At 43.8% G+C, this 143,252-nt stretch overlaps 3 protein-coding genes across 18 annotated transcripts in view; 2 read left to right on the top strand and 1 right to left on the bottom strand.

Annotated features, from left to right (window-relative positions):
- The window catches only part of CFAP77 (cilia and flagella associated protein 77), a 134,637-nt gene extending 124,305 nt beyond the window's left edge, over positions 1 to 10,332 (bottom strand). The window contains exon 1 of the mRNA XM_045882025.1: positions 10,141 to 10,332. Coding sequence (XP_045737981.1) covers positions 10,141 to 10,332 — 192 coding nt within the window. The remainder of the gene's footprint in view (positions 1 to 10,140) is intronic.
- Positions 10,333 to 13,633: 3,301 nt separating this feature from the next.
- TTF1 (transcription termination factor 1) lies at positions 13,634 to 38,292 on the top strand. 8 transcript variants are annotated; one of them, XM_064579900.1, is made up of 12 exons: positions 13,634 to 13,767; positions 14,298 to 15,317; positions 16,641 to 16,867; positions 18,391 to 18,576; positions 19,925 to 20,003; positions 23,508 to 23,638; positions 25,897 to 26,131; positions 28,476 to 28,565; positions 28,825 to 28,890; positions 32,787 to 32,872; positions 33,766 to 33,940; positions 36,865 to 38,292. In XM_064579900.1, the coding sequence occupies exons 2-12, from the start codon at positions 14,305 to 14,307 to the stop codon at positions 37,046 to 37,048; spliced, it is 2,472 nt and encodes an 823-aa protein (XP_064435970.1). In that variant the 5' UTR covers positions 13,634 to 13,767; positions 14,298 to 14,304; the 3' UTR covers positions 37,049 to 38,292. The 8 variants fall into 8 exon arrangements, 5 of the variants coding, with proteins under 5 accessions (XP_064435970.1, XP_064435968.1, XP_064435969.1 ...); XM_064579898.1 differs by having other exon boundaries at positions 13,647 to 13,767; positions 14,287 to 15,317; XM_064579899.1 differs by having other exon boundaries at positions 13,727 to 13,767; positions 14,242 to 15,317.
- A 9,179-nt stretch (positions 38,293 to 47,471) lies between these two features.
- On the top strand, positions 47,472 to 134,893 carry SETX (senataxin). 9 transcript variants are annotated; one of them, XM_045883409.3, is made up of 26 exons: positions 47,472 to 47,605; positions 48,469 to 48,584; positions 53,783 to 53,966; positions 54,973 to 55,183; positions 57,319 to 57,428; positions 66,432 to 66,651; positions 67,616 to 67,735; positions 70,674 to 70,845; positions 70,993 to 71,080; positions 71,535 to 75,755; positions 93,148 to 93,247; positions 102,644 to 102,817; positions 104,854 to 105,086; positions 106,042 to 106,209; positions 106,745 to 106,901; positions 110,552 to 110,653; positions 110,843 to 110,958; positions 112,759 to 112,830; positions 114,725 to 114,874; positions 116,131 to 116,238; positions 119,287 to 119,474; positions 120,489 to 120,581; positions 122,131 to 122,295; positions 126,329 to 126,427; positions 127,897 to 127,984; positions 131,671 to 134,893. In XM_045883409.3, exons 3-26 carry the CDS (start codon positions 53,790 to 53,792, stop codon positions 132,415 to 132,417), a joined length of 8,079 nt encoding a protein of 2,692 aa, XP_045739365.1. In that variant the 5' UTR covers positions 47,472 to 47,605; positions 48,469 to 48,584; positions 53,783 to 53,789; the 3' UTR covers positions 132,418 to 134,893. The 9 variants fall into 9 exon arrangements, 7 of the variants coding, with proteins under 7 accessions (XP_045739365.1, XP_045739363.1, XP_045739366.1 ...); XM_045883407.3 differs by having other exon boundaries at positions 53,761 to 53,966; XM_054509474.2 differs by having other exon boundaries at positions 47,513 to 47,637.
- The last annotated feature ends 8,359 nt before the right edge of the window (positions 134,894 to 143,252 follow it).

Genomic DNA, 143,252 nt, shown 5'->3' with positions numbered 1-143,252 from the left:
ATCCTCCAGTTGTTCGTTCTTAATGAGGATGCCTTGCCCATTTCAGACTCTGTGCCTTTGCTCAGGCCAGCCCCGTTCCGGGTGCCCCTCCTGTCCCGGCACACCCTGGCACCCAGCCTGGCCCACAGCCCCGGCCCAGATGCACAAGCTCTGATATATGGCCCCTCTTGCCTCCCCTCACCTCTCCTTCGCCTTTAGTAACTTTTATTATTGGTTGTGGTGTGCAAAGTCTGGTTCTCCCCTCACCAGACCATAAACTTCTTGGAAACGAATCCTCAAACTTCTTATGTTTTCACCAGCGCCCTGCAGACAGTAGGGGCTTACTAAATTTTTGCTCAGTGGTTGATGGGCCTGTTAACAGTCTCAGATACACATTAAAAAATAAGCCAATAAACAAGCAAACAAACCAATAAATAAGCAAGCCAACCTCTCTGTCCTGAAAGACCCACTGGGGGGCGGAGGGGGGATATGAATGCAATTCTACATAATGGGAACATTAAGATGGCATTTGACTGTGGCAAGACAAACTCACTACTGTCCAGTTAGGTTGCCCGACAAAGCTGCCAGCAAATTTTCTAATTTCCTCAACTGAAATGTGATAGCCTGAAGATCCCCTCTCTCGGGGCGCCTGGCTGGTTCAGTCGGTGGAGCAGGCGACTCTTGATCTCAGGGTTGTAGGTTCGAGCCCCACGTTGGGTATAGAGATGACTTAACAATAACATTTTCTAAAACAATCACCTCTCAAGTCTCGTTGGGCAGCCCCACTGCTGTGGGGGGCTGTGGCATCCAAGCTCACTAGGGCTTTTTCTCTGGTACTGTGTCGTAGCTTTGACGTGATGCTGGGCCACATGGCCAAGGTGTGGCCTTTCACTGATGCCGGGCCCTGGATTCCAAGACTTTCTGAATCTCCACTTTCATTCCTCTGCACCAACACAAAAGATTTTGATCCAGGCAAGGGAATGTGTCATGTATGCTTCTGGGTTCATTGGTCTCCCAGATATGTATAGTTTGGATCGTATAAAAGGTCAAAAGTCCTTCTTTTGGGCTCATTATGTGTTCTCTACAGTGGTTTTGGCCGGCCGCTGTCCCCACCTCCCCATGTGGTATGCATGTTGACCCCTCTGCTCATTGACCCCCCGTGAGTCAGTTTCTTAACCAAATGCTGATGTGCCTTTAAATTATTGGGTGGAAAAATACAGCTGTTTTCTTTATAAAGCACACTTATTTGCTTCCCTGAAATGCTGTGCTTCGTGCCACAGTGAGCATAAGGGCTATGCTATGACGGGGCTCTGGCCCACTGTGAGCTTAATTTCGGGTTACCAGATCAATTCTGTTTAAAATCCTAAATGAGTTTATGCTGAGAAAAACCCAGCCAAACCAAACCCTAGGAAGGTGGTGCGCCAGGGAAACAAAGCTTGGGTGGTAGTCCATGGGTGCTCAACAAACCGGCCCCCATGCCAGTTAGTTTATCTGATGAACTATTGAGCCACACTGCATGGATTGTTGGAAATGCTTTTTATTTTTTTTAACTACCATGGGTGACGCTGGAGATAGACAGGCCCCAGACAAAAGCCAACAAACGTTTGGAAGCTGTCACTGAGGGAAAGGGGGGGGGATTTAAAATTGTCATATAATGGGGCACCTGGATGGCTCAGTTGGTTGAGCATCCAACTCTTGATTTTGGCTCAGGTCATGATCTCAGGGTTGTAAGATTGAGCCCCACATCCAGCTCCACACTTGGCATGGAGCCTGCTTAAGATTCTCTCTCTCCTTCTCCCTCTGTCCACCCTTCCCCCCGCCCTGCTCATGCTCTCGCTCCCTCTCTCCAAAAATAAATGAATAAATAAAATGAAATTGCCATAAATGTGTAGGAGGGGAAACAAAGGCAAACAAGGGGGAGAGAAGCAATTATAATAGAACAGTCCCATTTCTACAGTCTTTGTATTGGGTTTCAAGAGCCCTTGGACCATGCGGGAGCTCACCGTGAATTCTCCAGGTGGTTGTTGTCCGATTTAGGGTTCCTCAGCCTCAGCACTGTTGACATTTGGGACCAGATGCTTCCCTGCTGCGGGGGTTGGAGGTGCAGGAGAGGGTGTTGAACAGCATCACTGACTTTTGCTCACTCGATGCCCGTAGCACCCCCAGCCCAGTGGTGATAACCAAGAAGGCCTCCAGACATGACCAGATGTTCCTTGGGGAGCAGAAGCACCTCCTGCCTCAGTTGAGAAGCCCTGGTCTGATTCCAGAAGGTTACTGTGTGTTCCGTAAAATAGCATCTCATCTAAATCAGCCTTCGTTGTGTCCTTGACAAGTCAGCAAGGTAGGTATCAGCACCCATACTTTACGGAGAAGGAAACTGAGGCTCAGAATTTAAGCCACTTGCCCAAGCACCCTCAAGAGAGCTAGAAACCAGATTGTTCTCACCCTCAGCCAGGGCGCACAGTTGCAAGAAATTTGAGACGAGGTGGATGACAGTATTTTTCTTTTATGGAGGTAGAGTTGACGTATAATATCATATCGGTTTCAGGCGTACAACATAGTGATTTGACAATTACATACACTACGAAATTCTCACCATGGCAAGTGTGGTTACCATCTGTGGGAGACACTATTTTTCAACAAGAGCACGAAGGGGGAACAAAGCAGCACTTGGGCGGATTTGTCTCATAAATTTATTTTGTAAGTTCGGATTTACAACACGTACTTAAAAGTCGATGGATGAGAACACGAAGGTTGTTTTGAGGAACACAAATATTTGGAATCTGAATAATGGAAAAGTAACAAAAGCGGGCACGCCTGCGCCCAGCATACCTGTCCTCTCACTGTCAGCTGCTATCACCCATTTTACAGACAGGAAACTGAGGCTCAAAGGTAAGGAACGTTCCCAAGAAAGTGCCCGAGACAGAGCTCACCCTTGGATCTGCTTGGATCCCAAGGCTGCCGTCCAGGGGGTGGCATATCTGCCTGGTTATGACTACATTTGTGTGTGTGTGTGATTGTAGGAGAACAAAACCTACAGCCCGGAATTGTGTTAACAGTCCTCATTGACTCGGGAGCTTGAAAGGAGAGTCAGGGAGCAATTTCATGGAGCATTGAATTGTTACCAGTGAAACAAATGCTCTCATTTTTTTTTTTTTTTTTTTTACAAATACAAAAGTCGGATAAGAAGCACACAACATTTACAATATACGCTAAAACCAACCACAACGCAGTGTGATTGAGACTGTGTTGTGCATTCGCTTGCTTTGGCCTGACCAGCCAGAAGGTTCTGAAGCAGGAGTAACGGGTCTGAGTTTGAACGGAGCCCAGTTCCCAGGGGCCATGGCAGAGCTGTGCATACCATCCCACACGAACGGATTTGCCCAGCCTGAGAGTCCAGAATGATCTGTGCTTGGTTACAATCTTCCCTGCCCGTGACACATTCACCGTGGTGCCAGCACAAACACAGAACTGATAGCCCCCAAACTAGTCAACTTCATTGCTAATGAGCTGGTGGTCCCCGGTGCAAGCATTTCATATAGAACACATTTAACTGAGCTTCCTTTTCATTATACTTTTTAAACAGTTAAAGATACATTTTCTGGGGCACCTGGGTGGCTCAGTCGTTAAGCGTCTGCCTTCGGCTCAGGCCATGATCCCAGGGTCCTGGGATCGAGCCCCACATCGGGCTCCCTGCTCGGCGGGAAGCCTGCTTCTCTCTCGCGCTCTCCCACTCCCTCTGCTTGTGTTCCCTCTCTCGCTGTCTCTCTCTGTCAGATAAATAAATAAAATTTTTTTTAAAAAAAAAAGATACATTTTCTCAAGAAGAATGTGACCAAGACATTTTGTGGGAATCCTAGTCCTTCCAGAGACCACTGAACAGCTTGAAAACCACTGCAATAGAAAACAGGGATTGGAAATTTTGTCCACAGGACCAGTTGTAAATCAAGAACACCTTGTCTTTCAAATAAAGGAGAAGCGGCCTGAATTATACAATGAACAACACTTGAGCCTAGAAGATTCTGGAAGGTGCTGGAAGCGACTGCTGACTTGCTCACCATGGATTCAGAACTCTTCCTGAGGGACTGGCCTTCAACCACATTGCAGTGTTCTGAGAGCCACATAATCAGAAGGTGGATGGGTTCATACCTGAGGAACCCCAATTCCGAGGGTTTATTTGCATTAACATTTCAGAGCCAAAGCACCCCTTCTCCAGAGGGACGGAGGAAGGTGGGCTCCTCCATCAGGGCAGCCACTCCAGGGGATGGTGAAAAGCCTACGAGGGAGCAACTTGGCTTTCTGAAAGGGCCGGATGCTGAGCAAGATTAGTTCACTGCTTCAGCCTCTGCTCACCAAATGGTGTGACTGGGCACGAGAAGCGGGGAGGCTTTGATTTAAAAAGAAGAAAAATGTACAGAGGACCAAGAGAGGGAGAAACCCATGGCTTTCCCTGGAGAAATGAACCCTACCTCTGGCTAGTCGAGAGGGGCCCTTAGAATGGGCAGCTCAGTCCTTCATCCCCCTCATAACATTTTCTTTTCTCCTGTTACATTGTAATGGAACGTAGAAGGATCTGAGCAATCAGAGGTATATTCTCTTCAACAGATAAAACCCAGTGTAACATTTTCATATTTTACTCAAACGTAATAAAAATACTGACCCACGCTGGGATATTTGTACAACTGTGTGTCTGTCTGCCCGCCTTCTTTGCAATTGTCTCGAGGCATTTATGTTCACCAGCATCAATATTTATTAGAGATGCTAAGCCATTAGTGGGCATGGTGTGGTTGCCTAATTTTGTGGAGCATCCGATTTGAACACACTGGCTCTAAATAAATGCTTCCTCGTGATGATAATGATAATGATCCCAGCAGCAGCACCTAGTCTCGAAAAACCAGAACTCCATTTGAGGTGGAAACTGTTGAACACTTAGGATCTAAGGAGGGTGAAATCATTTGGCCCCAGAGGGCTGAATTTTTCCTAGTCTGCCCCGATCAGAATCTAACTCTCCACGCTTCAAGGTCCAGTTCCAGGTCTGTTCCTTCAGAAAGCGCACGGAGTCCTGCTCAGGCCTTCCTTCCCCTAAATCTGGACCCTCTGGCTGGTGCACTGCCCTTGAAGCTTGCAAGGGGTGACCCATAGCATTGCTTATCCTATTACGCATGTGTATGTCTATGTGTGTGTCTGTGCGCAACGGTAAGAGCTAATTTCCTGAGAGCTTGCTTTAAGGCAGGTGCCGTGCTAAGCAATATATACATACACACTCCGTCTCCCCAGCTAAACAGTTAACTCCTTGTGGCTTGTGGGCAGGGTGACGGCTGCGAACTGAACTTGTTTCTATGCACCGCCCACCCCCACCTCCCAAGAGAGCTTAGGATGGTGCTGGGCACATAGAAAACATTCAATAAACACTTCTTGGCTGTCAATAAATCCCGGGAAATGAGTAGAGCTCACATTGGAAGGAATGTTGAGGAAAATGATATTGGAATCATTCCGTGGTGAACATTTTTCGACTGCCTGCCATATAGAAGTAACCAATCTGGGTTGTCATTAATTAATTGGTTATGTAACGTGGCCAGAAGAGCACAGGGCTGGAAGTCAGGAGACATGAATCTCATCCCACTTCTGTGACCAGGTCAGAGGGCACCTTGAATGAGTCTCTTCCTCTCCCTGGGCCTTAACATCCTCAAAAAAAAAAAATGGACTGGATGTCTGTAAGCCTCCTTTCAGCCCCAAATGATGTGATTTTACAACTCTATTTCACAAATGCATGCACTTCTTATTTGTGACACAAACCCCCACAGAAAAACAAAGTCAGTGATAAATTATGAAAAAAAAATCAGGTGCCATGATCATGTGCACTTTCTAAGGGTGCTCGATTCAATAAATTCCACCCCTGTATATTGCCTGCCTCTCCAGGGTGATGGAGGATTCAAGGCTGTCAGGGGAGCAAACCAGGCAGTCTCTCCCCTATAATTGTATTGACAGGATATCAGCTGAGTTCCGATGGCAGGCAGGGTGCACCCTGACAGCTTCTTTGAAGGAGCCTTGAAGGCTATTGTAGCAGGATCCTATGTTGAGTCACAGAATTCTGGGGGAATGGGAATCAAGCAGAAAGAAGCTTGGTTCTTTCTCTAATTTTATTCTTCCCAGAGAGTCACATTTGAAGGAAAACTGGCTAACTGCACGTCACTTTATACAATAGAGTAGAAGCCCTTTCTAATGGAAAATATTTACCTCTTTTTGCGGCCACATAAAACACCCAGTTGACTCGATCAGTCCCACTAATAACCAGTGGGCTTGATTTTAAATGAGGCAAGGAGTTGTTGAGCATTTGTAGATAAAATACCTGCTTGGATGTCTGAGTTTTTCACTTTTCACTTGGTTACTGTGCGGCTTCTTGCAGACACATTCTTGAATAACTGATGTGTATATGTCCTGGTAAATTCCATGGGTGTGAAATAGCAGTGTTGGGTTTGTTCAGACCGTGTGTCTGCATTTTAAATTAAACAAATCCTGATCCTCTTCACTGGAGAAAACAATTTGAGCAACAACCCCCCCACCACCCCACCACCACCACAGGGTGGAATCAATGACTATTTCTAAGGTGGTAGATTTTTCCATATAGATGCAACCTTCAGGTTCAGACTTAGACAAGACCAAAATATACTTCATCCTCATCCTCTTAAAGACACCCTTGGGAGAGGGCACTCCCACCTCTGCCACACACGAGAAGGTGCACACTCACATGGGGGTCTGGAAACGTGGGCTTGTGCCCCAGGATACCACAGTGAAGAAATCCACAAGCTGAGCATCAACAGAATCCCAACGACATATTAAAAAAATAATTTTTTTAAGGCTCCACTATCTTGAATGCTTTCCAATCTTTTTTGCTTTAAAGCCGAAAATCCCAAAGTGTTTTCATAATTTAAATTTCATTTGAATACAGGAAGCTGTTTGGAGTGGGAAAACAATGCTGGGCTGGGAGCCAGTGAACGTAGCTTCTGACCCAGGCTCTGCCACAACCTTGTGCAAAGAGCCCACGACAGATGGCCTCAGTGTACCCATCTGTAAGGAAGGGTCTGGAAAAGGTAACATTCAAGGCTCTGTCTTGCTCTCAATGTCTCTGCAACTTTTAGTTAGGCCAGGTTTTGGTAGAAAATCTTGTAGCAGTGGTAAATATTGAAATGGGGACATAATTTTAACTGCTACGGAAAGGAGCTTAGAGCCCATCAAGAACCGGAGGGAGGAAAGTAAGGAGGAAAGGCTAGCTGTCCCTGACCTGAGAAGAGCTAAGCACCATCACCAGACCATGCCTGGAAGCGGCCCCCTGCTGCTCAGGCTGGGTCACCACCCGGCCAGGGCGGTCCTGCTCTTCCTCTCCTGCCTTGAAGACAGAACCCCCTCTCCTGGCTGTGGGTCAGTCATCTGCACATATTCCAACCCCAGGAATTGGGGAATTGAATTCATTCTGGAAGCTGTTCAGCTAGTGCCATCCAGAGGCCAAATATTGTCCTTCTTGATATATGAGCAAAAGGAAAGAGGGGAGATTTTTACTCATACGTGTATAATATACATATAGTATACGTATATGCATGTGTGTATGTGTGTACATATACACATAAAATGTACGTGTATGTGTAATAAACGCATGTATATACGTATGCATATACCTATAGGTCTGTATGTATATATATGTGTGTATATGTGTAGACAGTTGACCCCTGGACAAGGCAGACGGTTAGGGGTGCTGACTCCCAACTACTTGAAACTCCACTATAACTTTTTTTTAAGTAAGCTCTACGCCCAATGTGGGGCTTGGACTCACCACCCCAAGATCAAGAGTCGCATGCTTTACTGACTGAGCCAGCCAAGTACCCCACCACTGTAACTCTTTACTCCCCCAAAACTTAACTACTATCAGCCTACTGTTGAGCAGAAGCCTTATGGCCAACAGTCGGTTAACACATATTTGGTATGTTATATGTACTATACACTGTATTCTTACAATAAAGGGAGCGAGAGGGAAAAAATGTTATTAAGAAAATAAAAGAAGATGGACATTAAGGAGGGCACGTGATGTAATGAGCACTGGGCATTATATAACACTAATGAATCACTGACCTCTACCTCTGAAGCCAATAATACATTATATGTTAATTAATTGAATTTATTTATTTTTATTTTTTTTTAAAGATTTTATTTATTTATTTGAGAGAGAATGAGAGAGAGCACATGAGAGGGGGGAGGGTCAGAGGGAGAAGCAGACTCCCTGCCGAGCAGGGAGCCCGATGCGGGACTCGATCCCAGGACTCCAGGATCATGACCTGAGCCGAAGGCAGTCGCTTAACCAACTGAGCCACCCAGGTGCCCATAATTAATTGAATTTAAATTAAAATTTTTTAATAAAATAAAACAACAGCAAAAGAAAATCAAAGAAGAGAAAAAACATTTACAGTACTGCAATACAGTATTTATTTTTTTAAATGGGCCGGCATAAGAGCAAATCCACATCGTTCAAAGGTCAAACTTATATAGCTTGGGGTGGGCATCCCATGCTGCTAATTTACCGGGGAGAATACGAATAACTCTAAAACGCGCTTTATTTTATATGTAAGTAGAATGGAACTGGCCCACTAGTACCTGCCTGAGTGAATGCAATGACCTAACATCGGCGGCCGATCAGAGGTGGAGGACTTGATTCTCCCCCTGATCCCAGAATGGTGAGCCCCATCTGCCCCATCTGTCGGCTGAGAGGGGCTCTTCTCACCTAGGTATTAACAAAGGACCTTGTTCCACTTGGTGGGGGGAGGGGGGTTGCTAAGAAAAGGAGCACATTAAACGGAAGAGTGCTGGTGTGATAAGCCAGGGCCAGGAACAAAGTTGGGGGAAGGCAACAGGATAGAGTGCGTGTTTTCATAGGAATCGTGAACTCAGCTAATTCTAGCATGATGTTAAGAAAGCCCAGGTTCGGGCGCCTGGGTGGCTCAGTCGGTTAAGCGACTGCCTTCAGCTCAGGTCATGATCCTGGAGTCCTGGGATCGAGTCCCACATCGGGCTCCCTGCTCGGCGGGGAGTCTGCTTCTCCCTCTGACCCTCCCCCCTCTCATGCTCTCTCTATCTCATTCTCTCTCTCAAATAAATAAATAAAATCTTAAAAAAAAAAAAAAAAAAGAAAGCCCCGGTTCCCTGAACCAAACAAAAACAAAAACAAACAGACCAAAAAGCCCGCACAAAACAACAACAAAAACCTCTGGGCTTTGATGAGCTCCTGGCGTTCAGATGCATTTTTACCGAATCCCTGGTGACCGGCTGCGCCTTGCACTCCTGGCACCGGGCACGGCGAGCACTGTTGAAAGCGCACTGCCCCCCGTGGCACAGGACAAACTTGCTCCCTGACCAGCTCCCCGAGAGCCAAACCTCAACTCGACTCCTCTGGGGCCCCGGGAAGGAGTGGCGATGCCCCGCCGGCGCTGGGTGATCACCAGTCCCGAAACCTCCGAGGGGAGGGAGTGTGCAATAAATGGGAAGGCGACCTAGGTAAGAAACCGCAGCTCCCTCCCCCCTTCGTGCCTGCGAGCCCCCCAGGGCAGAGAGTTGCGCGCCCTTTTTTTCTCTTCGGGCTGTAATTCTGGGTAAGAGTATGATTGGATGGAAATTACCTCGTGGAGGGGCGCTTCCAGGAGAGGGCGGAACCCTGGCTGCGTCGCGGCGTGCAGGGGGAAGGGGGCAGCCAGCCGGCACCCCGGGAGGGCGGCGGCTGGCGAGTAAGGACAGAGGGTGGGGGCGTGTTCCCTGTCGGCCACCTGCGGGTCGCCGGCGGGCTCCCGGTGAACAGCAGCAGCCAACCCTGCGGGCGGGCTCACCGCGCGTCAGCCGCTGTGCCAGGGCCCCTAGTCAACCTTCCCCGTCACTCCCTCCAGTGAGCGCCGTTATCATCCCACTTCGAGGATTGGGAAACTGAGGCGCAGAGAGGCGACGCGACCTGCCCGGGAGACCGCACCGGGGTCCAGGTCGGTCTGGACCAGAGCGGGAGCTGCCAACACTGCGCTCGGTCCGCTGGGTCCCGTGGGCCGCGGCTTGGCGGTGGAAGCCCCGGCAGCGCGGGTGCCCAGCGAGGGGGCGAGCGCCGAGGGGGGGGCGGGCGTGGGGGCGGCTCACCTTGACGATGAGCGGATTCTGCAACATGGAATCCCGCACGACTCCCAGCCTCTCGTTCTCCATGCCGGGTCGGATGTCGGCCACGGTCAGGGGCCGCCGCGGGGGCGGGCAGATCTGGCTGACCGTGCGGCACACCGGCTGCTGCTTCTTCCGGCGCCGGGGGTCCCGGCGGGAGCTCTGGGTCTCTGGCATCCTGAGGCTGCGGGCCGGAGGTCCGCGGGCTGGCTGGCTGGGGCGCGCTCCCCTGCGGCGGAGCGGGGCGCGGAGCTCGGAGGGGGCCCCTCCACCAGTCCCGGGACGCACCACCCGGGGCCCCGGGGTGGGCCCCAGACGCCCGGCCCCCTCCGGAGCGGGGAGCACCCACCTCGCGCAGCCCCCTTCCCGTAAGGAGCTCTAAAGCCCTATATAAGCCCCTCTGGTTCCTCAGAGCAACTTCTGGGCACCGCCCTGCGGGCTAGGAACGGACAGAAAATCGAGACCACCCCTTGAGGAAGAATGGAACTGTCTGTCTCCATGGCGACGGGACGCCAACGGCGCCCGAGCGGAGGGGCCAGGTTTTCTTTCTCGAAACTCTTGGTGGCCACCAAAGTGGACTTGCTTAGAGTTCTCTTAAATAGATATGAAAAAAACCAAGAATCGCCACTAGGTTGTGTTAAAAGCAACGGGGCTCTAGAAGGCCATCTACACTTGACTTCCTAGGCAAAGATACCTCCCTCCACCCACCCCACTCCACTCACGGCCCCTTATCATTCTCTTCCCCTCTACACCCCCCCGCCCCCCCCCCCCACACACTGGGCTAGAGAGCTAAAATTTTCATGATGAAATAGAGATCTGCATTCCAGGCCTGATGTTACTGCTAGTCCACTTGGGTGATCTTGAATCAGTCACTCTTTTGGGTCCTCAGTTTTTCCTCCTGTGAAATGGGTGAGGAGGAGAGTCTAGAGTTGAATGAGATCAGTGGTACCCAACTTTGTGCAACAGAATGGAGGGAAATGGAAAAATACAGATCCACTGACTTAGAATATGGAAATGGAATCTGGGAATCTGTATTTTTAAAAAATCTCCTTCCTCCCCTTTGGACTTTTTTTAAATTTTGAAAAAGTTCTAAACTATAGAATAGTTGAAAACAGAGTACAGTGAAAACCCATATAGATTTCACCTAGGTTCACCATGCACAGACACACGTTGCAGAATCATCTTGAAAGTATCTGTTGATAGCATCATATGTGACCCTAAACTCTTCAGCATGTATCTATCTGCCAAGAACGGGGACATTCTCGCATTACTACAGTGTCATTATCATGTCCATGGATCTCAATATGACATAATAGTAGCGCCTGATGTCTGTATGCCAAGTTGGGAATCTGCATGTTTTAAAAGCTTCCCAGGAAATTGGCACAATACTTCTGGAACCACTGGCCTGGATGATCTCTAGTTCCTTCTAGTTCAGCCTTTTGTGGGTTCGTTCACCCCTCATCATCTTCATTCAATGTGCAAATACCCACAAGGCTCTGGGTAAGAGGGTTCACCAAGAGCAAGTTGCACCAACAGCAAACTCGCACTTCAAGGCCTTATAGACCAACAGTGGACAACACCAGTACTGCATTTCTAGAACAGACCAGACAGACTTCCAACTGCTCATCCAAGACTGGAGCAGCTGTTGGGTGGTGATGGTGTGTGATGTGATATGTACTTGTGATTTCTCCAGCCTGCTTTACTCCCAGACTTTCACAGAAATACAGATTGTGCACTTTTAATGAAAACCGCTTGGCAGCTCACACAGAGGAAGTCAGGTGGTAGGTGTAGGTGATGTGGGAAACAAAGGCAAAAAAAATTAAATTTCCTTATTACCTACAGCCCACTGACAAGTCCTTGAAACAGGCAGAGTGACATTCCTCTAGGAACTCAGCTGCCTCGATGTTAATATCTTGCTAAGGGCAAAGGGCAATCTTAGCCCAATCCCCAGCATCCTGTAAGTCTACTTCAACATATAAAAATTCCTTTGGGGGTGCCTGGGTGGCTCGGTTGGTTAAGCGACTGCCTTCGGCTCAGGTCATGATCCTGGAGTCTCAGGATCGAGTCCCACATTGGGCTCCCTGCTCAGCAGGGAGTCTGCTTCTCCCTCTGCCCTCTTCCCTCTCGTGCTGTCTCTCATTCTCTCTCTCTCAAATAAATAAATAAAATCTTAAAAAAAAAATTCCTTTGGAAGCTTCCTTTATCTCTACCCCCAAGATATGTGTTGGCAGTCATCCCCCAAGCATATGACCCACCCATATACATCTGAAGGGTCTCATGACTCAAGTTTTATTAGACAGTAATAAATGACCTTTTCCTAACAGCAGCTAGCCCCCTCAAGGTCCTGGAAACTTTGCTTCCAAAATTCCCTAGAGACTTACGCTAGCCCTAACCCCTCCCAACTTGAAAGTATATAATCTGCCACTCCTCATGACCCCAGTGCGGCTCTTTCTGCCTACAGGTCCTGTCCCTGTGCTTTAATAAAACCACTTTTTTTCTTTTTGCACCAAAGACATCTCAAGAATTCTTTCTTGGGGTGGGCTCAGAACCCCAACATCTTTCCTACATCACAGGGAGGGGCAGGATAGTGGAGTAGTAGGGAGAGCACAGGTTTGAATCCTGCCTGGGCCACATAAATCCCCTTGTACAAGTTACATTAAGCCCTAGTTTTCTCATCCAGAGGGTGCGGCTGATAACACCTAATAAAAATAATCCTACAATACCCACATGGGCTTGTTACAGGATTTAGTGGGGGAAAAAAAAAAAAACCTAGTTGCCAACATGGTTATGTTCACAATTCAAGGAGTCTAAAAGTCTAGTGGTTTATATACTGGCCTCGACTTAAGAGCTTTACTTTAAATCATAAGCCAAGTTTCTTCAGGGCACAGTTGCAACGGGAGGATTGGAACACAAGGCTCCTTCCAGCTTCACGTAAGCTTAACCCAGCAGTCTCCGCCCGCCTCTGCCTTCAACGTCGACCACCCTCCCCTGTATTCACTCCGCTCCAGCGGCCCTGGCCGGCTTCCAGTTCCTCCAGCGACCAAGTGCACGTTCTCGGCCTTGCTTCCAGCCGGGAGCAATCTTCCATCTCGGTTTCTGCTCGCCGTCTTCGTTTACAACTCAGCTCAAATGCTACTCCTCGAAGAGCCTGCCCTTCCGTCTGCGGTGGCACTCGCTGTCCACCCTCACTCTCAACACAAACTGTTCTCCTTTTTTCCTTTCCTTGCAGGATAAGCTGACGTGATCTTGGTTGGTGTGTTAGGTCTTCCTCACGTCCGGGACCTCTCCGGCTGGCTCGCTCCTGGACTAGAACAGAGCTCCGCAAAAACGTGACTAAGTGGAGCGCACGCGCGAGCCAGGAGGCCAGGCGGGGACTTCTGTGCCCTCCCTGCTTGGGGATCTCGCTCTACCCCACCCTCACCCCACTCCCGGAGGACCCCCCCCGCCCCGGAATGAAACCCACGGGCTACTACGCCTGCGTCAAATCGCGGCGGCGGGCGTGTTGCCTTGGCAGCGGGACGCCGAGGCGGGGCCGGAAGCGACGCACGGCTACTTCCGCTTCCACCACCGCGGCATTTCCGGATTGGAAGAAAGGTGGCGGCGCGTTGGGCGGTAGGTTGAAAGCGCTTTTCGGCTTTTCGGTTGTTGGGGCTTTTTGCTGCGCGCGTGGAGTCCAGCGGTGGGTGGTGGTGCCTTCGCGTCGCAGAGGCCGCCTTTGGCGGAGGTCTCCAGGGGGGGAGGCAGCAGAGAGCCTTCTAGAAAGAGGAAATCGTATGCTATCAGACCTTGAGCCAAGGAAAGGGTTGGGCATGTTTGAGGAACCCAGAAAAGGCGTTGTGTGGCTAGAGCCCAAAGTTGGACGGGAGAGGCAAGAGACGAGGCTGGAGGGCAACAGGGCCTGATCGTGCTGGGCACTGTTCTCCGTTAACTATTTTTTACCGTATCATAAGGGCAGCGTGACCAGACAGTAAATTACAGTGAGCCTCCTGTGCATTTAGAGTAACATTAAATTTGTAATCATGACTCCAGCCTTGTCATTTGTTATGCAATCTCATTTTTCTGTGATTTTTTTTTTTCTTTCCTGAGGGTGATGTTTAAAGTGCTTGGCCAAAATAAACCATTGTTGTCAAGTTTCCCCACAGGAATAGAATGGAAGGAGAATCGAGCAGACTGGAAATTCACACTCCAGTTTTTGACAAGAAAAAGAAAAAGTACTCTGTGTATAAGGAAGGACATCTGAGGCATCCCCATGAAAGTGTCAGAGACTCCCCCCTGGCAAGCGAGCAGTCTCACGTAACCAAGAGTAAGAAAAAAAGGAAGGATTGCCAGCATCTTCTTCCTTCCCCTTTGAAAAAATCAGAAATTGGTGGTGAGACGAAAAAGGCCACATCCGTACCCAAAAAGAATAAAAAGAAAAAACATAGGGCTTCGGGGGTGGATGGGGAAACAGGTGTGGTGTATGTCTTGGTGGATAAAGAAAATATCGAGAACACACCAAAGAATTTTAGGAGGGATGTCGATGTCGTGTATGTTGACGTGAGCCAGGAACAGAAGCCAACAAAAGAGCCTGAAGCAGGCGAACTGCATTCAGTTCCTAAGTCACATAAAAACGAGTCGGAAGAGCTGCATCATAAAGTTAGGGGGACAAAAAGTAGAAAACATCGGAGGAAAGTGGCCTCCTGGGATGCTGAGCAGGAAAGCCTGCATGCAAGCCTCGCTCTGCCCAAGCCAGAACCACACAAGGAGGAAACCCTGCTTTCTGTGGACCCAGGAGGTGGAATCACACAACTACCAGTATCGGCCCATAAGAAAAAGTCTAAGAAAAAAAAGAGAAAAATTGCACATGACCAGGAACTTGAGGCATTGCCTGGGCCTGAGAGTCTAGAGAACGTGTACTCCGAAGGATGGCAGGGGGTCGGTGAGGTTGGGACTGCAGAAGGCAGTAAGGAAGCCGGCCGTGTAAAGAAAAAGTCTAAGAAAAGGAAGCGAAGGTCTTCTGTTGAAAGTCCTGTAGCTCCTGGGGGTGATTTTTCAGTGCCCGCAGGGAGCTTTGAGGATACACACTCTGATTCACTGGAAGGTAATGGTGCCCTGATTGAAGAAAGAGTGAAACCCAGGCCACACCAGGAGAAAACCCAGGCCTCTTCGGAAGAGGTGCAGAGGTAATGTGGCAGTGGCATGTTTTCTGGTGTGTATGTCCTCTGTGTGAATTCTGCCTGTGACCTCTTTATCCAGCATGCCTGTAGTAAATGGCAGAAATCAGAGAGACAGACCGTTAAATGTACAGAACGATGCATACGTGTAACCGAGTGACTTGGCAGGAAGGTTCCTTTCTTCATATATAAAGTAAGGCAGTTAGATCAGATTTTTACTAAAAACTATTCCAGCCCTGAAATTCTATGAATAAGTTTAAAAGGGCATTTTAAGACCCCCCAAGTTACCTTTGTTCGTCTATATGCATATACTTAGAAAGAAAGAAAAATTCTAAATACTTAGAATTTTTACAGAGCAGGAAAAACCTTGAATTAAGGTTCTCCCTAATAGAAGAAATTTAGACGTCATTATTTATATAATTATTGTGTAAGTCAACTGCTGATATAATAAACACAGCTTTTTTTTTTTTAATAGAGCAGTTTTTTAAACCACTTTATCTCAGTTCCTAGGACTTGGGACAGATTTTTCTCCCCATTTTTACTCAATGGCAATTTTTTTTTTACATTTTTGCATTTGTTAGGTTGTCCTGGCCTAAAATAGTTTCACCAAGAAGTTCAGTGGGAGACGATGCCACTTCAGGTGGTATCGATAAGAGGGGCCCACTCACCTCCTCTCATCAGGGGTAATACTGATAGGAGGCAGGCATGTCGAGGGCTGTGGTTTTGAACTTGTACTGGGCTGTGGGCCCTCTGAAAGCTGCTGACCCTTTCCTCGAACTAATGGGTATAATTTTTTTTTTAAGTTTCCTGCCTGAGTGGTTAGCTGTTATGATTGACCACAGTAAGAGGGGATTTGGACATCTGGCAGACATTTGGGGATGAATTAGTGACAGATGCATAGAAAACTAAGCAAAGGGGGGAAAATGTGGTCATTGTTACATTGATTTAATTAATTAGTAACCATTATCACAAAACTGAAATCCTTGGAAGGGTGGGGGGGAGTGTCTTGAGGGTCCATGGGGCAGAACAGGGCTTAGCCCGTTAGGAAGTCAGTATCTAAAACCAGAAAACTTAAGAAGTAGTGACACAAGAAATAACACATGCTGGAAATTGGGCTTTGGGCCACACGGGTCCCTTGTAGGCGGCCTCTGCGGTGTATGCATACGTTGGTCAAATTACCTCAGTCCACACATCACAGACGGAATCAGCTCCAACGTCCCTCCTAGCTTTAACACCGGCCTCGTCTAAGTGAAGGATCATTTTAAGAAAAGAATTGGAAAGCCACCAGGGCAAGCGACAGGTTAATGTGAGTTAACTCAATTTTTCCTGCAGGTTAGAACCTACAAATGAAGAGGAAAGACATTTGGAATTGGCCAAAGATTCTGCAACAAGATATTCGTCGGAAGACTCCAGAGATTCGGGTGACTCAGATGTGGATTTAGACTCGGCTGTGAGGCAGCTCCAGGAGTTCATTCCGGACATCAAGGAAAGGGCTGCCACCACAATCAAGCGGATGTACCGGGATGACTTGGGGCGGTTTAAGGAATTTAAAGCACAGGGTGAGCTGGTGGCGCTTTAGTATTTGTCGAACTTTCCTGTCCGCCTAACGAGCCCCTGCCTTTTTTCTGTGAACAATGCAGATTTCTAGATTCACAGGAAGCATCCTCTGGGTGCCTTCAGCTTCTCCTCCTTCCAGAATTGTTGTCCGAGCCATAAAATTAGCAAAATGAAGAGCCCTGGTTTTGCTCTTCTCCACCTAGCTTCTGGTAGGGGAGGCCTGGAAGGAGAGGAGGAGGCTAAGTGGCTGAGCCTTTGGGGAGGATGCAGGAATAAAATAAAATGAAAACAGCCAGTATTGTCAACTTTGATGAGCTGTAGCTTCCTTCCCCGAGATATTAAGTGGAGGCTAGGCTGGTTGTAATGGCCGTGGTTTCACAGGAGACCCAACATGGTCTCCTTCTTGATTTCACTGTGTTATAAGAACCTCCCAGAAAGCTTATGGAATTGAAGAGTAAACTACACATTTAAGGCTGTGTGCTACAAATGAGCAATATTTACTGAGTGGCTGTGTGAGGTCCAGTACCTCTGGTCCCTGCGAAAAGTAAAATGTGGGGCCTTACGGAGTTAATTGTGGTGAAGAGATTAGTTTTATTTTTTGTTTTATTTTATTTTTTTTTAAAGATTTCATTTATTTGACAGAGAAAGAGTGAGAGTTCACAAGCAGGGGGAGAGGCAGAGGAAGAGGGAGAAGCAGGTTTGCTGCGGAGCAGGGAGCCCGATGGCGGGGCTCGATCCCAGGACCCTGGGATCATGACCTGAGCAGAAGGCAGACGCTTAACTGACTGAGCCACCCAGGCACCCCAAGAGATTAGTTTTAAAAAATAGCCAAATTAAGGAAGAAAAATGTAATTCAAAATAGAGCAGTATCTATAGAGTGGTCCCATTCTATTTGTGTATTTTCTGTGGAAATGTTTATGACTGTATTTTATAAAAGGTACTCTTTAAGTCTAAGAATAGAAAAACATAGTATATAAGATCGTCAGTACATAATAAAACTTGGTTGCTTTGAGCTACAAAGAGGACTAGAATGTAAAGCATGATGCCATTGCTCCCCCACCCCCCATACGTATGCATAGAAAATATATGTGAATGTTCGAGTTCTTGCCAGTTCACAGCACTGCCTTGCAGGGGGGAGCGAGGCAGAAGAGAGCAAAGGGGAGGCTTCTTTTAAATGTTTATTTCCATACTGCTTGAATTTTTAATGAACATATATTCCTTTTTAATATAAAAAACAACTACTTTCAAAAGTTGAGTGATAAATGGGGAAGGTCACTTTGGAAGGGGATGACCAGGGAAGACTTTGGGAGAAGAGTGGCTTGAGCTGAATTCTAAGGGAAGTGAAGTTGGGGGGTGGGGCGTGCACAGCAGGGGAGCTAACAGCAAGTACAAGTACACCGCTGGGGCTGTTCCCAGCAGGGGGAAGCTGGCAAGCCACTGTCTTGTAACTGTTGAAGACCAGATGGTAGGTTTGCTTTTGTTCCTTATTGACAATACATACTTTTTCTCCCCACCCAAATCCTAGGTGTCGCTATTAGATTTGGCAAGTTTTCTGTAAAGGAAAACAAGCAGTTAGAGAAAAATGTGCAAGAATTTCTGTCCCTGACAGGAATTGAGAACGCAGACAAACTGCTGTACACAGACAGATACCCAGAGGAGAAATCTGTGATCACCGACTTAAAAAGAAGATACGCATTTAGATTGCACATTGGTAAGTTTAAAACTGTTTACTCTTTGACCATCCACAGCCTACCAACCGTAAAGGGAGAACCCACGGTAAGTATTTAGCGCAGCGCCTGGCGCATTCAGTGCGTGCGGTGCATGTTACCCGCTGCCATGGCTACAAGTATTCCTGTTGCCGGCCTGTACTTTTGGGGATTTGGAATGTGTTTGTGTCTCCCAAGTATAGTGCTTTTACAGATTTTATAAAAAGTGACCTGATCAACTTCTAGCTTTTGTACTTGGTAATAGGTATCGTTTTGCTTTCTCTTTCTTTATTCTTTGTTATGTGTTGTTGTTTTGCATATGCTGCACAAAGCATATTTTTTAAGATTTTATTGATTTATTAGAGAGAGCACAGGGGGAGGGCCAGAGGGAGAGAGAACCTCAAGCAGACTGTGCTGAGCACAGAGCCCGACACCAGGCTCGATCTCATGACCCTGAGATCATGACCTGAGCTGAAATCAAGAGTCGGACGCTTGACCAACTGCACCACCCAGGTGCCCCAAAGCACATTCTTACGTGTACCAGGGTCTTCTAAGTTTTCCAAGTATAGCCTTATCTGTGCTTTGTCTCTGGAACCCTCCTCCTGCAGCTGTACTTGGAAAGTGAGAAAGTCATGAAGCAACACAGGATCAGACTGAAAAAAATCCGTGAATGTAAAGAGGATGATTTCTTAGGTGTTCTCTGACTTCTTTTTTTTTTTTTTTTTAAGATTTTATTTACTTATCTGAGAGAGAGAATGAGAGAGAGAGAGCATGAGAGGGGGGAGGGTAAGAGGGAGAAGCAGACTCCCTGCTAAGCAGGGAGCCTGATGCGGGACTCAATCCCAGGACTCCAGGATCATGACCTGAGCCGAAGGCAGTCGCTTAACCAACTGAGCCACCCAGGCGCCCTCTTAGGTGTTCTCGAGTACACAAGGGGAAACAGACTAGGGGGGGTCCCTGTCGAGGGGCTGTTTCATCCTGAGTGAGGAAGCAAGCCAAGCTTGCTCATTGAGAAAACTCTTCTGTTAATCTTATGGAGAACTGTTGGCATGTGTCCCCCACCTTAGCATGCTTTCCTCTTCATTCAAATTTTGTTAGCATTACTTTGCTTTGTAAGGGCTTTTCCCTCGAGTTTAGTAGACCAGAAGCTGGAGCCTTGACTTACTAAGTATGTAGATTTTAGAGCTCTCCAAGGAAACTGGTGATTTTGTGTGGGATGTATGAAATCCCAGCCTGACCCAGGATCTAGGGTAGTGGTGTTAACAGGAGCCATGCTGGGTTCCCTTTCCAACTGTGACTCCATTTCAAGCCCTGCCCTGTGGGCCCCTCTGACTGCCTTTCTTCTGACTTTAGGAAAGGGCATTGCCCGGCCCTGGAAACTCGTCTACTATCGAGCAAAGAAGATGTTTGATGTCAACAATTATAAAGGCAGGTAAGAAAAAGTCTTAGCATGGTGATTAACATAACAATGAAAAATTAAAAAAAAAAAGAAAAAGCCTTAGCAGCTTGAGACAGAATGTTTTTGCTGATAGTATAAATTAGAATGTCCTCAACAGATGAGAGGTAAAAAACTGAAGATTTTTTCGTGTGTGAAAAGTAGACTGTGTATTTGTTGTCAGTGGTATGTCTTCAAAGCTCATTTCAGTTTCTGCCTCTTGAGTAAACGTTTGTGATCTTCCCCTTTCTAAATCCTTGGCCTTTCTTTATACTTTCCTTAGCCCTCAGCGTGCCATGCCTCTCATGTTACTCATGAAGTTTTCTTTGCTCTCTGCTAATTTGTGAGCTCCCTGTGTACCCAGACGTTCCTTTTGTTTTGTTTTTTAAGATTTTATTTATTTGAGGGCGCCTGGGTGGCTCAGTTGGTTAAGTGACTGCCTTCTGCTCAGGTCATGATCCTGGAGTCCCTGGATCGAGTCCCGCATCGGGCTCTGCTCGGCGGGGAGCCTGCTTCTCCCTCTGACCCTCCCCCCTCTCATGTGTTCTCTGTCTCTCTCATTCTCTCTGTCTCAGATAAATAAATAAAATCTTTAGGAAAAAAAAAGATTTTATTTATTTGAGAGAGAGAGACAGATAGCGAGAGAGAGCACAAGCGGGGAGGGGAGGTAGAAGCAGACTCCCAGCTGAGCAGGGGGCCTGCCACGGGGCTCGATCCCAGGACCTGGGGATCACGACCTGGGCCGAAGGCAGACGCTTAACCGACTGAGCCACCGGGCGCCCCTCAAACATTCCTTTTCAGTGCGATGTTCCCTTCAGCACTCAGCCTAATTCTTTGGGTTTTCAGTGAATATTTGAAGGTGGGGTAAGCACTAATAGGAGGTCCCATAGGAGCGGGTCATTAGTGACAGTGCAGAGTGTCCTGTGGTGATGGTCATTCTCTCTCTTTCCCCAAGCAAAATACCCAACTATATTTTGTTCCCAACATTCCAGATAAAACCGGCATAGATCAGGGGTCGGCTGTGGGTAAGCACTCAGCTCCAGGCCAGAGGGATAGGCAGGAAGGTGTCAACCCCTCCCTCTGAGGGCCCAGCCGACCAGCTATTCGATCTCACTCTGGGAGGCAGATTTAGTAAATCTGACAGGGCCAGTTGCCTTCCAGTTAGTTGCATGATTATAAACCAACACATACGTATTCTCTGACCTGCAAACACTGATATGACCTTGGTGGGTTTTTTGTTGTTGTTTTTTTAAGATTTTATTTATTTATTTGACAGAGAGAGACACAGCGAGAGAGGGAACACAAGCAGGGGGAGTGGGAGAGGGAGAAGCAGGCTTCCCGCAGAGCAGGGAGCCCGACGCAGGGCTCGATCCCAGGACCCTGGGATCATGACCTGAGCTGAAGGCAGACGCTTAACGACTGAGCCACCCAGGCACCCCTGACTTTGGTTTCTTAACTTTTGAACAAGAGACATAAACCTTCAGCAGAGGAAAAGGTTGCCCACAAACTAATACCTGCCTTCCTCTTTTTCCCAAGCCCCGGGGTTGGGCATCTGTGGACAGAGCTTTAAGGAAATGCACTAAAGATGACATGTTAAGTGGGACTTGAAAGATAGCTTTTGGCAAATGAATGGTGGCAGCTGAGGTGACATTTTTCTACTTGTGACATAAGCGTGGGAATGAAAGTTTTAGAATAAGCCAAGTCTGTCATTCCAATGTGTTGTGGTAACCATTTGCCCTTAGAATATATTTTTTCTAACTTAAGGAATTCTTAACTGAAAAAAATCACAGAAAGCCAAAAATCAAAGAATTTTGAGGCTCTGGGGGACGTCAGAGGTCAATACACCTGTTTCGTCATTGTTATGCACTCACTTTCTCTCTGATGTCCTCCTTTCTGTCGCTTCAGGGGTACCCTTAAGTTGTTTTAAATCTCAGAAAGAGGGACGCCTGGGTGGCGCAATCAGTTAAGCGTCTGCCTTCAGCTCAGGCCGGGATCCCGAGGTCCCGGGATCGAGCCCCACATCGGGCTCCTTGCTCAGTAGGGAGCCTGCTTCTACCTCTCCCTCTGCCTGCCACTTCCCCTGCTTGTGCTCATGCATTCTCTCTCTCTTGACAAATAAAATATTAAAAATAAATAATCTCAGAAAGACCCTGATTGCCTTGAGAAGGAAACTGCTAGAAAGCATGAGTCTTAGCAGTGAAGGATTACAGGTCTCTCCTCACCATGCTCTGCATTTGTAGATGACCTTCTGAGAGTGCTAGGCTCTTACTGTTGGAAGTAATTCTGAATCACTGTCATCAGGGATGGGTAGTATTTTGCTAGAGCTTCTCTTGTGTTGAGTTAGTAGTAACATAAACCACCATTTCCCGCCCCCTGTATTAAGGAATTCTAGAATGCCCTAAGGATTGCTTTCCCTTCACTTAAACACTTGTGTTTAATCTCCAAATCCACTTAGTGTTGTTTGGTTCTTTTCTTTAGCATAATATTTGTTTTTATGTGGAACGAAAAAGCGCCGTACATTCCTTAAATAATTGTGCATTTGTGTCAAGTCATTTGTCACGTATTTATTGAATGTTGTCTGTCAAGCATTGCGGATACCATGGTGTAGAAAAACCAACAGGGTCTGAGCCCTTGTAGGATGTCCCCTCCAGAGCCGTGCTGTCCATCACGGTGGCCACCAGCCTCACGGGGCCAGGGAGCACTTGAAATACATTTAGTCCAAGTTGAGAGGCACCATATGCTGGAGTTAGAAGGAAAGAACGTAAATTACCTCATTAACACTTTCAGATCCTGACTGCATGTTGAAATGGTTGCGTTTTTAATATAGTGGGTTAAGTCAAATATTTTATTAAGTTCATTCAAATGAAATAAAATTCATTTTCACGTGATCGCTACAAGGTTTAGATGATGTGTATGGCTCATATTACATTTCTGTTGGACGGCGCTGGTCTAGAGGCAGAGACGGGTAAACGGGGACCCCTCGATGTCCAACTGCCCTTCTGTGGGGGGTTGCTGTGAAAGGGGCAGAGCTTGCTCTGGGGGAGAGCAGCAGGGGACTGGACCGTCAGGTATCGGGACATTCTCGCTGACGAAGGGCCACCTGCAGGGTTTGCAGGAGCCATCCAGGTGGGTGGAGGAAGGCCATTTCCACTGCAGCACGGAGGCTCTGAGGGGAAAAAGGCCTACAAGAAGGCCAGTGGGGCTGAACTGTAGGCCACATGGAGCAGTTGGTGTTTTGTGCGTGCAGCGCAAAGCCTTTAGGGTTTGGATGGGAATAATGTGACCCAGTTATTTGCTGTAGCCCCTGTGTAACTGAGCCAGGCCCCTGGCCTGGGACTGCAGTGACTGATTTATAGGGTGACCACAGTCGAGATGCCGGGACAGGAAGTGACGGGACCAGCCTGCCCTGGCAGCTTTTCCCAGGACTACAGCAAACTGCAATGATGATAGGGTTTTTAATCTTGTACTTAATTGGGAATTGTAACACATTTTCCCTTTCAGGTATAGCAAAGGAGACATGGAAAAGTTAAAGATCTACCATTCCCTGCATGGGAACGACTGGAAAAAGATTGGCGAGATGGTGGCTCGAAGCAGCCTTTCTGTTGCCCTGAAGTTCTCCCAGATCAGCAGTCGTAAGTGTTGTTCTCTGGTCCTTCCCCCCCCCCCCCCCCCACCCCGGGTGAACGAATGAGCCCCCCCACCCCCCGGTGCAGGCCTCTTTGCCAGCCTGTCTTCTGAGAGAGCTGTCACGTTTTGAGCCATTCTCTGTACTGATTCATTGCATTTCCTCCCGCGTGTTTGTGAAACCACGGGGCCTTTATTTACAAGACCGATTTCGGCCACACCTGAGGTCCTTCACTGTCAGCGCAGCTCTCACCGCCAACCTGACCCATATATACCCTAGGAAGCTGGCGGGGAGCAGAGCCTGGGCGGAGGAGGTTCCCCCACCAGAGCACAGCAGAGGCTGCAGGGGGCCGGGGTGCAGTTCAGTCGGCCCGTTAGGCAGGGACTTTTCCAAAACCTCCTGTGTCTTTTTCTCCTCTTTTCTAAAAAAGAAAATTTTCCTGAGTATATTCTTTGCATTATAAAATCCCCAGTTGCTTCAAGAAGCTCACAGGCGACGTCACTGTCAGCACGGGGATGCTGTGCTAGGTCACATGGCAGAGCAGCGCGTGGGGCAGAGCGGCCGGGCGTCCATGGACCTGGCGTGCCCGGGAGCCCTGCCTTCTGTGCCCCCACGTCCAGCCGCTGGTGCCATGTGGGGACTCAGTGTGGCCGGTTCTTCCAGTTTCCAGGAAGTAAAGCAGAAGTCTGCTTTTGGCAGGGGAGGGGGGAGTGTTAATCTAGATACTGTTTTTTTTCCTTTGGAACTCTCAATTTTTAAATATTCATCTAAATTGTTGAGGAAAAGTAACACAATCATGCTATGGGCCAAACCAAAGACATGTGTAGGCTCCCGGTTTGAGGCCTCTTACTTAGTCTGACTGTGACCATCTAGACAAGGAGGATGACCCACAGATGGTTTGATGCCCCCGTCAGAGGCCAGCTTGTGGTTCAGGTGTCTTTGTCATTGAGGCCAGAGTTCCCATTGCAGCTCAGTGCCACACGGGGAGTTCCTGGGGAGAGTTACGGATGCACGTGAAGTCGTTCAGTTATTTTGTCCCCATTAAGTGTTTGAGAACCTCCCAGTTTCACACAAGAGACATTACTGTCAGAAACAAGAAGAACAACATTCTTTTTGAAGTTAAAAAAACATACGTTGCTTTAAGGAAGGACTTCTCAGGCATTGGTTCTTTTTTTTTTTTGAGATTATTTATTTGAGAGAGAGTATGGGGGAGCACAAGGGGGGTGGGGCAGGGGGAGAGAATATCCAAGTAGACTCCTGCTGAGCATAGAGCCCAATGCAGGGCTTGATCTCACAAGCCATGAGATCAGGACCTGAGCCAAATCCAAGAGCAGACGCTTAACCAACTGAGCTACCCGTGCACCCGGGCATTGGTTCTTAAAAAGAAGTGGTTCCAGGGCACCTGGGTGGCTCAGTTGGTTAAGCGACTGCCTTCAGCTCAGGTCATGATCCCAGGGTCCTGGGATCGAGTCCCGCATCGGGCTCCCTGCTCTGCGGGGAGCCTGCTTCTCCCTCTCCCACTCCCCCTGCTTGTGTTCCCTCTCTCACTGTGTCTCTCTCTGTCAAATAAATAAATAAAATCTTTAAAAAAAAAAAAAAAGAAGTGGTTCCATTTTAATTTGCGTGTAGCTGTGTTTGATGGTTGTATGTCTGTGTAATCAAGATGTTGCCCTCTGTCTTCTGAAAAGTGCCTGGTTTTTCTTTTCTTTTTTTTTTTTTAAGGCTTTATTTATTTATTTTGAGAGCGAGAGTGCGTGGGCAAATGGGTGGGGAGGGGCAGAGGGAGAGGGAGAGAGAGAATCTCAAGCAGACTCCACACTCAGTGCAGAGCCCAATGCAGGACTGGATCTCATGACCCTGAGATCATGACCTGAGCCAAAATCATGAGTTGGACGCTTAACTGACTGAGCCACCCAGATGTCCCTTAAGACTATTTTTTAGAGTGGCTTGAGGTCAACAATAAAATTGAAAGGGAGGTAGAGATTTCCCATATGCACCCTGCCCCGACATACAGCCTCTGCCATTGTCAGCACCGCCCCCCCCCCCCAGAGTGGGGACCTTTGTTACAGTCCATGACCCTACACTGGCACGTCCATCATCTTCCAGGGTCCATAGTTCACATTAGGGCTCACCTTTGGTGGTGTATGTGCTATGGGTTTGGACAAGTATGTAATGACATGTATCCATCATTGTCATTTTGGTTTTGATACTGTGCTTGAAAACAAATAGATTAGCAACTATAAGATCATCCTTTTGTGTCTACAGCAAGAAATCATGGTGCTTGGAGTAAGACAGAAACCCAGAAACTAATCAAGGCCGTCGAAGAAGTGATTCTAAAGAAAATGTCTCCCCACGATTTAAAAGAGGTGGATTCTAAACTCCAAGAAAACCCTGAAGGCTGCCTGTCTATTGTTAGGGAAAAACTCTACAAGGGCATATCTTGGGTAGAAGTAGAAGCCAAAGTAGAAACCAGAAATTGGATGCAGTGTAAAAGTAAGTGGTAAGTTTTAAGGTTTCTTACATAAATTTCAACGAGATATTTCCCTCCCCCCTCCCCGTACCATACACATCACTGGAGTGGGTAGATGAGTGGGGTTATAACGGAAGGAGACCTATGTAAGTACCATGTACAAAGCCTTCCGTGTCAAAAATGATCACCTCGGGCCAGCTGTTCTAACCACTTTGGTATCAACATCCGATGTAAGTTAGCACCTAACTAACCCTGTGTGGTTTCCTCCAAAGGAACTGGAACCTTTTTAATACTGAATATTGACTTCTGGTGTCTTTACTCTGTCTCTTGCTAAGGCCTTAGTAAAACAAAACAGTTCTCTCTTTGCAACATAAAAAAACACAAAACTCCCCTCTGGGAGAGAGATCACAAGCACGGTGATGTGCAGGAGCTTGCCCTTCCCATGAGCCTGTCTTGTCCGGGGGCTCCTCTGTCCTCACTAACGCCAGGCAGCTGTATTCTTCGTAGAACTTCTTTTTGTTTTTAAGATTTTATTTATTTGACTGAGAGAGACACAGTGAGAGAGGGAACACAAGCAGGGGGAGTGGGAGAGGGAGAAGCAGGCTTCCCGCGGAGCAGGGAGCCCGATGTGGGGCTCGATCCCAGGACCCTGGGATCATGACCTGAGCCGAAGGCAGACGCTTAACGACTGAGCCACCCAGGTGCCCCTCACCATAGAACTTCTTGAGACAACATAGTCACACAGAAGCATTTTCAGTCCTGATCTTGCTGCGCATTCTTTGCCTGACGTGGCTTTTCCGAGCCCTGGAGGGTCTCTGAGTGGGGTGTTCAGCTGCTACAGGACCCCTTGGAGCGGTGGTCCCACAGCTCACGATCCACACGTCATGCGCAAAGGAGTGTGGTCATCGTCAGTGTCAAATAAGAGTGAGATCCAGATTAGGTATATTTTATATTAAAAGCAGACTCTTAAATTATACTATTTATTGTTATCTTACAATTCTGCTGTAGAATTATCTGTTTATTTTCATAGAAGACTATAGTCAGGGACATAAACTCCACAGAACAGATAATGTTTTGGGGGATGAAGCATATAACATGGAGGAACCAGAGCCCTTTCTTCCGCTACAGTTTACACTGAAAGAAGGAGTGTTTGTTAAACACTGGTCAGTATTTAAAGAGGGAAATGCTGCAGAGCAGCCGTGCTTCAGGATCGGGATAATTCGGATAACGTGTAAGAGAGACTGCTTTTTAACTTGAAGAGAAAAGCAGGAAACTGAAAACCTGAATGTAGATTTCTTTCATGTAAATTGAAATGACCACAGATGATGCAGTTTACTTTTTTCCTAAAGATTTATTAGAGAACATGGTGGGGGGTCAGAGGGAGAGTGAGAGAGAGTCCAAAGCAGACTCCATCCTGAGCTTGATCTCACAACCCTGAGATCACGACTTGAGCCGAAACCAAGAGTCGGGTGCTTAACTGACTGCACCCCAGAGGCGCCCCAGAGGATGCATTTTGAACGAACACAGTTGGCTGCTGGTACAAACAGCGTCCTCACCTGTGTATCATGGATCCCCCTTATCCAGAATGTAACAGCTAGCGATCTGTCCATCAGATCGTGACAAACTTTGCTATTTGAGATGAGTACTTAAAAAATATTTTTAGCTGGGTCACTGCTCTCATTAGGAGCTCCAGTCACCCTTCCCTTCAGCCATTAGCTGTGGGCCTCAGAGGAGTCATGACTGTACCAAGTCTCCCTTCGTGTTCCAACAGCTGATCCCTCAGTGTCCCAACAGCAATGTCCCTCTGTTTTCTAAACAATCAGAAAGAGAGTTTACAGCTTCATTTAACACCTGTTAAAGGGCTTATTCTCTTCTCCTTTTTATAACTTCTACTACAGAAATTTCATCGTACACACAAATTTAGAACTTGTATCCCTCATCCAGTTTCAGTAACCATCAACTTTCTTTTTTTTGTTGTTTAAAGATTTTGTTTATTTATTTGACATAGAGAGACACAGTGAAAGAGGGAACACAAGCAGGGGGAGTGGGAGAGGGAGAAGCAGGCTTCCCGCGGAGCAGGCAGCCCAATGCAGGGCTCGATCCCAGGACCCTGGGATCATGACCTGAGCCGAAGGCAGACGCCTAATGACTGAGCCACCCAGGTGCCACCTTTCTGTCGTTTTATTTATCATTTCCCACTTAAAAAAAAAAATTGGCATACTCCCTGGTGGTAAATGTTAGCAGTGATGAGTCACACAAGTTAGAAATTAGTTCTCAGTAGGGGTGTGATGTAGGTGAGAAAAGGGCAGGAAATGGCAGTGCAGACTTTACCCCTGAAAGTCTTAAAGTACATTCTTTGTTTTTTTGAACGCAGGACGGAAATCCTAACCAAGAGGATGACGAATGGTCGGGATGTGTACCGCGGAGTTAATGCTCTGCGGGCCAAAATCAACCTCATCGAAAGGTAGAGAAATAGAAGGCGATGCTGTTGGAACTGTTTCTCTCTCTGGCCAGAAAGTCGATGTTGAGCAGCAGAATCCGTGGTGACATGGCTAATGACCTTGGGCTAACCTTGGTCTGGCATGCCAACTTTGCTGGGCCTGAGGGAACTGGGACGGGGCTGAATGTTCTGGTGCCCCCAAGCTTTTCACATGGGTGAATCTGAGAAGGTGTCCGTTGTGCTGATTTGTGCTTGAAAACTTCGTGTTTATTTTTTCTTGTAGATTGTATGAGGTAAACGTGGAGGACACTAACGAGATAGACTGGGAAGACCTTGCTGGCGCCATAGGGTAAGGCTGTGTATTCAGTGCGAGGCTGACGAAAGGTAAGAGATGGCCTCAGGAGTGACTGTCTGTGAGGTCTGAGCGGATTCGCGTGTAGACTGCCCCGTGCGCCCGTGTAGTTGGAGCCTCCGCTCTGGGTGCTGGGGGCCAGCGGGACCCTCCCTCCACCCCACCCCTCACCGAAGACACGTAGGAAGGGTGAGTGAAGTGTGTGCAAAGTCCCCTGAGAGCTTCGAGGAGCTAACAGGTTGAACGACTACTAGAGACCCCGCTTACCCTTTGCCCCAAGTCATAAATTCTTAAGTTTGCCACGTTTGCTCACCATCCGCCCTCCCTCTCCTGCTCCTGATTCCAAGGGAATAAAGTAGTTTCCCTTAACCACTTGAGGGTTAGTGGCGGGCAGCGTGCCCTAGACAAGAACATCATCCTGCATAATCACAGTGCAGTGACCAGATTTGGGACATCAGACGCTGGTACAGCACTGTACTCTAAAACACAGCTCACATTCAGGGCGCCTGGGTGGCTCAGTCTTAAGTGTCTGCCTTCAGCTCGGGTCATGATCCCAGGGTTCTGGGATCGAGCCCCGCGTCGGGCTCCCTGCTCCGCGGGGAGCCTGCTTCTCCCTCTCCAGCTCCCCCTGCTTGTGTTCCCTCTCTCGCTCTGTCTCTCTGTCAAATAAATAAATAAAATCTTTAAAAACTAAATAAAACACAGCTCACATTCAAATTGCCCCACTAAAGTCCTTTTTTTTTTTTTGAGATTTTATTTATTTGTCAGAGCACAACTGGGGGGGCGGGAGAAGGAGAAGCAGGCTCCCTGCTGAGCAGGGAGCCCGACGCTGGACTCGATCCCAGGACCCTGGGATCATGACCCGAGCCGAAGGCAGACGCTCAATCAACTGAGCCACCCAGGCGTCTCATCCCAGTAATGTCCTTTATAGCATTTCCCCCCGATTTACCATCCAGTCCAGCTCCACTCCAGCTCCTGCCTGTCTGTCCTGTCTCCTCACTGGCTTCCGATCAGTAAAGCTCTTCTGCCTTTGTCTTTGATGGCGTTGAAAACGTGGGCGAGCGCAGGCCGTTTGTTTGGAGAGTGACCCTCCGTTGGAGTTTGTCCGGTGCCCCCTCGTGGTGGGGTCTTGTACTTTAGGCAGGATGGTGGCACAGGTGACACCACATCGTGAGGCCCGTGATTCTGATTTTGATCCTTTGGCTCCGGTGGCATCTGCCGCGTTCCCCCCCCAGTATAAAGTACCAGCTCTCTTGGGGATAAGAAGGGGCCTTGGGAGATATTTTGAGACCATGTAAAGATCCTGTTCCTCTTCAGGCTTCCCCCGGTACTTTCGGTGCGGCTTCATTTGCATGTCTCATCTGGGGGGTGAAGTTGAACTTTCCTATGTTTGTGAGCTACCTCCTTTTGCCGTTGCTGTGAGTCTTTGCTGTACGGCATCCTTGCATTTTGAATCCCTTCCTGCTACCGAAGACAGAGGCCACCACTCTCAGTATCTGAATTTATTGCTTGCCAAGCACGGTCCCTGTGAGCAGAGAAGATCATTGAGGGGTGTGGGGTGCGGGGATTGGGGGGCTCTCAGGAGTTGGGGGTTGTTTGGTCTTTAGTTTTGGAAGGGTGGACAGTGGGGCAGGGCGGCTGCCCCCTGGCTGACTTTCAAAAGTGTGACGCCATCCTTGATCCATGAGGAAGGGTTTAAACTGGTTCTGGTGGTTATTTGCACCTTGGGATCGTGGACAAGGAACGAAGAACAATCAGTTTGGTTTTTGTTAACTTGGAGAATGGGAAGTTTGTCGTGACCCAGACATGCTCATGGTTCCAAACCCTTCCCTTTTCCAGGTGACCTGAGTGAGAGGTGGGGCACCCACTGCTCAGAATCATGGGTCCCTGAGAGATGAGGGTGGCAGGTGCTTTGAAAGAGGGGACCTTGCTCTGGACCCACCAACTCCCATCTTGAGAAGCACCCATGGCTGCAAAGCCCTCCCTTTGTAATAGCAAAGCACTTTTTGAAAAATTGGACTTTTCCAGTAAATTTTTATATATTTTGTGACGTTGCTTCAGATCACAAGTTCTTAAATTAAAATGGGCTTTTAATGGTTTTAAGTAAAATTATATATTTAAGAACACATTGTTTCACTTAAGATTAATAAATCTCATAAAACGGAGCTTATGGCATCTAGTCAAATACTGTTTGAAATAGCACACTGTCAAGTTTTAATAATTAAAACAGTGAAAAATAATATTTAAAAGTTCAGTCTCTTCGGAGTCTTAAAGTCTCCCTTGTGAATTATTTGGGCAGGATGTCAAGAAAGCGTGTCCGCCTAATGAGATGTCATGCCTACTTGGTTTGAAAATGTCCAGAATCAGGGGCGCCTGGGTAGCTCAGTCATTAAGTGTCTGTCTTCAGCTCAGGTCGTGATCCCAGGGTCCTGGGATCGAGCCCCGCATCGGGCTCCCTGCTTGGCGGGGAGCCTGCTACTCCCTCTCCCATTCCCCCTGCTCGTGTTCCTGCTCTTGCTATCTCTCTCTGTCAAATAAATAAATAAATAATAAAGTCTTTAAAAAAAAAAAAAAAAAAGAAAAAATGTCCAGATCCATTATTGTGACTTCTCCAAACCCTAGCTTGGGTCTGCAGCATGCCCCACAGGACTCACGGCCCTGCAGGAAGAGTTGGAAGGCATGGGGGCCTTAGAACTAGGCCTTTATGGTCAGACTGACCTGGTATTGACTCCTGGTACTCATTATTTAGCTGTCCTTGGGCACGTTGTTCCTTAACTTGTGTCTGAGCCTCAGTTTCTTCATCCACAAAATGGTTTAATAGGACCATAACGAGGACTAAGGAGATCGGCCGTGGAGGACACATAGCTCAGTAGGGACACACAGAGAGCACCTAGCTAGTGGTTGCTGTGAGGAAGAACCCAGTAAGAGTAAATGTATTCACACTAATTAACTACTAGGTTAACTAATTATTGAAATAAGTCCTGCTTTTATCGTCTAAGAAAAAGTGACCAGGAAGTAAAGTTAGAGATTTTCACTTTAAAAAAAAATAAGATTTGGTTGTGTCTGTCCTACTTACTGTAAATTGAAAATACATTTGACTCACCAAAACATCATAAACGTGCTTTTTTTAGCTTTGCAAAATAAAAAATCGGGGGACATCTGCCTTTGGATTGTGACAAATATGCATTTATCTTAAGTGAAGTGGTGAAGAGTATGGGTTTTGGGGTCAGACCACCCAGTTGAAGTCCCAGCCCTCCCCCTTATTAGCTATAAGATCTTGGGCCACTTCTCTGTGCCTCAGTTTCCCCATCTCCAAAATGAGGCACAAGAGTAGTAGCTCCTCGGGGCACCTGGGTGGCTCAGTTGGTTAAGCGACTGCCTTCGGCTCAGGTCATGATCCTGGAGTCCCTGAATCGAGTCCCGCGTCGAGCTCCCTGCTCAGCAGGGAGTCTGCTTCTCCCTCTGACCCTCCCCCTCTCATGCTCTCTGTCTCCCATTCTCTCTCAGATAAATAAATAAAACCTTAAAAAAAAAAAAAAGTAGCTCCTCATAGAGCAGCTGTGTGGATTGTTTGTGGCTAGAAAGGAAGCCCTTAGGGCAGGGCCAAGTACAAGGTAAGCATCAGCTTATGTTAGTAGTGTAATTTAAACAGGATCTGTCTTGTGCTTTTCACCTTCTTTCTTTTGTGTGTGTGCTTTTTACCCAAATGAACGACAGCTTTTTCATGTGTGTCTTATTTTTGTCCCACATTTGTGGACACCATGGTTTCCTGTTCAGGATTAAGAAAGTTACTGATACCTGTAGATTCCCGAGTCGACGTAGTTCGTACACAGTAGTGAAATAACCAGTTTTTAAACTGATGCTAACTTTTTTTTATCTTTTCCTTTCTAAAGTGATGTTCCTCCGTCCTATGTTCAAACTAAATTTTATAAGCTGAAAGCTACCTGTGTTCCCTTTTGGCAGAAGAAGACTTTTCCAGGTCAGCATTTCTAATATTTAAATAGTTGAGAACACAGCAGGTGGTGCCCCGTGCTGGGAGTGTGACCTCGGACGCATGACTTCACTCTGGGAGTCTCGGTTTCTTTGGTTGTAGAATGGGAGAGATCACCGCCTGTTCATCCCCACCTGACGGGACTTTCGAAGTTCTCAGTGAGATAATAGATGAACCGTGGTCAGCAGGGCGCTCGGTGCGTGGCCAGCACTCGGTAGATAACTGAGTGCTCCTGGATCACCATCATGTGCGCACACGCCACACACTGACATGCACACGTGAGCATACACGGTTCCAGAACAAACCTAAGATGCCCAGTTCCTTCTCTGCAGCCATTGGTGGGTGGTTTCGGTATTCCCAAACTCAGATCATCAGAGTCCTCTGGGGAACTTGTTGAACACATACATACCCGGACCTCGTCCCATACGTACCGAATTCTAACCTCCAGACTGCGTCCAGAGGCTAGATTTTCTCTAACAGGCTCAAGGAGAGCCTCAAGCGGTCTGCCCAGCACCAGCATTCGGGAACCACGAGTTTGGGTGATGCTTTGCCCTGGAGTGTGTGATGACTACTTCTGACACTTAGCAGATAGCACTGCCTGGGTTTGAATCCCGACTGCGTTCGCCCCTACAAATTCCACGACCTTGGCCATGATTTATAATGCCTCTTGGCCTCGGTGTCCTCATTTGAAGAATGGGCTGACAGTAATGCCCTCCTCCTAGGATTCTGAGGGGACTGGTGAATACAAGTAAACCAGTTAGAACAGGACCACTGCACACAGTAATAGCAGCAGTGGGCCACCCACATCCGTGCCCTCTGCCCTTTGACCTTGGGAAGGAGGCTTTGTACAAATAATGTCAAAATTACATTTCTTTTTTTAGAGATTATAGACTACCTTTACGAGACCACCCTGCCTCTGCTTAAGGAAAAGTTAGAGAAGAAGGTGGAGAGAACGGGCACCGAAATCCAGAGTCCCGCGACACCCAGGCAGGCCTTCCGGTTCAGTGACATCTTCTATCGTGACGACGACAGTGAGGGAGAAGACGGGGAGAAGAGGTAGGGGACAGTGCTGTGTCTTGCCCGCCTCTCCAGGTTTGGTTGTATTTCTGTGCATGGGGCAGAGACGCTGCTTTCAGTACTGATGTTTAGTAGAGAAGGGGCCACGGCCAGAGGAAGGGGACGTCTACGATACTTCGTATTATGGAGCCTCCCAAAGCGATTCACCCTTTCAGACTCTAGTGTGTTTGCGTGCGCAAAGAAAGGAGCATCCGGAGTTGATTTGCTATTGCTGGACTGTTGAAGATAAGCCCACCTGGCAGTTTCTGTAGAACAGCAGTATCCCAAGTCCCTCTCGTGGCAGCAGAGGGGAGAGTCCCATCCCATGAACATTTCATTGTGTGCATTTCACCACACGCACACTCCCCCAAAATGGGAACCCTGACAGTTGTAGTCAGGCACGCATGCCAGTTTGCTTTCTGTTTTCCCAGTTGTCACTCTGTGTGCCCAGGCAATGTGAGTTCTAGATAAGCATTCGCAGGGGGCTATGGATCTGCTGGTCTCTCAGCCTGGCTTCCATTTGCATGTACCTGCCTCCGTGTGCGGATCTCATCTTCCTGAGGGAGTCAGGTGTTTAAGGGTACGTATTTTGCATACAAGATGCGTTCTCAAGGGCAGTCAGTGAGTTCATCTGGTGTTCCAACTGGGAAAAAAAACAAAATCCAAGACAAAAACCCAGCAGTCTCTTCCACTGCTTCCAGAGAAATCTGGCTCTGTTAGATTTATGGAAAGATGCCATGTGGGTCTAAGGCATAGCTCACACCTCACAGAATTTCAAGGATAATTTACATGTTGGGCTCTTCCGTCAAATCAGGAAAGCAAAACCGCTCTAGGTGTTTCACACAGAGAAGGATTTAATGTAGGGATTTAGGTTACAAAATTGTTATATAGGATTGAGAGCGCACACGGGAAGGCTGACTTGCCAAGCCCTGGGTAACTGTGGCCCCCGCTGCCCTGCAAGGGGTATGAGCGTTCCAGGCTCTTGGCCACATGTGAACATGGTGTGGGTGAGCAACGTCCCATGCAGCCATGTCACCATCTGTGCCAAGACTGGACTCCACCATCTCCCGAGTGTTCTCTCTTATGCCATTTATCTCACATCATGACGTGTGCGCTGTCAGTTAATTCATCCACAAAGCTAGACATTTTTCCAAAGCTGCCATACTTGGAGAAGGAAGAGTACAGAGACCGGTCTAGGAGGCTGGTCACCAGCATATCCCCAGCGCCTGTCACGGTGTTGTACGCACAAGAGACACTCAGTAAATATGCAGCAAACAAGTGGATGTTTCTTTTTAGCAAGTATTCTACCTTTCGTCACCTCCTATCCATCGAACATACCTGTCCCCATGCTGACAGGAATGAAAGTTCCTTTTGGAGGACAATCCAGTGAAATACAGCAAAGCCTTAAGAATGTATTTTATGATCCAGCAATTTCACTTACAGAGATAAAGCGGTTTCACTTTTCAGAAATAAAAGAACTCATGTATAAGAATGGCACATTCATAATTTGAAAAGCAGACAAAAATGTGAATGTTCCTTAATGGAAATCTGTTAAATTATGGTATATTCCTAGAATGGGATATTATCCAATAATTAAAAATGATTATTATAGTTTGGGTCAACATAAAAAGAGGTAAACAATATTATCAACTAAAATATTTCAGAAGAGTATTTTCAGTTTTGTAAAAGTAAGAAAATAAAGGAAATGATATATATGTAGATGCATTAAAACGTGTGGGAGAAATTAAACCCAAAATGTCGACAGTGTTTCTCTCGGGGCAGTGGGATTGTGAATTTATAGGGTAGAACTCTGGATTTGCAAGTGCCAGAAAATGGGACCCACATGGATCTAAGGAATCCGGGAACTCTCAAGACTGAAAGTCCAAGTAAGGACTGACTCAGCTACTTGTGGTCACCAAAGATGGGGTTTCTGGCGCATTTTCTGCTCCCCCTTCGCCATTGTCCACTTCATCTTCAGTACACACACAGGGGCCCCTTCTCATAGTCACATGCTTCAGCAGACCTGCTCCCCCTTCAGAGGAAGGAAAAAAGGTCTCTTCCAGTTGCTCTTGCTTAAGTCCTGGGTTTTGCTCCCAGTGCCCAAATTAGAGCCTGTGCCCAGCTCTGAATCATCACTGGAGACAGGAAAAGAGGACTGTGTTCAGCCAGTCTGGGCTCTGCTCTGGAGCTGGGATTTAGCACAGCACGCCTGGAGTGGCTGGGAAGGTAAATACCCCAGTGGAAAAATCAGAGTCCCATTAGCAGAGGAGGTGAAGAGCACTCTGAGGAAGCAACCCACAGATGTGTGCTGACAGTGGGTAATTGCCTGTGCTGTGAATCTTGCCCAATGAACTTGTGTACTTTTTGTACGAGTTCTATTTTTGTAACTTTTTCTCATTGATATCTCCATGCCTCTCCCCTCAAAAAAAAAAAAAAATGCACCATAGAAATGTTAGCCTTTGCCAAACACTGTTTTTACATCTAAGAGTCCTGGACTGTGGAAGAAAAAGACGGGTAGAGTAGTAGATTGTGTATGTCAAGTGCAGGTCCAGGAAAAGAAGATTGTGCGGGGAAACCGTGAGTTTGCTCTGGGCTGTGCAGGCTGGGCGGAGACCCCTGGTCTGTGGCGCAAGGAGGACAGGCAAGCAACCTTCGAGAGGCGGGTTTGTCAGCTCCACGAAGGTGAGGGCTGAGCCATCAAGCAGACAACCCCAATTTAGAGTCTGAAAAGGGGAAAAGGTGTAGAAAGTCTGTACTTGGGAGGACGTGAAGGAGGAAGAGCCGACCCAGAGAAAGAGAGCGAGTGAGCTCAACCTGTCTCATAAGAAACAAGACGGAGGAACAAATAAAATTGTTTTGAACAGTCTTGCCCGTGCATGGTTTGAGTTTCCACCCCAGTTCTGGTCATTTGCACTTTTCAATAGGCACGCTTTTCAGCTGCTGAGCTTCATTTGTGGACCTCATTCCCCAACAGAGAGGTCCAAGACCGCGGCAGAGGGGAGGTGGGACATGAGCGTCATAATCAGACCAAGACCTCAATTCTCCTCCAGGCCACTTTCAGTTCCACAGTTGTTGACACACACACTGAGTAAGCACAGCAGGAGCTGAAGATGCCAGAGGGAACCAGGCAGACTTGCAGGCGACACAATCCAGAGCTTGCTGAACACCATTTCCAGTTCAGCTCCTGAAATACCCGCCAGTCCTAATTCCCCGGCCTCATCAAACGGTGCATCTGTCCACCAGTTGGCTCACAGCCTGACCAAGCTGTCACCGAGTCTGTTTCTATTGTTGCTCTCTTCTGAACACCCACTGCTCTGCGTCCTCTCCCTTGGTGGCACTTTCCCGTCCAAGACGCCAAGCCTGGGTGAGCCCTTCCATCTGCCTCCTCCCTGCACCTAAGAGGTAACTATTTCTGGAAGAAAACCACGCAGCTGGGTGCTTGGGTGGCTCAGTTGGTGAAGCTTCTGCCTTTGGCTCAGGTCATGATCCCAGGGCCCTGGGATCGGGCCCTGCATTGGGCTCCCTGCTCAGCTGGAAGCCTGCTTCTCCCGCTGCCCCTCCCTGCTTGTGCTCACTTGCTCTCTAGTAAATAAAATCTTTGGGGGGAAAAAAACAACTGAGCTGGCTGGTTTCACTTTAATGATTGTCAGCCTCAGACACAGCGTCACCAGAGGATCTACTTTGATTCTCTGATACATTTGCTGTTCTTTCCTCACATCAGCCATTATGCCTTCAACCCTCCCACACCCTTCTTCTGCCCTTTACATGATTCACTGAGCAAGTTGAAGGCAGCGGACGTCAACTCCCTCTTCCCTCCACCAACCAGGCGATCCTGCCTCCATCTGCACTCATTCCTCCTGCCCGAAGCCTCACCCTGCGCCTGAGCCCCTCAGTCTGCCCCTTACATTGTCTTGAAGATTTTGATCTTTTGCTGATCCCTCTCCTAACGTCAGTCTCTTCTGTTCTGGATCATCATCACCGTAAACATGCTCCCAAATCACCCATCTTTAAATATATATGTAATATGTACGTATTAGTACAAGTGTGGAATGGGCGCTTTCCTCTGTGCTCCTCCCACTGCACCCAGCTTCTAAATGTCCGTGGTCCTCGGGACTGTTGGGGCCTCTCTTCACATCCTCAGTGCCTTGGAATAACCTCGACATGCTGACGGCTTCCAGTTGCATGGTTACAGATCAGATTCTCCCCTGTACTCCAGGCTGAAAGATGCATCGCCGGGGGATGCCTGGCTCGTGCAGTCTGCAGAGCGTGCACTCTTGATCTCGGGGTTGTGAGTTTGGGCCCCATGTTGGGGGAAGAGATGACTTAATAAATAAAATTTTGAAAAAGGAAAACCGCATCTGCCTACTTGTGATCTCCATTCAGGTGTCTCACATCTCAAGTTTGACTTGTTAACAATGTTTTAGTCACCCCCACACACCTCAAAGTGCGTCACCGCCCAGGCTTTCTCATTTCTGCCAGGGGTATCACGTTCACAGAGTTCAAATCAGAAACCTGGGAACCATCCACTGTTGCTGCCGCCATCCCTCTACATCTAGTCCCTTACCAAACCCATCAGCTCCACCTCCGGTCAATCATCTGCAATCTGTCCAGTTCTGCCCGCCTCTGTCATGGTCTCAAACATCATCCTCTAACTACACCGATCTCCCTCCTGCTGCTACTGACCCTTCTCCAGTCTCCTCCCACAGCTGCAGAATTGGTCACATCACATCACCCTGTTTAAAACTCGTGTTGTGGGTTCCCTGTGGGTTACCCTGCATGTGGGTAATGGTCAAACTCTGTCATAGTGTCTTCAAAGGTGTGGGTCCCAAGGCTAAGATCAAGATAGCCTCAGGGCTGCACTCTTCTGGAGGTTCTAGGAGAATCTGCTTCCTGCTCACTTGGCTTTGTTGGAACAATTCAGTTCCTCATGGTTGCAGAGCTCTTTTCTTGCTGGATGTAAACTCAAGGTCATTCGCAACTTCTAGAGGCTACTGCATTCCTTGGCTTGTGGTCCCCTTCCTCCATCTTCAGAGCCTGCAAAGAGGTCGAATCCTAATGTAGCATCCCTTTGATCCACTCTTCTGCCTCAGTCTTTAGCTGTTAAGCTAGTAGTTTGGGCCCACCTAGATAATCTCTCTGCTTTAAGAAGGTCTGATTAGGGGCGCCTGGGTGGCTCAGTCGTTAAGCGTCTGCCTTTGGCTCAGGTCATGATCCCAGGATCCTGATCCCAGGATCCTGGGATCGAGTCCCACATCGGGCTCTCCCTGCTCAGCGGGAAGCCTGCTTCTCCCTCTCCCACTCCCCCTGCTTGTGTTCCCTCTCTCACTGTCTCTGTCAACTAAATAAAATCTTTAAATAAATAAATAAGGAAGCCTGCTTCTCCCTCTCCCACTACCCCCTGCTTGTGTTCCCTCTCTCACTGTCTCTCTCTGTCAAATAAATAAAATCTTTAAGTAAGTAAGTAAATAAATAAATTGCCACATCTCAAAACATGCGTCTGTCATTGCTGAAGCAGGATATGTCAGGCTATTTGAATATAACTGGCTTTTTGAAGTAGCTGTGACCACAAAGCATCTTTTTAACGCAAAGAGCTATGCATCATTTGAAATTACTCAAATAATGTCTTTATAGAAGGTGTGAATCCCAGGTACTTAATGCTTCCAATATTATGGTGCCAGTGTGAAAGGAGGCGGGAGGAAAAAAAAAAAAAGAGATCGATATAAACTAATGAAGTGAATTTCACTGCAGCGTATTTTTATGGGAAACCCTTTCAGATGCCAAAGGGCAGCTGTAATCTGAAAGACAATTCAGTGAAGATATTTTGTTACATGTTTTGTCACAGATAATTACCAACCACTGTATTCATGGGCTAGGGCTACCATAACAGCATATGGAAGCCTGAGCGGCTTAAACGACAGAAACTTATTTTCTCACAGTTTGGAAGGCTACAGCTCCAAGATGGAGGTACCAGCAGGGTTGCTTTCTGGTGCGCCCTCTCCCTGGCTGGCAGGTGGCACCTTCTCGCTGTGTCCTCTGTGGACTTCCCTTTGTGTGTGCCCTCTGGTGTCTCTTCCTCTTCTTATAAGGACACCGGTCCTATTGGTTTTAGGGACTCATCCTTGTTGTTACAGGATCGCAGGGTTCTTGTCTCACAAAGTCAGAGAAAGAATCTCACGGACACAAAAGGGTGAAGTGAAATGAAAGTTTATTAAGTGAAGGTGAGAGCAGAAAGCAAAGAAGCTGTCTAGAGTGAGAGCGGTCCCAGATGGGTTGCCACAGAGGGCTTTTAGGGGCAGTGTTTTCTTGAAAACCAACTTGGAAGCTTGTGGCCTTGAGATTCTTGTGCCATCTTGGTTTGAGCACGGACTCTTGATAATACCTTTCATGACTTACTTCTTTGAAGTTTGGTCATTTTCTGTGATTACACTGTAGCTGCCAAAGAAAAAATACTCCCCACCATCCGAGGCCAGGAGGTCTGTTCCCCTATTTCTTGTTCACTCTGGCTTAGTGCTTCTGCCTGCCAGGAATAGTCTCAGAGCCCAGCCAGGGGCCCCCTACCTCTCCCTGCCTATACCTTAACCCTTTCCTTATTCATTATGACCTCATTTAACCTTAATTATCTCCTTAAATGCTGTCTCCACAGTGACATTGGAGATTAGGCTTCAACATAGGAATGTGGGAAAGGTGGGGGACACAATTCAGTCTATAACAACTACTAATGAATATATTTGATACTTACAGTTCTTTCATACAGAGTATTTTGCTAAAAACATTTTGCTCTTACCTTTATTTTACAATGCTTAGTATAAGTGATTAACCTAGCCAGGTTTACTATAAAAAGGACCAGCTACGTGTACATAATATATGTTAATAAACCATAGAAATAGCATACCAAACTTTTAAAATTAGCATATTTTCTACCCAAAATATTGTTTACCTTAAGATTTAGGGCTTTAGGGGCACCTGGGTGGCTCAGTCAGTTAAGCGTCCGACTTTTGGTATCGGTGGCTCAAGGTCATGATCTCAGGGTCATAGGATGGAGCCCTACATCAGGCTCCGGGCTCAGCACAGAGCCTGCTTGGGATTCTCACTCTCCCTCTCTCTCTGCCCCTGCCCCCCAGCCCATGCTCTCCCCCCAAATAAAATAAATCTTTAAGAAAAGAAGTGAAAAAAATATTTAGGACTTTAAAATAAAGGGTTAAATCCAGTAAAGGTTTTGATTATTTTTTGTTACAGGAGATGTTTTTATAACTGAAATAACATTTCAGGTAAACAAAACATTGGCAAATACTGATAATTCATTTTTTTTGTTACCCTATATAATTTCTTCAATACTTTTCTTTAAAAAGGTGTAATGCCAGGGCATCTGGCTGGCTGGCTCAGTTGGTGGAGCATGTGACTCTTGATCTCAGGGTTGAGTTTGAGCCCCATATTGGGTGTAGAGACTACTTAAAAATAAAATGTTTTTTAAAAAAGGTATAGGGATGCATGGGTGGCTCAGTCGGTTAAACATCTGCCCTCGGCTCAGGTCATGATCCCAGGGTCCTGGGATCGAGCCCCACGTCGGGCTCCCTGCTCAGTGGGGAGCCTGCTTCTCCCTCTGCCTGCCGCTCCCCCTGCTTGTGTTCTCTCTCTCTCTCTGACAAATAAAAAATAAAAATCTTTAAAATAAATAATTAATTTTAAAAAGGTACAATGCCTTAATATTAAAGATTTCTAAATAAAACATGTATATATACATGTACATATATATATTATTGGCAGAAACTTAGACAAATAAATGGGGAAATACAGTATATTTGATAACTGGAAGACTCAATTGTAAAGATGTTAATTCTCCCTAAATTGATCTATAGACTCTATACAATAAAGTAAAAATACCAACAAGATTTTCTATGAAATGAATAAGCTAATTCTAAAACTTAGGCGGAAAAGCAAAAAGTAGCGGATACAATCTTGGAATAAAACAAGGTGGGGATATTTACATGCCAGTTTCAAGAGTTAACCGTAAATCCACAATGTCGCACTTGTGCAAAGACAGATTCATGAAACAAACATGAAAGGTACTCTATCTACAACAGCAACTGCACACCAGAATTGTGGGCAATGACATTTTCATCGCTGCCCCCCCTAGTTTAGATGATCAATAAGTATCTGATGAACAAATGGATTGATGGATGCAGAGGTGAACAGACCATGAAGCTGCTAAAGCTTCAGCTCCAGAGGCCATCCTCTGCAAGGGCACTTTCTCAGGTGCCAAAAGAAGCGCTAGTCATGTATTCAGAAGGTTAAAAATTTTTTTTTTAATTTGTGTGTTTTATTTTCCCTCCCCAAGCTCAGTAATAAAGTCCCCGTGTATTGCATCTATTCACTTGAGAACATGTCTTTCATTTGACAGGTCAAAAGATTAAGCTTGTATTTCTCCTCTTCTCCCAAACCAGTCATTGCCTCTATGGAGCATTGACTTCCTTCCTTGAAAATGCTGTTCTGTTGAGCGGTTTTCACCTTGGGACTGAAGGACACCTTTCACCCTCAGGCTTGGTCTAGTCGCACAGGCTGGTCCAGGAGAGATGTTCACTCATCTCTTCTGGGGTCACCATTGTTTGTGAGCAGAGGAGGCTGGGTAGCCGGATTTCAGGACTGCTGGTAAAGCTGAAGGGAAAAGGCTGAGCTACCAGGAAGGGTCCTAGGAGGCCTCTACTGGTTCCATGCACTCTGGCCTTCTTGGAAGCCCTACATCTCTCACATTATATCAGATACCCTACAGCCCACGTTTGAGAATATTTGCGTAAAATTATGTGAGTTGAAATGAATTGCAGTGGATGGTTAGACATGTTTCTTTCTGTAAAAACTTCAATATTTATTGATACTAGTATTATAGCTTTAGATTTTTCATTCAGTAATTTCCTTCCAGGCTTGCAACATTTTATTAACCTCTTGCAAATTCCAAAGCCCCAGGTTCTGTGTTCATGGATCTGAGGGTTAAATGGCCCTTGTTGCCAACTCTCACTGCTCAGGAAGAGAAGGTTTTGGAAGAGGTGTGAAGGGTATACCGAGGGCCTACGGGACAAGGAATGGAAGGGAATGGGACTGAAATTCAGCTCAGTCATGATAGTAAATGATAGTAAATACCTCACTTCCTATTCTCCCAGGACCAAGTTTCCCACCAAATACTAGGAAAAACTTTATTTGAAGTTGCTGCATTAAGAGATAAAACATTTTTAGAAGTATTTCAAAAGCATGAGAAAAGAGTGCATAATATATTATTCCATTGAAAAGAGTTCTAAGGGTACCAGAGTTCTAGGTGGCTCAGTCAGTTAGGCATCCGAATCTTGGTTTTGGCTCAGGTCGTGATCTCAGGGTTGTGACTTTGAGCCCCTTGATGAACATGGAGTCTGCTTAAGATTCTCTCTCTCCCTCTCCCTCTGACTCTCTCAAAAAGAAAAAAAAAAGTTTAGAACAGTCTAAATGAATCTATGGTGATAGATAAAGTGACAGAAATCAGATCGCCAGTTCCATTGGGTGAGTGTGGAGAAGGGGATTTACTGGAGAGTGTCCCAAGGGTACTTTCTGGGTTGAAAAAAAAATGTTTTATATCATGTTTGGAGATGGTTACATGAAATTATGGAGTTGTTAAAAGTCCTCAAACCAGGGCACCTGGGTGGCTCTGTCATTAAGCGTCTGCCTTTGGCTCAGGTCCAAGCCCTGCATTGGGCTCCCTGCTCTGTGGGAAGCCTGCTTCTCCCTCTCCCACTCCCCCTGCTTGTGTTCCCTCTCTCACTGTGTCTCTCTCTGTCAAATAAATAAAATCTTTAAAAAGTAAAATAAAAGTTCTCAAACCATGCACTATTTAGTATTTTATTGTGTATAACTATATAAACTACATGAAGTTGACAGAAATTAAAGGAATATGAGACAGAAGTGAAGATAAATGATGTTGAAATCAGTAGAAATTATAACAAAAAATTCAATAATTCATTAAGAGATCAATTTCAAATAGAAATAACGAGTAAGAGATTCTCGGGTTGTTGATAATGCAATGACAATGAGGAATGAGTCACATGATCAAACTGGAGAAATTACTGAAATTTTTTTAAAGATTTATCTGAGAGAGAGCATGGGAGTGGGGGGAGGGGCAAAGAGAGGGAGAGAGAGAGGATCTCAGACTTCCCACTCAGCATGGAGCCCCACGTGGGGCTTGATCCCAGGACCCTGAAATCATGACCTGATCCGAAACCAAGAGTCAGACGCCCAACTGACTGGCCACCCAGGCATGCCGAAAGTACTGAAAAAAAATTTTGTTTTTTAAGATTATACGTATTTATTCATGAGAGACAGAGAGGCAGAGGCAGAGGGAGAAGCAGGCTCCCCAAGGAGCAGGGAGCCTGATGTGGGACCCGATCCCAGTACCCCAGGATCATGACCTGAGCCAAACAAAGGCAGATGCTTAACCATCTGAGCCACCCAGGCACTGAAATTTTTTTTTTTTAAGATTTTATTTATTTGAGAGAGTGAGTACGTGTGAGAGAGTACAAACAGTGGGTGTGGGGGGTTTTGGAGGGGCAGAGGGAGAGAGAGAAGCAGACTCCCTGCTGAACGGGGAGCCCAATGCAGGGCTCGGTCCCAGGACCCTGAGATCATGACCTGAGCCGAAGGCAGACACTTAAACGACTGAGCCACCCAGGCACCCCAAAGTACTGAAATTTTGACATAAAGTACTGACATATAAAAGTCACAATATGTTTCTAAAGATGAGAACATCCATGACAGCCTTGTAATAATGTGTCATCAGTTCTAAATATTTAGGCTCAGTCACTACATCAGAAACTGGGCTCTGAAATCTTACAGGTCATGTGAAAAAAAAAACTTGCTAGTAATTTTAATTTGACAACCCTAAAAATTTACATGACATTGTCAGATGGAATCAATTTGAAAGAAACTTTTATAAACTTTATTTTTAAGTTTTATTTTTTTAAAAGATTTTATTTATTTGAGAGAGAGTGAGCACGTCTGCGCGTGCGCAGAGTGAGAGGGAGAAGCAGACCTCCCTTCTGAGCTCGAGATCACGACCTGAATCATCCAGGCACCCCTATTTTATTTTTTTAAATATTTATTTATTATTTGAGAGAGAGACAGAGATCGAGGGGAGGAGCAGAGGGAAAGGAAGAGAGAGCGAGAGAGAGCCAGCAGACTCTCTGCTGAGCACAGAGCCTGACGTGGGGCTTGATCTCACAACCCTGAGATCACAACCTGAGCCAAAATCAAAAGTCTGACGCTTAACCAACTTAGCCACCTAGGCACCACTAAGATGTTAAGTAATCTCTACACCCAACCTGGGGCTCAAACACACAACCTCAGATCAAGAGTCATGCACTCTACTGACTGAGCCAGTCACATGCCCCAAAACTTTTATAAACTTTTTAAAAAATATTTTATTTATTTGACAGAGAGAGACACAGCGAGAGAGGGAACACAAGCAGGGGGAGTGGGAGAGGGAGAAGCGGGCTTCCCGCTGAGCAGGGAGCCTGATGTGGGGGCTTGATGCGGGGCTCGATCCCAGGACCCTGGGATCATGACCTGAGCCGAAGGCAGATGCTTAACAACTGAGCCACCCAGGCGCCCAACTTTTATAAACTCTTAATAAAATTTCATCACCCTTGCTAGAGAAAAGACTGCATTCCCTTTGGGTTCTCTATTGAAAAAGATCTTCAACCTTATTGTTGAGGTAATTAAAGTGTGTGAAGCCAAAATACACAATTTTTGTAGAGCTGTGTTTGTAGTTTGTTTTTCGGGGGGGGGGGGAGATTTTTTTTTTATTTTAGTGGATCTTGTCTATTTAAAAAATGTATAATTTGTGCTAATCATCCTAAATGTTAATTTTATTCCTAATTTTGTATTCATAGAGGGGACTGTTGGTGTCCTACAACTGCAGGGAGGCTGCCTGCTGAGCCCCTAACCCTAACCCTCAAATTGTGTAAGCTCTGGGCTCTACAAATCCTGAGTATACCCTGGATCAGTGAGTCACAGGACATAAAGTTGAGTGTAAAAAACAATTTCCAGTAAAACGCATTTAGGGTAATTTCATAAAGTTAAAAAGCATGCAAATATATCAATATATCATTTACAGATTGAAAGCAAATGTGGTAGAATTAAAAGGCTCACAGAAGGCTCCGAGGCAGGATGAAATTGTGAATTGGGCACTTTCTGCCTTCATGAACACGTTCCTCTTTAAAAATACCAAAACTGTGACTATGTTGGTATAAAGACACATATGTTAACTATTAAAAGATTTGATCCAACCTAAACTTGCGCCTTGTTTTCCTAATTTTCGAAGAAGTTAAAACATTTTCGTGTGTCTGGGGGCAAAATAACCCTGTTCAGTATTCAAGGTGATCATTTTGTCTCTGCCGTGGTGGTGAGGAGCTTGACCTTTTCCCAATACTCCTTCCCGTCCACTTTAGTCAAAACCTAAGTAACACATTCTGCAAGGGTCTACGTGAAAATGGTGATGTCAGGGAAATACGAAATCCAGGTTATTTATTTTTATCATCTTATCCGTCTCTTAAATTTCTTGCCAACAGCCATCCAGAACCTCATGTCAGACCAGTGTTCCGTCAACACAGTACTTTAATGAGGACACACACACACCTTATTGTAACGAGTACGGTGCGCAGCGGTTCTGTAACGTTCTTAGGTACTCGGCGGGGGGAGGCGTGTGGCAGAGAAGCATCGAGAAACGAGGCGAGCAACGGTCGTTGCTCTCGCGCTGCAGCGCGCGGTGCGGGGACAGTTCAGGTGCCGCAACGGACAGGAGTGGGGGAGGGGGCCAAGCCACGCCCCCTCGCTGGAAGGTTCTCCCCGCCCGCCCACGCCCCCGGCCTCCATTCAGTCCTCGGTGACGGGTCCCTGCGGTGCGGCCGTCGCTGGCCCGCCAGTGCCCGCCGCTCCGGTCCTCGGTAGCGTCGGTTGGCACCGGTCTCCGCCTCCTCCACCAGAGTAGAGGCGGGTGGAGACACCTCGCCACCCAAGTCAGGGGTAGGCGGTCCAAACCGGGTATGCTTCCCAGTGGTGGTTGCTGCTGTCTTTACCATCCTTCGTGTATCCTTTTTCTGTAATACAGGGTGTACGTATCCCAAAATTAGGTGTTGATTACACATCTTAGGTATTTAAAGGCGATGAAAAAGGGGGGAAAAAAATCCTTCCTGATCTTGAACAGTACCTGAGGCGCTGAAAAGAGAAGAAAAGGGACGGGAAAAAAACGCAGTAGGGTAGGCGCGGATCCCGCCCCCGGCTAGGCGCATCAGGGTGCGGCCCTTACCGGAAGCGAGTCCTGGGCGGGGCCGCGTTCACCGCCTCGCAGCCAATGCCCCGCCTTCCCCCAACACGGGCGCTCCCGATTGGCCGAGCCCGGCATCCCGGAAGTGACGCGAGCTTCTCGGCCTCCCCGCGGAGCCCGGGTGCGCCTCTTCCACGCCCCGCCCCTCGGCGCCCCAAAACAAGAAAGCTGCGGCGGGGGCGGGGCCTGCGTTTGGCCGACGCCGCGAGCGCGGGGGGCGGCGCCTTCGCGCGCGGCGCCGCCGGGTTGGGTGGCCGGGTCGGGACGGAGGCAGACGGGTGTGGGCCCGTACATCCGCCTTCGGCCGACTGTTGAGCCGAGGCATGGAGGTGGGCTAGCGGCCGACGCGGGGCCGAGCGGGGTGAGGCGAGCGGCGGGCTCGAGGCCGCGGGCCCGGCGGGCGTGAGCGCTCGCGCGCGGCCTCGTGGAGTAACCGCCGCGGCGCGTGAGGCCCGGGCGGGTGGGGGAGGGGCGGCGCGAGTGGGGCCGCTCCCCTCAGGAGGGCCGCGGCGCGGGAGGCGGCAGCGGCCCGCGGCGCCTCCTGCGGCCCGGGGTCCCGGGCGTCGGGACCCCCGCCCCTCCCTCGCTGCCGTCTCCGCTGCGGTCTCGTGCGAGCTGCCTTTGGTCTGGCCCCTGCGCGGCTGACTTGGGCATGAGTCGGGGGCTCGCGGGAGACAGTCTCCGTCCTCGCGCCCCGGGGTCCTTCTCCCCGTTTCGGAGAGTGTTCTTGCCCCGGATGGCCCTCCCCTCCCCACCTGAAGGCGCCGGCGGCCGGCGGAGGGGCTTTGTCCGCCTCCGCGCCTGCCGGGGCTGCAAGGGGCCGAAGACGCGCTCGGCCCTGCGGGAACGGGGCGTGGGGGCTGGAGGGGGGAAGAGCCCCCGGTTGGGAGGAAGAGTTACTGGCGGACCGAGGGCTCAGTTTCCCTGCTCTGGCCGAGTTCGGGGGTGTTGGACGAGGTGCCCAGCTGTTCTCTGCGCGGGGACAGTCCCCTATGGAGCCGGCCCCCTGCGGAGTCAGAAGCGCCCTCGCACCTTCTGCAGACTTGGGTGCCCGCGGGCAGGCTGTTAACCTCCCTGAGCCCGTGCCGTTTGACCCATTGGTACCAGCTGCCTCCACTTCACAGAGTTGATGAGAATGACGCTCAGGTGTCGTAGAAAAACCACTTCATCAGTTTTTTCTGTCTTATTTCAGAAATGTTCTCTTGGGGCCAGAGTCTGGGTATATGTGAGTGCAAATCCTCACCCATTCACAAATAAGCCTAGGAATCTCGACTGAGAGGATCACTTCTCTGTAGGCCATTAGCCCAGGTAATTATTTTTTAAACAAACGTTTAAGACATTGGTCCGTCACTTGATATGTCAAGCACTGGAGTAAAAATATACAAGACAGATCCTTGCCCTAACGGACTCAGACGTGGTGAGGATGGAGCAGGTGGGTGGCAGCGGTGGGAGACCAAAGTAAACAGCTCAAGTCAGCGCCCTAAGGGCAGTGACAAACGTATACAGAGTTCCCAGAGGATAGAAGAAAAGTCATCAAAGGCAGAGAGGATGGGTCAGCCCCCGGATGTGGTGACACTCAGGGATGCACTGCACACAGGTAGCTCTCAACTCTTTTAATCAGAATAAGTGGGGAGGTTCTTTTAAAAAATGGAATCTGAATTTTATTTTTCTCCTAAGTTCTTTCAGTGACTCTGGTATGCATTTAGGGTTAAGAACCAGGGAGAGGGATGGAGGGCGGGTGTTCAAGGCAGTTGAAGGAGCTTCTATAAAGGCAGGGAATGCCAAATACCACCATTTTAGGAAGAGCAAGTGAGGGAGGATGGCAGGAAATGCCGAAGCCAGATTAGGGAGGGCCTTCTGTGGTGAGGTCAAAAATTAGAATTTTATCTCCAAACTGTAAGAATTCAAAACTCAGTTTTTGCTTTGCCCTTCAGCAGCATTTTGGAGGAAAAATTGGTGGATGAAACAAGAGCCAGAGACATTTAGGCTTCTGTAATCCACACAGATGGTGAAAATGTATTCTTCTGAGGCGGTGGCAGTGTCACTGAGAATAAAGTGCAGATATGATAAGGGAGATAGACTTTATGGAATTCATGAAGATGGGGGCTAAGGGAAGGAGAGTATAGGATAATTACCAGGTAACTGATTTGAAAACTGAAGGGATCGTAATGGGAGTGTACAGGGTGAATAACAGATTTAAGCGGAGGGTTTTACTCTGTTTTTGACTTTGAGGTGCCTGTCAGGTGAGTAGAGGTTGACTTCATGTGGTTGGATATCAAATAGAAATTGTAGGTTGGGTTAGGCTGTCATTTATTGAGTGGCTCAGTTACAGTTAAACATTGCACTGAGAGTTTTACATACGTTCGCAGTCGTTGGGTGGTTTCCTTATAGGTAGTAATGGAAGCAGTGGTTTGAATTAGGTTACCCAGAAAGAGGATGTCAGTGAAGAGTCCTGAGGCAAGCCTTTGGAAACGCTGATATTGAGAGGGAGAAAAAAGGAAGAGGTGATTGTGAAGGAGATGAGGTAGAGGAAGTGAAAGGGGATTGGTGTGTTGTCTTAGCTAAAAAATGCATGGCCAGCATTTCTGTATGCTTCAGAGGCAGCAAGTAAAGAACGTCTGGGATTTGGTAAGACGTGGCAGTGAAATGTAAGGTTAGAGCCAGACTGCCAAGGAGTTGAGGAAGTGAATCCAGATTACTTTTTCAAGAAGTTTAGCTGGGAAAGGTAGAGGGAAGTGATTGCTATTTAAAGTTTCTGGCCGGCTAATACTGAGAAATGATATCCTCAGGGCCAGTCTTTGGAAAGTCAGTCCATACTTCTGGTGAAGCATCCTATGTTACTGACAAATCAACTCTCTTCTGATGCTCAGAGTGCAGCTCTTATTTCTGTCCTGCATTTTGAGGGTTCCCTGGACACCACCATCTGTGGCTCAGTAATAGTTCCAAGCAGTTAAAATCTGAGGAAATGAACAGAAATGACTTTCAGAAGAACTGGGTTGTGCAAAAACTTACAGGATTTGTGGTCACCTACCTGCAGTTTTCCCTTAAAATAAAAATCACATTGTATATCTCATTTAGATTTTGGGGGCTTAACTATCAGGCCAGTGATGATTTTAGATTTGGGGACATAACCACCCATTTATGACCTTTCGAGAGGAGTCATAGAAACTGTTTCTGTTGTTGACATGCTCTATAGCACTATTTTCTGTATTCTGGCACTCATGGCACTCATCTGTTATATGACAAGAAAATTTAGTCCTTTCTGGTGTATGGAAGTAGGCTAGCTCTTTGGGTGAGTGAAACAAAAAGACTCCTTAATTTTCTTAATAGAAAGGTTTTGTTTTGTTTTTTTGGTTAAGTTAGTTATTTTAAAGTTACACCAGTTTATTTGTACTTCAGATCCTTAATTTTTTCAAAGTTTTTATTGACTGCACAAATCCTGCTTGACACAACTGATGATGTTTGAGAAATCTCCGAGGAGTTTCACTTTCTATTCTTAGATCTTAGATCTTCTAAGTTCACTCCCCACTTTGAATTAGATCACCGGAAAAAACAGCTTCTGTAGACTTCTAACTTCCGAGTATTTATGATATTGGCATTTTAGGTGTAAGAAACTCTTCTTTGAATAAAATACTTTTATGCAAAACCATAATATCTGTTATATTACTTGGTATTCCCTAGTTTGCTGCACGCTTGCACAGGGTGGGCATTAGTAGAATGTAATTGAATTAGAATTAGTGTCAGGAAAGAGTAGGATTCTCTAGCTGAACTAGCTTACTTTTTTTATTTTTCAAGTGAGGACTGTGTAACTCACATTATTTTTTTGCTTTGCTTTTCAGGAAGCTCCTAATTTAGGACTTAGTGAAATCTTCTCATAAATGAGTTTTGATTTCTCCTTTTTAATGTCCTTTTCTGTATGTTTTCTGACTGTCCCTTTTTATATGTCCTTTTCAGCTTTAATGTTGAAAGTCACCCTAATTTTTTTGCATGAAGAAAGCATACAATTAGTACTTTAATAAATTAATTTTAAAAATTCACAAGACGGGCGCCTGGGTGGCTCAGATGGTTAAGCATCTTGCCTTCGGCTCAGGTCATGATCCCAGGGTCCTGGGATCAAGTCCCGCATCGGGCTCCCTGCTCAGCAGGAAGCCTGCTTCTCCCTCTGCCTCTGCCTCTCTCTCTCTCTCTCTCTGACTTTCATGAATAAATAAAACATTAAAAAAAAAATTCACAAGACAAATGCGTGTATTTGATTTTACTTACGCATTTATATATAATTCTTTAGTCAATGATGTAAGAAGAAAATAAGGAATTTTTTTTAAAAAACAGCTTATTTTAGGAATTGGCAGTATGCCAAAAAAGCCTCTGCAGTGAAATACAGTTTCTATCAAGAGGTCATTGATTTCCCGTTAGCAGAGATTTTGCACTCTTGAGTTTAGGATGATAATGCATTTGAAAACATCACACTGCCGGGTTTCTGTATCCAAATATTTAATGACTTGGTCATGTTTCTTAACCTTTTATTGTCCCTTCTCCCTCCCTGAAAGGAAACATTTTAGACAGTTCTTTCCTATGAATTTCCCATGAATTTTAAACCACCAGTACGTTATATATCTCTTTATGTACTTTATGCCTAAAGGTAGGACTTTTTTGTGTCCTACTAACCAGTTTTCATCTCCTTGAGGATGATGTCACCCCTGATGAGAATGCCTGGGTTAGGTCCATCCTGTTATGAAATGGACTTAGTTGTTAGTGTATAGTTTACAGTTGGGTTTGCAGCTTGTTTCCCATTAATTAGGATGATATTTTATATTCATTGGGTAGTTAATTTAAGGTCAAATTTCTGAAGATCAGTCTTGTTGGATATTTTTCTGGGCCAATTCCCAATAAATTATCATTTTCATATGAAAGAACACTTGCTTCATTCTTCTTGGGTGTGTGTGGTTTTCTTCCTTGTTGCAGACTGGCTGATAGCTGTGTAGATAATTGTCACTTTGGGTTTGTCTGATGTTTTTCTCATGAATAGGCTGGGGTTATGGGTTTGGGAGAAGCATCCTACAGCATTGAAGTTCCTTCCTCAGTACATTAGGTGAGGGGTTATCAACTCCGGTGAGGTGAGCCTTGAGTACTTGGTTAAGTTTGTGTTTGCCAGATGTCTCCACTGTAATGTTATAGTATCTCCCTTTCCGTACTCTCTTTTGTGGTGAGTCAGCAAGTCCAGCCCACATTCAAGATGGGGTGGGATTAAGCTCCACCTCTTGGAACAGAGTATGTATATGTATTATTTGGAATTCTTCTGTAAGGAAGGTTGGTCTCCCACATTTGTTTATTCATGCAGTCATTTATTTATATCCGTTTGGACTCAGGTGTATCTATACTGTGGGTTATAATCCACAATTACATTGTTACTTTGTTGATAATTGTTTCAGATTTGGTCATCCAGAGCTCTTTGAGGTTGGCTCCAGTGTTCCTTTGACATTCCCACATCCTTTTATATTTTGAGTATTTCCAGGCTCACCTTGTATTTTTGTTTAGTCATAACACATTGTTTACTGATGATGAGCTTTGTATTTACCTTTGTATGCATTTAGTTAAGAATAAAAATATAGCATCTTATTTTTATTACACCTCATTGGAATTGGAGATCTCTGGATTTTGGCTTTCATCCTGTTTGCTGATCCACTCGGTTCCATGCCGTCTGTAGTTCTGATAAACCTGCCTCATTCGTGCATCTTTATTCAAACCTTTGACACATTTGGTTCTTGGGATTTCCTCTTGTTTCCTGGTACCTTCCTGTTACTTTGCTCTTTTTGAGACTGCTAGGATTTGGAAAATTACTTTATCTTAACCCTTTCACATGAGTTTGGATGGTGGAGGCTCTGATGTTATTACAGAAACAAAAAGTTGGAGATAGTAAAAAATGGTATTAAACTTAGTAGCAATAGGTTGTTAACATTTGTAGCTATTACAGCTTACAGTGGGGTTCATACACACCGTGTGCAGATTGTTGTACCTTTACTTTCTAAACCAGAGAACATTCTCTTGAGTTTTGTTATTGGTATGGATTAATATGGATTTTTATATTTCCATGGATTTCTGGAAAAATGTCTTCTAGGAATGTAAAGGTTCTCTGAACTTTTGACTTGGCTCCAGTACATCACTAGAATACTCCCAAAATCTATACTTTGAAGGCATTGATAGGTTTTTGTCTCTGTAATTTTCCATCAGTACTACACAGTTTTGAGTTTTCTCTATAGTACAGTTGCGTATTGTGTGATGTTTTTTTACTAACAAAGTACTTTCGTTTCATATTTTTTATGTGTCAAAGATAAAGTTTTTAAGAGTGGGTTCAAATTTGAGTTCAGTCAGTAATTGATAAGCTGACCAGGAGCACATTCTCCATGTGGTGGAGGCACATTTTAAGTTAGAGACGAGGGTCACACAGGAGAGGCCTGAAGTGTTGTTATTTTTCTTTATTCTTTAGATATTGTCTCTTCTGGATACAGGTGCAGAATGAGCACATGTTGTTGGTGTACGCCAGGTGGCATTTCCACCGTTGACTTCCTACAGCGCTATGCATCCGAGACCCACTCCAGTGAGTTTCAAACAGCTAATGAAGACCTCTGCTACTGCTTAGAGTGTGTGGCCGAATACCACAAAGCAAGGGATGATTTACCATTCTTGCATGAGGTAATTTACATTTGATGGACAGTACTTTTCAGAGCTTGATTATGAGGAAGAGGAGAAACCTGAACTCTTTTGGAATCATTCAGGAAACAGGATTGATGGATGGAATTGAATTGAAACCTTAAGTAGAATTTTAGGTTCCCTCACTTTTAGTCATCGTGATATAAAACAATTTTATGAAATGACGTATGGGTTTTTTTCAGTTTATGTTTTTAAGTCTGTATATTTGATAGTGTTACATTCATGTATCTGAATGGCTTGGGTTATTTTAATAAGGTTGATTCTTTTTTCTCTTTCATTTTTTAATGGATAAATGGTATAAACTTCTAAGGGCAGGTGTATTTGCTGGTCATCGTAAACAAAGTGAAACATATTTTAAATATGTGGCTTTGAATATTTGGTTTATTACATGAAAAACACAATCAGACTGTAGAGGTATGTGCAGATAATGTAGAAGGGAGGAGAGGTTGATTAGTTATGAATCTGTTGAGAAAACCTTTGCTAAGTTTCCTAGTTACGAAGCTAACCAGTGTCTGTGCTAAAGCTAATGTTTTAAGGTGGGTACCTATGGCTGGACCATGGAAGTGAAGACAGAGAAGGCCTGGTCATGCCTTTGACAGAGAAGCTCCAACTTCTCATCCCCCCCCTTTTTTGGGGGAGTGGGCATGGAGCCCAGTGCAGGGCTTAAACTCCCGACCCTGAGATCAAGAGCTGGAGGCTTAACCAACTGAGCCATCCAGGTGTCCCATCATTCCCTTTTTCATAGTTGATAAGGGATATTGAGATATTTATAACAAAACTCTTCAAGGGCAGTGTTTACACATCTCACGTTGTATGTACTCATATATCATAAAAGTGGCCTTATTTAGGAACTGTTTTCTTCAAATCTAATGTGATATCTATTACTTCTTTAAACTTCTGTTAGAAAGCTTTCTAAAAAGATCATGACATCCAGTGTTTTGTTGATAATAAGATATAAAGCGTACTGCCCATTTTTCTTTTTCTATAGGTTTTATGGGAATTAGAAACCTTACGTCTCATAAATCACTTTGAAAAATCCATGAAGGCAGAAATTGGAGATGATGATGAATTGTATATAGTAGACAACAATGGAGAGGCACAACTGTTTGACTTTACTGGCCAAGACTTTGAAAATAAGCTTCGAGTTCCTCTTCTTGAAATACTGAAATATCCTTACCTGCTTTTACATGAGCGTGTTAGTGAGTATCGTGGGTGTTCTACAAGTTTTATCAGTCTTTTTTAAGAATTGTAGAAGCTTAGTTTTATCTGTATTGAAAATCTGCTTGTTAAACATATAATAAGGATACTTCATACTTTCTCCCAACATTGTAGTATGGAAGTTTCCAAACATACAGAAAAGTGAACGATATGGTGAACACCATATATGCATCATGTAGATTCTCCAGTTGCTAGCATCTTACTGTATTTGCTTTATCACACATTTACTCATCTATCCTTTAGTTAATTTTTGTTCTTGTAATTTGTCTATAGCAGAGTTTCTCAACATTGGCATATTGACATTTTGGACTGGATACTTCTTCATTGTGGGGGTTATGCTGTCCATTGTAGGATGTTTAGCAGCATCCCTGGCCTCTATCCACTAGATGCCAGTAGCCCTCTGCTCTTCCCACTATCCATGTTGTGATGACAACCAGACCGTCTCCACATATTGCCAGATGTCCCTTGAGCCTTGAGTGGTGGGGGGGGCGGGGCGCCATGGAGGCAAAACTGTCTGGTTAAGAACTACTGGTCTGTAGTAATTTTCACTAATTAACTAAGGTGTGGCATATTATTGGTGCATAGATTTGGGTCATTTATATTTGCATTTCTTAATGTGAATCTTATAAAAGTGAAGACATTTTTGTGATCTAACAAAATAGCAATACCTTTTTTTCCCCCCAAATAACAATACCTTTAAGCTGTCTAGGATCTAGTCCATATTCAGATTTTCCCAGTAGTTGCAAAATGAGGTTTTTGGCTGGTTTGTTTAAATAAGAACCAATCAGGGACCATATGTTGCCTTGGTTCATATTTTGTACATCTCTTTGAATCTAGAACAGTCAACTTGTACACATACACTTTTTTTTTTTTTTTTTGCCATAATGTTGACTTACTGAGACCATATAGTTCCTGTAGAATAATGTATAATGCACTTTCTGGATTTTTTAGATTGCTTACTTGTGATATTATTTAACTTCTTTATTCTCTGTATTTTCAGTAAACTGAAAAGTAGATCTAAAGATTTGGTTAGATACATCAATTCTTCCTAAATAAGTTGTTTTTTTTTTAAAGATTTTTATTTATTTATTCATGAGAGACAGAGAGAGAGGCAGAGGGAGAAGCAGGCTCCCAAGGAGCAGGGAGCCCGATGCGGGACTCGATCCCAGGACGCTGGGATCATGACCTGAGCCGAAGGCAGACGCTTAACCATCTGAGCCACCCAGGCGCCCCCTAAATAAGTTTTAAATAATTAGGTTTTAAAATTCTAACAAGTCAGTTTTCAAGCATTTATTAACAGATACTCTATCCAAGAAAAGTACATAAATGATAATTTTTCACCAAACACACCTATGTAGCCAGCACTCAGAACAAGAAACAAACCATCAATACCCAAGCACTTCCTTCATGCTTTTCCTGTTATTATCACTGTTTCCCAAAGCCATCCTCCGTCACTAACAATATTCTTTGAAGTTTGAGAAAGTAAAGCTGATTGATTAGGTAGGGTAAATGTAGGAGTCTATTTAGGATACTTCTGAAAGGGTAGTGAAGAGATTTCCATAAAGCAGCAGGAATCAGAACAGTGTAAGCATAGATAGACTTAGGGAACTGCATTGAGTCCGGAAATGAACCAGTCATATTTGGGAAGCTTGTTTGATGATGGTAGCTTTTCAAACTAGTGGAGAAAGTGTATTAGTCAATAAATGAGAGTAGGACAAAATAGCCACTTGAGGGGAGAGCTCACTTTATCACTAGTACTAAATAAAGTCCATGTGGATCAAAATGTAAAATGCTAATGGAACTGGACTGATATCCATGCTTCTAAGAAGATATCCTATGGGTATAATTATGCCCAATGTAAGAAAAAATCTGCATACCAGTAAAGTCAGGGTAGTTTATAGGAACACACCATGATCAATCACACTAGACTAGTCTTTCAGATAGGTAAATATTGTTACATGATCAGCATTTTTAATGCCTCATTTAAAAAAAAAAAAGGAAAGAAACAACTTTATTTACTTACAGAACAACCAAAGGAGCCATATTTAGGGGGTTTTGATAAGCTGATAAGATTTATGTCTTTTATTTACTGGCTTATTTTTTTTTTTTTATTTAGATGAATTATGTGTTGAAGCACTTTGTCGGATGGAACAAGCTAATTGCTCCTTTCAGGTTTTTGACAAACATCCAGGCATCTATTTGTTTCTGGTCCATCCCAATGAAATGGTGAGTATGAGTAGTAGGCAATGAAAGGACATATTTTTTGCACATATAGATATAGATAGTTATAATAGAGGGTTTGGGTGTATATTTTGTTTAAAATATTAAACTGTTAAAAATATGTATACTCACACCCCTCAAAAGGTAAATGTTTCTGGGGAGCAGCAATGGAGCAGAAACACAGAGCGATAAACAGTGGAAACCTGTAGGCCTGGGTAGCTGTAGGTAGCCGGGGATACAGTTTGTCAGGATAACAGGAGTTCCAAGTGTACTCCAGGCAAGGCAGAGGACCAGGGTCAAGGCCTGTGCTCAATGTAAAGGTGAGATGCCCCTGGCTGTGAAAGAAAATGGACAGAAAGTATAACCAGGTGCCCTCTGGGCCTGGCCTTTTACAGCTGCATAGCAGTAGAAGAAGCAGGTCCAGCCGAGCCTGCACGACCTGGGCCAGGCCCTCACAGGCTTTGTGACTGAGTCTTCAGTGTCCTTTAAGTGACCAGTGGTTGGGAGTCCTGAGCTGCTGGTGTTAGACTGCTGATGAAGTCCTTGAGAGAGAAGAATTCAGATGATGTTGTCAGGAATATATAAAAGTTGATTGAATACTGTGGTAAAGTTTATTATTTAAAAAAAACCCCACTAAGTTCAAGGAACGTGAATATATCAATAATAACTTGGACTAGGTGGTATCAACGTGATGAGGTTGGCAGGCAAGGAGACGAAAGATGTGAGAGCATGCATGCAAGCTTCTCATCTGGTTAAGGGCAGAGCTAGGTAGTGAATTATCTTAAATAATGAGTTTATTTAGAAAATGCTTTAAAAGAAATAGAAAAGGTTCGTACATATAAACAGGTTTAAAGATACCTTTTGCAAAAAGTTTGTGCAAAAAGTTGATGTAAGAGATGGAAAAACAGCTAATAGGCAAATACTGACCTAAACAAAGTGGTGAAGCTATTGTAATATCAAATAAAAAAAGACATTTGGATAGAGATGGATAAGGTTACTACATAATAAAAATTCAATTCATCAAGACCATATAGCATTTTTAAACAAGTAATATGCTGGTTAAAATAGGCTCAAGTAAATGATATGCAGTTATTGGTAGAACTACAGGAAGGGATAGTAGACTCATTATTGTAAAAGATTTCCGTGTCCTCTTCTTCAGTATTGAATCAGTAGATCAATAAAGACCTCAGCAAGGAAGGGAATATATATATAAGGTGGTTTACAAACATAACCTAATGAATATATATGTGAACTGGGCGTCTAACCATTTTTTCAAATACATGTTGAACATGACAAAAGTGATCACATACTAAGCCATGATAAATGTTTCAGCACATTTCAAGGACTACCATGATCTCTGATCATAACACGATTTAGATAGAAGTTAATGAAAAGATAAATGAGTTTCCACATTTTGAAATTAACATATGCTAAAAAAGAAATCATCAAGACTTAAGAATACACAGAACCGAATCCTAATGAAGATGTTACATAAAAAAATTGTAGGATGTAGCAAAAGAGGTGCTTTCAGGGAAATTGATAACTGGAAGTAATTACAGAAATAAAGCTTCAAAATTTATGAGCTGATTATTCAGAATAGATTATCCTTATTTTATGTTTGTCTTTCCAGAAAAAGAATACTCTTAAATTTATTCTATGAAGCAGGTAACAAGATACAAATAACAAAAACATAACAACATAAAAACAAAAATAATAAAAAGACATAACAACAAAAACAAGACACCTAAAACATTAAGGTTAAATGATGGTCATTAATATGCAAAAATCTTAAACAAAATATTAGAAAATCTATAAATAGAATTTCACCTTACTAACAAGTTAAAAAACTCATATGGTTGATTGGATGCAGAGAAACCATTTGATAAAATTCAGCACCCATTCAGATTAAAAATGCTTAGCAAATTAGGAATGGAAGGGAATTCTATAAGCTGATGAGTTGTATCTGTAAAAAACCTAAAGGAAACATTATCCAAATTGACTAACTTTTAGTGAGGCATTCCCTTTAAAATCAGAAATAGACAAAGGTGCTCACTATCACCACTTTTTGTAGTGTTAAGTTGGGTTTCTGGTCAATGCAGTAAAAATAATTAGAAAAAGAAATGAGAGGCATTAGAATTTGAAAGGAAGAAGTAAAAATGATATAATTTGTAACAATAAGATTATTTACTTAGGAAACCCCAAAGAATCTACAAGTTTTGAGAAATAAGTGTTTAACAAGGTGATTATTTACAGAAGTCTGGTATTTCTGTACACAGCCAGCCAAAAATTAATAAAGATAAATTTCCATTTATTACAGGTTCAGAAAATATTAAATACCCAGGCATAAATCTAACAAAGATACGGAACTTCTACAGGAAAATCATAAAACTTAATTAACACATGAAAGAGAACCTGAATAAGTAAAGAAAGACCCTGTGTTTTTTGTTTTGTTTTGTTTTGTTTTTAAGATTTTATTTATTTGAAAGAGAGAAAGACCGCGAGAGAGGGAACACAAGCAGGGGGAGTGGGAGAGGGAGAAGCAGACTCCCCACGGAGCAGGGAGCCCGATGTGGGGCTCAATCCCAGCACCCTGGGATCATGACCTGAGCCAAAGGTAGACGCTTAACGACTGAGCCACCCAGGCGCCCCTAGACCCTGTGTTCATAAATAAGAAAGCTTAGTAATAGAAAGATCTTTCAGTTTGCCCCAGATTGATCTATAGATTCAGAGTGTTTTTAAATAAATTCCAGCAGGGTTTTTAATGTAACACATTAAGATGTTTCTAAAATACGTATATGGAAGAGGAAGGATCCAAAGTTGCCAAGACATTTCTGAGGATGAGGGAGACTTACTATGAAGCTCTGCTAGTTAAGACAATGTGATAGTGATGTGCAGACAGATACTTTGGCCAGTGGTATACAATAGAGACTCAAACAGACTCGCTCATATTTAGATCTTCGGTATTTGATAGAGATGATGCATCAGATCAATGGGGAAAAGAAGGACTGGAAATGGAAGTGATACAAAGGTATCTCTATGGAGGAAATCATATTTTTAAGTCATATACTTAAAACATCAAGTATTTAAACACTCAAGGTTAAATGTCAAAAATAAAGGGGCGCCTGGGTGGCTCAGTCGTTAAGCATCTACCTTCGGCTCAGGTCATGATCTGGGGTCCTGGGATGGAGCCCCGCATCGGGCTCCCTGCTCCACGGGAAGCCTGCTTCTCCTTCTCCCACTCCCCCTGCTTGTGTTCCCTCTCTCACTGTGTCTCTCTCTGTCAAATAAATAAATAAAATCTTTAATAAAAAAAAAAAAAGTCAAAAATAAAATGGCCAAACTCTTGGCAGAAAATATAGGTATATATCACTGAGATTTTAAGGAAGGAAAGCATTGGTTATAAAAGGAAGGCTGATAAACGTGACTATATCAAAATTAAGAGCTTTTGTTTATCAAAAGACATCTTAAAGTGAAAAGACAAGTTAAAAATTGGGAGAAGCTATAAACAACACTAACAAAACCCCAAAAGAAAAGTGGAAGAAGATCTGAACAGGCATTTCCCAGAAGAGGAAGTTCTATGGCTAATAAACATATGAAGGACAGCTTGACATTAATGACAAGGAAATAGCAAAACCACAGTATTTTGTAGTGTGTGCTAGTTTGAGGCTATAAGTATTAGGATGTGGATCTGCAGGACCTCATTGCTGGTAGAAGTGTAAATTGGGGCAGCGCCTTAGAGATTAGTTTGGCTTCGTCTAAATTTGAACATTCCTATGTCCCATGATTTAGCAGTTTCTTTCTTTTTTTTTTTTTAGATTTTACTTATTTATTCATAAGAGACAGAGAGAGAGGCAGAGGGAGAAGCAGGCTCCCCGCTGAGCAGGGAGCCCAATGTGGGACTCGATCCCAGGACCCTGGGATCACGACCTGAGCTGAAGGCAGATGCTTAACCATCTGAGCCACCCAGGCGCCCCATCTAGCAGTTTCATTCCTGAGGGTGTATGTAAGAGAGATACTCTTGATCATTTGTAACAGGAGGCATATATAAGAAATTCCATAGCACACTACTTAGAATTCACAAAAACCTGCAAACAACTGGGATGCCTGGTGGTGGGGGAGTCCGTGAATAAACTGAAGTATCTTCACATGGGAATATCATGTAGCAATCTAAACAAACTATCAACTTGAAACAAAATAAGTGAATCCTGGTGATATAACACTAAGTGAAATAAAGTTTCAGAAGATTCCATATAGAAGGAAACTCTTTTTATAAAGTTAGAAATAAAATGAATATTTACAGATAGATACCACAACTATATAAAAAATAAGGGGATGAAGAACATGGTATTCGAGATGATGGTCACCTCAGGTTGGAAGGGGAAGGAAGATGGGGGGGGGATGGGCCCCATATAGTTAAATGCATGTTACAGTAAAGGGGCCTTAGTTTTTGTGTTGGATGATGAGTTTATGGGTGCATGTTGCATTAATAATAAAAATTTAAATTTAAAAGTGGGCTACGCATGGACCAAAGATAAAAGTGTGTGATGAATAAAAGGTTATAGTCTTTAATTCTGAAGTCTTATTCCCTAACCCTCATCCGAAAAAGATGTCAGCAAAAGACTTCAATTTCTGGCAGTCTAGTGTCTCTATAAACTGAAAAATGTTCCTCCTCCAAAATACTTAGGTATGCCAGGTAAAATGTGACAGGGTTTATAGGCTTGTCCAAGAAGGTAAGAGTGAAATGGACAGGGAACTGGAACCCAGAGTAGAAGGTGGACAGTGAAGCCACAGGCATCCAGAGAGTGTTAGCCAAAGTTAGTAGAACCTTAAAGTATATGTTTAACAGATGTATATTAAGGTGTTGGGATAGGGAGTTAGAGGCTCTACCATAAAACAGACTTGAGGGCGCCTGGGTGGCTCAGATGGTTAAGCGTCTGCCTTCGGCTCAGGTCATGATCCCAGAGTCCTGGGATCGAGTCCCGCATCGGGCTCCCTGCTCCTTGGGAGCCTGCTTCTCCCTCTGCTTCTCTCTCTCTCTCTCTCTTTGTCTCTCATGCATAAATAAATAAAATCTTTAAAATAAATAAATAAATAAAACAGACGTGGTGGGCCACACCCTCAGTCGAAAAGGTAGTAGAAAATAATTCACAGATGACAGAAATGTGTCTGTCTCTGAAATCTGGGTGAGGAAAAGACTTCCCTGAAAATTTGTAACCAAAGCCCTCTCTTCATAAGAGAAGTTCCTGTTTGCCTGCTTGCTTGATACTTGCAGAAACCATTGCAAATCCTTTCCAGAGGGACACATCAACTGAGTCCTTGCCAGATTCCCACAGATATATCCCAATGAAGGTACCAAAATTAAAACAACAAAACCACTGTGTGTGAGTGGAAATAAAAATGAGCAAGTGTACCCAAAGAACTCCTTTATTAGAATGATCAGATACAGAATATAAAGTGCTTCAGTAGAAGAGAGACTTGAAAACCCACTCTCAAAAGACCAGGAATATTTTTTAAAGATTCAATTAAAATATGTAGAAATGAAACACATAAAATTAAACACTTTAGATGGATTGAACGGCTAGTTAGGTGTGCCTGAAGAGAGAATGAATGAATTTAGAAGATGAACAGGTTACTTTAGAAAGACAGACAAAGGGATGGAGGGGGAATGCTGAAAAGGCAGGGTACAGTGGGAAGATCTAATCTCAGTTCGCTCTGTTGGCAAAGGAAAGAACCGGAGTGATAAAGAGGTGATGGTGCGTTATTTTTCAAAGTCAGTGAAAAACGCAGATAAGCATGCTCACAGATCCTGAGGTGGAGAGATAAAAGAAAAACCCACACCAGTGCACACTGTAGTAATGCTTCAGGATACTAGAGACAAAGGTTTTAAAGGAGCCAGAGAAAAGACTACCTACGAGAGAGGTGCAGTTAGCTTCTCAGTCATAGGAATAAAACCGACGATGGAACAGTGTCTTCCCTTTGCTGAAGAATGGGAGCTGTCCATCTAGAAGCAAGCGCCCAAGAGAGAAGGTGAAATAAAGACCTTTCAAACAGCTGGGGTCCTTTACCACCAACAGTCTGTGCAAAGTCAGCGTCAGCCTTTTCACATTGTTTGGGCAATCCTAAGTATTACATGACATACTGCTTTCTTGGATAAAGGCTTTTCATGACTGTGAATATTCAGCCGTGAATATTCAGGTCTACTGTGTTTTGGGTGCAGTATTGTGTAGTTTCCGGATGTTAACTCATTAAAACCTTACAGCCCACATTTCATAGATGAGGAAACTGAATCACTTACACAGACTAGCGTGTGGAACCCAGGGTGTATAGATAGGCAGCCGGGCTCCAGAGCCCCTAGGTTTGGTTTGGTTTTTTAACTGTTTGGAAGTACTTTCCCACTTTCAGAAAATTCTCAGGAATAAAATACCTGTATCATCTTAAGCCATATTCACTAATTGTTAGTGTCTCCATTTGCTTTATCATTTGCTTTCAAGTGACACAGCTTTTTTTCCTGAACCATTTGAAAGTCGGTTTCATCCCTGTGTGCTTTACCGCTAAGTACTTCATGTGTATCTCTTGAGAAGAGGCTCTTCTCCTTCTGTAAGGACAGTGTTACAAGCTTCAGTGAATTTCGCACTGATTTAGTAATGTCTATCTTCCAGCTGTACCATGTGCTCTCCAGTGTTCTTCGTAGTGTTTCCCCCCTGTGCTCCAGTATCCGGGCCAGGATCAGCTCTTACACGTAATTATGTTGCTTGAGTCTCCCTTCATCTGGACTGTTGTTTCCTCAGCCTTTGTCTTATGACATTTCTGAAGAGTGCTGTCATCCCTGTTCTGCACCTTTTATTTATTTATTTATTTATTTTTAAAGATTTTATTTATTTATTTGACAGAGAGAGACACAGCAAGAGGGGGAACACAAGCAGAGGGGGAGTGGGAGAGGGAGAAGCAGGCTTCCCGCAGAGCAGGGAGCCCAATGCGGGGCTTGATCCCAGCACCCTGGGATCACGACCTGAGCCGAAGGCAGACGCTTAACAACTGAGCCACCCAGGCGCCCCTCCCCGCACCTTTTAAAAAATAGAATGCTCCTCATTTTGGGTTTGTCTAATGTTTCCTAGTTGTTAGAGTCAGGCTATGCATTCCCAGCTGGGGTACTCCATAAGAGTGATGTGATGTCCTTCTCAGAGTGTTCTATAACAGACGCGCATCATATCATTTGCCCTTTGTGGTTATGTTAATTTTGATCAGCTGATCAAGGTGTTGTCCAGTTTCTTCACTGTATATTTTCTGTTTCTTAGATACTGGAGATCACAGAAATGCCCTGCTCCTCACCAAAGTTTTCTCCTATATTTAGTGCTAACTGATGCTTTTGCCTGAACCAGTTTTTCTGGGATTGTGAAGTAATTTTCCCATCCAGCACTCAACACATTTACCAGTTAACACGTGACATTGATTGTACTATAACCAGGAGCTTTTGCCTTTCTCCTATTTATTTACCTATTTATTACCAGTATGGACTCATGCATTCCTTTGTATCTTTTCCAAAAGTTTAAAATTCATTACTTACGTTGGCGTAGAGCCAGTCCATTCCTACATCCATTAGCTCTATGTTTTTCAAACTTTTTTGACCATAACCTGTGATAAAAAGTGTTTTTCATTGAGTACACATATACATATGCATATGTGACGCAAACATTTCCCAAAATAATACTCCTAACATGCAGGATGCACGCTGATATTTTTCTGTTCTATTTTATTAGTTTTTTAAGGTTGGTCATGATTACTAAATTTAATTCATAGCTTACAAGAAAATTTTTTAAAGATTTATTTATTTTAGAGAAAGAGCAGGGGGCAGGGAGCTTGGTTGTGGAGGGACAGAGGGAGAGGAAGAGAGAATCTTTTTTTTTTATTTGACAGAGAGAGAGAGAGAGCGAGAACAAGTAGGCAGAGAGGCAGGCAGAGGGAGAGGGAGAAGCAGGCTCTCTGCCAAGCAGGGAGCCAGAGGTGGGGCTCGATCCCAGGACCCCAGGATCATGACCTGAGCTGAAGGCAGCCGCTTAACCGACTGAGCCACCCAGGCGCCCCTAGGAAGAGAGAATCTTAAGCAGACTCCACACTGAGTGCAGAGTCCGACACGGGGCTCTATCTCATGACCGTGAGATCATGACCTAAGCCAAAACCAAGAGTTGGATGCTTAACCGACTGTACCACTCAGGCACCCCTTGTCCACGAGAAATTTAAAATCATTTGTCTATGCTATATTGACATTTAGAGGTGACTTTTGATTTCTTCTGAGGCTCCACTTTTTCCCCCCTCTTAACTTTCTATTACGGAAAATTACAAACATACAAAAGTAGAATGATATAATGAACCCTCATATATCCATCACTGAGCTTTATGAGTTATCACTACATAGCCAATATTCTATATCCCTTTGGATTACTTAGAGCAAATCTTAGACATCAGAGCATTTCATCCATAAAATACTTCAGTATGTCTCTAAAGATAATGACTTTTTAAAAAAAATTCATATCACCACACCTAAAATAATTCTTTAATATATATATTTTTTTTTATGAAAAAGGATTTTTATTTACTTGAGAGAGAGAGAGAGAGAGCACAAGCAGGGGGAGCTGCAGAGGGCGATGGAGAAGCAGGCTCTCTACCAAGCAGGGAGCCTGAAAGGGGCTCGATCCCAGGATCCTGGGATCATGACCTGAGCCGAGGGCAGACGCTTAACTGATTGAGCCACCCAGGTGCCCCTATATATTTCTAATCAGTGGTTAAGTGATTATCTCATAAATGCTTTTTTAGGGTCCAAATCAGGATAAAATAAGGTCCAAGCATTGCGTTACTAGTATCTTAGGCAGTCCCTTAACCGACTGAGCCACCCAGGCGACCTGTATCTTAGGTCTTTTAAAATCTGTAGAGAATCCTATTTTCTTAACTAGGTTCTTGCTGCATGTAGACAATTATTTGTTGAATGAAGCAGTGAACATGTTATTCCTTTAGGTTCGGCGTTGGGCTATCCTGACCGCAAGAAATTTGGGAAAAGTGGACAGAGATGATTATTATGACTTGCAGGAGGTTTTGACTTGCCTTTTTAAAGTCATTGAATTGGGGCTTTTGGAAAGTCCGGACATTTATACTTCTTCTGTCCTCGAGAAGGGTAAACTGATTCTTCTGCCCTCACACATGTACGATACCACCAACTACAAAAACTATTGGTTAGGTAAGTACTGTTCCTACACAAATATAACTAGTATTTTTCATGATTCTTAATGAGTATCCTGCAAAGGAAGTGGTTTCTTGGTGATCTGATCAAGGATTTCATAGTTCCCAATTCTTGTTCTCTTGTTAAATTGACTTAGCCATTACACATCCTGTTTTTAAACATTATTTATCCTAGAAACCATCTTTGTAAGAGGTACATGTTCGAGTATGGCAACTAAATCTTTAAAGCAATACTATATGTAACAAGATAATAGTATAACAGTTGACTTTAATGGGGTTTGATATATTTTAAAGAGATTTTCCCATCTGTAAAATATTGCCTGGTTGTGAAAGAGATAATAGCTTTGGTTTTTCAACAAGTTCCACTGACTCAAAATAGTTCTACCCTACTTTACTGATTCTGAGTCTTATAGTCATGTGTCATATTTGGCAGTGATGAGTGCTCAAAATATGGTGATCTTAAAATTGAAGGCACCTTAGATTTGAGGAAATACAAATTGTGTGGTAGTCGTCATAGCAATTGTTTTCTAACCCGTTCATACCATTTTCCCTTTTTACTTTCAAGTCAGTCTAAAGTCCTGTTACTTGGGAGCAGTTGTGTATGACTGTCTCAGACTTAAATGTTTGAGGAACTGGATACTGGTTTGCTTCATTTTACCGCCTTGTTATTCTTTTTTTTTATAATTTTCTTAAGGATTTTTATTTATTGAGAGAGAAGGATAGAGAGAGCATGAGAGGGAGGAGGGTCAGAGGGAGAAGCAGGCTCCCTGCTCAGCAGGGAGCCCAATGCGGGACTTGATCGCAGGACTCCAGGATCATGACCTGAGCCAAAGGCAGTCGCTCAACCAACTGAGCCACCCAGGCGCCCTCGCCTTGTTACTCTTTTGCCAACTAAGCCAGAGAAGGCACGAGAGCAATGTTACTTAATCAAGTCAAGAAAACGTTTGTCAATGATCTTACAGGTATTTGCATGTTGCTGACCATTCTGGAGGAGCAGGCCATGGACTCACTGTTGCTGGGCTCAGACAAACAGAATGATTTTATGCAATCAATACTTCACACCATGGAGAGGCAAGCAGATGGTAATAACCTTTATTTGCTAAATGCTTTTGAATACTGTGATATGCCCTTTTAAAATACTAGTGTCATTGCAAGAATTTGGGTGTATGGTGTGGACAAAAGAAGAGAGAACGTTTGTATGGTTAAGTCACGGATTCAGATTTTTAAATTGGAAGGGACTTCTAGAGTTTAATTTCAGCACCTTACCTTCATAAAAGAGGAGACTGAAGCCCAGGGAAGTTAACTTACTGTTTCTTGTTGAAATGCCCATTTAGTGGTAGAATCAAGACTAGCAGGGGGCGCCTGGGTGGCTCAGATGGTTAAGCGTCTGCCTTCGGCCCAGGTCATGATCCCAGAGTCCTGGGATCGAGCCCCACATTGGGCTCCTGGCTCAGCGGGGAGCCTGCTTCTCCCTCTCCCTCTGCCTCTCTCCCTGCTCATGCTCTCTCTCTCTTTCTCTCTCTCTCTCTATATATATCTTTGTCTCAAATGAATAAATAAAATCTTAAAAAAAAAAAAGACTAGCAGATAAATTTCTAATGACATGGTAGTTAAAATTGTGGAGAAAACCTTTCCTGTCCTAGGGTCTTCCTTTTTCCTGGTTCTTCATTTCACTTTGGTTCTCTAGGGTTCCACTGTCCAGCATGGTGACTCTTAGCCAAATGTGGCTATTTAAACTTAAAATTAAATAAAGCATTCAGTTTTGCAGTCCCACGAGCTATACTTTGAGTGCTCAGTAGCCACATGTAGCTGGTAGCTACTGTATTGACCAGTGTAGGTAAAGAACATTTCCATCAGCACAGAAAGCACTCTTGGACAGTGCTGTTCAGATAGTCTAGAAAACAGGGTGTAAAACTTGTCGTCATGTTTATTATTAGACCCTCACTTTCTTTTGCTCATGGTTGTATCAGGCTGATCAGGGAGGATCTGTACTGAATATTTCTAATCTTGATGAAGGAGTAAATAAAGATCAAGGATGTCAGATCCTATGAAAATATAATGAATCATTTTCCCCCCACATTCACTTCTCTTTAGACAACTCCAGCGTGGATATAAAGTCATTTGTGCAAGATTCTAAAAGAGCTATGTAAATGTTACTCTTTGGGGGGGGGACAAGGGGCTCATGTTCACCACAGATGGGCCAGTTGGAGAGGAGGTAGCAGGTGGCACAGCCACCTTATACAGCATACCATCCTGGTCCACCGTCAGATCAGCGATGGCCTCAGCTCCATCACCCCCCAGGCTGACTCTGGCTCCTGCCTGACTCTGCCTGGCCACCACAACCCCTCGGGACCATTCAGAGGCATCACTGGAGGGTGTGTGGTTAGTTGAGCAGCTGGTGGTTCTCTTCATATCCTCGCTGGTCACATTTCTTTGGTGGAAGGCATTCCTGACTCCTCTCGTGAACAGGTTTCATATTGCTTTGTGGTCCTGGAGCCTGGATGGGTCGGCTTGTTCCTTGGGGCATCAGAAGGGGCTTCTCTGTGGCTCCCCTGCACCCCTCTCTGCTGCTGGCTGGGGTGCCCACATCTGCTGAGCTTCCTTTAGTACCTCTGAGCAGCTGTAGTAAGAGGCAGTGTCCTCCCTGCTGCCTTGGGAGCTGGTCCATCTCACGGCGCTCCTCCTGCTCATCCCGGAGCCTCCTCGACCATGGCCACCACCATTCCCCAGCCCCGGTGCCACCCCACACCCAGCACCCCCCCAGTGTTACTCTTTTTGTGATCACATACATTTTCTTGCTACATTATTGTTAAAGTTATTACTAATTCATTTACCAGCATTTACTACATTAATAGTTCATTTCTTTGTGCCTTGCCCATACAACTCTGTCTTCTCCGTTAATCCAGCTCCCCTAACGTTCTTCAAAACGGGAGTCATCTCTTTAAGAAGGCTTTCATAATGGTCTTCAAACTGACGACTTTGTTCCTTACTTGAGAGCTTACTGGCCATAAGACACTATCAGCTGCAGGAAAGGACAAGAAAGTGTATGGGAAGGTTTACACAAATGCCTGTGGCAAAGCAAGTAGAGTTTAAGAGCCCTGAAGGAAATACAGCAGGAAGTTCTCGGTGGGCAGATAACCTATCAGTAACTGAGTGAGTGGGAGCTCCTGTGTCCAGAAGAGTGCTAGAGAAGAGTAAGCGACCACGGAATGTTTGATGTAGTAGGAGCATTTGTGCTGGGCTTGAGGATGGAGGATTCTGGGAGGTGGTGCTGAAGGCATTCCGGTTCTTACTTGGGAAGAAGCCAGCTGTTTTTGCTGTAGACAGCGTGTGATGATGGGAGTGTGAAAAATAAAGCTGGAAAGACACAATAGAGTAGGATCTTACAAGTAAGTGCGTGACTGAGGACCTTGAATTTTCTTGGAAGACATTGAAGAGCAATTGGAAGGCTTTTGAGTAGGGCAGTATTTTGCCACTGCGTATCTGATAGAGGAGAGGGAAAGGACTGGAGGTAAGAGCTGCTCAGTAGTGGGAATTCCTACCATTTGGGTGAAAAGTAGATAACAAGGCCAAGTTGAGATATGGATGGATGAAGGGTGTGTGTATCTGCTTAGCCTAATACTAGCTAAGGTATTCAGTCCTTTACAGCAGCCAAATGGCACACATAATTCAGATCATGCTTAAAACCAGGATTTCTTGTATCATGGGCTTTTGTTCGGTAGGAAGGGTTGTTTCAGGTATGGCAAACAGGGTGAGAGAGGTGAGTTTACCTAGACTCTCCATTTGTTCCCCATTAAAAAATTTCTTAGGGGTGTATAGTATTGCTTGAAAAAAATGCAAAATTAGCTTTAAAGTTTACTAGGTTTTTAAAACCTGTGGTTGGCAGCACTTTATTTTAAATTAGCTGCTTTGCTAATTCAGTTTTTTTGCTACCCAGATAAAGAATGCTTCATTCTCAGTATGTTTTAGCATCTTTTTCTGATCATTTTGTAATCCAGCAATTACTCCACTGTATTTCAGATGATAGTGTGGATCCTTTTTGGCCAGCATTACACTGTTTCATGGTGATTCTGGATCGCCTTGGATCTAAGGTCTGGGGTCAACGTATTGATCCTATTGAGGCATTTCAAACCATTATCAACAATGTGAGCTACAATAAAGAGATCCAAAATATACGGAACAGCTCTGTAAGGTTAGTTCAGTTAATGTGTCAGTATTTTAAAATAATCTCAATGAGGAAGTCTGTTGTAACTGACTTAGCAATAGGGTTTTTTCCTTTTTGCTTTTTTTTTTTTTTTTTCATTTCATTAATTTCTGTTTATTCTTATTACTCTTTAAGGACCAAGTTAGAACCGGAGTCATATTTGGATGATATGGTGACTTGCAGCCAGATTGTATACAATTATAATCCCGAAAAGACCAAAAAGGTATAAAACATGTTGAGAATTCAGATGACCCTGTATTGCCTTTATATTGTGTAGGCGATATTGTACATAATTAGTTGAATTACTGATGTTATGATACATAGCTATTCTGAATCCACTGCTGCATAAGGGGTTTCTGATTGAACAGATGTACATGGGGAAAATGGACTCTCACTACAAGGTGCACACTTTGGAAGATTAAGGGCAGTCAGGAAGGGTGGAAAGGTTATAGGATGAGGGAGATAAGTGACATGACTGGAATCGAAACCTGCTAATGGAAAGAAGACGAGGTGTACTCATGAATCCTTGACCTCGACATTGACCTATGTTTTCCATTTTTGGGGCGTATATGTGAACCAAAATAGGAAAACTAAGTGATACATCGTTTAATAGCTATGCATTAAATCCATCATGAATTCTGTTTGCTTATCTAATGTCAGTATTTCTTTCATTTTAGGATTCAGGGTGGAGATCAGCCATTTGCCCCGATTATTGTCCTAACATGTATGAAGAGATGGAAACATTAGCCAGTGTGCTTCAGTCAGATATTGGTCAAGACATGCGTGTTCATAACAGCACCTTTCTGTGGTTCATCCCTTTTGTTCAGTCCCTCATGGATCTTAAGGATTTGGGTGTGGCTTATATAGTAGAGGTTATTCATCATCTGCACTCGGAAGTCAAAGATGTCCTCAACCAAACAGATGCCATGTGTGACAAAGTTACTGAATTTTTTCTTCTGATTTTGGTGTCCGTGATTGAGCTGCATAGAAATAAAAAATGTCTGCATTTGCTGTGGGTTAGTTCCCAGCAATGGGTAGAAGCCGTTGTAAAATGTGCCAAGCTACCTACCACTGCATTTGCACGGAGTTCTGAGAAGTCATCTGGAAATTGCTCCAAAGGAACAGCAATGATATCATCTCTGTCATTGCATTCAATGCCATCAAATTCTGTACAACTGGCTTGTGTGCAGCTGATTAGAAGTCTCCTTAAAGAAGGTTATCAGCTTGGGCAGCAAACTTTATGTAAGCGATTCTGGGATAAACTCAATTTATTTCTGCGTGGAAATTTGTCTCTAGGTTGGCAGTTGAGTACTCAGGAAACCCATGAGTTACAAACTTGTTTAAAGCAAATTATCAGAAACATAAAAGTCAAAGTACCTCAATGTAACACTTTCGTGGATCTGAGTCCTGCAGGTAAAAGCTCTCCGGCATCTTACAGTAAAGAAGAAAGTGAACAAATAGAGAGGAAGTCCAATAAAGATCTGCACTGTCTGGAAAACTCCAGCCCAACATTTTCTAAAGAACCAATGAAAGCTGAGGCATATCAAATACAAGAGAATATATTGATTAAAGCAAGTAACACGACAGAAGAGGATAATGAGCAAAATTATATAAAAGATTGGAAACTAGAAGATCATCTCTCAGCCGAGTCATGCATAAAGAAGAGTAGTAAAAACCTTTTCACTGAAAGAGCTCAAGATCAAGTTAAAATAAGTACAGGGAAGCAGAAGTCTGTGAAAGAGAATTGTACTTCAAGAAATGTACTGCAGAATTGTACTTCAAGGAATGGTCCAGAAAGGGGATGTGACAGAGGAATAATAATGTCAACACATTTGTTGACCGACTCTAGCACTGATTCTCTGGAGAAGTCGTGCACATCAAATGAGGATTTCTCTTTCAAGGATGATGCTCTTGGCAAAACCTCAAAATCAAAAACTAAGGCACATAAAAATGAAATTTGTGCTAAGTCATCACATGTAATAAAGAAGCAACACAGGAAAAGTACTTTGATCAATAATACTGGTAATTTAGAGGAAAACCTAACTGTGTCTAACATTGACTGTTTCTATTCAAGGAAAGATTCAGGAGGTCAGAAAGGGGATGGCTTCATGCACAATCTCTCTTTAGACCCTCTCGGCATTCTGGATGATAAAAATGGGGAACAAAAATCTCAAAACAGTTCATTGCTGAAAAAGAAACAACTGAAGAGTGAAGAGTTAGATATTTGCTCTTCCTATGAAAACAGGTATCAAATGCAGGAATGTCACATTGATGATAAAGATTTGGTCTCGTTTACAGAAGTGACCAACACTTTCGTGAAGAAAATGTCTCCCTTCAAAGATCCTGTGACTGTTCTTGAATCAAAAGATAAGGAAATTAGCAAGAATACCAGTCAGATGTCTTCTCACTTGAGAGAACAGGCTCCTGGCCTCAGTCCTCAGTCTGACACCTTAACAGATTCTCAGATAGACCAAGACCTCCACAAGTTATCTTTAATAGCTCAAGCCAGCGTTATTAAGTTCCCATCAGATTCAACTCAAAAAAGTTCATCCCAGCTACAAAGAAGAGTGAAAGATGACAGAAGATGTTTCCCGGCTGACCAGAATAATACTGGGGAAGCCTGTCGGGGCCAGATTATTATTATTTCAGATTCTGATGATGATGATGATGAAGGAATTCTGGGTTTTGAGAAACACATTAAACAAGATAAAATAGGCATCAAGAAAGAATGCCTGGAGCAGCATACTTCAATAGCTAGTCCGAATGTGGAAAAGAAGTTAATAAAGGAAGAGGAGACAAAGCCCGTTTTGCAGTTGGAAGAATCAGATTCTCAGTTTTTTGAGTTTGAAAGTCCATGTGAGATGTTTTCAGCTTGGCAAGATCAGGAAGCAGAGAAGAATTCAGTTCAAGAGAATGAAAAAAATTCTTGTTCAGCTGGCATAGCTGATACCACGAATGATTGGGGTTATGAGACAGATTATGTATCTGAAGAGGTTATTAAGAAGGTAGCAGAGGGCATTGAAAAACACACAGAACCACAGAGTAGTATTTCTGTTGGGGAATTTTGTGAAATTGAAGTAAAAAAACGTAAGAGAAAACGATTTGAAAAACCTATGGCTGAAGGTCCTCTAAGGCCTTCACCTTCTGATAGAAACGAGAACGAGCCTGATATTCTTAATGAGAGAGGTCTGACTGAAAATGATTTTAAAAGTATGGACCTAAGGACAGCGAGTCCCAGTTCAAGTGTTCAGAGAGACAAAGACACTACGGTTTCACTGAAGAAGTCTTCTCCAAAGCTTCGTACTTATTCCAAACCCATTAGAAGAGTCCCACTTCCTAAAACTCCTAAGAAAACACATTCAGATACCAAGAAAGGGCAGAATAAAAGTTCAAATTATATAAGTTGTAGGACAACTCCTGCTATAGTTCCACCAAAGAAATTTCGCCAGTGCCCTGAACCAACTTCAGCAGTTGAGAAACTTGGTCTGAAGAAGGCTCCTCGTAAGGCATTTGATTTGTCTCAGGGATCTCTAGAGTATGTAGTTCAGTTACGCCACCATGGTCAAAGTGTTGGAGTGGTTGATACTAGCAAAAAGACTAAGTTAATTTCTCCTCAGACTCTCTCTGTCAGAAACAATAAGAAACTGCTGACAAGTCAAGATCTTCAGTTGCGAAGGCAGGTGAGACCCAAATCACAACAAAATAGACAAGGACTTTTGGATTATGAAAATAAAGATGCTACAAGAGCAGGGCTTTGTCCAGCACAGAATTCTGACATACTTGTCCCAGAATCAGATGGTTCAGATCATAGTTACAAAGGAGGAACTGAGGAGGTTGCTAACAACACTGGGAAACAATTAATAAAATGTGTGTCTTCAGAACCAGAACCCATGAAAACAAAATATGTGTCTCAGGTGACCAGTGATGCTTGTCTTTTGAACCAGTCTGCTTCTGTTGTGTTGAATGGAAGAATACCAACAAAGGAAATCATTGTCTCTGCTTCAGCAGACCCCTTAGGAGGTGGTGACCCAACAGTACATCATTTAGAATTGACAGTTTTGAAAGACGGAGAGCCTGAATCCAACAGTGATACAGAAGATGAGAATATATTTCTAACACAGCACGATCCTGAAGATATGGATTTGTGTTCACAGATGGAGAATGGTAATGAGAAACTCATTGAAGTAGTTCATGGCAAAGATACAGCTCAGGTGGAAGAAGATTCTGTAAGTCGGCCTCAGTTGGAATCTTGGAGTAGCACAAAATGTAAGTACAAAGATTGTGTTGAAACCCCGAAAAACCAGGGTGACTACTGCTCAAAACACTGTGAAGCTAAAGCAGCAGATGAAGATGTATTTCGTAAACCTGGCTTGCCCCTTTCTGCATCCAAGCCTTCGAGACCTTCCACTGCTAAGATTTTTAGCTCAAGTAGTACTTCACGAATTGCTAATCTTTCCAAGTCTTTGGAAAGTGCCTCTGCACTTCCACCAGCTCTAAAAAATAAGTCAAATGGGGCACAGGCTGTTTTGAAAGTCCCACAGCCAGCCTCTGTGTTGTCTCCAAAGCCAGTGGGTGAAGTGAAGAGTTTGTGCAATGTTCTTCACCCTCAGACTCCAAGTAATTCCATCAGGCAAAGTTACAAACTAACGTTTGGTGAAAGCAAATCCTTCTCAGCTTCCTCTCCAGTCCACATTGTCTTGTCATCGCAGTCCATCTCTGACACCTTTGTCAAAGAGGTCTTAAAATGGAAATACGAAATGTTTGTGAACTTTGATCAGTGCGGGCCCCCAGCAAGCCTTTGTCAGTCCATCTCAAGACCTGTGCCTGTCAAATTTCAAGATTGTGGAGATTATTTTAATGTTTTTTTCCCTTTGATGATATTGAATACTTTTGAAACAGTAAGTATATTTTAGTTGTATACCTGCTGAGACTTTGAAGTTGCTTCTTTTCTTATTTCCGTAGTGATTAGAGTACAGTTAAAATAACTGACCTAGTTTTGATTTAGATGTAGCTTTTAGATTACGTGTTGAATGGGCATTTGTGCCAGACGCTGTTCTAGGTGCTGGTGATAGAGAGGAAGCACTTTCTCAACCTCTGCCCTTCTGGGGCCTCCCGACACAATTCAGAGTGCTAATGAACCAAGTCCAGAGGGAGCACAGGAGTGTTTTTTGATACAGAGGTAAGGGAAGACTTATCAGGAGATGGTCTCCCTTCTGCATTTATTCTTAAAGTAATATAGACCTTTTTATAGTTTTCTTGAGGAGGTGGCATGGGGTAAATTACATTGAACAACACAAAGCAGTAAATCCTGAATTTCTCTTTATATAATAATCTGTCTTTCCAGTTTCTTACTCATCCTAGCTGTTGCTCTCTCCCTTTAACTGTCTCCCCTACCTCAACACATCCCATTCTGGTTCTTCTCTCTTCCTTACTCCCCCTGACTAGGATTGCCAAATAAAATACAAGATTCCCAGTTAAATTTGAACCTCAGAAAAACAGCCAATACTTTTAAGTGTAAGCATCCAACTGCATAATTTTGAAAGATGTTTTTGGTATTCTCAAAGCAGGTTAGGGGTCAGAAGTTAGATTTTTACTTTTTCAAGTTACTTAAAAAAAAAAACAAAACACGAGTATGTAACAGCCTGAGTTTCTTAAAAACAAAACCAAGAACACTGAAGTAAATATTTGTGTATTCATTCACCTGCAAGATATTTGGGTGGCTGATATGTGGCAAGTTTCATTATAGGCCTGGGGGGTAAAGTGGTGAACATGGCAGACTGGCAGAACATGGCCTCTGCCTTCTGGATGTGATCGTTTCAGATCAGGGGAAGGATGCTAGTGTGATCTAGCACAAAGGGCATAGGGCACTTCTGACAAAAAGGTTTGACAGTCTCTGCAAGCGAAAGTATTTACACTGGGACCAGAAGGAATCCACCATGGGAAGTATATTCCAGACAGGGTGAGAGCAGATACAAGTAGGTGGGATCAAGCTTAGTGTGTTGAAGGAAAAGGAAATGTATCATACGAAGGGGCAAGTGTGCTAGATAAGATCATCAAGTAAATTGTGAATATTTGTTATAAAGCTTGAATCAAAGCATCCTTAAAATATACTTTTATATCAATTTATGCCCCCAATTTTAGCCATTGTTTTAAGATTTATTTTACTAGTATTTCAAAAGCATTAGAAACAACTAATTGACAAAGGATCTTTAATACCTCCATAACAGCAAAGTGAAATCCTGATTTAGTATTAGGAGAATTATTTTCTTCCCATAGAAGAATTCTTAGCTCAGTGAGCAGTGTATGTAGTTAAGTAAGCTGGGGAGAATAAATTTTACTCATTTTGAAGCTTACTTTTTAATCTTCATTCTTGCTGGAAAGCACTAATTTGCTGAGAAGCCATTCACGGCCCTTAAATTTAGGACAGACATGTTTTTTATATATTTTTCCCTGGATTAAGAGGTAATCCTATATTCCTCTATAAGATCCTTTCAGGACATTTTTGTAGCTCTAGTCTTTTCAAAACAGAATAGGCACAAGTTCCATTTATACATGTACCCAGAGTTGTTTTTTTTGTTTTTAAATTTTTTTTTTTTAAGATTTTATTTGTCAGAGAGACAGCGCACAGGCAGGGGGAGAGGCAGGCAGAGGGAGAAGCAGGCTCCCCGCTGAGCAAGGAGCCTGACGCGGGACTCGATCACAGGACCCTGGGATCATGCCCTGAGCCGAGGGCAGACGCCTGACCAACTGAGCCACCCAGGCGTCCTCATACACAGAGTTTATTTTTTATGTTTTATTTTTTATTATTTGAGAGAGAACACGAGCTAGTGGAGGGGGTGGCTGAGGGAGAGGGAGAAGCAGGCTCCCCACTGAGCATGAAGCCTGACATGGGGCTCTATCCCAGCACTCCGAGATCATGACCTGAGCTGAAAGCAGACACTTAACTGACTGAGCCACCCAGGCACCCTATACATACACAAAGTTTGAAATAGTCAAATACTTTTGTAAAAAATGGCATGCACCCCTCACCCTCTCAGTAACCATTTTTTTATTCTTAATGGATCCTTTTGATAGCTACTTCCATATTTCTAAGTAACATGTCACTCTTGTGACTTCTTAACTTTTCAGTTTTGGGCATCTTCTGTTGCTATAGGAAGTACCGTTTCTTCCATCCCTACATTCTCACATAACCTTTCCTGTTCCCTCATCCTCATTACAGAGTTATTTTATGATTTTTAGGTCAGTGTTTTGTTGTTTTGACTTTGTATCCACAGCTAAGTCATGTAGTATGCTGTAACTGCTTTTCCTTTCCTTCCCAACTCTTGGTTTTCTCTGGATTTATTGTCTCATTTAATTTTCTATATACTTACAACTAAATTAGCTTCAGACTCTTTTGGATGTTTAAATCTCTCATGATCAGGTATATGAAGTAATCTATAAGTTTCGTATTCTTGGTTTATGATGGTTATCCTGAAGTACTCACCATCCTCATCCCGGGGCTTGCATTTCTTTCTTTCCTGTGTTGCATCCCTGTCTCTTGTGCCCCTAGTTATCTTTCTTGGTTATTCCATCATTTTAGCAAAGCACAGCCTTCTAGCTTCCTGAAAAAAGGATGTGTGGATGATAACATTTTGAAACCTTGCATGTCTTAAAATTTCTTAAATTTTCTCACTTTTTCTACTTTCCATCTCACTTTTTTTTTTCTACTTTATCAGAGGACTTCTCACCTATTGATTTTTTTTTTTTTTTTTTTTTTTAGCATACTTTTAGTTTCATGGGACTCTTGTTCTCTGAGGATTCCATTTTATAGGATCCTATTCTTCTTTTCATGAGCGTGGCATTTTTTTAATTTATTTTTTATTTTTTTTAAGATTTTATTTATTTATCTGATAGAGAGAGACACAGTGAGAGAGGGAACACAAGCAGGGTGAGTGGGAGAGGGAGAAGCAGGCTTCCCAAGGAGTAGGGAGCCCGATACAGGGCTCGATCCCAGGACCCTGGCATCATGACCTGATGGCAGACGCTTAATGACTGAACAACCCAGGCACCCCATGGCATCTTTTTATTGTCTGAAGTTTGTTAACGATAATTTTAAAGTCAGTTAAAAAGTTCTCTTTGCATAGTTCCTGTTTCCCCAATTGCTTTTTGCCTGTTCGTTTTAGTGTATACAGACCTTTTATATTAACTCTTTTCTTCAGATAGCTGATGATTTTGGGTGATCTACTCACAATTAAGAACAGGATACTGAAAAGCAGATAGGAGCATTATTCATCGTAACCAAAAAGGGGAAACAACCCAGAGATCCACTAGCTGAAGAATGGACAAAATGTATTAATGTCCATACAATGAAATATTCAGTTGTAAAAAGGAATAAGCCATTATCTGCTACTTTTACATGTTCATTGATGAACCTTGAAAAATTATATGTAATAATGTAATATTATTATATAATATGTATTGTTATTGTTACTATTATGCTAATACCTGAAACTAATATTATATGTCAGGTACACTTAATTAAAAAGAAAATATTTTGGGGCACCTGGGTGGCTCAGTTGTTAAGTGTCTGCCTTCGGCTCAGGTCATGGTCCCAGGGTCCTGGGATCGAGTCCCACATCGGGCTCCCTGCTCGGCAGGGAGCCTGCTTCTCCCTCTCCCACTCCCCCTGCTTGTGTTCCTGCTCTCGCTATCTCTCTCTCTGTCAAATAAATAAATAAAATCTTTAAAAAAAAAAAAAAAAGAAAATATTTTGATAAGTGAAAGAAGTCAGGTACGGAAGGCCATATATCGTATCATTCCATTTATATGAAATGTCTAGAATAGGTAAATCCATAAAGACGGAAAGTAGATTATGGGTTACCAGGGGTGGAGGAGGAAAGGACACTCCCAATAGGTATAGGGTTTATTTTGAGATGATGCAGGTGTTCTGGAATTAAATAATGGTGATAGCTCCACAAAACAGTGAATATACTAAAAACCACTGAAAGGGAGGGTACACTTTAAAATAGTGAATTTTATATTGTATGAAATACATCTCAGTTTGTAAAAACGCTATAAAAAAGGGATGAATTTAAATAGTGACAGGTTAAAAGAGATGCTTAGGATACCTGAAGCTCCTGCTTTGCTAAAATGATCCTTTTTATTGCACTGTGGGGAAGTTAAATGTGATCTGAAGGACACCATAACATGGTGAAACCCAGCATTAGTTTCATTCTTTATGTGAAAATTGTATGCTTCGGTGTAGTTCCAAATCTGTATTTTGTCGTATATAAGATTAAAAAGAAGCTCTGAGTGAAAGGGTAGGCTAGTTAACCATTGGCGTTTTGTTGTAAAGCCCCATTCCCACCCTTATAAGTCAGTATCTTTATAGTCTTTTTTCTCTCTTAAGTGAGGTCAGATTCCCCAAAGAAGAATCTTCAGATATTTTGCCTCGAAAGGGTAGGCCTGACGGGCAGCTGACCGTGGGATGAGGGTGGGGGACAGGGAAGGGTCCCAACATTCAGTGTATAAACATTTGCCTAATTTCCCTCTTTGTCAGTGCCGTGTCTCCACCGTGCCTGCTTTCCCCACTGCTGTCCCCAAGGCTGAAGACTGTTTTTTTTACCCTCTCCACAGACAAAATCTCTGCAGTATTTTGTGGGTTGCAGAGAGGGGCTGTCTCTCTCCAGCCCTCCTTCCAGATTAGAGGTCTGCATCAGATTGCTAATAGGTTGCAGTTCAGCTTCTTGGACTTGCTGAGTTAGCTACCATTCATCCAGCTGCTTTCCCTGCTTCCAACATTTTTTTTTTTTTTTACTTTTAAGATTTTTTATTTATTTATCTGAGAGAGAGAATGGGAGACAGAGAGCATGAGAGGGGGAGGGTCAGAGGGAGAAGCAGACTCCCTGCCGAGCAGGGAGCCCGATGTGGGACTCGATCCCGGGACTCCAGGATCATGACCTGAGCCGAAGGCAGTCACTTAACCAACTGAGCCACCCAGGCGCCCCCCCAACATTTTGATACATGTGTCTTCTGTTCTTTGTCCTAATGAACTAATCTGTTTTTAAAAATTGCTTTGGTGTTTTGGTGGGGTTTCAAGAGGAGTGAAAGGGGAAATGCCTGTGTTCAATCTCTCTGTTTTTTTAAAGATTTTATTTATTTATTTATTTGACAGAGACACCGCAAGAGAGGGAACACAAGCAGGGGGAGTGGGAGAGGGAGAAGCAGGCTTCCTGCAGAGCAGGGAGCCCGATGCGGGGCTGGATCCCAGGACCCTGGGATCATGACCTGAGCCAAAGGCAGACGCTTAACGATGAGCCATCCAGGCGCTCCTCAATCTCTCATTTTTATTTGAAATTTTCTGTCTCTTTTTTTAACCATACAGCTTAAACAACATTGTTTTCGCATTTCTTGTTTCTTCAGGCCAACAGTTATTAGTGGTGGTATTAAGATGCCTTGATTACTTCTAATTTTTATTCTAATGAGCCACAGGCTATAGCATCAACCCTCATCGAGGCTCATCACTCTCATTCTGATGTAATTTGACTTCATAATGTTTGTCAATAGAATGCTATAGTGGGTGTAGACTCTATTTACAAAAATTTGGTTGGTCTCTTATTTAGGACATAAAGCATATCTAGTTAATACACCTTACTGCAGGTGAAATGTAATGACATGTAAATTATCCTTTGGTGCAAAAGACAAATGGGAGCAAATTCAACTTCTGGCAATATGAGTCTTTTATATACTGATGTGCCTGATAAAAGATATATTTATTTTTTAATCCTTGCATTTAACACATAAAAGTATTAGATAAATGTGTGCCATTTTGGCAGGTTCCCCTTTTTTAAATGGGCCATTGTGGCGAATGCTCTTTTATCTTTTTTTTTTTAATAATTTTATTTATGTGAGAGAGTGAGAGCGCGAGCAGGATGAGGGGCAGAGGGAGAAGCAGACTCCCCGCTGAGCAGGGAGCCTGATGTGGAGCTTGATCCCAGGACCCTGAGATCATGATCTGAGCCGAAGGCAGACGCTTCACCAACTGAGCCATCCAGGTGCCCCTGCTCTTTAATCTTAACATTTATATTTGCTGTCCTTGTCTGCAGTCCTCTCCTGTCACCATCTCATTTTAGGTTGTATGGACAGGGAGTAGGTAGGAAGTAAGTGCTCTTCTTGGGTACTAACTTTGATTATCAGTACCTAAATCCCCTGCAGGGAAATTCCTTCATTTCTTTAGCTAATCTCAGATTGTAATTTGTTCTGCGAAGGAAGCAAAACAGGCTGATAAGATAAGTGATGGGAAGCTGCTCTTGAGACCTGGCTGGGAGCCAGAAGAAGAGCATTTTGTGCAGGGTAGAGGGGAGTGTCAGGAACATGATGCTTTGAGATAGGAACTAACTGCGCATGTATGAGCAGAGAGATTAGGCTGGTGTGTCTGGAGTGAAGGAACTGAGGGGGAAAGGGAAATGTAATAAGACTGGAGAAATAGTCAAGAGCCAGGTGGTGTACGGCCCTGGAAACTGTGGGTTGGGTTTCATCCTCAGTTTAGTGAGAAAGTGTTGGAAGATGTTTAGTTGGTTGGTGTTAGGCTGGGGAGTAGTAATATGCAGTAGATTGCAATTTTTTACATATCATTCTTGGTTGCTCCATGGAGAATAATCTGGAAAGGCAAGTATAGATGCAATAGATGTGTCAAGGGGCCGTTGCAGTAGCCTGGGAGAAAGATGATGGTAATTTAATTTGGGTGGCAGCTCTGGAAGTAAAAGTGAATGCACTGTGGGTAAGTTTTGGAGATGTATTGATGGAATGGATGTGGGAATTAAGGGGAAGAGAGGATGATTCTGAGGCTTTTGGCTTAAGCATCTGGTTAGGCGGTGATGCTGTTTACTGGGCATCACATGAGTTTGGGCTAATGGCAGTCTCTTCTGGAAGTGACATCACAGAAGCCAGAGAGGTATAGTTGAATGTGTCAGACGAATATATATTGTGAGAAAGCCTTGGGACAGTAGGACGTGATTTGGGTCTCAGGGTGGAAAGGAAATGACAGACCAGATTAGAAGAACTGCTACAGATGGAAATTAGAGTGGATTTTTTTAGTTTGCCCTTTTTCCTTCCTCTCATCGCCCTGGGCTAGAACACTGCTCTGATGTTACCGTGTAGTACAGGGCAGAAAAGATGCAGCTAGCTCATGTCAGCCAAAAGTAGTTAGGCAGCATTAGGGTGGTTCTGTAGCCCAGCCCATGTGAGGCATGGCTCACAGTTAGTCTTTGAATTCCTTGGTTCTTGAGAGTTCTTGTCCCTAGGGCTAGGTTATTATAACCAAGGGAGTTAGAGTTTGAAAAACATAAGTGCTGGGGTAGATTTGCAGATTATAATACTTCATGCTCATTTCCTGAGGTATGTCTCTCCCCTCCCCCCCCCCCATTACTCCCTACCCCATTCATTAGCAGAGGCACAAAAGCTAGAGTGGTGCTAGGATTTAGCCCCTTGTGTCTCTCCCACCCCCACCCCCACCCACCACCCATACCTTTCCAGCTGATATGCCTAGAATCTGTGGGGAGTATGAATTCAAGAAGGGGAGATGAATCTCCTTGGAGTGTAGTCACTATAAGAGAAAAGTAGCAACCTGGAAAATATAGAAGGATAAAGCAAAAGTAGTGGAGCAGACAGAAGAAGATTTAGCCTGTTAAATATTTTCAGAGATAGAGGAGAGAACATGAAGCATGAAGCAGGAGGGAGAAACCATAACAACACACAGAAGATAGTGTGGATGAAAGAGAGAATAGTTGAAATCAAGAACTCACTAAGTGGCACAAATATTAAATATACACAACCTGAGGAATCAGGAAAGGATGGAAGTGGGAAATAGAAAAGGCACAAGGTTGGGCACAAGTATTATTCTATGTGTAATAAGGATCTCAGGAGGGAAAAAATGAGCTAGGGTGATAAAACTGAAAATTTCCCAGAAATAGGGAAGGATTTAAGAGTTTGGGTTGAAAGGGTTCTTAGTGTGCCAAGGGAATATAACTAAGCACATGTACACCTTCTTAACAGTTGCAGCAAGACCTTTAGAACGTACTAAAGAGGCAGGTTCCAGTAGTAATACTGTCTGCCAGAGGTTCACATAAAAAGAGCCAGAAAAGTTTATGATGAAAGGATGGAAAAGAGTAACAGAATAACATGACCAAAAGAGAGCAGAATTGCAGTTTTATTATCAAACAAAATTGAATGTGAAAATAATTCAGAAACACAAAGACAGTAGATACTCATAAAAGGAACAGTGACCCAAGAACATACAGTCGACTGTGAGCATGCATGGATGCAATAGTGTAATCTCAAAATAGAGAAAGCAGCAGTTGACAGAGCGGTTGTTGTGGATGATGACAGGCACTACAGCTAATATTCCGTAATACAGTTCATGAAGGCGAGGAAAACAGCAGTGAATAATTGGAAGAGTCATAATTCTGATCATTTGCAGATGGTATCACTATCTACATAGAAACCCCAATAGAATCAGTAGTTGGGTACAAGATTGATGTGCCAAAAAAAAAAAAAAGTTCTTTTATAGCTGTAAAACTAACTAGAATATATAAAAGAAGTATCAGTTATAACAAAACCCAAACTGCAAACGTGTTAAGAGTTAGCCTAACAGCAAATGCATCAGGTATTTATGGAGAATAATTAAGAGACTTAACTCTGTTTTAAAGGCCATTAAGGAGGAGTGAATAAATGAAGAAAGGTGCCATATTCATGGATGAGACAATTTAACATTGTAAAAATGTGACTTCTTTCTGAATCTATACATTTGATGTAGTTTGAGTTAAAATTCCAGCAGGATTTTTTTCAAAAGATTTTTATTTATTTATTAGAGACAGACCGACCACAAGCCAGGGGGAGGGACAGAAGGAGTGGGAGAAACAGACTCCCCACTGAGCAGTGAGCCCAACTGGGGGCTCGATCCTAGGATCCCGGGATCATGACCTGAGGTGAAGGCAGATGCTTAACCGACTGAGCCACCCAGGTGCCCCTCAGCAGGATTTTTTGGAAGAGCTTTATAAGCATTTTAAAATTTGTGTGGAAGAATAACATACTTTATAATAGTCATTTTGAAAAAGAGTCAGCGTAATGGGGAGAGGGGACACTCGTTCAATATAAAGACATATTTCGAAGCATAGAAATAGATAAGAGGGGCACGGGGAAAGGGCAGACAACTCACTGAAATGGAACAAAGACCCTTTGGCTCCTGAGACCTAACTCTTCCCTGCATGTATGACAACCTAGGGTAAGACTGATAGGCCACCACAGGTCAGCAGGGAAAGGAGAGACTGTTCGATAGTAGGGGGAAAATTGGCCTACTCCAGCAGAGAAAAATTAGCCTACATTACTATCTTACAGCACATTATCTTCAATTAACACATATATTTGAAAGGTAGAATTACATAAGATAGAATAAACAATATCAGAAAACACATGTCAATTTAGGTGACTAAAGTCCTAAAAACCCAAGAAGCATTAACCCTAAAATGAAAAATTTGGATTTTACTCTGTAATAGTTAAGAATTTTTCAGTGAAGGACCCCATATTCGTAGTTAACAGATAGGAAGAAGAGTTAAAATATTCCAGAAGTGACAAGAGACAACTAGGATATACAAAGAGCTTTTGTAAACCAACAAAAATACAGGGAAATCAATAGGAGATGGACAAAAAATAAAACTAGCAGTCCACCGAAGGAAGACTAAATGGTGAATAACTATATGAAGTGCTGCTCAAACAAAGAAAAGGACATTAAAATAACAGAGTGGTGAGCCAAAGTTTGTGATCGCTCTGACTGCTTAGTCTCACACTGGTGTGTACTAACCAGAGCACACACTTGTCCATCCACGGGGATCTGTGCGTCTCAGGATGTTATTTACAGGATTGTTTATGGAATTAGAACCAGTTAGGATGGATGAATGAAGTAACAACAGTTCCAACTGCAATCAGTAGCAACAGACTCTTAAGTATTGATTGAAAAAAAGTAAGCGGATTTATACCACAGTGTCCTTTGGGTATACACGCACTGCACTGGATTTTTTTAGTGATAACTAGTACCAGAAACAGGGTGGGTGTGGAAGGTGGAAGTTGTGGGAGTGGGCATCTGGGGTAAAAGGAAAAATCGAATAAGAGAGGCCTTGCATAGACTGTTGATGGGAGTAGATCTTGAATTCTGATTTACTGTTTACCTGAAATCAAAAGCAAGGAGGCAAAAAGAGAGCAAGGAAAGTAATCTTTGAAAGTGGGGTATGCTACCTGGATGAGAAATTTTGGTGGAGTGGTTAGGACAGAAGCCAGGTATAAAAGATGTGAATAGCAGGACTGTTTTGAAAAAAGAAGGGGAGCAGAAAAATATGGGCAGTAGTTGGATGGTGATTTGGGAGTTAAAGAAGGATTCGTTTTGTTTGCTAGTGGTGCTTTTTTCCCCCTTTCATTAAGAAACCTTATAAAGCAGTTTCAGATTCACAGCAAAATTGAGGACAAAGCACAAAGTTCCTCTATTACCCCCTTGTCTCCACATGGTTTGGGTGGGTTTTTTTGTTTTCCAAGAGGTAAGTCAAGGTGTATGCTGATGGGAAGGGGCAATGGGCAGGAAGAAATTGATGTTAAGAAAATGGGTAACTTCAGAAATTTGAGTCTTAAGGAGGACAAGAGGGATTCAGAACAAAAGTCAGTGGGTTTCGCCTTTGACTTTGTGAAGAAAGGGAAGATAGGACATATGAGTGGCAGTTGCTCTGTAGGTTTTGTATTTGGTTCTGTCTTGTTGTAAGGCAAGAGCAACATTGGTTACTGGGAACCACCCTTGTAAAAACTCCTTTTCCACAGTGAAATAGCTGTTATTTTAATAATGTAGTTTTTTTAAATCAAGAGAATTATCTTAACTGTCCCATTATAATCAAAGAAAATGTATATAGTGGTAATATTTTTGTCAAAATGTAATAGAATATTTGATCTGAAAAATTATCAAATTTTTAGAAACATACAGTTTTGTAGAATAATCCCATTCTCTATTGGGAAAAAAGAAGACTGGTATATCCTCTGACGACAGGGCCTGACTGGACATGTCCCCCTCCTCCCAGTGTAAAGAACAGGAACATGGTATGTTTTTGTAGTTACAGTGCATTGTACGATATTACAGCATTTCCACTGTCCTGTAATAATTTGAAGAGCCAATGAATGTTAGTTTCTGTTCAGTGCATTGTAAATGTTCTACTCAGGGAGCTTATTTTCTAACTACATGCATGATTATTTGTTCTCTGAACCTAGGTGATTTCTTTGATGGACCACAAACATTCACTTATTTGTACATTTAACTGTTATTTCATTTAGTGTGAAAATATTAGCACATGCCATTCATGATGTTTAAACTTTCCAAGTCCAAAAAGGTTATGAAACAGATAAAAATGTAACTTCATCAAATGTACAAACCAGTGAATATATAGTATATATTGAGTATATTCATTAGTACTTTTTGAATTTCTCTGTGATCTCTCAATAAGTTTGGCCTATAATAGGAGGCCACTATAGCTTGACGATCAGAGATCCTCTTTAGTTCTGGTTCCTAAGGTTGCTTTAGAAATTAATATAAGTCCAAATAATTTCAAACTAAAAGTCTGTCCTCTCTCCAGGATGGGAACTATCTGGGACCTTCTGGGCACTCTCAGGCAGATACCCTGGTCTCTATCTAAGATAAGCAGGTTTGAGATTTTATTGATCGGTCCTTTTCTTTCTCACTCTTTGTTGTACCTACTAGGATGCAATTTAATAGCTTTATTGAAGTAGAATTTATATACTCTGAAATTCACCCTTTTAAAGTATGCAGATGAATTTTTAGTAAATTTACAGAGTTTTATAACCATCACCATAATCCAGTTTTTAGACATTTCCAGTAGCACTAAAACTAGCCCTTGAGCCCATTTTCAGTCACTCCCCATTCTGCAGCCAGCCTCAGGCAGACACGAATCTACCTTCTGACTCTGCAGACTTGCTGTTTCTGGATATATCCTATAAATAGAATGATAAAATATTTGGTCTTTTGCATCTGGTTCCTTTTACTTAGCATGATATTGAGGGTCATCCATGTTGTTCATGGCTTTTTATTCTCAGATAATATTTCATTGTATGGTTAATGCTGTATTTGTTTTTCCAGTCACAGTTGATGAACATTTGGGTTGTTTCCAGGTTTTGGCAATCTTGAATGAGGTTATGAACATAGTATGCATCTTTGAAGGTGATTCTTCAGACCTGCCACATTGTGGGGCACTCTGGACATGGAAGTGGGTGATACAAACTGATTGTAGCTGTGTTGGACCAGAGTCTGACCTCATTAGCAAATAATTCTCATGCTCCACTCCATAAATGCTGGGGAGTCTTGGTTGGTTAACCCTCGTGATGTGTAATTCTTTTTATACATTGTTGGATTCCATTTGCTAATGTTTTGGTGGGGCTTTTTACTTTTATGTTGGAGATACTGAGCTATAGTTTTCTTTTCCTGTAATGTCTGTCTGGTTTTAGTATTAGGGTAGTGTTGGCCTCATAGAATGAGTTAGGAAGTACTCTTCTGCTTCTGTATTCTGGAAGAAATCATAGAGAATTGGTATAATTTCTTCCTCAAAAATTTGGTAGAATTCACCAGTGAATTCAGCTGGCCTGGGTGTTTTGTTTCAGAAGGTTCCTTTTGTTTACTGATTGAATTTCTTTAATAGATGTTGGCCTATTCATGTTATCTATTTCTTGTGTGAATTTTGGCGATTATTTCTTTCTAGGAATAGGTCCATTTTACCTAGGTTATCAAATCTGTGGTCATAGGGTTGTTCATAACCTTTGTTATCTTTTTCATGTCTGTGGGATCTATAGTGATGTCTCCTCTTTCATTTCTGATACTAGAAATCTGTGTCTTTTTTTTCTTAGGCTTCATGAGCTAGAGGCTCATCAATTTTATGATCTTTTCAAAGACCCAGCTTTTGGTTTCATTGATTTTTCTTACTGATTCCTGTTTTCAATTTCATTGATTTCTGCTCTTTTATTATTTTTCTTTTTATGCTTGCTTTAGATTTAATTTGCTCTTCTTTTCTAGTTTCCTAAGGTGGAAGCTTAGATTACTGATTTTAGATCTTTCTTCTTTTTATGCATTCAGTGTGGATAAACTTCCCTCTAAGCACTGCATTTGCTACATCTCACACATTTTCAGAAGTTGTATTTTTCATTTTCAGTTAGTTCAGTATATTTTTTAAATTTCTCTTGAGATTTCTCCTTTGGCAATGTGTTTAATCTCCAGATATGTTGGGCTTTTCCTGTTATAGTCTGGAACAGACAGTGTATGATTTCTGTCCTTTGAATTTGTTAAGGTGTGGTTTATGGCCTCAGATGTGGTCTGTTTCGCCATGTGAGCTTGAAAAGAATGTGTGATCTGCTACTGTTATGGAGTAGTCTATAGATGTCATTTATATCTGGTTGGTTGATGGTGCTTTTGAGTTCAGCTGTGTCTTTCCTAATTTTCTGCCTGTTAGATCTGTCCATTTCTGATAGAGGAGTGTTAAAATATTAGATTAATTTATTTTTTTCTTGCAGTTCCATCAGTTTTTGCCTCACTTATTTTGATTCTCTGTTGTTAGGCACATATATATGAAGGCTTATTGTGTCATCTTAGAGTATTGACCCATGTATCTTGGAGTAGTGATTTATTTGTCCCTCAGTGATACCCCTCTTCATCCCTGGTAACTTTCCTTGCCTTGAGGTCTGCTCTGTTGGAAATTAATATAGCTACTACCTCTTTCTTTCCCTCCTTCCCACCCTGCCTTTCTGTCTCTCTCTCTCTCTCTCTTTCTTTCTTTTTTAAATTGTTCCTTCTATTGTTTGTTAGAAAATGTAGATGATAAGTTTTTTTTTTAAATCCTGTCTGCCCAGTTACTAGCTGTATTGCTTTGGGCATGTCATTTGAATATTCTTAGTTTCTTCAACTGGAAATGGCATCTACTAGCAGGTGCACGGGTGTCAAGAAATACATGTAAATTGCCTTGTGTGATACTGTTTCCTTTCTTCCTATTAGTGTTAGCATGGTTATCTTTCTCCATCCCTTTACTTTTTTTTTTTTTTTTTTTAAAGATTGATTGATTTGAGAGAGAGTCCGGGGCGGGGTGGGGGAGGGGCAGAGGGAGAGAGTCTTAAGCACACTCTGTGCTGAGCCTGACGTGGGGCTCGATCTCACAACCCCGAGGTCACGACCTGAGCTGAAACCAAGAGTCAGATGCTTAACTTACTGTGCCACCCAGGTCCCCCTCCATCCCTTTACTTTAATCCTTAATGTGTCTTTACATTTAAAGTTTCTTGTAGACAGCATATAGTTGGGTCTTATTTTCTGATTCACTCTGACGATCTTTTATTTGGTGTATTTAGATCATTGACATTTGAGGTGACTATTGATATAAGTGGATTAATTTCTACTGTATTTGTTACAGTTTTCTATTTGTTGCCCTTGTTCTTTGTTCCTATTTTTGTCTTCCATGCTTTTTCTGCCATTGTGGGTTTTTTGTTTTTTTTTTTTTCTTTTTTAAGAGAGAGAGCACGCACATGAGCAGGGGTGGGAAGGGGCAGAGGGGGAGAGAGAGAATCTTAAGCAGGTGCCATGCCCAGCCCAAAGCAGGGCTCAGTCACAATCCTGAGATCATCACCTGAGCCAAAATCAAGAGTCAGGCACTTAACCAACTGAGCCACCCACATGCCTCTCTGCCATTGTAGTTTTAACTGAGCATTTTATATGATTCCATTTTCTCTTTCTCCTTAGCATATCAATTATTCTTTTCTTTTTTTTAGTGGTTGTCCTAGAGCTTACAGTACATATTTACAACTAATTTTAGTCCACTTTCAGATAACACTTCATGGGTACTATGAGTACATCATAATAACAAAATATTACTAATTCTTCCCTCCCATCCCTTGTATCATTATTGGTGTTCGTTTCACTTATGTATAAACATAGACATGTATATATATATATATATATATATATATATACATATATATATATATATATATATACACACACACACATAAACATACATGAATGAGTATATCATTGCTATTATTTTGAATAAACTATTAGATCAGTTAAGAAAAAGAAACATAAAGGTTTTAATTTTACATTCACTTACTCATTTTCTGATGCTCTTTGTTTCTGTAGATCCGGATTTCTGACCAATATGATTTTCCTTCTCTCTTAAGATCTTTTTCAGCATTTCTTGCAAGATAGATTTAATGGTGACAAATACCATCAATTTTTCTTTGAGAAAGCCTTTATTTCTCCTTCACTTTGGAGAATTGTAGGGTTCAGAATTTTAGGTTGGTGGGTTTTTTTCTCTTAACGTTTAAATATTTCACTCCACTTTCTTCCTGCTTGCATGGTTTCTGAGAAGTTAGGTGTAATTCTTATCTTTTCTCCTCTGTAGGTAAGATGTTTTTCTCCACTGACTTTTTTCACAACTTTTTTATCTTCGCTATTTCAGATTTCTGAAGTATGGATATGATATGCCTGTGTATAGTTTTTGGCATTTATTCTGCTTGATGTCCTCTGAGCTTCCTGGATCTGTGACTTGGTGTCAGACATTAATTTGGGGAAACTCTCAGGCATGATTGCTTCAAATCTTGCTTCTGTTTTGCTCCTGCTCCCAGTTGTCCCATTGCATGTGTGTTGGGTCTTTGGCACTTGGCCCACAGTTCTTGGATATTCTGTTCTTTTCCCCCAGTCTTTGTTCTCCTTGCCTTTCAGCTTTGGTAGTTTCTGTTGCCAGATCCTCAAGCTCAGCAGTTCTTTCCTCAGCCATGTCCAGTCTACTGATGAACCCACCAGAGCATCATCCTTCATTTCTGCCAGTGTTTCTGATCTCTAGCATTTCTTTTTGATTCTTAGAATTTACATTATCATCTAATTTTTTTTTAAATAGAGTGAGGGAGAGGGAGAGAGAGAATCTTAAGCAAGCTCCATGGCCAGCGAGGAGCCCAAGGCAGGACTTGATCTCACAACCATGAGATCATGACCTGAGCCAAAATCAAGAGTTGGATGCTTAATCAACTGAGCCACCCAGGCGCCCCCATTATCATCTCTTGTGTGCTCTGTTTTTTCCATTAAATTCTTAGTGTATTAATTATAGTTTTTAAAAAATTTCCTGGTCAGGAGGTGCCTGGGTGGCTCAGTTGTTAAGCGTCTACCTTCCGCTCAGGTCATGATCCCAGGGTCCTGGGATCGAGCCCCGCGTCGGGCTTCCTGCTCAGCAGGAAGCCTGCTTCTCCCTCTCCCACTTTCCCCTGCTTGTGTTCCCTCTCTTGCTGTCTCTCTTTCTGTCAAATAAATAAAATCTTAAAAAAAAAAAAAAATACACAAAATTCCTGTTCTGGTAATTCCAACATTCCTGCCATATCTGCCTCTGATTCTGATGCTTATTCAGTCTCTTCAGACTGTTTTTGGCCTTTGAGTATGCCTTATAATTTTTGTTGTAAGGTGGACATGATGTAGGTGAAAGGAACAGCCAGCAGTAAGTAGGCTTTTAGTAATATGATGGTAAGTTGTGGAGGAGGGGGATTGTTCTGTAATCCTGTGGTAGTTTCTCAGTCTTTTGGTGAGGTTTGGCCCCTAGACTGTGAACCGTACATGTTTCTCAGTTCCCTCCACCTCCTTAGGTGGGACAGGATGGCCAGAATGGGCTCAGTTGGTTATTTCTTTTCCCTCAAATAGTTTAACTCTGCTAATATAGGAATTTCTCCAAGATCAAGCCTTGTTACGATGAGAATGTTCTGATATATTTCAAAATGGTTTCTTTCCTCCTCCTTGTGCTAGAAGCACGAAGGGATTTTCTCCAGTACTCGCTGTGAGGGCCTAGAACGGCTCCTTAGAGGTAGAACTCAACAAAGTGGAGGGGTGCCCCCTTATGACTGTGTCCCCCTAGAGTTATTGTCACTCAGAGCTGTCCACATGAGCCTCAAGCAGCTCATCAGTCCCAGTTCAGGGTTTCCTCTCCTGGCACTGAGCTTTGTGCTCCTGTCACTTCTGGTTATGGGAAGGGTTGTTGATTTTTCAGCTTGCTTTTTACTCATTAGGATGAAGTGGTGACTTCTAAGTTTATGTCAAACTGGAAACCAGAAGTCACAAGTTAATTTTTCATGTTCTGCCACTTGAGGTTTTAGGTTCCAGACTTTACTTGTTGCTTGTTTTGGGAAATTTTGCTGTTTAGAATTGGCTTTCCAGAATGTTTTTGCTTTCTTAATACACTTTTTTGCTGTATATAGGTGGCACAGGAGTGGATCAGCTCTCCAAACAAAGAGAAATTCTATCAGTTGCATTTACGAAAATTTCCTGCTGATTATAAAAAATACTGGGAGTTTGTGGGTAAGTTCTTTCTTCTGTAATTTGGAATATATAATAATTGGAAATTTCTGTTTGAGGAAAGCTTATCATCATTTGACTTTTCTGGGACATAGGTTTCCTAAGCTGAATTTGTAACTTCTTACAAGGAATGTTTAAAGTTTTTTTTTTTTTAAAGATTTTATTTATTTGACAGAGAGAGATACAGCGAGAGAGGGAACACAAGCAGTGGGAGTGGGAGAGGGAGAAGCAGGCTTCCCGCGGAGCAGGGAGCCCGATGCGGGGCTCGATCCCAGGACCCTGGGATCATGACCCGAGCCGAAGGCAGACGCTTAACGACTGGGCCACCCAGGCGCCGCAAGGAATGTTTAAAGTCTTTTAATGAGAACAGTTACTGGGACAGTTATGAATATAAAATTCATGGTTGTAACCATTCTATAATTAGAATACCACAGGCCAAAGTGGAAGCTGGGCATGGAAGAGAGGGTGAGTGAAGGGAGCTTGACAAGATTGGTTGGGGGAAGGTATCCCAAAATCATAGTGTTTATAGATTCTGAGTAAATGTTGCTGCTGTCTGTCTTCTCATTTCATCATTGGTCTGAAACACATACCACACTTATGCATTAGTTATAAATCAACCAAACATTCAGAACTCTTTAATAAAAATAAAAAGTATAAATCCTCTTTTGCCTCCCCCCCCACCCTCTGTCCATCCTACTCCATAGATTCAATTAAGATAAAAAGCATGTGTATGTATATTTTTGGGGAAAGGTACTATATGTTCATTGTAGGGCACCGAAATAATAATAGCCAACAGAAAGAAATACCACCAATTCCGATCATTCCAAGATAGTCCTATGAAAATACTAGTATATATCTTACTGCGAGACTGCTCACCTGTGTGAGTTGGGTACATGTGAATGTAGTAGGGTCATTCAACTATGTAGTGACATTTTTCATTCATTCAGCAAACACTGACTTTATAGTGCCTGATAGGGTCTGATTCTAGATGCCGGGTATATAGCTGTGAAGAAACATAAGATTCCTGCCTTCATGAAATTTGTATTTTACTTAATTTTATTTAATATACTGTAAATGTTTTTTCAGAGTTACTAAATAACAGTATATTTCTTTTTTCTTTTTTTAAATAATTTATTTGAGAGAGAAAGAATGAGACAGAGCATGAGAAGGGGGAGGGTCAGAGGGAGAAGCAGACTCCCCGCCGAGCAGGGAGCCTGATGCGGGACTCGATCCCAGGACTCCAGGATCATGACCCGAGCCGAAGGCAATCGCTTAACCAACTGAGCCACCCAGGCGCCCAATAACAGTATATTTAATATTTATAGTTATTCCATTGTAAATATATTCCACAGATCTACTTAACCAGTCGTGTCTAGTTAGACATGTACATCGTTTATAGTTTTTAACTGTTGCAAACACTCAGTGTAAACTTTGCTAGGTCAAACAGCATGTGTATTTTTAGACTTGTTCCATATTGCCTCTGCCTACCAAAAGGAATATCAGTTTCACTTCTAACATGAAGATATAAGAATGTACATCTCCCTCATTTGCTAGCTTCAATTTTGTTTTCCAGTTTTATGTATGTAAAGTGTATCTCATCTGAGGTTGTAGCTTTGTTCCCAAATCTTTTCTGATAATGAATATTCTTTTTTTTTTTTTAAAGATTTTATTTATTTGAGAGAGAGAATGAGATAGAGCACGAGAGGGGAGAGGCTCAGAGGGAGAAGCAGACTCCCTGCCGAGCAGGGAGCCCGATGCGGGACTCGATCCCGGGACTCCAGGATCATGACCTGAGCTGAAGGCAGTCGCTTAACCAACTGAGCCACCCAGGCGCCCGATAATGAGTATTCTTAGTGAGGTTCCAGAATGTGGGGATAATGGTTCATGCCCTTTGCCCCTCCTCCTCCTTCTTCCTTTTTCTTTTTCTTTCTTTTTTTTTTTTTTTTTAAAGATTTTATTTATTTATTTGAGAGAGAATGAGAGAGAGCACATGAGAGGGGGGAGGGGCAGAGGGAGAAGCAGACTCCCTGCCGAGCAGGGAGCCCGATGCGGGACTCGATCCAGGGACTCCAGGATCATGACCTGAGCCGAAGGCAGTCGCTTAACCAACTGAGCCACCCAGGCGCCCTCTTTTTTTTTTTTTTTAAGATTTTATTTATTTTGAGAGAGAGCACAAGAGCAAGGGGAAGGGCAGAGGGAGAGGAAGAGGGAGAGAAGCAGACTCCCCTCTCTGCAGGGCTCCATCCCATGACCCTGAGATCAGGACCTGATCACTCAACCAACTGAGCCACCCAGGCGCCCCCCCCCCCCCCCGCCCCCATTAGGGACATTGTTTTCTTCTTAATGTGTGTGCTTTGTTGTAAATTGCTTTTGGCAGTTTGTTACTCAGTTTCACATGCAGGTTTTGAGGCACAGACAATTTCTACAGATGTTCAAAACTATTATACTTATTTCTTTATGGTTCTGACTTTGGTCTTTTTTTGTTTTTAAGATTTTTAGAATTTATTTTTGTGAGAGAGAAAGAGAGGAGAGCAGGAGAGCGCACCTGAGCATGAGGGGTGGGGGGCTGGGGCAGAGGGAGAAGCAGGCTCCCCATTGAGCAGGGAACCCGATGCGGGCTTGATCCTAGGGTCCTGGGATTGAGCCCCACATCGGGCTCCCTGCTCCTTGGGAAGCCTGCTTCTCCCTCTCCCACTCACCCTGCTTGTGTTCCCTCTCTGTCTCTCTCGCTGTCTCTCTCTCTGTCTGTCAAATAAATAAATAAAATCTTTAGGGAAAAAAAAGTAGATACTTTCATAATTTCTTGTAGTTTTATATTTCTTTTAGATATTTAAATCACAAATTTATCTGGCATTAACTTGATCATATGTTGGAATTACATAGTATTTACTCTTTATCTGGCTTCTTTCATTTAACATGTATGAAAAATTCATCAATTTTGTGTGTCATCATTATAGTAGTATTTCCTTATGTGAACATGTCCTGATTTAACTGTGTGATTTTTGTTTTGTTTTTATGATTTTACTGTTGACATTTTTATTTTCAGTAGTTTTGGCCTGTGTGTCGGGTCCCAAGGTTCAGTGATTCACTAGGACAGCTTATAGGAATTAACATATACTCATACTCATGGTTGTGACTGTTAAGAGGCTACAAAGCAGAATCAGCAAGGGGGGAGAAGCACATGGGGTGAAGTGTGGACGACACCAGGAGCAAGCCTGAGTCCTCTCCCAGTAGAGTTACATGCAGTGTACTTAAGTTCCCAGTAAGGAATTGTCACAGTGCACGGCATGCAGAATGTTACCTACTAGGGAAGCGTGTTAAGAGATTCAGTGCCCCAAACACCCTCTGCCTAGCCTAAACTCCTGACTTCCAGAAGTAAAGCAGGTGTTTGGTATAGACCATATTTTTGCAAATGGTTTAGGCACAGCGAGTCTGATGAGTCAGCAAATGATAATCCCGAGATCCAGGATCCCACATGCCAAAGGCCACCCTTGTAAGCAGACCTTTCTAAAGATAGCAGCCTCTGGCGTGCTCTGTTAAATCTGACACAGAATTTCATGAACAGTGCCACCCTGACGTTCCTGTGTTGGTGAGAGGGCATTTTTGTTGAGTCCTATCCAGAGGAGGATTATGGAGTCTCTGGGTATGTGTATGTTCAAGCTGACTAGGTAATGCGCAGCCTGTTGTTCAGCATTAAACTCCACCAACAGTGTACGAGAAGTCACATTGTTCCCGGTCTCCACCAACACATTTGTATTGATTGTCATGTTAGTTTTAGCCATTATGCCATGTTTGTCTTGCTGGCCTTTTGTGGTTTTATTTTGTCATATCCTTGTTATCAGTGAAGTTGAGCACCTTTTTATATATTTAGTAGATGGTTCAGTAATCTCTTTTGGGAAGTGCCTATTCAAAGTTACTGTTAATTTTCTGTTACCTTTTTCTTATTGATTTGTAGGAGTTCCTTATATAATCTGGATACATGCCATTCTCTCAGTTTGGCTTACATTTTGACTCTCACTGATGTCTTTAAAAAGCTTTATTTTATTAAGAATTTCTTATTTTTATTATTTATTTATTTAAGTACTCTACACCCAACATGGGGCTCAGACCCACGACCCCAAGATCAAGAGTTGCATGCTTCCCTGCCAAGCCAGCCAGGCACCCCTAGAACTTATTTTTAACATAGCAAATGCATCTTTTTTTTTTTTTTTACTAACAACCCTGAGGTCAAGACCTAAGCTGAGATCTGTAGTTGGACACTAAACCGACTGAGCCCACCCAGGCGCCCCTATTTTTTTTTTTTTTTATGGTTGGTGTTCTATGCCTCATTTAGGAAACCTTTTCCTGCTGCAGCTCATAAATATATTAACATCTGGAACAAGTGTCAGCAAACTATGGCTTGCAGATCTACCCCATATCCTGTTTTTTGTACTACCTTAGAGTAAGGTTTTTACAATTTTTTAAAAAAATATTTATTTATTTGACAGAGAGACAGCAAGAGAGGGAACACAGACAGGGGGAGTAGGAGAGGGAGAAACAGGCTTCCCGCTGAGCAGGGAGCATCGGGCTCGATCCCAGGACCCTGGGATCATGACCTGAGCTGAAGGCAGACGCTTAATGACTGAGCCACTCAGGTGCCCCAGGTTTTTACATTTTTGAAGAATTTTTTTTAAGACTTTATTTGAGAGAGAGAGCATGCACAAGTGGGGGGAGGGGCAGAGGGAGAGAGAGAAGCAGACTCCCTGTCAAGCAGGGAGCCCGATTCGGGGCTCTATCCCAGGACCCTGGGACCATGACCTGAGCTGGAGGCAGATGCTTTAACCGACTGAGCCACCCAGGTGCCCCAAAGAACTTTGAAAAAAAGATGATGAATAAACAACAGACCCTATGTGTGGCTTGCAGAAAAAAAGTTTGGCTCTTCACAGAAAAAGTTTGTAGCCCCTTTTCTAGACAGTTCATTGTTTTGTCAACCTGGAATTTATTTTTATTTTATTTATTTATTTCTTTTTTGTGGTTTTTTGGTTTGTTTTTTTAAAGATTTTATTTATTTATTTGACAGAGACACAGCGAGAGAGGGAACACAAGCAGGGGGAGTGGGAGAGGGAGAAGCAGGCTTCCCGCCGAGCAGGGAGCCCGATGCGGGACTCCATCCTAGGACCCTGGGATCATGACCCAAGCCGAAGGCAGACGCTTAACGACTGAGCCACCCAGGCACCCTGGAATTTATTTTTATGCATGAATGGGATGTATAGGGGTCATGTTTCATTTTTTTTTTCTGAATGGAATTGTGGTTATCCCAGTATCATTTATTGAAAAGACCACCCTCTTCATGCTGCACAGTGCCATATTTGCCATAAATCTAGTGTCCATTTAACTCATGGATTTTTTTTCTGGACTCATTTCTTTATTGGGTCATTTGCCTACCCTTGTGCCCACATCACATTGTCTAATTACTTAGTCCAGCTTTATAATGAGTTTTAGTAATGACTGAACAACAGTTCCTCCTACCTTGTTTGCCTTAAGAGTGCCTTAGCTATTCTTGTCTGCTTGAGTTCCCGTATAAATTTTAGAGGAAAAAATGGGGAAATTGGGCAAGAATTGACATCTTTTTTTTTTGAGAATTGACATCTTTCTGATAATTTTCTAATTCATGAATAAGAAATACATCCAGTTATTTTGGTTTATTTTCAGTGATGTTTTAGTGTTTACGATGGAGAGGTTTTGCAGATTATCTTTGGTTTGATTTTTGCGGAGGTGGGGTGTCATTTGTAATTCAGTGAATATCTAAAAGATACAGACCTAAAATTTTATAATAAGATTACATTTTATTGCTAAAATATTAAGTTATTCCTTAATATCAGATAGCTAGTCAGTGTTCAAATTTTCAATTTCATCCTAAATAACAGTTTTTTTCAGCGAGTTTGAAATAAGGTCCAAATTAGGTGCACACATTGACACTAGTTGAAAGGTTTTTTTTAACTATAATTTTCTCATTCTGTTTTTTTTCCCCCTTGTAATTTGTTTGTTGAAAAAGTTGAGTTGTTGATCCTTTAGAATTATTGTCTATACTTGTTGATTGTGTCCCCCTGGTGTTTGTTGGTACGTTTTCCTGTCCTCTGTATTTCCTGTAAATTGATAGTTGTATCTAGAGGCATGATCTGATTCAAGTTTGATTTATTATTTTTAGCAAAACTATTTCATAGATGGTGTTATGTTCCTTTATCAGGAAGTACATGATCTCTAATTTCTCTTTTAGTAATATTTACAGCTGTGGATGCTTAATGCCTAGATTAATTTATTAAAGGTACAAAATGGTGATATTTTTACTCGATCATTTCTTCATTTATTAGCTGGAATAGTTCTATAAAGAAATTTCTCTATATTATTTGGTTACTCTCTGGTGTACTTTATAAAGAAATGTAGAAAAGTACTTGACTCTTGACCAGTTTTTAAAATAATGAGCTAATTCACCGCAGGCACTGGTGTTGACCGATGTGCTTTTTTTTTTTTAAAATTTCATAAATGCATGGACTTATATATACTTGTGTTTCTATCCATTATCATTTAAGCCCTTTAGGTAGGACCCTACAAGTCTTTGAGAGCTGACTTGCTATCTGATATGACCAATATTATCTATATTCTTTTATCCCGTATCTGAACTTGCAATTTTATAAGTAGCTTAGCATCCTGTAGAAGAAAATGGTTATTTCAAGAACAAAATGATTACAATATAATAATACACTGTATGTATGAACAAGTAATACATGTAAGCATAAGAATACAGAAAGGTTGAAAAAACAGAGGATTGGAGAAAGACACTCACGTAAACCCTACTAAAAGAAGATGTGGGGGCGCCTGGGTGGCTCAGTTGGTTAAGCGACTGCCTTCGGCTCGGGTCATGATCCTGGAGTCCCGGGATCGAGTCCCGCATCGGGCTCCCTGCTCAGCAGGGAGTCTGCTTCTCCCTCTGACCCTCCTCTCTCTCATGCTGTCTCTCATTCTCTCTCTCTCAAATAAATAAAATCTTAAAAAAAAAAAATTTTTTTAAAATAAATAAATAAATAAAAGAAGATGTGTTTAGGGTGCCTGGGTGGCTCAGTCAGTTGAGCATCCTACTCTTGATGTCGGCTCAGGTTGTGACGTCATGGTTGTGGGGTCTAGCCCTATTTCGGGTTCCGCGCTCAGCAGGTAGTCACTCACACACATGTGCATGCGCTTTTTCTCTCTCTCTCTCAAATCTTAAAAAAAAAAAAAAAAGACATGTTTAGCTCTGTTAATATCAGACTAAATAGACTGTAAGACAAAAAAACTTACATACAAAGGGAATCATAAGTTTAGTTCAGAGGAGATGACAATTCTCAATGTATATATGCCTAATAAAATATATAAAGAAAAAACTGAGGGGCGCCTGGGTGGCTCAGTCAGTTAAGCATCTGCCTTCAGCTCAGATCATGGGATTCAGCCCCTCTTTGGGCTCTCAGTTTAGCAGGGAGCCTGCTTCTCCCTCTCCCTCTACTGTTTCCCTGCCTGTGCTCTCTGGCTGTCTCTCTCTGTCAAATAAATAAATAAAATCTTTAAAAGAAAAAAAACCTGATAGAACTAGAGTATACTTTTTACACATATATGAGACTTTGAACTATTAAATTACCAAAGGTGAATTTTAAAAAGCACACCATAAAGTGAAACACAACAGAAGTAAATGAACCTAATTATATATTACATGTATTAGCTTTTGTTTTGGTTGAATACTTTTACTTTTTTTCTCATTTTAAAATTTCTTTTTACTTTTTCTTGTTAGTTTGGAAATTATCTCTCAATGTATACATCTTTTGCTGTTTTAGAACAGTTAGGTTAAAACTTAAAACATGCACCCTTGATTTATCAAAATCTATAGTTTTAGTAGCTCTTTTAAGTGTTTCCATAGATGAGGTAAAACCTTTTAAACTGTGTGAGACATAATCTGTAGCCCCCAGTGACAGTCCTCAGTTGTTTACTGATGGTACCGCTTTGTGTTTTTCTTCTCTCCTTGTGCCCTGCTTATCCCTGGTGCGTGTTGGTCAGTATCTTTGCAGTGTTATTTATAAAAATAATTTGAGGCCTAGGATGATACTATCTTCCTCCACAGAGGATTTTCCTTTGCTTCTGCCAGGCTTCTTGGGGGCACCTGCGATGTGGGATCATCTTAATCTGGTTTAAGGGATTGGCTTTTCTGGAGCACCCAGCTGTTTGGAAGCTGGGCTGTAGCCCACGTCAAGGCGGGTTTGCTTCTGCTTCATCCTTGGGTGTAGTCCTGAGTCCTTCGTAGTCCCAACCTGAAGCATATAGGGCTACCAGGGTCCCCACTCTGGACAGGCCCTGGACTCCAGTTTTTGTCTTTTTAGTCCAATAAGGCCATCCCAGGTCTGGCCTGACCTCTTGGCTGCCACTCCAAGCATAGTTGAGATGTTTCTAGGGGAAATACTGGGCTGACTCCATTGGATTTCCACATTCTTCTGGATCTCAACACAGTAACTCTTCACTGTTATAATTGCTCTGATGCCTTCACATAGATATTTCTTACCTGCCACATTTTATTTATTTTTTAAAAAAGATTTTATTTATTTTGAGAGAGAGAGAGAGTGTGCGAACTTGCTTAAGCAGGGGGGAGGGGCAGAGAGGAGAGGGAGAAGCGGACTCCACACTGAACAAGGGAGCCTGGTGTGGGGCTCTATCCCAGGACCCCGAGATCATGACCTGAGTGGAAGTCAGAAGCTTAACCGACTGAGCCACCCAGGCACTCCTAACCTGCTACATTTTAAAATCTTGTTTGGATTTAGTGGTTCTGTCTGTCTAATCCCAGTGCCTCGTATTTTAGTTCATTATATTGTTACTGGATCTGGTGGTTGGTGTGCTCAACTTTTCTGTTGTTGTGCTTGCTCTGTTTTCCCAGCCCCAGTAGTTTACAACTAGTCTTTCCCCCTTGTTTGAAATGCCACCAGTAATCGCTTCTCGGCCTTTGGCTAAGATAAAGTGTGAAATGCCACCAGTAGGCTCAAAATTCTTATATGTCCTTGGATCTGTTTTGGGGTTTTCTCCTGGGATTTTGAAACCGAGGAACAAAAGAGAAAATTTTTTGGTTAAAAACTAAAATAAGTTTTAAGGAAAGGAAGTTTACTAGCTACTTTTGAATATTACGATTTTATTTTGGCTTTTTAGCCATTGCGAAGAATACATTTTATAATACTGTATAATCCGTATTTGAGAATGTTGACTGGCTTATTAGAGTATTATTTTGAAGTATATTACAAAGTCTAGTGCTGTATACTTGCTTGAACTTAGTATAAGTGTTAATATCCTTTAAGTTAATCTCATTTAAAATAATTCTGTTAGAATCAATGCCAACTTCTTATTGTTTCATAGTTCATCTTGAGGAATGTGAACTAGCTAAACAGCTTCATCCAAAGGAAAATGATTTGGTGTTTTTGGTTCCTGAAAGACAAAATGGAGAGAAGAAAGATACAGAGAGACATCGCATGCAGGATCTCCGTGAATATCATTGCGGTTATATTCATAAGTTTCGCCGCACTTCAGTCAGTAAGTAGATAATGAGACTGTAAAGAGAAATCTGTCAGATATAAGCTCATCTTTTAATTTCCCTCTGAGTTGTGCTTTACCGGCCACATACTTGTTAAACATATTTGAGATGTGTATTTGCCAGGTTGGTTACTTGCCATCCAGAGTCCTTTTTTTAATTTTTCTAGACTCATCTGGGAAAAGCCCAGTACTTACTGCTCTAGATTTATGATTTAAAAGCTTTCTTTTGTAATGTCCTCTCTTTCTGATACATTTCTTCATCTGTCATTGTGTTTGTTATTAAACAGACAATTTGCAAACCATCTGTTTTTTGTATCTTAAAATCACAACCTTGGTGTTACGGCTAAGTATCAATGAGAAGACCAAACATATAAGTCATTGTGAGGCAACTCGAAGGTTCTGCTGTTTCCCTTGCCCCCATCCCTTGTGTCGTAGGGACCCGTCTCTTGGAAGTAGTATCGCAGAAGTAACGTCCGCTTGGATGTAATCAGTACCTGCTCTGTGCCAGGCCACGTGCCTTGTCCTTCCTGTGCTCGTTTATCATCTTCCTCAAAGCCTTGCAAAGCAGTAAGATCTATGTATTCCCTGCTCACTAGGAAATGAAGGCTCAGGGATATTCAGTACCCCTCCCAAGGTCATTCTCAGTATTAAGTGGTAGGCCCAGAATTGAAACCTACATTTGTTTGACTGCAGGGTTGCCCACATTCTTCATTGTATGCTGAGCAGCCTTTTTAACATTGCTGCTTTCTTAGCCTCAGCTATGTGACAAGAACATGAGTTCATTATTCCTTCGCCTTTTTGCATCCAGTCTTAAAAACAAAGCTCCTTGGAGTTGAGCATCATGCACTGAAACTGGTGTGCTGTATTTCTATCATAAGTGTGGTCCAGCCCAGTTCTTCCTGTAGAGTGCATTTAGGGGCGTAGCAGGAGGGGTACATAGCTTAATCTGTGCTTTTGACTCTTGCAAATGATGACATGTGCCAAATTTATATTTCTAAGGTATTCTCCTTCCAGCTCCTCAAGCATCCAACTATCTGACATCTCCATTTGCAAATATGTTAGACAAAAAGACCAAAGAAAGCGCTTGATTTTCTACCTGACATCTACTATTCCTTCTGTTTTTCCCATCTCAGCAAGGGGCCTGCCTTTTTCTAGTTACTCAGGCCCAAAACCCCAGTCATCCTTGATCCTTTCTTTGTCTCACATCCTACATGTAATTCATCAGCAAATCCTGTTGACTCTTTCTTTGCAAAGTATCCAGAATCCAAGCCCCACGTCTGCTTACTATATCCTGGTCCACACAACCATCAGCTGCAGTGGCTTCCTGGTGGCCTGTTTGCTTCTGTGCTTTTCCCATTGCTGTTTATTCTCCATCTGCAGGAAGAGCGATTCTTTTAATGTCTAAGTTTAAGCATGTCACTTCCCAGTACAAAGCTGCCCTGTGGCTTTCTACCTGACTTGGAATAAGGTTCAAAGTCAGTATTGTGGTCTGCAGAGCCCTATAAAATGGAGCCCCGTTTTCTTCTCTGAGTCTTCGCAGCACTTGTCTCCCTCCTTTTCCTTCCAGCCATACTAGGCTTGTCCTTGTTCCTGAAATACTCCAGTCACATCTTTGCTTCATGGTCTTTGCAATTGTCGATTCTTTGCCGGTAACACCCTTTCCTCAGATAAGGGCGTGGCCTACTCATTTATTTCAAGTGTCTACTAAGATACCATCTTATCAGGAAGACCTTCCCTGACTTGCCTGTGACGGTAATACAGCTCCCTCCCATCCCTCATGATTTCTTCATCCCCTTTCTCTGCTTGCTTCATGGTGCTCATCACCACCTGACGTGTTTATTTGGTTATCTGCTTCCCTTTTCTTGAAAGGAATTGCCTGGTTCTTTGGAAGCATTCAGTAAACATTTGAGTGAATTACTTGAACAATATCATACAAAAAACATAAGTTAGAAAATACATAATTCTGAATAACCTTTTTAGCTGGACAGCATTATTCCCTGGCAACTGAAATTGCTTTTTCTCCTTCTTGGTAATAGTGCGCAATGGGAAATCTGAGTGTTCCCTTTCCATCCAGACTCAAGATAATTTGCCAGTCAATTTAAATGAACTCGTGAAATGCGTTGTAATCAGTTCTCTGGTAACTACACAAAGGAAGTTGAAAGCCATGTCTTTGTTGAGTGGACGGAACCAACTGGCCAGAGCTGTTCTGAATCCAAACCCCATGGACTTCTGTACAAAAGATTTACTAACTACAACATCTGAGAGAATTGTGAGTCATGGTTAAACGGGAACGAAAAGTCCGAAAATTTCGTGTCAGAATGTGACAGCATCATGTCGTGTTTATTCATTGCACATTCCTGTATGTCTGGGACAAAGCTGTATCCCCGTGTGTGCACAGTGAGGATGTGTGGCGCTTCGTTATGTTACTCAGCTTACCTCAGGAAAAAAGTGTAGTGCAATAAAGAATTGAAAATATGCTTAAAGAGGAGCATTAAAATGTTAGATGAGCATCCTACTTAAATGCTTGTTAGGTGATTAAAATTCAGAGGTAGGAGTAGGTTAATAGAGTTAATTTTGCATTTGAAAGATCGATGGAGAATTGACAGGTAAAGTTGCCATTTTGCATGAGCATGTATGTGCTCGCTGTAAGAGCTATATATATTCATTCCAGGAGATTAATACTGAGGAAGGCAAGAGAAGAGTAACAGTGTTTGGATTGCTGCTGTGTGGGGGCTTTCTGTGCAGTATCTCATTCACTTCTCGTCCTCTCCGGAATCCCAGATTTAATGGATGACAAAGGCATAGACTCAGAGATGTTAGGAGTTTAGAGACCTGGCTTGTGAGTGAAGCTGAGGTTTAAACTTAGATCTGATCCAAAATCCGGAATGTTAGGAAAGAAAATCTTAGAACGTTTTTGTACTATCTATGGAAAGAATAAATCGAAGAAAAGTATTGAACAATTTATTGTGATCCTCTTTGTAAGAATCACAAATAAAAATGCAGTTGTTGTAGTTGTAGGTGGGCTGAAGCCTACAGACGCTCATAAATAACTTCATAGTAGTGAAATTGGTTCTGTAGATTAAAGGTCATGTTGGGGTCTTTCCTGATCATAACCAAAGCTTCTGTCTGATAAAGGTTAGAAGAAATTCAAATGGTTTTCTCTTCTTCCTCTCCTGTGCCACTCCAGGAAGAGCAACTCATTCTCACTAATGTCTTTTGCATAGATCGCCTACTTAAGAGATTTCAACGAAGACCAAAAGAAAGCGATAGAAACTGCATATGCCATGGTCAAACACTCCCCGTCAGTTGCCAAGATCTGTCTGATTCATGGACCACCTGGAACAGGAAAATCAAAAACTATTGTTGGCCTCCTGTACCGCCTCCTGACAGAGGTAGAGTATGTGAGGGTGTCCGTGCTGGGAGCCAAGCACATCACATCGTTCCACATGAGTTAACTGACATACGTAAATGACTACTACAGGTCTTCCTCCTGCACTTTTGTGTATCTTTTTGATACTGTGTGGAACTGTATCTGAGAAAGAGGTAGCAGAAGGAGACAAGGGTATAAAAAGTAAAAAGAGCAGAAAATGTCCTGTGTGACACTAAGCTGAAGGGCTAGAATGGTGGTCTTGTCACGTCTAATGCCAAGAAACTGTCTGGAATGTATTCCTGGGCTACATTTTGGTTGGATTGAGTATGGAGTAAAATAACTGGATAGTGAGGTGAGGCTCAGGGAAGCTATGATAAAATGTCCTGCTAGAGTCATTTTAATGTCAATGTAAGATGTAGTTGCTGTTACTTATTTTTAAGTATTTATAAGGGGAACTTTCAAACATACACGGAAGTAGAGAAAAACTGGAAAACTCTGTAATAGAGCTCATCAGTATTTTTTGTTTGTCTGTTTGGCGTGTGTGTGTCAAATTGTAGAACCAGAGGAAGGGGCATTCAGATGAAAACTCCAATGCCAAAATCAAACAAAACCGTGTCCTTGTGTGTGCGCCTTCCAACGCAGCTGTTGATGAACTTATGAAAAAAATCATCCTCGAATTTAAAGAAAAATGTAAAGACAAGAAGAATCCTTTGGGTATGATACTTATATGGCTTTTAATTTGTTTTTGGTTTTGTTCTGTGTTTAGTGTGGGCAGCTTTGAATGCCAAAGAATAAGCCAGTTTTGGTAATAACTTTTGCTTGGGGCTGTGGCCCATATGTACTCATCAATTCATTTAGCAAGTTTTATTGAGCATTTACTCTGTGCCAAGGCCCTGTGCTAAGTACTGAGGTTTCAACAGTGAAACCTTCCAGGAGATGATAATGAGGAAGTGGATCAGTGGGCAGTTAGAGTATAAATCTGGACATTCTGTAAGAGCAGTAAGATGTGGCTACTTTCAGACACCTTAGAGCGGCCCTCGGGTTCAGTTGTGGAGCGTTAAGGAAGGCTCCTGGGGGAAATGAGGTCTCACATGAAACCTGGAGAGTAGTTAGGAGTTAGTCGTGGGAAAGGATTGGTGGGTATGGGGAGCTCTAGCAGAGGTTACTATCAGTAACAGGGACCAGAGGCGAGAGAACCTCCGTGCAGTATATCTGGAATATCATAAGCCCCACGAAGGCGAGGGTTTAGGCATTCCGTTTGCTGCGCTCTCTCCAGTGAGATTCAGGCCATGAGGGTACGCAGGGACTGTGTTTGTTTCCTTGGGGAGGTGTGTGAGTTCTGTATTGGGTTTTGATGGTCAGGTGTACCTCATATGAAAGGTCAAGAGTTTATAAAAACACTGGTCTACCATAAGTAGACCTTGAAGTGAAAATGTTGGGTTGAAGGATTTGTGCATCTTCGGTTTTCTAGATAGCACCAAATTGTCCTCACACGTGGGTGTAGCAGTTTACACGTCCAGGAGCAGCTCCAGTGCATACGCAGTGGTGTGGTTTTAACGTGCCTTTCCCTGGCTGGCTGAGGGAAGGTGAGCACTCTCAGGCGTGTGCTGACCGTGCAGCTGGGCCGGGATCAGGACAGGGCCAGCCAGGCATCCAGGTTGGATCTTCCAATTTGTTAGAGAAAAAATGATATCTTCTGGCTGTAGAAGAGAACTTTGGTCTTTTATACTGCATTCATTGTCACTTCTTCCACTACTTGCAGCTGTCCTGGTCCTTTGTCATTAGTTTTTGTCATGAAGGGCTGTTGAATTTTATTGCATGCATTTTGTTGCATCTGTTGAAATGGTAATGAAACTTTTTTCTTTAATCTGTTAGTGGGGTAAAGTACAGTGTTTTTCTAATACTAAAATATCTTTGATTCCTAGAATAAGGCCAACTTGGTCATGTATTATTATTTTTTAACACGTTGCTAGATTGCTAATGTTTAATTTAGGATTTTAAAATTAGTACTCATGAATGAAGCCAGCCTGTGATTTTTCTTTGTCCTATCTATGTCTGGGTATCATTACACTGACTTTAAAAATGTAATTGGGGATAATTTTTTGTTAATTCTTTGGAATGTTTTATATATGACAGAGATTATCTATTCCTTGAAGATTAATTTGTTTTTAGTGTTGTTTATTGACAGATGGGTAAGTTTTAATCTGTCCGAATGTCTTAGCTGTTAATAGGTCTATTCAGGTTTCTGTATTTTAGTGAGTTTGGCTAATTTGTATTTTTTCAAGAAAAATCAACATTTCCTCTTAATTTTTAAATATATTGGTATAAAGTTGCTCATTGTATTCTCATTTTATATTTTGATTGGGTCACCTTTGTCATTCCCTGAATTATATATTTAGTCCCTAAATCCACATGTGGTATGAGCCTATGTTTTGAAAGTCCTGGAAGAGATTTTGGTTTTTCCCAGCTAAGCCCAGGCGCAGTTAGATTCATTTCCTTTTCATCCTCCCACCTCTTTCAGGCCCTCTTCCTTTCCAGTGGGTTTTATTTATTTATTTTTTAAAGATTTTATTTATTTATTTGACAGAGAGAGACACAGCGAGAGAGGGAACACAAGCAGGGGGAGTGGGAGAGGGAGAAGGAGAAGCAGACCTCCCCGCCGAGCAGGGAGCCCACTGCGGGGCGTGATCCCAGGACCCTGGGATCATGACCTGAGCCGAAGGCAGATGCTTAACGACTGAGCCATCCAGGCGCCCCATCCAGTGGGCTTTAAAATCCAAGCCTCCATTAACAAAGTTCTATGTCTTCACTGGAATGGTAGTTTTGCCAGTGTAGACATTTGTCAAACTGTACAACTAAAGATTTTGAAACATCTGCATTTTATTGAATGTTCAGTAAAAAAAAAATTCTGAGCACCTAGACAGCACCAACCCTGACTCATCCTGTTCCCCCAGGGAAGCCTCAGCACCTTGTGGGCTTTCAACTCTGGTTTTGAGCTTTCTCTTTGTTTTTGGCCCCTAGGAATTTCTCTTGCATTTCTGTGAGCTCACCCTGCAGTTTAAAGGAGTCTGTTTTATTTTATTTTATTTTATTTTATTTTATTTATTTTATTTTATTTTATTATTTTATTTTATTTTATTTATTTATTTATTTATTTATTTTTTATTTGACAGAGACAGAGATAGCGAGAGCAGGAACACAAGCAGGGGGAGTGGGAGTGGGAGAGGGAGAAGCAGGCTTCCCATCAAACAGGGAGCCTGATGTGGGGTCGATCCCAGGACCCTGGGATCATGACCTGAGCTGAAGGCAGACGCTTAACGACTGAGCCACTCAGGCGCCCAAGGAGTCTGTTTTAATTTATGGAGCATTTCTAGGTATTTATAGGAGGTGAGTCTCCAGGTAATTTCATCCACCTTTCTCGTGGAAACACAAGTAAGTTAGCAGTTTTGAAACCTTTAAGTAAATGTTGGCCAGAGAAGATGCCTTCAAAGTGAGAAGAATGAGCTGAACTAGGAAAAAAATAGGTTGTAGACAACTGCTTAGTAAGTCATCCATTCATTCAGCATACATTGATTATGCTTCGGTGCCAGCCCCTATCGTAGCCAGTGAGTACAACGAAACCCTACTCAGTGGAAGGAGATCGACAGTAAACAAATAAGTATGTGATGTGTCAGATTGTGGTAAGTGCTGATTGCTATAACTTAGCCCTAGGATGGAGTGAGAGATTTTTAGATTAAGTAATATATAAAATATGGTGACTGCAAATAAAGGTGTGGTTAACAGCCAGCCACTTAAATGACATTTACACTGTTTGCAGTTATCTACTTCACAGTTTCAGCACCTTGTGTTCCTTAGATTCTGGAGTAGCAGCATGATATGGAGTAGAGTTTCAAAAACTTTGTTGTGAATATTCCACGAAAGGATTTGATAGTAAAATATGATTCTGTCTTGGAAATTCAAATATGTATTAATATATGAAAGTCTTTACATATCTGATATATCCTGTGGTTAAGAAATCTATCTTATTTCAACTCACCTTTTCCAAATGTATTTTACTATGGAATGTTGTACAGAACATAGTTTGAGGAGTGTTGGTATAATTGAATCTCAACTTTGTAATTTCCTGTTTATGCAGCCTCTGTAGCTTTTATTAGGTAGAAATGGTCAGTACTCACCCTGCAGGGTGGTTGTGAAGAATATCTAATGTGTATGAATCCTCTAGTGTAGCTTCAGGTGTGGAGTTGATTGATAGTTAATGTTGGCTCCCTTCCCTGATTGTTAGTATGCTCGCTTAGAAATAGGTACTATGTGCAGAGATTGGCAGTGTCCTTATTAATCTCTAAGTATGATTTTTTTATCAACAGGGAACTGTGGAGATATAAATTTAGTACGTCTCGGTCCAGAAAAGTCTATTAATAATGAGGTCCTAAAATTCAGTTTGGACAGCCAAGTTAACCACAGAATGAGTAAGTACTCATTAAGGCACATACTAACATTACTTCTGTTTTCTTTTATGTGATAGTTAATGTGTTGGACATTAAAGGTAATTTGGAGACACTCGAAATAGCCTTGCTTTGAGAACTAGTTTTTCTTCTGATTGCATATGCTTATGTGTATATTTGTGAGACTTATCATAGCATTCTTTTTTTTTTAAGAAAAAGACTTACCTTCTCATGTTCAGGAGATGCATAGAAGAAAGGAATTTCTAGATCATCAACTTGATGAACTTTCCCGCCAGCGTGCTTTATGCCGAGGAGGAAGGGAAATACAGGTATCTAAACATGTCTTGATGAATATTTTTTAATAGCTGATAAGTACAGAAGCTAGTGATGAGTATTTGATACCAATGTTTTATTGTGGAATAGCATAATTGGTGTATAAAGATGTATAAAAAAGCGGTATGCCTTATATTAGGGATTAAAAAACTTTCTAAAAAGGAAAGGTAGTAAGTAATTTAGACTTCGCAGGCCATATGGTCTCTGTTTCAACTACTCAGCTCTGCTGTTGTAGCATAAAAGTAGTGATAGATAATACATAAACAAATGGATGTGGCTGTGTTCCAATAAAACTTTATTTATAAAAACAGATGGTGAGCTGAATTTGGCCCAGGCTGTAGTTTGCTGTTGCCTGCCTTGTATTAAAGCTGTAGTGAATTTATTAGATATCTTTCAGTTGCAGGTTAAAGCCAAGTTAGACAAAAAGGGAATTCACTGACTTAGATACCTAGGAACTCTGGGAGTGATTAACTCCAGTGTAGCTGGATCCAGAGGCTCAGATGTCATTTCTCCATCCCTTGATTTTTCTGTGTGTCAGACATTTCTCATCTTGGAGAAGACAAGTGCCAGCATCTCTGGGTACCACCGCTCCAGCTTAGAAAACCCAAGGGAGGGGCGCCTAGGTGGCTCAGTCAGTTAAGCATCCAACTCTTGATTTTGGCTCAAGTCATGATCTCTCAGGGTTGTGAGATCAAGCCCCGTGTTGGGCTCCATGCTCACCAGGGAGTCTGCTTCTCTACCTCTCCCTCTGCCTCCCCCCTCCACCACCCCCCCAACTGCCCACTCTCTTTCTCTCTCTCTCAAATAAATAAATAAATTGGAAGGAAGGGAGGAAGGCAGGCAGGCAGGAAGGAAACCCATAGGGCAAGAAGGGGCTGCTTTCCCTGCTATCCATGCATCAGTTCCATGGAGGGAGTCTGATTAGTCCCTAGGTGTGCAAGCAGGTCTAATCCCTGTTTTTAAGGGAATGTGAGCCAGTTTACCAGGCCTATGTTATATGCCCATCACTGTGGCTAGAGGAATGACTGGAATGTGATTAATAACCTGTTGGAACCACCCAGAAATTAATGGAGGAATGAGCCCCAGGGGTTGGACTGCCCAGCAGACAGAAATAGCACACATGGGACACACTAGACAGAACGGAATCTTGTACAGTGTTAAGCTTTATCAGATTAACGCTTAAGTGAAGCTCAGGGTGCCAGACCATAGAGAAATTGAATAGAGACGTTTATTGCGCACAGATCCTGGAGGAAGTACACGTCCCGCCTCCAGGGGCCACACAGGGAGGTCAAGGCAGAATGCAGACCGAGAGGCAGGACCTGGGCGCTCGTCTTTGTTGGGGTCTGTGGGTGAGGTGCTTTGGGGGTCCTGGGCTAGGGCCAGATGGGGCAACTCAGCCCAAAAGAGCAGGGCTTAGATAAGCTGCATGGGTGTGCATAAGGCACACAGGTGCTGGAGGCAGGGGAGACTGTGGTCCTGAGGGCAGTCCTGTCGGGGCTTGCATTTGCTCGGACTCTGTGGCTGCTCTCTTACCTGGGGCCTTGTTCGCGGGAGGCCTCGTGTCCGTGGAGGGTCTCTTCGGGCTGCCTGGCCGGACAGCGTGCACGAGGCAGCAGTACCGTGGGGTAGCGTAGCCCCAGCACACCCCCGTGGCGGGACTCCTGGGGAAGAGAGAAGGAACTGGGCGAACAGCGAGTCTTGGGCAGGTAGGTTACAGTGCCGCCGGAGAGGCAAGGCGGGAAAGCATTTTAAAATGGCTCAGTTTAACGTTAATGATTGCACTCTCACTTTCCCAGAGGCAAGAATTAGATGAAAAAATTGCGAAAGTTTCAAAAGAGAGGCAGGAACTAGCTTCTAAAATTAAAGAGGTAAGTGGTTCACCTGGAGCACTTTCCAGGTTTTTCTCTTTCTCTTTTTATTGTGAATTATTTCACACAACTGATGGGCTTTTCTCAACTGCATTTAAATATTATGAAAAGCTTTTTTAAATGTTAAAGTAGAGAAAATGATGCAATTACAGGTACATTTGCTGTTTTTGTTTTAGCCTAATAATTCTTATCGTCATTGAGATTTCTAAGAAAGAGGTGATTATAAAGTATTTTTTCCTTTTCTAGGTCTGGGTAAGGATTAAACTCCGTTGTTAGGTGCTCTCCACACCCCCGGCACTGCAAAGTCGATTATGATAACTATCATCAGATGAATAGTTAGTGAAAGTAGATTTGAAGGTGTTTTCCCTGTTAAAAAGAAAATAAAATCCGTGCCCGCCCAAGGACACCAAAAAGAGAAGGGGAAAAAAAAAGGAAAATCAGATGTCTAGATTCAAGTAGCGTGACAGTGGCTGGGGATTTGGCAAAAGAGAGTACAAACAAGTCTTTTACAATTCTTGACTGAAAGCATAAACTTATCCTATTTGTTTTTGATCATAAGAATCCTTCTATAGCATGTGTAACTTCTTCCCCAGTATTTTCTGGGTATAAAAATATCATCAAGGGGCATCTCGCTGGCTCAGTTGGTGGAGCATGTGACTCTTGATCTCTCGGGGTTGTTGAGTTTGAGCCCCACGTTGGGCACAGAGCTCACTTAAAAATAAAATCTTTAAAAAAAAAAAAAAAAAAAGAACAAGATTTAGATTGATCAAAGCTAGGATGAGCCTGATATATATCCTTGTGACCAGATTGCAGCCCTAATAAACCAGTGGGGGTCAGGGAGAGCAGGTTATAGCAACTGGTAACGTTACTAGTATTTTTAAGCTGAGATTTTTCTCTTGAATGTATTAGCCTTCCCGATATAGCTAAATAAATAACAGTTGAACAATTTAGCTGTTTGTTCATTTAAATAAAAAAATTACGTGGAAAGGTTTCTATTAAAATTGTCAACTGAGCCCAAAATTACTTCCCAAACTTAAGGATGAAGTCTGTTTTTGCATATACTGTGGGTTTTGCTGCTCATCACCTTGTTCTGTGGGCCATTGAATTAATTGTACTTGGCAGTTTTCCTCAGGTGGCTGAGAGGAGAGGTGTGTGACAGTGCATTCACGTGTGTCCCTGGGAGGGTCACAGTTGCCACCATCTCCCTGAAGCTTCCACACATGCTTGGGAGTCCACGTCTGGGGTTGAACAAATGCGGAGGGATGAACCCCTGTTTAGGAACCGAAATAGGCTCACTGCATCTCTGATAAGAACCCTGGTTTATTGGCTTGAACACTAAATGGGAGGTGCACTGTCTGGCGCCATCACACAATCCATGTGGCAGAGATGGACCGAGGTGGTCTTTCTTACGTGCAAGCAGAATGCTTCTCGTTTTCACAGGCATTGTCGTCGTTGGTACAAGCCTTTGTAAAAGAAAGAACAACATTATATACTTAAAAACTGACAGAAAAATGTATGTTCAAGCTGAGTTCTGACCCTAGTTTAACTCAGATAATTGCTTCACAACTATCTCTACGCATTCTGATACCTGCCCACATACATCTGCTGTAAGAATTGTAATTTGCTTTGACCAAATCAAGCCTGAATAAATTTTTCCTAATGTGCTTAAATCCTGTTCTGAGCTTAGACTGCACTGCAGTGCACAGTGTTCTCTCTGGTGGTTTCTGATTATCTTAAACGTTTCTGCCGTTTTCTAGATTTGAGGTTCCCCCTCAGCGTTCACCAAATATGTTTATCACATAATAAATGGTGGATGTTTTACAGTAAAAAATAGGCCTACCATAATCAATTTATATACAGCGAAATATTGATGCATCTTTATTTGTTGTCTTAGGTTCAAGGACGCCCACAAAAAACACAGAGCATCATCATCTTAGAGTCTCATGTCATCTGCTGCACATTGAGCACAAGTGGTGGTTTACTGCTTGAGTCTGCTTTTCGTGGGCAAGGGGGTGTCCCCTTCAGTTGTGTCATTGTCGATGAGGTCAGTAGGCGGTCGGCGGTATGACTTGGATGTTGCTGTGAGGGCCGAGTCTTGAGGGAACCATGCTGCTGCTGAGTTAGAGCAGAGTCCTTGTGTAGCTGGTTTTTAACCTGCAGTCACATGTGTATAGTCTCTTATGTTGAAATGTGCTGCTTACGGCCCCCCACGGTTAAAATGGCTTTCCCAGAATTGGGATTATATAGTCTTAAGGATGCCTGACTGTTCCCAACAGATCCTTCCCAAGGAGTATCTCGCTTCTGCTTGGAATAGCTCTGGTTCCCTTTTGAAGCAGTTTTAATATAACTTTGGACAGCTCTGAGCCACAATATTTTCAGCTAATATCCTTTATTCGTAGTTCATTCATTGAGCAAGCATTTGTTGGGTACCTACTGTTGGCCAGAATGTAGAGCCAGAAGACAAAAGACGTGGAAAATGAGATACAGAGGATCAATCCAAGATCCAGTTTCACCAAAACGAAAGAACAGAAACCATGGAAATGTTGAAATAATTGAAGAAAATGTTATTGAAGAGAAGCTTGAGTCTTGCAGATGATGAGGCCTGCGGGGAACAAGGAAGAAAGGGGGTGGCAGGGAGAGGGGAGTCACACAGCCATGCAGTTCCCGTGGGCAAGTGCCCAGAAAGAACAGAGAACATAGGACTGGGGCATTACATGCCTTCCAGCCCATGGCTGGTTCCCAAGTGGTCATGGTACCCTGCTGGTTCCAGCTTCACAATGCACCTGTGGTGGTTCTTCTTAATTGATTGTTTAGAGTGTTTGTTTCTGTTGTTGTTTTATCTTCTAACCAAAAAAAAAATCCTTATTTTTTTTCTCATTTTTCTTATTTTTTTATTATTTTAATCACCTGGTGTTCATCACAATAAGTACTTTTCAGAAATCCTTATTTTTGATACTCAGTGCAGAAGGAGAAAGTGTGATACTTTCCTGAATGTTAGAACTTTTATGAATTAGATAAAGTGTACATGGATAAAGAAACAGCAAAGATGATTTTTTTTTTTTTTTAAGATTTTATTTATTTATTTGAAAGAGAGAGACACAGCAAGAGAGGGAACACAAGCAGGGGGAGTGGGAGAGGGAGAAGCAGGCTCCCCGCAGAGCAGGGAGCCCGATGCGGGACTCGATCCCAGGACCCTGGGATCATGACCTGAGCTGAAGGCAGTCGCTTAACCGACTGAGCCACCCAGGCGCCCGCAAAGATGATTAAGAACACTTTCTCATTCTGTACTTTCTTCCCAAGGCCGGGCAGTCTTGTGAGGTTGAGACTCTTACTCCACTCATCCATCGTTGTAACAAGCTCATCCTCGTAGGAGATCCTAAACAGCTCCCTCCCACGGTCATTTCTATGGTAAGTTAGTTTCACGTTCATATTGCTTTAAAGTGGAAGGGCCCTTTTTGTTCTTGTGTTTGGAGGGGGTCTGTCTTGGATCATCATCTCTTATTTGGAAGGAAAAGTAGGGAATGGCTAAGGAAAGAGAACCACTGTTTGAATTTTAAGAGTAAAAGTCTGTAAAAATGTCCCTTTGTTCCTGATTGTGCTTATGTGCATGTGTGACCCGAGCAGGGCGTGTGCCCGAGACCTGAAGACAAGAACGACCGTGTTCCATGTGCGGCCTGCTCTATCTTGGGGAAGGGCGGTGCACAGCTATTTTAAGGGCTGTATCCAATCCATTTTAGTAACATAAACACCAAAACAATAATAAAAGAAAAATTTTAAGTTTCCTAACCTCCTGATTTATATTTTAAATGTATGCAAATTTGAAAACGTTATCAAGAGTACTTTAAATATACTTAGAGTACATTTCCAGTTTTAGAATTCTGTGTCCTATCATACAAAAAAAAAAAAAAAAATAACGCTGTGCCTCTCTCGTCCTCTGAAAGTGCAGTGTCAGGAAGAGAAAAGGGGCCGTGAGCCCCGCTTATGGGGAGGACCAACCAGCACCTCGAACGTGGCCCGCCCCTCTCTGCTGTTACTGCACCACAGAGGGCTCCTAGAAATGCACACCAGAATCGGGACTTTTGTAGATGTTTTGGGTAATCTAAATAGGTGTAGACCATGGCTTTGAATTTATTTTATTTTATTTTTTTTTTTTTTAAAGATTTTATTTATTTATTTGAGACGGAGAGAATGAGAGACAGAGAGCATGAGAGGGAGGAGGGTCAGAGGGAGAAGCAGACCCCCCACCGAGCAGGGAGCCCGATGCGGGACTCGATCCCGGGACTCCAGGATCATGACCTGAGCCGAAGGCAGTCGCTTAACCAACTGAGCCACCCAGGCGCCCCATGGCTTTGAATTTAATTAATAGTTATATATTTCACTAATACAAAGATTGTTTGTACAGAGGAGTGGTTGCATAAATAACCCCAGAGAACAGATCATTCCAAAGCATTTCTGTTCAGTTGTGGAATGAAAGCAAGTGGTTTTTGTTGTCATTACTGTGTTTTGACTTCAGAATTATTGAAAATGATAGTGCAGTTCTTTGACATCTGAGCACGTGCATGATCACACTATGGTGTTAGCCTAGAAGCACACCTGAGATCTCTGAGTGAAAACCTGTGTCCGTAGGAAAAGCTGCGGGTGATTCTGTTCATGGAGAATAATGAAGAACCGACTCTGTATTGCATTTCTTTTAAATAACATGGTATCTCGCAAATTTACTGATTTAACTTCTTGAAGGGACTCAGCATGTAGTGAAAAGGGATTGTTGATGGGCCCCAACTTTACTGCTTACTTTGGTGATTGATAAAAGCAGCAAAAATGAGAAAAATCTGCTTGGGCTTATTATTATTACAGAAATAATATGGGCTTATTGAGAAAAATTTAGAAGATAATTACAAAGTTAATTTTCTCAACATGCTTTTCTATCCACCTGTTTCTAAGAAGAATTACTGGGAACAGTTTAGTATTTTAACAGATTTTGCTGGGCATTTGTGTGTTCGTTTATTCATTTCTTTCCATCAGTATTCATTGAGTGCCAGCCTAATTCAGGCACTGTTTCAGGTACTGGTGTTAAAACAGTGAAGAAAACAGACAAAAGTCCCTGCCCTTTTGGAGCTTGCATGTAGGGGGTAACAGACAGTACATAAGTCGCTAGGATATGGTATGTCAGGTGGCTATAAGGTTTGTGTGTGGTGGTTGTATGTGTATAGAGTTTGCTTTAAAGGGGGCAGAAGCATTCTGTGCCAAGTTGCCTTTTTTTCCGGTCTGTAAATAGATCAGGAATATCCTTCCATGTCAGAACGTAGAAATCCACATCATTCTGTAGGGGAGACTCAGTCTTTTTCTGCAAGTGGAACTGTTGTTACCTTTTTCTTTTTCAAAATAGGTTTGGCTAACTTGTGAATAGATCAACTTCTGGGGATGTAGATAAAATGGTTGAATGTCTACTACTAATATTTTATTTAGTTACACAGACTTATTTAAAATCACATATAGAAATAACCTATGATTTAGGAAGTAATGCCTTCCCCCCCCACTACTCTCCTAATTTGTGAAACAGGTTTTTCGAACTTCGCACACACGTCTTCAGCATCACGTGTGAAGATCCCATATCCGTTGTCTTAGTGCATTCTTAAGTGCACATTTGCTTCTAGATGATTTAAGACACAATACTTCTTGAATATTTGTATGATGTTGACATCGAAAAGTATATCCCACGGCACAGCTACAATAACATTAGAACTATTCTCTTCATTTATCTTTTAGGTCACTAATTTTTCAGGTCTTAACTCATTAATAGGTTTATGAAATCAACTTAGTAATTATTGTCACTTGTCTTTCTCCTCCACTGGAATACAAATTCTGTGGCACTTGATCTAATTCACTTAACAGTCTCAGCACTCCAACTTCTAGGTGCTCTCAGTGTATGTTGGATGGATGAGATTGGTCTTTAAAAGGCTTGTGTACAATGACAACCAATATTTCCATCTGTGAGAGAATACCTTAGATATAATTGTTAAAATCTGTGCTGCAATTCTTTCTTTTATTGATTCTTTCAGGTGACCTCTGTTAGCATCAAAACAGCTTTAGTTATGGCCATTCATTACAAGATCACATCTTTTCCTTTTTTTTTCTTTTTTTTAACTAAGTAGGCTCCACACCCAACATGGGGCTTGAACTCACAACCCTGAGATCAGGGGTCGCATGCTCTACCAACTGAGCGAGCCAGGTGCCCCAGATCACATCCTTTTCATAAGCAGTATGTGGGTTTTCTAAATAAACTTTTATAGTCAAGCTACATCATTTTTCAAGGCCTGGAGTCAGAAACATCTTCCTCTGAATCTGTGGTTGTTGGCCATCTTATGCCGCTTACATATTAGAGCTCAGTTGCTGTTTTTACAATAGTGAGAAAAGTATAAACAAATGCTTGGAAATTGTTGTTCTCGCCCTTTCCAGAAAGCACAGGAATATGGCTATGACCAGTCAATGATGGCGCGCTTCTACAAGCTGCTGGAAGACAATGTGGAGCACAATATGATCGGCAGGCTGCCTATTTTACAGCTTACTGTTCAGTACAGGATGCACCCAGACATATGTCTCTTCCCCTCTAATTATGTTTATAACAGAAGCTTGAAAACAAATAGGTGAGTTCCCATTCATTGCTTATATTAGCTTATTTTTATTTGTGGGCTTAGCTGCTTAGGAAGAATAGCTATTTTACTGTGTTCTTAAGTCATCATAAAAAGCATAAATCAGAGGTTTAATAATTTTTTCTAATTACAAAAGCCATGTTGATTTTAGCAAATGCAGATAAAAAAAGAAGGGGGGAAGATTGCCCTTATTTATGCTGCCCAGAAATAATCACTGGTAACATCTTGGTATATCTATTTCTAGTCCTTACACTATACATATCTTTTTTTACTTTTTTACTTTTTAAATTTTTGAAAAAAAGAATCACACCATACTCAGCATAGTACAGATCTTCTTTGACTTATGATGGAGTTACGTCCCAATAAACGTATCATAAATCAAACCTACCTACCAAACATGGCTTAGCCTGGCCTACTGAAACATACTCAGAACACTTACATTAGCCTACAGTTAGGCAAAAATCATTAACACAAAGCCTATTTTATAATAAAGTGTTGGATATCTCATGTAATTTATCAAATACTGTACTGATAGTTACAAACAGAATGGTTGTCAGCGTAGAAGTTGGTTACCCTCATGACTGCGGGGCTAACTGGGAGTAGCTCCTCAGTGCTGCCCAGCGTCTCGTGAGAGGATTGTACTGCGTGTTGCTAGCCCTGGACAAGATCCAAATTCAAAATTCCAAGTACAGTTTCCACCGAAATGTATTGCTTTTGCACCAGAGTTAAGTTGAACCATCCAAAGTCGGGGACTGTCTGTATTCTCTGGCTTGCTTTTTTCACTTACTATATTAGGAGTGACTTTTCAATTGCAGTTACCTTCAATTGCACAGATCACTCTCCCTAGCCTAGAACAGAAATAAAATCTGTTTTTTACCTTTCACTAAAACACATTTTGATAAAATAAGGTATTTCTTATCCTTAGTTCCTTCCCTAACAAAAAAATAGTAATAAAAATAAAATATTTTCTTATAACTTGTATTCTGAATGGTGGTTGCTTTTTTGTAGACAGACTGAAACCAATCGGTGTTCATCAGACTGGCCATTTCAACCTTACCTGGTGTTTGATGTCGGAGACGGTTCAGAAAGACGGGATAATGAGTATGTTCTCCTCTCTTCCATCCCCAGGGATGGTCCCAGAGCTGTTATTTTTGTTCATATTTACATGGAAAACATTTTCCATATATCTCTTTGCCTAGTGCCAGGGCACAGGCATTTTTCTGGAGCTAGGCTACTAGCTTTTCCTTTATTATCATAAATTACTAATATCTTTCTCTATACGTTTCGGCCTTTTAGTTCTTCTTAATTGTGTAATGGGGATGGTAATCCCTAGCATGGTAAGCGCTTGAGTAAATACATGCTAATAAGATCACAGCTGTTGTAAGACAGACATGGCCCCAGTGCATGGATGGCTCTTGTGATCTAAGAGGAGAGACAGACACAACTGGGTAATCGCCAAGGTAATTACTTATTCCAGCTGGGTTAAGCGGTGTGAGGATCAGTATAGATCCATTTGAATTAAGGTAGGAGACAGAGGGTGGACAGTACCTGATGTCTGGGATTGTGTATAAGGGAGTGTATTAATGTGGTCTGTGAAGGATTGAAAAGGAGTGGTGACTGCTAAGTAGGAGAAACTTCTAAGGAGTTAGGGCATCTTGTGAGAAAATAGAGGGGTAGTGGTCTGTAGGCTGTGTTTGTTAGCACAGGTCCTAGCATGGAGTACGGGGAGAGTACACATACCACCTCTGCGTCCCTGAGAGCGCTGTAGAGCAGGTGGCGTCCTCAGTAAGGATTAGGTATTAGTTGAGCTACTGAGGTGGGGGGACAGGACACTGAGTGAAGAAGTTAGGGCTACAGAGAAGCAGTTGGCCATAAGCATTGTTGGGGGTGAAGGTCACAGAAGAGTGTTGACCTGAGAGGTGACCGAGGAAAGTAAATTAGACTTCAGTGATGGAAGAGAGAGCTGGCTAATGGGGTTTTCTGTCGAGTAAGTCAGAAGTTAAGATTGTGGGTATTAAAGGCCCTTAAAGTGAGACCGCTAAGATGGCCTCAGGTGCAGTGCATGTTGCTCCTAGAACAGTAATGAAGGGGTGCGTGTGGTTTGGGAGGTGAGTTGGGAGTGCAGGAAGAGGCCAGTGAGGATGCAGGCCTGCTGCAGGATTCCATGTTGTTCACCTCTGGGGGCTACATCACATTTAGTCTGTGTGGATGGCATCCCCTCGCCGTGTGGTGCCCAGCCAGCGTGGGGAATTAAGAAAGATAATATGATAAAGCACTTTTTTCAGTGTGTGGAAGATAGCAAATTCTTAGTGTTCGCTATTTATTATTCATATCTTCGTTATTATGAATACTTTTGTTCTGACTGTTGCTGTCCCGGTTACAACAAATGAAGATATCGGTGAGTAAACTTCAGTTGACTTCAGAGTCTTTTCTTTCTTACAACTTCCTGTTTCACTGGGTGGTTATAGGTCTTCAAGTATGCAATATTAATGGTCATTATAACAGCTTCTTTGAGCCGCTGATGACTGAATAAAGGTGAAACATACCTGCCTGCCCTTCACTGTAACGGAAAACAAAGTAGGACTGAAGCTAGCAGTTGGACTGCTATTAGTTTTGATGTGTTTTGTTTTGTTTTTTTCATCTTATTTAGCTCATATGTAAATGTTCAAGAAATAAAACTGGTAATGGAAATAATTAAACTTATTAAAGACAAAAGAAGGGATGTTACTTTCCGGAACATTGGCATAATAACCCATTACAAGGCTCAGAAGACGATGATTCAGAAGGATTTGGACAAAGAATTTGATAGAAAAGGGTGAGGCATCTATATTTTTACAGATATTTCCAGTTTTTCTGTTGAATTAAAAAGAAGAAAGAGGGGATAAAAGGAAACCTAACTCTAGGAAATGGCCTTAGGCCGTGGTAATACAGCAGGAGGAGACTCAAGGCTTCGGTCATGCTGGGTAGGGAACGCTCAGACTCCCGGCCCCGCAGACCAGCCATAGACAGAGTACCTCCTGCTGATCGGGATGTCCTCACCACCATTGGCAGTGGAACCCACTGAGAAACCCTCCAGTCCTCTTCCTTTACTTCTATGACTTGTTAATCTGAATTCTCATTCTAGTAAGATTCACGAAGTAACACTTTCACTTAGAATAAAGTATTTAATCCTTTTCATGCCTTTATGTACAGGGTGAAGATCATGTTTTTGTCTCCTTCTTACCTCAACAATAAAATTAAAGATTAATTATCGGAAATCCATTAATTCAAACATTTCTTAACCTAGGAACACACAAGCTACCAAAATTGGCTCTAGAAAAAAATAAGAAAATTTGAACAGACCTGTAAAAAGTAAAGAGATGGAGTTAGTAATCAAACACTTTCCAACAAAGGAAAACCCAGGACCAGGCTTCACTGGTGAATTCTATCAAACAGTAAGATCAGAATTAATACCAATCCTTCTCAAACTCTTCCAAAACATAGAAGAGGAGGGAAGACTTTCTAACTCCTTTTATGAGGCCAAAATTACCTTACCAGAGCCACGGAAAGACATCACAAGAAGAGAGAAACTACAGGCCAGTATCCCTTATGAATATGGATGTAAAAATCCTCAACAAAATAATGGGAACTGAATTCAGCATATTAAAAGGATTATACACCAAGACCATAGTGGAATTATCTCAGGAATGTAAGGTTGGTTCAATATACAAAAATCAACGTGACACAACATATTAATAGAATAATGGGAGAAAACCCACATGATCATCTGAGTAGATACAGAAAGAGCATTTGACTAAATCCAGCACCCTTTCAGGATAAAAACATTCAATAGACTAGGAATAGAAAGGAACTTCCTCAACCTAATAAAAGGCATCTATGAAAAACCCACAGCTAACATCATATTTGATGGTGAGACTGAGTGCTGTCCCCCCAGGATCAGGAAGGACGCCTGCCCTCACCACTTCTGTGCAGCACTGTATTAGAGGTTCTGAGCAGGATTATTGAGCAAGAAAAGAAATTAAAGGCATCCATATTATAAAAGAAGTAAAACTATCCTTTTTCATAGTTGGCAGGACCTTATATATCAAAAACCACATAAACCATTCATTCTAATGCGTTCAGCCAACTTGTAGGATGCAAGATCAGTATACAGAAATTAGTTGTATTTGTATACAGCAGCAACTAGCAATCTGAAAAGGAAATTTAAAAAACAATTGTTTATAATGGCATCAAAAAGAACAAAATACTTAGGAACGAATGTAGTAAAGACGTATAAAACTTACACATCAAAAAGTACAAAACGTTGCTGAAGGAAGTTAAAGAATACCAAGATAAATGGAAAGATAGTCTGTGTCCGTGGATTGGAAGACTTCGTGCTGTTAAGGGGGCAGCACTCCCCAGAGTGATTGATCTACAGATTTCAGTGTTGTCTCTAGCAGAATCCAGCTGCCTGTTTGACAGAAACGGACAAGCTTAACCTAAAATTCACGTGGAAATATCTTGAAAAAGAACACTAAATGTTGGAGGGTTCACACTTTACTATTTCCAAACTTACTGCATAGCTGGTTATCAGAACTGGTACTGTCCTAAGGATAGACATAGAAACCAGTAGAATAGAATTGGGAGTTCAGAAATGAACCCGCTCATTTATGACCAGTTGCTTTTCAACAAGGGTGCCAACGTCATTCAGTGGGGAAATAATAGCCTTTTTATAAATGGTGCTGGGCCAACTAGATCTCCACACGCAAGAGAATGTATTTTTTTTTTAAATAAGGAGCAAGTGGGAGGGAGGGGCAGAAGGAAAGGGAGAAGGAGAATCTTAAGCAGGCTCCACCCACGCCCAGCACAGAACCAGACACGGGGCTCCCTTCTCACCACCCTGAGATCATGACCTGAGCCAAATCAAGAGTCCGAAGCTTAACTGGCTGAGCTGCCCAGGCACTATGAAAATGAATTTTGACTCTTGTCTCACACCATACAGTATAATGAACTTAAAGTGGATTAGAGCACTGAATCTAAGCGATAAAATTATAAAACTTGAAATAAAGGTATAAATCTGTGTGACTTCAGATTAGACAACAGTTTTTCAGCATGACACCCAAGCACAAGTTACCAAAGTAAAAATAGATAAATTGGGCTTCATAATTAAAAATTTAGAAACCTTTGTGTGTCAAAGTACACCATTTAAAAAGGGAGAAGACAGCCCCCAGAATGGGAAAATATACGGATAGTTCCTGATTTACCATGGTTTGACTTAGAATTTTCCAACTTTATGATGGTGGGAAAGCAGTACACATTCAGTAGAAGCTATACTTCAAATTTTGAATCTGGATCTTTTCCCCAGCTGGTGATGCGCAGCACAAGCCTCTCGCGGTGCTGGGCAGCAGTGGGCGCAGCTCACAGGCAGTCCCGCGGCCACTGGCAGCCATCCTGTACCTATCCTAGAGCAGTGGTCGGTAAATTACATGAGATAGCCAATGCTTTATTATAAAATAGGCTTTGTGTTAGATGACTTTGCCCAACTGTAGGCTAATGTCCGAGGTAGGCCAGGCTAAGCTACAGTGTTCGGTAGGTTAAGTGTAGTAAATTACATTTTCAACTTGGGGTATTTTTAACTTACGATGGGTTTATTGGGATGTAACCCATCCTAAGTCAAGGGAAATCTGTACTTGCAAATCATGTATCTGAATTATATAAAGAACTCACACAACTCAAAAATAAAAAGTTAAATAATCTAATTTTTTTAATGGGCAAAGGATTCAAATAGCATTTCTCAAAAGTAGGTTGTAAACAAATGGTCCACAAGCACATGAAAAGATGTTCCACATCATTTGTCATTAGGGAGATGCAAATCAAAACCACAGTGAGACCCCATGTCACCCATCTAAATGACTCATAAAAAAACAGACAATAACAAGTTTGGGCAAGGATGTTGAGAAATTGGAACCCTTGTGCATTGCTGGTGAGAATGTGAAATGGTAGATCACTGTGGAGAACAGTTTAGCAGTTCCTCAAAAAGTGGAGCATAGGGGCACCTGGGTGACTCTGTCAGTCAAGTGTCCTCTTGATTTCAGCTCGGGCCTGGCCATGATCTCAGGGTCGTGGGATCAAGCCCATGTTGGGCTCCCTGCTGGGCATGGAGCCGGTTTGGGATTCTTTTCTCTCCCCCTCCCACTCCCCCAACATTCACATTTGTGCTTTCTCTCTCTCAAAAAAAGTGAAGCGTAGAATTCCTGTATGACCCAGAAATCTCACTCCTAGATAAATACCTGAAAGAATCGAAAAAATGTTAGCACAAGAGCTCGTAAGTGAATGTTGATAGCAGCATTGTTCATAATGGTCAAAAAGGGAAAATAACCCAGATGTCCCATCAGTTGTAAATGGATAAATAAACCATGGTGTATCTGTACAACCAAATATTCAGTCCTAAAAGGAGTGCAGTACCGTTACACACTACAGCAGGGATGAACCTTGAACATGTTCTAAGTGAAAGAAGCCGAGCAGGAAAGGCCACATATGTTATGGTTCCATTTATAAATAAAATTTCCAGACAGAAAGTAAATTCGTGGTTGCCAGGCCTGGAAAGAGGGAAAAATCGAGATTAACTGCTAATAGGCACGAATGAAGGAAATGTTGTGAAAGTACATAGTGGTGATGGTTGTACAACATAGTGAATATACTAAAAACCACAGAATGCTATACTTTAAAGTGGTGAATTTTATGTCACATGAATTATATATTGATAAAAGATACCATGACAAAAGCTGAAAAAATGCTACTGTATAAATATGCATATTTAATAATTATCTTAACGTTTTTCAGTAAACATATTTGTCTTTTGTAAATAGGCCAGCAGAAGTAGATACCGTGGATGGGTTCCAGGGCCGGCAGAAGGATTGCGTTATTGTTACGTGCGTCAGAGCAAATACCATGCAGGGCTCAATTGGGTGAGTGTCACTGGCTTTTTACTTGTCTGTAATCTCGAGTCAGATCTGGTTTTGATCACTGTTGGAGAATATCATTATTTGCGGTATTTTCCTTTATAAAAACTTGCGTCACTTCATGAAAGTTTCCTTTTTCACTTGTAAAGTTGATCCACTGTCACGTCTGCTTCTCTTGGACCTTGTCTATCACCCACGTCCAGGGGCAGTCTGTTCTTTGACCTCCTAAGAGTAACCTAACTCTTGGCTCGGGGGTAGTTTGCAGGGGGCCTGTCCTTTCCACGATCTGTCATAGAGTGGCTTTTCGTCTTGTCTGTGTTTTTGTGCTTTGCTAAGTTTGTAAACCTTAACTCCTGTCAGTTGACTCACTAAAGATGCCAAGAACATTGTAATGAGTGACAGAAAACTCCCCTGAGTCTCAGAGCCCTGAGACTCTTGGGTGGCTGCCTTTTCCTGCTCTTGAGGAGCAGGTGAAATTTACAGATTATAAATGAGTTTCCTTGCTCTTAAAGAAAATAGTAACATGAGTTACCTGTTCCCTGTTTGGAGAGAGTCTGCATGGACACGTGAAGACATTGGTATCTCTGGGGCATCCTGTGAAGCAGAAAGGCCACCTTCTTCATACAGCAGTTCTGTTATTGCTGAGCTCTCCTCAGATGTGTTGGTACCTTTGTCTGATATGTGTGTGCTTCTCCTCTCGCTCCACAACATTTTACTGATCTCCGACATACTAAGAATAACTGATCTAGTAGCGTGTTTTTAGGATGTTTCTAAAGCTTTAAGGATGATACTGTTAAGGGGCGCCTGGGTGGCTCAGTCGGTTGGGCATCTGCCTTCAGCTCAGGTCATGATCCCAGGGTCCTGGGGTCAAGCCCCACATCGGATCGGGCTCCCTGCTCAGCGGGGAGTCTGCTTCTCCCTCTGCCCCTCCCCCTGCTTGTGCTCTGTCTCTCACTGTCAAATAAATAAAATCTTTAAGAAAAAAAAAAAATGACACTGTTAAAATTCCCAGTATCTTTTCCAAGTCCAAATAGGAGATTGACAGACAGATGCATCACTTTCAAGGAAAGCTCCAAGCCTTTTGTTTCCAGGTTTTAATGGGAATTGCTTCTTTGCTGGGGACCCTGTGTTGGGAAGAGGGAGAAAATGATGTACCATTAAAGAAGGAGAAGGAGGGGCGCCTAGGTGGCTCAGTCGGTTACGCGACTGCCTTCGGCTCAGGTCATGATCCTGAAGTCCCGGGATCGAGTCCCGCATCGGGCTCCCTGCTCAGCAGGGAGTCTGCTCCTCCCTCTGACCCTCCCCCCTCTCATGCTCTCTCTCTCTCTCATTCTCTCTCTCAAATAAATAAATAAATAAATGAAATCTTAAGGAGAAGGAGCACAGGGAAAGCTCTCTGAAGCACTGTCTGTGTGTCACCTGCACTTACGCTAAGTCGTTCTGCAGAAGGAAGTAACTTTGTTTTTATTGCTTAGATTTCTGGCAAGTTTGCAGAGACTGAACGTCACCATCACACGAGCCAAGTACAGCCTCTTCATCCTCGGACATTTAAGGACCCTCATGGTAGGTGCATTCTCGGGACCAGAGTGCTCCAGTTTGCCCATTGTGGCTGATACTCGGTGGAGGTTTTGTTTTTATTCTCCATCAAAATGGAATTGATTGCAGGGTTACAAAATAATGAGCTGCTTCCCCCTGGTTGTCCTGTCCTTCAGCAACTTCTGTCTGGGAACTTTTATAGATGTAAACTGCTAACCCTTTCCCAGTCCAAGGCCCAAGTATCCACAGTATCCATAATGAAAAAAAAATTGTGTCTCCATCATAGGACTGTTGAGACCTATAAATCCATCCATACGTCTAAGGTGCTAGAACAGTTGTTGGCACTTAGCACGCACTCAGCTACTGTGGCTGTTACTGGCCCAGCTTAACGCCAGCTCGAGGGAGTTTGCAAGAGGAAGCTTGGATCTTCTTTTCTGTTTTGGCATGGGGAGCGTACTGCTCACCCTGTGTCACTTGGGTGGGGGAGGCCGTGTCAGAGCTCCTCTAGGAGACGGGGCGGGTTTACATCCGTGGTAGGCAGAGTGTGGCCTCTGTCGGTGATGTCAGCTGGCTAACACAGGTGTTTGCTGCTTGCCCCTTCAGGGGGTCACAACTTCGAATTCTTCTCATTTTTGTGTTTCCCAAAGTCAGTGGTTATGTTAGGAGAGGAGCTAACTCATTAGATTTTTTTCAGTATTTTTTCCATTTTCTGGTTAGTACCACCAGAGGGCATTCAAATACAGTCTTTCCCATTCAGTTCTTCCCTACATCTGTGGTCTTCAACTTCTGTTATTTGTGTGCCCCCTTGAAGGAATTTTTAAAAGCTGCATACCACCTGTTTTTAAGTTGATATTGAAAATTTGTTATGGTAAGTTTAAGTATTGCTTAAGATTTTGCTTTTGAATATATTATAAATATTGGCATTGTAAAATAAAACTATTAAAAATCTTTACATCACTCTTTTTTTTTTTTTTTAAGATTTTATTTATTTATTTGAGAGAGAGAATGAGATAGAGCATGAGAGGGGGGAGGGTCAGAGGGAGAAGCAGACTCCCTGCTGAGCAGGGAGCCCGATGCGGGACTCGATCCCGGGACTCCAGGATCATGACCTGAGCCGAAGGCAGTTGCTTAACCAACTGAGCCACCCAGGCGCCCTCTTTACATCACTCTTAAATGAATCCATTGGAACAGATAGCAGTATGATTCTTTCTGCTCTTTGAAATTGAATTTCCACTTGTACTTGTTTGGGATAAAATTCAGGGGGGATATATATTTTTATAATTAAAAGCCTTTCTGTTATCTCATACTGTTACGTTTCTCTGCCGCAAAAATTTACATATAAATTGAAAGTTTAAAAAGTATTTTTATAACTACCTGGGGAAACTATGTGAAGGGTGCACAGAACTTCTCTGTACTTTTTCTGCAATTTCCTGTGAATCTGTACTTACCTCAGAAGAAAAGATTTTTTTTTATTATTTCTTAAAATTTTTTAAAACATTTTTTTATAGAATTGTTTTTCCTGGTACCATTAGGATCTAAGTGTTAAAAAATGATTTCTTATCAGTTGATTAACCTGTTAGAGTTATCCTTTTTACACGGTTGAATTTTGGTAATGTTTTAACCTGAAAGGTAAAAAGTGTATTCGAGCTATGTGTCTCCTAGCGACGCCCTGATTGAAGGAGGCTTGCTGGGCACCCCCGGTTTTACTGCCCCCTCTCTGTGGCACCCGGGGATCTGCATGCGCCTTGGCGGTGGCGGTGCACCCCCTGGAGTGCCTGGGCATGGATGAGTGGTGACTGCGGGACGGAGCGGGGCGGGGGAGCCCCTGGAGCACGCGGCGGGGAGCTGGGGTGTCTGCACTCTCGGAAACCAGTGGCACAGAAAGACCAGAATAGGAAAACTGTGGTCCTTGGGGCTTTTTTCCTTTTTTTTTTTTTTTTTTTAATTCTTAGCCCAGTTTCCCTTATGGAAACGTAATCCGTGGTGAAGGTACTTGGTTTCCTCTGAGAAACCAAGAGTAATAGCTCCTTCTCAAAACTGTTTTTGTGATCCTAGGATCGGATTAAATACCAAGTTGAGGTGCCATAGACTTGGCAAAAATAGCAGCAAGGCCATCTGCTTCATGTCACATCTGTGTTTGAGCCTCAGGGTGAGATGCTCGGGAGCGCTCCGGAGTGAGAAGGAGGTTCAGGCCCTGGGCCCAGTAGCGCTCGCGCGGGCCTGTCTGGTGCGTGCCGGCCCTGGGCGTGCGCGTTGTGCATGAGCCTTCAGCCCTCACACAGTCCCAGTTCGTCCAGTCCAAGAAGCCATTACGATAGGAATCATTATTTTATGTACTACTATTAAACTGTGACACTATTTTCACGTAGAATTTTTATATTTATTAAAAGAACTCTTTTGGACTTGTTTCGACAAGACAGACTTCTGTCACCCTTGTTCATACATAAAAGAGAAAATACAAAATGGAGAGGCTGCGGTGTTCCTGGAAGGACTTCACTTTCCGAGTCTAGCACTACAGAATCATTCCCCAGGTCCCACTCACACACGTCCTTGTTTCTGCCACAGACTGTTCCCTGTGCAGTCAGCGGGTTGGGTTGTGGTTGCCTAACCATGAATTCCTCCAGGATTAGGTACTCGGAAACTGCTACCTCGCCAGGAGGTGCCCCAAATTAAGAAATGTTAAATGTGAAATCAATGTGCATTTTAGAATCCATTAAATAAAACATTATGCCCATTTTACAGATGAGGAAATAGGCTCAGAGAGGTTGACTTGACCACGGTCATGCAGCAAGTAAATACTGCTGCCCTCACCCAGTTTTTTGAATAGGGCAGGAGGCCACGTGAGGGCAGCTGTCTCCTCTTTCTTTAGGCTTTGGATTTTCTCCTCTCATGCTCACTCTTCTTTCTAAAGAGGCCCACGTTCTGATGGTTGTAAAGTGGTAGTTTATTGCTGAGGAAAGTCAAACGGGAAGAGAGGAGAGATGCGTGCAGGTGGGGTTTCCTTCTCCTTAGGTTTGCTTTCGTAACTTAAGTTCCTCCAGAAAAGAGACAGACAGTGGGAAAAATCTGTGGAATAGTTGTCTCAGTGGATTAAGACAGTTTAGCCCTTTGGAGTCTGGGAGGCCTTTGGGAATTCAGTGAAGGCTATGAGCCTCTTTCTAGAATAGTCACACACACCCAAAATTTAGGGCTCTCTGAAACCAAGCTTTCCTGCTCCAAAATGTTAGCCTTTCGAGAGATAGGCAAGACTCTAGATCAAGTGTCCAAGGGAACTTTCTGGGATGACAGAGCTGTTCTGTGCACCATCCAGCACACTAACCACTAGGCACGTGTGGCCCCTGAGCACTTGAAATGTGGCTGGTGCAGCTGTGGAACAGAACTTTTTATTTTACTTAACTTTAACTAATTGAAATGTAAGTAGCTACTCGCGGCTGTAGACAGCTGGTCGGGTCTGCAGAAGCTCTGCTTCCCACACAGCATGAGCCACAGGGTAAAATGGTGGAAGTTCTTTCTCATAGGCAGTGACTGGTGCTCTTTTCTGGTAATGTGGCTTCATAATTCTGTATTTGAACTTATTTTTCCTTTAATGGATTCTTGAGAATCTGTTCATGAAGTGTATTTATTATTATTCAGAAACGAAAGCAGAAACTTCATGCTTCCCAAGCGTACGAGTGTTTTGGGGGTGTAATTGTTTTTCCCTTCTCTGTTTCAAGGAAAATCAGCACTGGAATCACCTGATTCAGGATGCACAGAAGCGGGGTGCCATTATCAAGACGTGCGACAAAAACTATAGGCACGACGCAGCGAAGATTCTGAAGCTCAAGCCCGTGCTGCAGAGAAGTCTGACTCACCCTCCTGCCGTAGCCCCAGAGGCGTCCAGACCCCAGGGCGGCTTGCCCAGCAACAAGCTCGACAGTGAATTTGCCAAGACATCTTTCACTTCTTCCCTGTATCACACGCCCCCTGACTCCAAGGAATCTTCTGGTACTGTCACTACAAAGGACCCTGAAAGGCCTCTCCTTCAGGACCGGCTTCGGGACCCACGACTGCTTAGGAGGATGGGCCTAGACCCCGAAGCCAAAGGGGTGGGCCTAAGGGATCCGCAGCCCTTGAGCCCCCAGCATCCCGGAGCGACACCTCCCTCGGGCGAGCCAGGCTTCCCTGGGAGTCACCAGGATCTGGGTAGCGCACAGCAGTCCACTGCCAGAGGAACCGCTCTGAACAACTACAAACCTCCCGCGCAGTGTGAACCTCCAGCTGCTGGGACTGATGTCTCCACAAGTAAAAGAAGATGTGACTGGGAAGGAGGGCTCAGCCACAGAAGAGAGACCCGGGCTTTCAGTGAGGGCGACCAGGACAGGTGGAGCCCGGAGAGCCACTACTTGAAGAGGAGCCCTGGCTGGGACAAGAGGGGACTGGAGAAGGAGGACTGCAGCTCAAAGAAAAGAAGGCTTTTATAGTGAAGCCGCATGGCACAGACTGTCAGCCACAGCATCGTTGCAAACTTAAGCTGACCAGCTAGTGGGACTGTCCAGATAAGATCATTTTTTTTCCTTAAAGGAGTTTGTGTGCTGTTGGAAAACATGGAAAATGTATCCCAACACCTGAGCCTCTTGGTCATCTTCCACAGTTTTTTTGTCAGTTGTAAAAGCTTTCAAGGGCCTTTGTGTGTCTGTAATACTGTCCTTGAAGTCGGAGACTTAGAATGTTGAGCTCCTGTCCTTCTGAGATAAGGGGTCAGACTGAGGCGGGTGTTGTAGAAGTTGAAATGTATATTTGTATAGCAAATAACAAAATCGTTTTAAAATGTAATCTAGTAGACCGCTTTTCTTTCCCCTACTTAAAATGTTAGTCATTTTCAGCAGAACAAACTTTATACTTAAAAAACAAAACAAAAAGGTGGGAGGAGGAGGGCAGGCCCTTTCAGATGTTGTTCCGGCAAGACCTGTTCAGCAGCCCAGGTATTCTGGGAGGCAGGGTTCATGCCGGTGGGTCAGACGGCTGTAGTTCTATTTAAGAAAACAAGTGGAGTCTCCTGGGGGAAACTTCGGGCAGCCGAGTCCTGTTCGGTAAAGTTCTGCTGCTGTTGGACGTTTTCAGATGAGGCTCCTTGGTGCAGGATATTGCACTGCTCTGATGAGTCCAGCCTCCTATTTCAGGAAGCACAGGGTTTCTAGCTAAAATTCGTGTTCCCCTTGAAATAGACGAAGATGAAACAGAAGAATAATTCTTGACCTACCATTCAGATGCCCCCAGCATATTGTGAGTGTCCCGTAACTGGTGGGTGGACAGGTCCCACGGTTGCTGGGGCTGGAGCAGCGTGGGGAATCCCTGTGTGTGAAAGCCGGCAGGTTCCCGGGAGAATCCAACCAGATTGCTCTGGGGGAGCCTGGGGAGCTGCATGTTAGATGTCTACCCAGGGGCCTCGGGTCACCGACCTGGCAGCTTGGGATCCAGGAGGGCCAGCCAGATAGAATACTGTAGGCGGGAAAGAAACACCCTTTCAGAAGAGAAGGCTGAAGGGAAGCGCAGACATTGGAAGTTGAGACCCAGGAGGAGAGTTGACAGGTTTCCTGTGATCTTTGGAGACTGTGTTAACTCCTGAAAAGATGCCACTTTTGTAGGGTCATCTGGTTAGAGGGGGTTGTGCTGTGGTTTGGGGTGCCGTGGGGAGGGGATGTTTGAGTACCTGCACCAGGGGGGTGGGGGGGTCGCTCATTGCAAAGTCCAGTTTTCCAAATTCACAGACATGAGAAATATGGTATCAACAGTTTGCACCTATCAGAACTAGTGGTTTGTAGGGAATGCTGGGCAGCCCAGCCCAGCCCGTTGGCTAACTTGGTTAGGGCCTCCCTTTGAAGATTACTGTGCACCGTTTGAAATTTTGCCATCTGCTTTTTAAGCAAAGAGGGCTTCGTGTCAGAAAATTCTACTGAAGCTGGTTATTAAAAGCTTTAAATGTTTGATTGCCAAAAGTTTAGACATTCTGCTTCTTCATTACTCACATCACCCCAGCGGGGGTCTGCTGACGTCGAGCGGACACCCCCGGCCCTCAGGGAGCACACGCTCCGGCCCCACGGTCGGCCTGCTCCCTGCGTGCGGGTAGGGCATGGGTCCTCGGCCGCAGTGTGAGGAGGTGCAGGGCGAGCCCCACCCTGTCCGGGTCAGGGGCTCTGTAAGCTTCCTGCTTGTGCCTTTGGCAAGGAATGGCACTGTTTCTTTGAGTTTACTTTCCTTCTACTCTTCTTGAGCAGGTTCTTGGCGGCAGCGGTGTAAAGGGCCTAAACTCTGTAGGCTTAGAAAGCAGGCGTGACAGACACAGTTGGGGGCCAGGAACCTCTCCCTGCTGGTGCAGCACGGAGACTAAGAAAGAAGGGTTCCTGTTCCCAGCCGCGGACTTCGCTGCCACGCCCGGACTGTGGGCTTCCGACGAGCGTGACGTGTGTTCTCGTGCGCCCTGTCCGTCCGCTGGTTGCCCACGCTCCCCATCCGAGCCTGTGTCCTGCCGACCTCTCCCTGCGAACGCAGGCCACCTGACACTGCATTTGAAACTGTTTGTTGTTCCACTTGGTAAAAAAAAGTTGGTATAAAGCATTTCCTATGTGTAAATGGGGCCCTTCTCGATGTGGCTGTCCCAGCAGTGTTGGTGAGTGGGAGTTAATCTTGCAGAGTGAGGAATACGGCTGTTTGCTTCGTCCTTGCCACGGCGCTACGAGAAAGTGGCCTGTCTTCACTGTTCGTTCTTTCAACATGAATATATTCTGCTTAAAAACTTGTTTTGCTTCTCTATATATAATTTTCCTTGGATTTATGTGCATGGTTTATTTGGTTCTATGTTTTCATGTATCACCAGGAGCAAATTTGATAAGTACATGTGAATAACCTCCTGTAAATGGATTTTATAACAAAAATGTACTAAACTATTTTCTAAAATTAGTTGCGCAAATGAGAATTCTTTGCTGCAGCTTTGACTCTACGCTCTGAGTTCACAGCTGGGATTTGGTAGACAGTACCCCTCTTTGTGAAAACCTCCATTTTAAGAGAAAGTGGTGAAATTAAAAGCGGAAACCGGAAAACTGGCCTGAGTTAGGTGGGATTCAGCGTCAGTGTGCTCAGCAGAGTGCTTCAGGCCCGTTCAGCCTGCCATGTGGTCTGTCTGCAGACAGCACATGGTGGGGATTTGCTTTATTCAAGAATGTTCTCCAGCCCCCCCACCCCCGGCTCTTGGGGTGAAATCTCACCTGTGAGGTCATGAGGTGTGTCACGACCAGCCCTGGTGGCCAGTCCTGTTTGGGGGCTTGGCCCGACAGAAAAGCATGCTCACCTTCAGGCAGAGGCTGGGGAGGGTGGGAGAGGCTGGGCGGGCGTGAGCGGAGCCCCCAGGGACACGATGGGTGCAGACGTCCAAGTCAGGGTGACTGCCGACGGCCACAGAAGTGGAGCGCGCTTCCTTCGCGGCGTGGGACTCCGCCGCACTCCTGTTGGAGGGCGCTGGCTCATTCCGGATGTGCGAGCAAGTCCCAGGAGGGTGAAATGACGGATGGTGGTAGGGGCCTCCTCAACTCACCAAAGGACCTGGTGAGAGGCCAGTGCTCCGAGGTCCATTTCATCTGTGGAATTCGTTACTGCCACATCTGTAGTGACGATTTTTAAAGTCATTCCTGCCCGACTCGCCCACGCAGTCACCACCACCTCCCGGGGGCCACCATTCATTGTTTGAGGAATAAATAATTCAGGGAGGAAACAAAAATTTAGCTTCAGCTTAAGTAGAATTTACGTATCGTGCAGCACACGACAGCACCTTCTGTACTCACGGGACCCCTCCGTCGCCCTTAACGGACCTGAGTTATTGTCACCCGGTCCTGTACGGAGGCATCTGCCACGTCGAGTGGCATAAATGGTATCTGTAGACAGATGGGGTGCTGGAGCCCCGCGAGGCGGTCCGCGTGGGCCCTGCTCCCCAGCCTCAAGCTCACCTGTGCTGGTGGATGTGCTGGTGGACGTGGCCACCTTTGTGTTGCTGCCACCTGCCTGCAAAAAGAAGTGCTCACATGGCGTTTTCAACCCGGGACGCGCTTCGGAGTCACCTGGGAGCTGTGGAAAAATGCTGCCCCTGGGCTCTAGCCGAGAATCTCTGATGTAATGGGTCCGGGGCCCCGCGCTTGCTGCCCTCTACTTTTTTTTTAAACTCTTAAACTCACTCTCAGGTGATTCCATTGAGCCTCCAGCCTTGAGGCCTGGCTCCTAGGGGTCAGGAGGAGAGAGGAGCAGCCCTCGGGCCCACGGGGGTCATGTCTGCCTTCCTCAACCATTGTCGCCCCCAGGAGCCCCGGACACGGCAAGGCCCACCACGAAAGGCCATCGGGGCACCTTCGCTTTCGTTCGGAAGGAGGTTCCCAGGACAGCAGGGCCAGGGAAAGGAGAACTGGAAACCGCTCAGGTGACTCCTGGGGCCGTTAGAAGGGAGGAGGGCCGGGGTGAGTCCGTGTGGCCAATGAGGCCTCGAAAAGGCAACGGGTCTGGTGCTTGTCCAGCAGGGACGCCCGCGTGGCCGCTGTTGAGGCGAGGGAATCCCGGGCTGGGGCTCCACGTTGGAGCTAAACCCCGCACGGCAGAGTCCGCTGGGCGCGTGCGGGTGTTCTAACACCAGCTCCTATCGCTGAAGTGCTCGCCCGGGGTGCTAGAGCTACGAACTAGCAAAGCTGCGGGGCTGGTGACCGGAAAGGCCTTACTTCTAACCCCTCCGGTAGGTGCCAGCACACAGACGGGGCCTGGGAGGGGCTCGGTGTTAACCAGAGAGGTGGCAGGTCTGCCTTAGCTCCACCCCCAGGGGCTTCACTTTCTTTAGCTGAAAGTGGAAATTGGGGTTTGAGTTCCTTTTCTGATTCTTTTCACCAAGTTCCAAAATCAGGCCCCGATCCCTGAGGTTCTGGGGAGGGAGAGCTAAGCTTGTGGTGGGTTTCTACCCTAGCGCACTCGGGCTTCCGCAACAAAACCCCAGAGACCAGGTGCCTTAGAAACATTCTTCGCCAGCTCCGGAGGCTGGGAGTCTAAGATCGCAGCACCAGCAGATGCCGTGTCTGGTGATGGCCTTCTCGTCGCTGTGTCCTCCCGTGGCAGAAGGTGCGTGGAAGCTCTCTGGGGCCATCGTGAGCTTCCATCCGCGTGACCTAATCACCTGCCAAAGGCACCACCTCCTGACACCATCACTTGGGGGGCAGAATGTCAACGTATGAATGGGGGGAAGGGGGACACAAACCTCACTCCGTTGCAGTTTGTAAGGTGTCAGCTTGGGTGGGTAGAGCTCCCCGTAGGTTTGCTTTCGGGTGGGCCACAGGAGACCCTGCGTGCGGTCTGAGGCCAGAAAAGCAGCAGCCGCCCTACTGTTCACAGGCTCTGAGGCGGGGACAGAGGCCCGGGGCGCTGTCGTAACTCATGCCTCTTGTCACCGCTGGCTCGTTGGCGTGGGGCCTGCAACCGTCACTGTTCAGCTTCTCCAATACCTGGGACAGGAGGCTGTCTGGCTCCAGGACAGGGGGCCCCAGCTTCTCCTGGGGGACGCCCCCCGTCTCCACCATTGCGGGCAGACGGACATGGGCTCCAATCCACCTCACCGATTCCAGCTTGCCTTCGCTCTCCTGCTTCACCTCCGTCTTCCTTCCCGGACTGCCTGCCTGTGGACTTCGAGCTCCAGCATGAGGCATGAACATGACCACCTCGCTGGGACGGTTCAACCACTCAAACCGCGTAAGGCCAAGTCAAGGAGATAATACCTGACGTTGATTTCTGACAGTGGTTCTGCTTAATTGAACTCCGAGACCCGGAATGCTCTGGTCCCTCCCAGTAGCAGAGTTGGCAGTCCCCTCCTGCGCTGAGTAGGGCTGACTGTGGAAGCAGTTGGGTATTGTGGAAACAGGTGACTGCAGGGGGTGCGTGCTCTCGGTCGGATCATCTGCTCTGGGGGAGGCCAGCTGCCTCGCTGTGAGGGACACTCAAGAATCTCTGTGGGGAGAGGTCCTCATGGGGAGGAACCGCCTTGTGCCAACAGCCAGCAGCCTCAACATGGGCAGTGAGGGCGCCATCTTGGAAGTGGACCCACCAGCCCCAGTCAGGCCCAAGTCAGGCCCAAGAAAGTCCCCAAGTCAGAACCCCTGAGCTAAGCTGCATTGGAATTCCTGACCCACAGAACCTGTGTGACCTAAATGTGGGCCCAAGCCCCCCCAGGTCAGTGCTTTTCTGCCACAAAGAATGAGCTAGAAAGAAGACACACGGCGTTCTGCTGTGTGTAGTCAGCAGGCATTCCAGCTTGGAGAGGCAGAGGCAGCTGAGAGCTGACGGGCGGGGTAGGAGTTGGCATTCCAGACAAAAACTGGAAGGCGCGATGAAGAAAGCACGATCAGGTCCGAGAACCCAGCAGGAGCTAGCGGCGGGGCGGAGGGGCTGGCTAAGGAAGGCCAGGTCCTGCAGGTCCTTTTCGGCAGGCGAGTAGCCGAGTCTCACGCAAAGGGCAGTAGGGAGCCCTTGCAGGTTTTTAAGCAACTTAAATGCCTTGATTGGAACCCCCATGTCTGGCACTCTCCTCCCGGGTGATCTTGGGGCATAGGGACGGGTCCCGCGGCACGAGCCCGTTACAACTGCTCCACACACCATTACAGGGGCGGCTAATGTCGGCACCTTCAGGGCACAGCGACAGACCCCCAGTATAGTTTTCAATCATTTTTCTTGACCTGGAAAGGATTCACAATATTGTGTTAAGGGATGGTTATGTTTTTCTTCGCTCTCTCTCTCTCTCTCTACATACAGCACACAGAATTTTTTAATAAGGGGGGGAAAAAAAACCCTAAAAGGACATTTGCCAATATGTTTAACAAGGCCTAGGTAGTTGGGGTTTTTTAAATAGGTTTTATTTTATAGAGCATTTTAGGTTCACATCAAGAGGAGAGGAAGGTACGGAGGTTTTCCAAAGATCCTCCTCCCCACACACCAGCCTCCCCACTGCCACCAACCCTCTCCCGAGGGTACATTTGTTGGAGTCAGTGAGTCCATGGTTTGCATTAGGGTTCACTCGGGTGCATTCCATCGGTCTGGATGATCGTGTGATGACCCCCATAGGCCGTTCCAGCCTTCTATGGGACTGTTCCACTGCCCTAGAAATCATCTGTGCCCTGACTATTCCAGGGAGTAAATGCAAGTTTACTCTCTATTTGGTTGTTGTTGTTTTTTTTCATTTTTCCATTTGTTGTACAGTGAGTGTGAATTATTTTTGTAATAAAACTAATGGTATTTTAAAGGAAACACCAGTTCTTTCGGTCATTCTGTCTTACAAACGGCATTGCCCTGGAGCCTGCGAGAAAGGCTGTGTTCGCAAATCTTCCTCGTGCGAGTAAGCCACTTCCTCGCCGTGGGCTCCGGGGCGGTGGCCGCCCTGCGCAGGTGCTCAGCGGCCCCGGGGCTCCTGGGCTCCCCCATGGCCGGGGCCGCAGCCACCAGGCCTCCTGGCCTTCCCCCCGCCGCCCCGGACCCCCAGTGCGGGGGGCGCTGCAGGGGCTCGCGGCCTGAATGGCCAGAGGGGCAGCTGCGCAACAGGGGACACCAGCCGCCCTCCCCACCCAGGATCGCGCCGCCTGGGCGCCGCGCCTGGGACAATGGGGGGGTCCCCGCCGTGCCAGGTGCGCGCCGGCTGCCGGAATGCGACGGAACCCGCCACCGGCAGGGCGGCGCTCTCGGCCCGCTCCCAGCTCCCGGGGGCCCGCGGAGGGGACCTGCCTCGAGATGTCCCCCAGCTCCGCCCTGGCTCCGGGGGAGCGGTGGGGACAGTGACCAGCGCTGCCACCCTGCAGCCTCCACGCACGCAGAGCAAGAGGCAAAGAGCAGGGCAGAGCCGGAAGGAGCTCGCAGGTAGGGGAGCAGGTTTTCTTTCAGATACGCCCCCTGCGCGGTAGTGCGCAACGATAAATGTTACTTGTACCCTGGTCTCGGTGGAAAGGTGTGAAAATCGCCCATCTACATCGGTTGCTCTCAAAGCCAGTGTGACCTGGGGCCCCTCATGGACAAGGGCCTCTGCCAGTGTCCCCACCGGTAGAAAGGCGTCTAGCAACGTTTTTGCTGGCAGTGGATGCATTGCTTCATCAGGGAAGATGCGCCAATGTGCACGAAAAAAATCCAGCATATAAACTTAGGGGCTAACTTACTCGAATGGCACAAACGCGCGGTGCAACGGGACTTCCGGCCCCCCTCTGGCTCCAGCTGGGGGCTTCGGACAAGTTGCCCCGCCTCTCTGGGTCTCACCTGGAGAATGGAGATGCCTTTCTTTTGTATGTTTTAGTGTTTTTATGAAGGCTATGATACTGCATCTCTCCTTCTGTGATTCGAATTTGCCACTCAACATTGTATTTTAGGATTTATCCATGGGGATGCATATAGCTCTAATTTAGGGGTTCTCAGGTGGGGGGGACAGTTGTTGCAATTTGGGAGTGGGCCCTACTACCATCTATCGCAAGCCAAGGGTGCTGTGTAATATGGCGCGTGCGCAAAGACAGCCTCCCCCCCCCCCCCCCCCCCCCCGCAGCAGAATGGTCCAGTCCAAAATGTCAGTAGTGCTTCGGCTGAGGGGCCCTCTCCCAGTCACCCACTGTCACCTCTGGATGCTATCCCAGTGCGGGACCGCTCCGCAAGCCCCACATCTAGCCTCCTGTGCAGTGCATCTGGATTGTTTCCACTTATCACTCACTATTCAATACTTCAGTGATCACTCCTGTACAGATGTTCTTGTTCCTTGCGCTGGATTTTCCCTAGGATGTATACGGAGGAGAGGAATTGCCAGGCAAAAGCCCATTAGACTAAATCATATGCTGATTTATATTCCCGGCAGCAGTGTATGTGAAATCTCATTGCCCCACATCCTCACAAACACAGGGTGTTACCAGACTTTTTAAAAAGCTTCTTTGCTAATCTGATGGGGGTAAAATTTGTATTTCCTAGATTACCACCAGGTTGATCTTCTCTTAGGTTTGTTGACCATTTTTGTTCCCTCATCCAGGATTTGCTGGCTCTCATCCTTTGCTCATGGTTCTCTTGGGCTGTTTGTCTTCTCCCTTGATTTTTTTTTTTTTTTTGAAATTCTTAATATATTTTCAATGTTAATCCGTTATCTCTTTCATGTATTTCCAGTATCTTGTCTCGGTCATGGCTTGCGCTTTTTTCCTGGTGTCTTTTATGGTATAGAAGATTTTTATTGCAGTGTGGTTGAATTTACCAATCTCCTAAAGGTTTCGAAAGCGTTACTTTGCTTTTAACCTCTTGAGTTTATTTTTATTTATGGCATGAGGAAGGGATACAATTGTATTCCCCGCTTCTCACAAATGCCGCCAAATTGTCTTAGCGCTATTATTAATGAGTTTATTTAAAAATTTTTATCGTTTTCATCCAACTTTTTGTCCTGAAATTTTTAAATGTAAAGGAAAGTTAAACTAGTGCAGTGAAGACTTAAATTCAATGAAGACCTAAAGTACCTGGATTCACCAGTTCTCGACCCCTTACCATGTTACCCTTTCTTGTTCTGTTCATCCATCGGTCTCTGCTTTTCGTTTTCACGGAAAAATTTCCAAGTGTCTTGTGATAATCATGATACCTCACTTTTAGATACTAGAGAACACATTTTCAAGGAATAAGGACTTTTTAAAACATAACAATACTGTTATCGACATTTGATATAATTATCTAATTTGTGTTCAAATTTCTGCAATTATCCTAAAATGTCCTTTATTGCTGTATTTTTAAAAAAGACTTTAATTCTGGATCCAATCAAGGATCACACATTGCATTTAGTTGCCCTGTCTCTTCAGCCTGTAAAATGTTCCACTCTTTTTTACATTTTCTTTTGTGTCAGTCTGTCATGATAAGGACATTTTTGACAAGTAAAGGCCAGGTAGCTTAGAGAATGCCCCGTAGTCTAGATTTGTCTGATTGTTTCCTTGCGATTTGAATCAGGTTAAATATTTTCGGCAAGAACGTAGGTGGTGATGTATTCTTTCTGTGGCATTGTTATCGGGAGGCACAAAGCATTCGTTGGCCTTGTTGTTGGTGATGCTGAGTTTGGTCACTTGGTTAATTTAAGGCGGTGCCACCAGCTGCCTTCTTTGTAGTTAACCCATAATTTGGGGCTGAACCACTGAGGCCGAGAGAGGCCTGTTACTCGTGAACCTTCTACCCACTGCCCTTACCATCCATGGATGTTCCTGCCCAGATCAGCCATCACACTGGTGGCTACGAAATAGTGATTTTCCAGTGGCCGTCTCCTGAATGCGTCATTCTAAAATTCTATGAGGAAGAGCTCCTCACTGCCTGCCCCCCCTACTCCTCTTTAGGAATATCACTGGAGACTCAGGATGTCCTTTAAAAAAAAAGACAGTGTGTAAAAATCTGCGACTGTCATTATTCTCATTATACTCCAGTGATCCCTGTGGATGCGCCCTCTTCTTCCTCTGAGCACCTCCTTACCTTGTGATGCAAGAGGTTCCGGGCTCATCCCGGACTTTCTTCGTCCCCGGTGGAATCAGGATGAGAGAGCCTCCCCATCTTTATCTCCAAGGTCCCCTCCTGCCCTTTGCCCACGCCGTCAGCCCTCACAGTCCGCTGGTTTGTGGACCAGACCCTGGGCCCCAGAGCGGGACCCTCCTCTGTGTTACCCAGTGCCTTGGCCCTGGACATGGCAGTGATGAGGAGGGGCGCTCGCCGTGCCTGGGCTGGGGCCGGGGCTGGGGCTGGGGTGTCGGCCTGATTCCGCGGGCCCCAGGGCCTGGCCCCAGAGGTACTCAAGTATATGTAGAGGGCGGGAGGAGAGTGGAGTGATGCCCCGCTCGCGGGTCTGTTGGGGGGGAGGGGGGACACGGTCTCAACTTGCTGAATCCCCGCATGGCCCTGAGACGCAGGCACATTTACCACCCCCATCGCCCAGCCGAGAGACTGAGTAACTTGTCCAAGGTCACCCAGGTGGTGGAGGACAGCTTGGAACCCAGGTGGTTGGACTCCAGGGTCTGTGCCCTTCACTGCCACCCCTTCTGCTTTTAGAACCCCTTCCCCTTTGGAGGGGGTAGAAATGTGGGTCCTTGGTCAGCTGTGAATGTACAGCATGGGACAGACCCCAGGGCCTCTGGTGCCGGCTCCAGGGCTCAATCCCAGAGCTCCCGGGACTCCGGGCCCCGCTCCAGCCGCTCCTGGCGGGGTCCCCAGGACCACCGGCCTCAACAGCAGAACAAGTGTGCTCTGGCCAGAAGTCATCTGCAGCCCTGCTCTT

Source organism: Mirounga angustirostris, unplaced genomic scaffold, assembly GCF_029215605.1.
Source record: "Mirounga angustirostris isolate CCGP_5_RB_7025 unplaced genomic scaffold, mMirAng1.0.hap1 SCAF_15, whole genome shotgun sequence".
NCBI classification, from domain to species: Eukaryota; Metazoa; Chordata; class Mammalia; order Carnivora; family Phocidae; genus Mirounga; species Mirounga angustirostris.
Note: the sequence above shows the minus strand (reverse complement) of the source record. Positions and strands in the feature narration are given on the sequence as shown.

Excerpts from the sequence above, each read along its gene's own strand:
- TTF1 (XM_064579900.1), top strand. The coding sequence starts at position 14,305 with ATGGAAGGAGAATCGAGCAGACTGGAAATTCACACTCCAGTTTTTGAC. Across the intron at positions 26,132-28,475 it reads ATGCAGTGTAAAAGTAAGTG|GACGGAAATCCTAACCAAGA; the intron begins GTAAGTTTTAAG and ends TTTTGAACGCAG. Across the intron at positions 28,566-28,824 it reads AAAATCAACCTCATCGAAAG|ATTGTATGAGGTAAACGTGG; the intron begins GTAGAGAAATAG and ends TTTTTCTTGTAG.
- SETX (XM_045883409.3), top strand. The coding sequence starts at position 53,790 with ATGAGCACATGTTGTTGGTGTACGCCAGGTGGCATTTCCACCGTTGAC. Across the intron at positions 55,184-57,318 it reads GCTTTTACATGAGCGTGTTA|ATGAATTATGTGTTGAAGCA; the intron begins GTGAGTATCGTG and ends TTTTTTATTTAG. Across the intron at positions 110,654-110,842 it reads CCAAGTTAACCACAGAATGA|AAAAAGACTTACCTTCTCAT; the intron begins GTAAGTACTCAT and ends TTTTTTTTTAAG.